Source organism: Anabrus simplex, chromosome 5 (genome assembly GCF_040414725.1).
Source record: "Anabrus simplex isolate iqAnaSimp1 chromosome 5, ASM4041472v1, whole genome shotgun sequence".
NCBI lineage: Eukaryota > Metazoa > Arthropoda > Insecta > Orthoptera > Tettigoniidae > Anabrus > Anabrus simplex.
The window spans coordinates 393094576-393216471 of NC_090269.1; the positions used below are offsets into that span (position 1 = coordinate 393094576).

General features: G+C 39.0%; 2 protein-coding genes and 1 long non-coding RNA gene across 4 annotated transcripts; 2 read left to right on the forward strand and 1 right to left on the reverse strand.

Moving 5' to 3' along the window:
- The first annotated feature begins 15184 nt into the window (after positions 1-15184).
- Positions 15185-121560, forward strand: LOC136874987 (uncharacterized). Of its 2 annotated transcripts, none has more exons than XR_011018322.1 (4): positions 15185-15240; positions 63491-63616; positions 68423-68505; positions 121363-121560. It is a non-coding gene; the product is annotated as an uncharacterized lncRNA (long non-coding RNA). The 2 variants fall into 2 exon arrangements; XR_011018323.1 differs by lacking the exon at positions 121363-121560 and adding an exon at positions 95699-96083.
- On the forward strand, positions 43447-46581 carry LOC137500947 (uncharacterized; the record flags this gene model as incomplete). Its single annotated transcript, XM_068227704.1, has 3 exons — positions 43447-44686; positions 44787-45055; positions 46573-46581. Coding segments are annotated over 3 exons (1518 nt in total), but the record flags the coding sequence as incomplete, so codon positions are not given.
- LOC137500948 (uncharacterized) lies at positions 47399-49348 on the reverse strand (the record flags this gene model as incomplete). Its single annotated transcript, XM_068227705.1, has 2 exons — positions 47399-48006; positions 48109-49348. Coding segments are annotated over 2 exons (1848 nt in total), but the record flags the coding sequence as incomplete, so codon positions are not given.
- Positions 121561-121896: the final 336 nt, after the last annotated feature.

Sequence of the window (121896 nt, forward strand, 5' to 3'; positions counted from 1 at the left end):
CGCAGTGCTCCTGCTCTTGCAGATCACGTGTTCCACATAATGGACGAGTTCAACTGTGGTCCTAAACTAGTCGCTCAATGTTACGATGGAGCCGCAGTGATGTCAGGAGACCTCAGTGGTTTACAGAAAACAGTGAAAAACAAATATCCCGACGCTATATTCATACATTGTTTTGCTCACAGACTGAACCTTGTCTTTACACAGACAACTTCTAATATAAAGGAATGTAAAATATTCTTCATGACTCTGAGTAGCTTGGCCTCTTTCTTTTCTAATTCGACGAAGAGAACTGCTGCATTAGATAAAGAAGTCAAGAGACGATTTCCTAAAGTGTGTCCAACACGATGGAATTACAACGGAAGACTTGTTGAAACAGTTCGTGAACAAAAAGAAGAATTAGTTCAGTTGTTTGAGAATATCCTTGATAATCCAGAGCAATGGGATAGTCAGACGTATCACGAAGCTCGAGGTTTTAACAGCGTTCTCTCAGAATTCCAGTTCAATTTCATTTTATTAGTTTTCAGCGAGATATTTTGCTTAACCGATTCTCTCTTTGAAATTCTTCAAAAGAAAGCACTGGATGTAGATTTCTGTATTGCCAAAGTAGGGGAAACAAAAAGTATCATTCAGGGAAAAAGAAATGAATTAGAAAGGGTATGGAACAAATGTCAAGAGAGCTGCGAGCTGCCAAAGAAGAGGCTACGTCAAAATGAAACCTGCGACATAAATTCACACTACCGTCGCATATATTGCGAGATATATTACAACATACATACCCAACTAGAAGTTCGATTACAAGCACTCGAGAAATTAACATTTTTACAGTTAGTTGATCAAAGGAACACGAATAAAAGTTTTCCTGAAGCAGCATTCTGTTCTTTGAAACAAAGTTACGGTCAGCATTTTGACATCACCCGTCTCAGAAGCGAGCTCAGCGTAGCTTATTCCTCCAATGAGTATCTTACGATGGGAGTTCTAAAACTTTTGTTTTATTTAAAAAGTAGAGGATTGTCATCTTCTGCCTTTTCTGAACTGTTTAATTTATGTGTGTTGATTTCAACTATCCCAGTGTCCAGTGCTAGTGCCGAACGTTCATTTTCGGCACTTCGGAGAATCCACACCTACTGCAGAAACACACAGGGACAACAGAGACTCTCGAACTTATCTCTACTGTCGATTGAGAAGACGTTACTAAAATTGAAGTCATCAAAGAATGAAGAAGAATTCTACAGCCTTGTCATAGAAGAATTCGTCAAGAAGGAGAGGCGGATTGAATTAACATTCAAATAGCACAAGATAATGTGAGTTATTATATTTATTTTATACATCTTCCTAGCTTATGATATGTGCTTCCCTTACTGTAAAAGTCACGCGCCGCCACTGCCCGAGCCAAAGAGTCAGCACAAGGTACCGGATGGTACTGTGAATCACATCTTTTTTCAGTATCAGACATATGAACATCAACGTCGCGAGTTCATAGCTAAGCTTCTTAACGCGGGTTACCAATTGCCGTTAAATGTTTCGTGTTTAGTGTATCAACCGACTTTTCGCGTTGTAGACTTAATACTAAATTTTTTAGTTACCTGTAACAAGCAGTTGTAACCTTTTCCTTTTCTCTAGGTATGTACTTTCACATCCCAACCCTTATTTGTGGTCCGGTCTAGTTTGTTTGCAGTAAGACGTCGTGACAGACCACAAAGACGTGAAGAATTAGAACCTTGTGTCCCAGTGTTTTTGTGTTATGCCCTGATAGTTTAATCGAAATAAAATTGTATTTTCCTAAGTTTCATCATTACCGGCTGTGATTAGCTTCCTTAACTAGCTAACCCTACTCTTTTGTAGTGTATTAATTTCCTCTAAGTTGGCACCTCTCGTAGACAATCATTAACACGCAAACCATTCACTGGACCAAATACAGTAGAGACAATACACGACACTTACGGATTTCGCCTTGCTGAAATGAGAGACAATTCGACGGTGGCGCTCCTAGTGACTTGACCTGAACAAATCGCGCTAAATTCAAATATCAATGGAAATGTATATCCGGAAATGGATAAATAAATTACGTCTAGAAAGAAAGTGGTATTGAGATATTAACTTCGAAGTTGCTAAAGCAATTCTGGATAAATGAATGAAGAATTATTTAAAAGGTTATTATTCAAAGACTGAAATTAGACATATAAACAAGGTGTGAAATGGACTGCTGTGAAATGGCTTGATCTTTCATTTATGCATTACTTTTTTAGCTGTAGCATACCTGCCTGAAATCTTAAGTTTGGATTTGTCTTTTTCCCTCATTTAAAAACAATGTATCATCACATTAAGACATTTGTCAATAAAAATATCGGCACATTCCTTACACATATGATGCAATGAATTAACATTTAATAGCTGGACAAATTTCCTCTTAACATGAAGCCTACTAACAGAAAGAAAATCTATAAAATCCCGGCTTTAATTTGAGAAGAGGGATAAAAGAAAGAAAAGTTTGAAAATGTTGTCAATAGTGATGCTTTGAGGAATATTTACGTAAAATTAGAGTAAAAATGTAACATACCCTTGGCTGTATAGTCGAGGATTTTTAAAGTCGCTGGCCTGGAAATGATCTGAACAGATCTTATAATTCTTATACAAGCGTAACGTCCCTTCTTTCTTGTACACTTTATCCAAATCGCTTCTGCGACATTTCAAAATCCACAGATCACACCTACAACAACACATCGGTATTGAAGGTTAAATGCTGCACTATACAATAAAATATGCGTATTATATTTTAAGCCCGTTAAAACATGGGTCGAGCAGGTCAGAAGATTATGAAGTACTATAAAAATCTCTGTCACTGGAAGAATATATATGCAAACACAATATTACTTACATGTTCTTGTCACGAGGGAACCTGAAGAACGAGCGCGCATTTTTCTCTACTACGTAATTACTGCAGCCAAACTCAGCACATACCTTTCCCCTCATGTTGAGAGGAGATATCAAGGAATGACACACGCTACAATTTAATTATGTCCACTGAAAACGCATAAATAACACCAAAAACTTCACACAAAAATACACGTGCTCTTATGACAGAATCAGTACCGTTCAGGTCTATCCGCTAGAGTGTGCTCCAATAGCTGTCCCTCGATATCTCGCTCAGTGTCGTGTATTGTCTCTACTGTATTTGACTGGACGTAGCGTCTTGCGACGATGTCCAACAATTAACCTAGTAGAAGAAGAAGAATTATTCTAGATCAACTACAACCTATCAGACCTTAATGCAGAATCCAACATGGCGGAAACATTGGGCTCACTGTCTGCTGTGGGACGCAGCTAAGCATCAATCCCTAATAATATAACTAACGCGATAACGTTATAATATTCGTAAAGAAGAATTAGTATATGGAATATAAATCATGTTTTCATAGTTAGAGAACACCAAACGGTTTAAAACGAGAGTGCCTCCCTCTGATTCTGTAACTTAAGAAATTCTGGTTTGTACCTGTCACTAATTAACACCTGGAAAATTCTGAACACGTTACCGGTACAACACAAGGACATGACAATTAATGATGGACACTTCAAACCACCTCTCTTCACTAGATTAAAATACATCATTTCCCTGTCACTATCCACAAGCAATTAATTTTCAGTCTGCATCACTTCAACGCAGACATCACACTCTTTACATAATATTTCAATTACTTGTAAAAGCCACAGTGTTTCAAGGGGAACTGTGATATGAACTACTACTTCTAATGCAGGCTGTAACGCATTTAAATTATCAATTATTCCATCATGGCTATTGTTATAATCATCACGCGCAAAGACTTTCGAAGAAAATTCACCACGTTATTCACGGACCTCATCTTCAATACACCTAACCCTTTGAGCTTACTTTCAGACTCAAGAATTTGTTCCACAGAAGCATTATAAGTGCAACCACTCAATCTCCTGTAAACACCAAATCTTCCCTCTGAACTATCTGTCTGCAATTTGGCAGTAAGCACATAAGACCAATGGTACTTATTGAAAACTAGCAAATGTACCCGTGCTTCGCTACGGTATTCTGCATTTTATACGAATATTGAAGTAAATACTGTACATGCAGTAAATAAGATTGTTTTAAAATAGCATGTCTCTTAGCGTTATCCGAGAAACAATATGCAGAGGTCCCCATACGTTGTTTCCAGTGTAAAGTGCTTGTTACGGATTTGTGATGATAACGACAGGCTCACTTGTCTACTGCCATTCACAATCGAGTTGGGAAGTTTACATTATAATTGCAGGCCCCATTGCCTACTGCGCGGTCACAATCTATTTGGGGAGTTTCCGTTACAATTGCAGGCCCCCTTTCCTACCTCCAGACATATTACAAATTGAAGAGTTTTTATTATAATGGCAGGAAACTTCCCTACAACCAGTCAAAATTGAGTTGTGCAGTTATCATTATAATGATAGGCCCCTTTTCCAACTGCCAGCCAGCTTCCTGCCAGTCACACCAAGTTGATGAGTTTCCATCAAAATAGCAGGCCAGTATGCATAATGCCAGTCACATTTTAGATGGGTACATCTGTTTATAACTGCGGGAACGCTTGCCTACAGCCAAAGACTGTATGCTGCATGCTCCCTTGCCTTTTGAAAGTCAAATCGAGATGTGAATTATTCATTACAATGGTAGGCCTGCCTCATTAATGCCAGTTACACAGGAATTGGAGAAGGACTCCATTCCTACTGCCAGTCATAGTCGGTGTGCGGAGTACTGATTACAATAGCAGACACACCCTTTCTCGATCGCTACAAAATCGACATCAGTGAATATATATAGTTCGACATACGAAAGTATGTGCTTGTTTACAATATTGCAGACCTTCATTTACAGATTAACTGCTTCTAAACGGTACATCATATCGAGAAAAGATTGTACCATAAGACGCCGGATTTAGCGGCCTAAATTGCTGGTCATATGATATCTCATCTATTCATGGGTCAGATTGAGTTAGAAACTTGGGTAAAATTTGTGTAAGATTATCTCACATTGCATTGCTTTTCGGATAATTAAGTGACAGCTACATACATAGCATTTGGCTCACATATGGCTACTGGGTGGACCAATTTTCGTGTAGAGTATGATGATTCTATCTTTCCTCTAAGTGATCGAGAAATAGAGAAAAGTCAAACGTAAAATGGATATAAATACGACAAAAAGTCGTACGACCAAGGTTGTAGATCACTCCAAATTGAACGGGGATTGTGCCATCCGTTATGTGATGATACTTCCCGAAGGTCTGCACCATCATTAAAATTGCCTCCATATTTCGATATTCTTCGGGATAGAAAGGGAAAAATTTAAAGCTCTTGGAAGTTTTCCGCCCGTTACAGGCTAAGTCGTAAAATTTTGCCAAATTTCAGTTTTCTTTCTCGACTGGCAGATTATGCCGCAATCTGGGTTTTCAGTGAGAAGTGTAAAAAGTAGAACTTTCAAGATACTAAACCAAAAAATATGCAGATGATCATTATTACCCCTTAAGCGTGTAGCTGTACGAAAATTTCGACAAAATAGTCTATGTACAGGCACACAGTAGTTACGATTTTATTTACATAGATAAATAAGGAACCTGCTCCACGTACAACACCTTTTGGGCTATATCCGCTGGACTTAACCGGAAAAACGGACCGTTTATGATATCTCCCTTATTAATCCTCCTGTCGAAAAAATGCACATGAAAAAAAGTTTTAGAGATGGAATTCCATCATGTTTGGTCGATTTCCAGTCAGGTTGGTCTTGTACTGTATATATTCTGGAAGAGTAAAATCACCATTTCGGTTCCCTATAAACCGCCAGTCCATTCCGGGAACATGAAATGTTATTGACGATTAACACCTACCGTTGGACAGGTGGATGTTAATATAAAGTTTGACTCAAATATCTTCAGTAGTTTTCAAGTTGTAAAACATACGCTTTACACGCACCCGCTCTTGAGTTAAGTCCGGTGGGACTTGTACCGGAAAACGGTCCGTTAATGATATCTCCCTTATTAATCCTCGTATTGAAATGATGCACATGAGGAAAAAGGCCTAGAAATGAATTTCCATTACGGCAGCTAAATTTACATTAAGTTTGGTTGCAAAATGACGGTTTCGGTTTCGTATAATCCCCCAGTCAATTCAGGGATTCAGAAACAATACTTGCCCTAAAACCTACCAAAGGACAGATGGATTCTAAATATCAAGTTTGGTGGAAATATATCCAGTAGTTTCCAAGTTTTAGACAAACAGACAAACAAACAAACAGACAGACACCAAAACAGAATATATGCAGATGGTCATTATTACACCTGAAACGGATAACTGTACGGAAATTTCGCCAAAATTGTCAATGTACAGACATACTCTAGAAGTGTAGACCTTTATTTCGATAGTTACTGCTTTGCAACTGTACGACGTATCTACAAACGGACTTCACCATCAGACGCCCCTTTCAGTGCTCTATATGGTTGGTCCTATGACATCTTCTCGTATCTCCTTTATTTATGGGTTAGATTGAGTTAGAGTCATTGAATGGGGTGAAATCTTGTACAGTTTTTGAATGCTACTTTATATTTTTGATTCTCATGTGACAGCTAGAATCATAAAATTTGGCTATAACATTGCCAATGGTCATGTCAATGTGCGTGCCGAATGTCATGATTCTACCTTTCCTATAAGTGTGCCAAATGATAACATATACGTGTAAAAGTACAAAATCAACTTGTGTTTAATGTATTAGGGATAGAAATACGACGAAAAGTCACAGGACAAAAGTTGTAGATCTCTCCAAAATGAAACGCAATTTGCTTTGTGACTTTTGATACGACTTACTGATTAGCCACCAATTACCCCGAAACGAAGGTCTGCACCGCCGTTAAAATTGCATCCATATTTCGGAATTTTCCTGGGCCAGAAGTTATACATTTGCATAGCTTAGAATATTTCCTCAAAGGAAAGAGTGTACAGCATTCGGGATTAGCACTCGCATACATACGTGGTAATTAAGGAAGAAAGTAATACAGTTTAGTAAGTTGAAATTAATAGAAAATAGATTATAACAGAGGACATCCGGATGACGACAAATATATAAATACCAAGTGAATGTATTGGAAAATCAAATGCTCCTCAATAAATTATGCCGGAGTGAGTTATGGATATAAGAAAGCGGTAATCGGAGAGAAATTTAGGCGCAGGGATTCTTAGGTAATCAGATAAGAAGATGAATATTTGTGTTATTACTTATGCTATTCGAGGACGGTTATAACCTCCAATGATATTCCGCCAATATCCCGCAGAATGGCCGATTGACGACTCTCTTGCTTTCTACCCAAGGAACAACCACGAATTTAAAGGAATGATGAGGAAAATGACAATACGTTACTTCCCTGCTGGCAAGCAGTCAGAGACGTTGCCATGGTAACCCATATATTCGTTATCGCTCTGTCGGTCCCTCAATGCCGAGCATGGTATCGGCAGAAAATAGTAAATTTCTCCGTCATTTGAAGAGTAAGGTAAATTATGAACACAACGAAAGTTGTTTGTGATGAAGAGACCTTTCACATACGGTCCACAGAGTTTGCAGAAAATCAATAGTATAAGAGAAAATGGAGGAAGACCGTTGTGGTTTTCCTATAGACCCCCGTCTTTTCAAAGATTTTAAAATGATATGCATATCGAAACCTTCCCCGGGGTGAGTATACTCTAAATATGAAGTTTGGTTGAGATCTATCCAGCCCTTTCGACGTGATGGTGGAACAAACAAACATTTTTATTCTTTTTATTTTGCTAGTTGCTTTACGTCGCACCGACACAGATAGGTCTTATGGCGACGATGGGACAGGGAAGGGATAGGAGTTGGAAGGAATCGGCCGTGGCCTTAATTAAGGTACAGCCCCAGCATTTGCCTGGTGTGAAAATGGGAAACCACGGAAAACCATTTTCAGAGCTGCCGACAGTGGGGTTCGAACCTACTATCTCCCGAATACGGGATATTGGCCGCACTTAAGCCAAACAAACAAACAAACAAACAAACAAACAAACAAACAAACAAACAAACAAACAAACAGACAAACAGAAACGAACAACTTTATTTATAAGATTATTTTTATACCACTCCCCTCGCCCCCTGCCAAAAGGGTGCTAGGGGTGTCTTACCCTCACGCGGTTTGTCTCCTGATACTAATTGATAAGTGTACCACGTTTGGTGAAATTGCTCCAGTGGTTTAGGAGGAGATGTGTCATATACACACCCACACCCACACACCCACGCACACACATACATCAATTTTTATATATAGTAAGAAGATAATATTTTTATATGTAGTTTTTCGATTAATTTTATATCTCACCCCCTTCGCTCCCCACTTGGATTTGCAAAAAATCCGGAGTAATACTATTCATCTCAGAGACCCTGAAATCTATGGATTCGAAACTGTTTTTAATTATTTCTATATCTCACCCCACCCCCCTACCCTTTGCTCCCAACCTAAAAGGGGGCTGGATTTTAAAAAAAATTCTAGAGTATCACTTTTCAACTCAGCGACCCCGAAAACTATGAATTCGACACTATTCTCGATTATTATTGTAACTACCACCCCCCTGACCCTCTCCCTTAAGGGCGCTAGGGATGGCTTACCCCCCACAGTGATCGTCTCCCGATAGTAAGTGATTCGTGTACCAAGTTTGGTTGAAATTGCTCCAGTGGTTTAGTTGGAGATGTGTCATTTACACACACACTTCCATTTCTATATATAGTAAGATTTTTACACTCGTTCTTCACCCCCTTTCCATCCCCGCCCAAAGGAGTCCTATGAGTGCCTTACACAACAGTATATTTTTTTCCCAGATATTAAGTCTTATTTGTACCTATTTTGGTTGACAGCTATGCCCAAACGTACATGCATAATCTCACTGCTCTAGAATCCTGGAGCTGACGTTGCCATGGTTACGGCAGTTCATTTCTTTATCCGATTCCTAGAGCAGGGGTAGTGTGGTGCCAATATCTCCGTAACGGTTGGTTTTAGGGCCTTAAAACATGGTTTTCGGGCCCGTAGGGCTTACCGAGTTTTGTTCTTTGCGTCAAGAGGATTAAATTGAGCTTTGTCTCGTCCTTATACGACAAATTCGATATTTTGCCTATAATAGTATAAGAGAAAATGGAGGAAAACCGTTTTTCCTATAAAACCCCCGTCTTTTCAAAGATTTTAAAATGATATGCATATCGAAACCTTCCCCGGGGTCAGTATACTCTAAATATGAAGTTTGGTTGAGATCTATCCAGCCGTTTCGACGTGATGGTGGAACAGACAAACAGACAGACAAACAGACAAACAGAAACAATTTTATTTATATAGATATACTAGCAAATGTACCCGTGCTTCGCTACGGTATTCTGCATTGTATACGAATATTGAAGTAAATACTGTACATGCAGTAAATAAGATTGTTTTAAAATAGCATGTCTCTTAGCGTTATCCGAGAAACAATATGCAGAGGTCCCCATACGTTGTTTCCAGTGTAAAGTGCTTGTTACGGATTTGTGATGATAACGACAGGCTCACTTCCCTACTGCGATTCACAATCGAGTTGGGAAGTTTACATTATAATTGCAGGCCCCATTGCCTACTGCGCGGTCACAATCTATTTGGGGAGTTTCCGTTACAATTGCAGGCCCCCTTTCCTACCTCCAGACATATTACAAATTGAAGAGTTTTTATTATAATGGCAGGAAACTTCCCTACAACCAGTCAAAATTGAGTTGTGCAGTTATCATTATAATGATAGGCCCCTTTTCCAACTGCCAGCCAGCTTCCTGCCAGTCACACCAAGTTGATGAGTTTCCATCGAAATAGCAGGCCAGTATGCCTAATGCCAGTCACATTTTAGATGGGTACATCTGTTTATAACTGCGGGAACGCTTGCCTACAGCCAAAGACTGTATGCTGCATGCTCCCTTGCCTTCTGAAAGTCAAATCGAGAAGTGAATTATTCATTACAATGGTAGGCCTGCCTCATTAATGCCAGTTACACAGGAATTGGAGAAGGACTCCATTCCTACTGCCAGTCATAGTCGGTGTGCGGAGTACTGATTACAATAGCAGACACACCCTTTCTCGATCGCTACAAAATCGACATCAGTGAATATATATAGTTCGACATACGAAAGTATGTGCTTGTTTACAATATTGCAGACCTTCATTTACAGATTAACTGCTTCTAAACGGTACATCATATCGAGAAAAGATTGTACCATAAGACGCCGGATTTAGCGGCCTAAATTGCTGGTCATATGATATCTCATCTATTCATGGGTGAGATTGAGTTAGAAACTTGGGTAAAATTTGTGTAAGATTATCTCACATTGCATTGCTTTTCGGATAATTAAGTGACAGCTACATACATAGCATTTGGCTCACATATGGCTACTGGGTGGACCAATTTTCGTGTAGAGTATGATGATTCTATCTTTCCTCTAAGTGATGGAAGGTATGAATTATGTATGTGAAAAGTACTACTTTACTTAAGATCGAGAAATAGAGAAAAGTCAAACGTAAAATGGATATAAATACGACAAAAAGTCGTACGACCAAGGTTGTAGATCACTCCAAATTGAACGGGGATTGTGCCATCCGTTATGTGATGATACTTCCCGAAGGTCTGCACCATCATTAAAATTGCCTCCATATTTCGATATTCTTCGGGATAGAAAGGGAAAAATTTAAAGCTCTTGGAAGTTTTCCGCCCGTTACAGGCTAAGTCGTAAAATTTTGCCAAATTTCAGTTTTCTTTCTCGACTGGCAGATTATGCCGCAATCTGAGTTTTCAGTGAGAAGTGTAAAAAGTAGAACTTTCAAGATACTAAACCAAAAAATATGCAGATGATCATTATTACCCCTTAAGCGTGTAGCTGTACGAAAATTTCGACAAAATAGTCTATGTACAGGCACACAGTAGTTACGATTTTATTTACATAGATAAATAAGGAACCTGCTCCACGTACAACACCTTTTGGGCTATATCCGCTGGACTTAACCGGAAAAACGGACCGTTTATGATATCTCCCTTATTAATCCTCCTGTCGAAAAAATGCACATGAAAAAAAGTTTTAGAGATGGAATTCCATCATGTTTGGTCGATTTCCAGTCAGGTTGGTCTTGTACTGTATATATTCTGGAAGAGTAAAATCACCATTTCGGTTCCCTATAAACCGCCAGTCCATTCCGGGAACATGAAATGTTATTGACGATTAACACCTACCGTTGGACAGGTGGATGTTAATATAAAGTTTGACTCAAATATCTTCAGTAGTTTTCAAGTTGTAAAACATACGCTTTACACGCACCCGCTCTTGAGTTAAGTCCGGTGGGACTTGTACCGGAAAACGGTCCGTTAATGATATCTCCCTTATTAATCCTCGTATTGAAATGATGCACATGAGGAAAAAGGCCTAGAAATGAATTTCCATTACGGCAGCTAAATTTACATTAAGTTTGGTTGCAAAATGACGGTTTCGGTTTCGTATAATCCCCCAGCCAATTCAGGGATTCAGAAACAATACTTGCCCTAAAACCTACCAAAGGACAGATGGATTCTAAATATCAAGTTTGGTGGAAATATATCCAGTAGTTTCCAAGTTTTAGACAAACAGACAAACAAACAAACAGACAGACACCAAAACAGAATATATGCAGATGGTCATTATTACACCTGAAACGGATAACTGTACGGAAATTTCGCCAAAATTGTCAATGTACAGACATACTCTAGAAGTGTAGACCTTTATTTCGATAGTTACTGCTTTGCAACTGTACGACGTATCTACAAACGGACTTCACCATCAGACGCCCCTTTCAGTGCTCTACATGGTTGGTCCTATGACATCTTCTCGTATCTCCTTTATTTATGGGTTAGATTGAGTTAGAGTCATTGAATGGGGTGAAATCTTGTACAGTTTTTGAATGCTACTTTATATTTTTGATTCTCATGTGACAGCTAGAATCATAAAATTTGGCTATAACATTGCCAATGGTCATGTCAATGTGCGTGCCGAATGTCATGATTCTACCTTTCCTATAAGTGTGCCAAATGATAACATATACGTGTAAAAGTACAAAATCAACTTGTGTTTAATGTATTAGGGATAGAAATACGACGAAAAGTCACAGGACAAAAGTTGTAGATCTCTCCAAAATGAAACGCAATTTGCTTTGTGACTTTTGATACGACTTACTGATTAGCCACCAATTACCCCGAAACGAAGGTCTGCACCGCCGTTAAAATTGCATCCATATTTCGGAATTTTCCTGGGCCAGAAGTTAAACATTTGCATAGCTTAGAATATTTCCTCAAAGGAAAGAGTGTACAGCATTCGGGATTAGCACTCGCATACATACGTGGTAATTAAGGAAGAAAGTAATACAGTTTAGTAAGTTGAAATTAATAGAAAATAGATTATAACAGAGGACATCCGGATGACGACAAATATATAAATACCAAGTGAATGTATTGGAAAATCAAATGCTCCTCAATAAATTATGCCGGAGTGAGTTATGGATATAAGAAAGCGGTAATCGGAGAGAAATTTAGGCGCAGGGATTCTTAGGTAATCAGATAAGAAGATGAATATTTGTGTTATTACTTATGCTATTCGAGGACGGTTATAACCTCCAATGATATTCCGCCAATATCCCGCAGAATGGCCGATTGACGACTCTCTTGCTTTCTACCCAAGGAACAACCACGAATTTAAAGGAATGATGAGGAAAATGACAATACGTTACTTCCCTGCTGGCAAGCAGTCAGAGACGTTGCCATGGTAACCCATATATTCGTTATCGCTCTGTCGGTCCCTCAATGCCGAGCATGGTATCGGCAGAAAATAGTAAATTTCTCCGTCATTTGAAGAGTAAGGTAAATTATGAACACAACGAAAGTTGTTTGTGATGAAGAGACCTTTCACATACGGTCCACAGAGTTTGCAGAAAATCAATAGTATAAGAGAAAATGGAGGAAGACCGTTGTGGTTTTCCTATAGACCCCCGTCTTTTCAAAGATTTTAAAATGATATGCATATCGAAACCTTCCCCGGGGTGAGTATACTCTAAATATGAAGTTTGGTTGAGATCTATCCAGCCCTTTCGACGTGATGGTGGAACAAACAAACATTTTTATTCTTTTTATTTTGCTAGTTGCTTTACGTCGCACCGACACAGATAGGTCTTATGGCGACGATGGGACAGGGAAGGGATAGGAGTTGGAAGGAATCGGCCGTGGCCTTAATTAAGGTACAGCCCCAGCATTTGCCTGGTGTGAAAATGGGAAACCACGGAAAACCATTTTCAGAGCTGCCGACAGTGGGGTTCGAACCTACTATCTCCCGAATACTGGATATTGGCCGCACTTAAGCCAAACAAACAAACAAACAAACAAACAAACAAACAAACAAACAAACAAACAAACAAACAAACAGACAAACAGAAACGAACAACTTTATTTATAAGATTATTTTTATACCACTCCCCTCGCCCCCTGCCAAAAGGGTGCTAGGGGTGTCTTACCCTCACGCGGTTTGTCTCCTGATACTAATTGATAAGTGTACCACGTTTGGTGAAATTGCTCCAGTGGTTTAGGAGGAGATGTGTCATATACACACCCACACCCACACACCCACGCACACACATACATCAATTTTTATATATAGTAAGAAGATAATATTTTTATATGTAGTTTTTCGATTAATTTTATATCTCACCCCCTTCGCTCCCCACTTGGATTTGCAAAAAATCCGGAGTAATACTATTCATCTCAGAGACCCTGAAATCTATGGATTCGAAACTGTTTTTAATTATTTCTATATCTCACCCCACCCCCCCACCCTTTGCTCCCAACCTAAAAGGGGGCTGGATTTTAAAAAAAATTCTAGAGTATCACTTTTCAACTCAGCGACCCCGAAAACTATGAATTCGACACTATTCTCGATTATTATTGTAACTACCACCCCCCTGACCCTCTCCCTTAAGGGCGCTAGGGATGGCTTACCCCCCACAGTGATCGTCTCCCGATAGTAAGTGATTCGTGTACCAAGTTTGGTTGAAATTGCTCCAGTGGTTTAGTTGGAGATGTGTCATTTACACACACACTTCCATTTCTATATATAGTAAGATTTTTACACTCGTTCTTCACCCCCTTTCCATCCCCGCCCAAAGGAGTCCTATGAGTGCCTTACACAACAGTATATTTTTTTCCCAGATATTAAGTCTTATTTGTACCTATTTTGGTTGACAGCTATGCCCAAACGTACATGCATAATCTCACTGCTCTAGAATCCTGGAGCTGACGTTGCCATGGTTACGGCAGTTCATTTCTTTATCCGATTCCTAGAGCAGGGGTAGTGTGGTGCCAATATCTCCGTAACGGTTGGTTTTAGGGCCTTAAAACATGGTTTTCGGGCCCGTAGGGCTTACCGAGTTTTGTTCTTTGCGTCAAGAGGATTAAATTGAGCTTTGTCTCGTCCTTATACGACAAATTCGATATTTTGCCTATAATAGTATAAGAGAAAATGGAGGAAAACCGTTTTTCCTATAAAACCCCCGTCTTTTCAAAGATTTTAAAATGATATGCATATCGAAACCTTCCCCGGGGTCAGTATACTCTAAATATGAAGTTTGGTTGAGATCTATCCAGCCGTTTCGACGTGATGGTGGAACAGACAAACAGACAGACAAACAGACAAACAGAAACAATTTTATTTATATAGAAGATTTACACAGTTCTACCACTGTGGTAAGTGTGTGTGTCAATCTTCCTTCTGTTTATGACATGTGTCATAAGTCTAATATGTATGCTTCTAAACATATAAGGAATGAAAGTTTCATGTCATCAGCACCAGTAATTGGACTAGCATCTTAATTTATGGTATATGCAGCTTTCATGGGACGCTGTACATTACACCACTTTAGAATTAATTTTAGAAACTGAATTGTGCCATCAGAAATATCCACACCTTGACTTTTAAGCAATTCCAAACCAGCAACATGAGCCTTCCTAGATAAATATCACAGTCCATACCAGTAGTTCTAGAGAGTAGGTATCTTATTTGATTAGTTGAATTATTTATAAGTATCGCGCCTGGGTGACGTAACAAGCCCATAACAATTTCAAGAAGGAGAAGAAGTAGAAGAATCTAGAAGACGTTGGTATCGTAGTATCTCTTCGCACGTGTAGGTAAGCAGAAAATAAATATACGAGTGGTAATTATAGTGCAATAAATGTTCGAACTTAATTTAAAATGCGACCGGTGGTTTTTCAGTAAATTTCCAATTTCTTTCAGATCATTTCAGAAAAGGCTAGGAAACAACAGGTAGGGAATCTGCCACCTGGGCGACTGGCCTAAATGCAGATCAGTATTGATTGATTGATTGATTGATTTATTGATTGATTGAAGGTAATCAGATATATCAGCCTTGTGTCGGTAGTTTTACTGGCACGTAAAAGATTTATGGGACTAAATTCCAGTTCACCATTATTCCAATGAAATAGCGTGTATGCGTAACTTGCAGTCTGTGTATCATCAAGCTTTGTTTGTGTAGAATATTTAGTAGCGAAATTCGGCTCAATTTATTACCTGGTCGTCGTTCATTGTTCCTGTTTTTATTTACAGGGTATTATTATTATTATTATTGAGTTCTGTAATACTGTAGGTAGAAATGTCCCACCTTTAAACGGTTCATTTTCGAAGTGGTCGGTTTGTTGCATTTCATTGATGTGGTCTAATATCTAGGTCATCTAGCCTATTTAATATTAAAATGGATTAGTTTTTAGGGACCTCTTACCATACTTCGTTCTTTTCTAATACGTATTTCCAATAGGCTCATTTCTAAAGATAATAGGCATCTTGATATATTTGGAGTGTACAGACCGGGAAAGGGTAGCACTAAGGCCGCGTGCACACCGAGCGCGCTTCACATAGTGTGTCGCGTGTTGCTCAACGCTAAGCGTCACGCTAACCATAACCAGACTCGACGTTAGCCCCTGACGGGACGTACTACGGCTCCACTCTGAAGCCTTACCGAAGCCTTACGGAGAAAGCCGAAGCTTTCCGAATGGCGTACTCCGCCATCATGCATTGAGTAGTTCAGATAACGAACTGATCTGAACTGAACTATTCTGAAGAACATTGCTGTATGTTTATTTTCACCTACGTCACCTACTGCAGCTTCACATCACTATATCTATTACTTTATGCTCAGAGTATTAGCATATGTGTATATAAATGTGACTCGTGCGTTGAGAATGTCTTGTGAGAAGATATTTGATTGTGTTTTCGGTCTCTGGAGCTCAATGATAGTTACTGTTGTTATATCTCCGAGTGGTACATGTGATCTAGGCTACTGCCCGTTTAAAGCAAGCCAAGTCTTTGAAAATGTACAGGCTTTATATAAATAAATATGTAAATAATTTTTTTGTGTATTTTTTAATATTATATTTGACGTTTATATTGTAAATTTCAGTTCAATATTGCATCGAGTATTATAACCTCAAATTATATATTGGAATGAATGCCCTATTTTACCTAAGATACCGATATACAGTTTGATTAATCAATAAGAATTGCACTAATAATCAGTGATCTGCATTAGGTGCTGTTGTCCAGGTGGCGGATTATGCTTTCACTATAAGTCTCAACTAATACAGTATAGACCTATGGGATTGATAAAATTAGCCAAAAGATAATTAATTATAGTACAAGGTAGAGAAACTAAGGCTGATCTTGAAGGATATATCCATTAGTAGTTGGCAAATTTGCTTGAATCTATATCAGAAAGCCAGAAGAAAGTGACAATGAGAAGCTTGAATATAATCTCATCAAACTCAGTACCTCTAGGTTATCATAGAAGAGGTTATGTAATTCCATAGACAGAACTGACAGTGAGCTGATATTGAAGGGTATTCTTTTTATTCTGCCAAGCATGAGATAATGAGATTCAAGGAAATTCGCCAACCACTAATGGATATAGGCTATCCTTCCAGATCAACAATAAATAAGTACAGCCTCAGTTCCACAATCTTGTATTATAATTAATTAATCTTTTGGCTAATGTTATCAATACCATATACTGTATTAATTGAGACTTATAACAGTTTTGTAGTGAAAGTATAATCTGCCACCTGGGCTACACCACTAAAGATAATCTGTCATCCTAAAGGGTCAGTGGTACACTCCTGTTTCTATTGTAAAAAAGGTAAAATCACATGAAATTTTCGAGCATGATGTACTATGGTATGATTTTTTTATCACACTCCATGAACTGTGTGACTGATATATGATAATTACCTTCCTGAAAGCTGTAGGTAACAGCAAAATCTGTTCTCAAGATTGTTGGTTTGCAGCTTCCCTGTTGTTACATGGTAGTACTGCTGAAAGTGTCGGTCATTAGAATGCCATGGCTCAGATGAAGAGTTTTTAATATTATATTTGACGTTTATATTGTATATTTCAGTTCAATATTGCATCGAGTATTATAACCTCAAATTATATATTGGAATGACTGCCCTATTTTACCTTAGATACCGATATACAGTTTGATTAATGAATAAGAATTGCACTAATAATCAGTGATCTGCATTAGGTGCTGTTGTCCAGGTGGCAGATTATACTTTCACTATAAGTCTCAACTAATACAGTATAGACCTATGGGATTGATAAAATTAGCCTAGATAATTAATTATAGTACAAGGTAGTGAAACTAAGGCTGTACTTGTATTCCAGTATTGCTGATCTTGAAGGATATATCCATTAGTGATTGGTGAATTTGCTTGAATCTATATCAGGAAGTCAGAAGAAAGTGACAATGAGAAGGCTGAATATAATCCCATCAAACTCAGTACCTCTAGGTTATCATAGAAGAGGTTATGTAATTCCATAGACAGAACTGACAGTGAGCTGATATGGAAGGGTATTTTTTTCTGCCAAGCATGAGATAATGAGATTCAAGCAAATTCGCCAACCACTACCGTAATGGATATAGGGTATCCTTCAAGATCAGCAATACCAAAATACAAGTACAGCCTCAGTTCCACTACCTTGTATTACACATACATACATTATCATTATAGACTGTTATGCCTTTCAGCATTCAGTCTGCAAGCCTCTGTGAATTTACTAAATGTTGCCACAACCCTCTATTTGCAACTAGTGCTGTGGCCTCATTTAGTTCTATACCTCTTATCTTTAAATCATTAGAAACTGAGTCTAACCATCGTCATCTTCGTCTCCCTCTACTTCTCTTACCCTCCATAACAGAGTCCATTATTCTCCTAAGTAACCTATCCTCCTCCATTCGCCTCACATGACCCGACCACCGAAACTGGTTTATGCGTACAGCTTCATCGAGTTCATTCGTAAATTAGCCTTTATCTCCTCATTCTGGCTACCCTCCTGCCATTGTTCCCACCTGTTTGTACCAGCAATCATTCTCGCTACTTTCATGTCTGTTACTTCTAACTTATGAATAAGATATCCTGAGTCCACCCAGCTTTCGCTCTCATAAAGCAAAGTTGGTCTGAAAACAGACCAATGTGAAGATAGTTTCGTCTGGGAGCTGACTTCCTTTTTACAGAATACTGTTGATCGCAACTGCGAGCTCACTGCATTAGCTTTACTACACCTTCATTCAATCTCACTTACCATCCTGCGAGAACACACACCCTAACCTGTTCTGGCCTTGTATCACCAATCTGACATTCAGTTCTGTTGAATTTCTTACCTACTGACCGAGCTCGATAGCTGCAGTCGCTTAAGTGCGGCCAGTGTCCAGTATTCGGGAGATAGTAGGTTCGAACCCCACTGTCGGCAGCCCTGAAAATGGTTTTCCGTGGTTTCCCATTTTCACACCAGGCAAATGCTGGGGCTGTACCTTAATTAAGGCCACGGTCACTTCCGTCCCACTCCTAGCCCTTCCCTGTTCCATCATCGCCATAAGACCTATCTGTGTCGGTGCGACGTAAAACAACTAGCCTACCTACTGATATCAATTTAGTCTTCGAAAGGCTAATTTCCATACCATACCCATTGCACCTATTTTCAAGTTGCAAGATATTACACTGCAGGCTTTTGGCACAATCTGCCATTAAGACCACGTCGTCAGCATAGGCCAGACTGCTTACTAAATTTCCACCTAACTGAATCCTTCCCTGCCATTTTATACTTTTGAGCAGATGATCCATGTAAACGATGAACAGCAAAGGTGAAATATTACAGTCTTGTCTAATCCCTGTAAGTACCCTGAAACAAGAACTCATTCTACCATCAATCCTCACTGAAGCCCAATTGTCAACATACATGCCTTTTCCTCGGTACCCTGTCATATGCTTTCTCTAGATCTACGAAACATAAACACAACTGTCTATTCCTCTCGTAGCATTTTTCAATTACCTGGTGTATACTGAAAATCTGATCCTAACAGCCTCTCTGTGGTCTGAAACCACACTGGTTTTCATTAAACTTCCTCTCAACGACTGATCGCACCCTCCCTTCCAAGATGCCTGTGAATACTTTGCCTGGTATACTAATCAATGAGATACCTCTATAGTTGTTGCAATCCTTCCTGTTCCCTTGCTTATAGATAGGTGCAATTACTGCTTTTGTCCAATCTGAAGGTACCTTACCAACACTCCACACTAATTTTACTACTCTATGAAGCCATTTCATCCCTGCCTTCCCATTATACTTCACCATTTCAGGTCTAATTTCATCTATTCCTGCTGCTTTATGATAATGGAGTTTATTTACCATCCTTTCCACTTCCTCAAGCGTAATTTCACCAACATAATTTTCCTCCTCCCCATGAGCTTCGCTGTTCGCAACACCACCAGGAAGATTTCCTTTTACGTTGAGAAGATAATGCTGTCAATACCATATACTGAATTAATTGAGACTTATAACAGTATTGCTAGTGAAAGTATAATCTGCCAACTGGGTGACAGCACTAAAGATAATCTCTCATCTTAAAGGGTCAGTGGTACACTCCTGTTTCTATTGTAAAAAAGGTAAAATCACATGAAATTTTCGAGCATGATGTACCATGGTATGATTTTTTTTATCACACTCCATGAACTGTGTGACTGATATATGATAATTACCTTCCTGAAAGCTGCAGGTAACAGCAAAATCTGTTCTCAAGATTGTTGGTTTGCAGCTTCCCTGTTGGTACATGGTAGTACTGCTGAAAGTGTCAGTCATTAGTGTGCCATAGCTCAAATTGAGTGTTCTGCAACTGTTAAGCCATGATCAGAAATTTGAAAGAATAGTGAGGTGTCATTTGCATAACTGAAATTTGTTTCCAGAGGATTCCTGTGCAAAGTAAATTTTACAAATTTCTTACATCCATACATCATCATCTTCAAGCTCCAGTTTCCCGGGTGTGGAGTGCAAGCGCTTGCTACTTCATCCTGTTAACGTTTCGTTTCTGTTCCTCTATATCTTCCCACTTGGCATTCCTCTTGCTGACCTCCGATTTCACTGTCTGTCCATCAATTCCTTGACCTCCCCCTTTCACTTCTCTGTCAAAATAATTCCTTGCTGTTCTCGTTCTGTCCATCTGCATAACATGTCCAAACCATTGTAGCCTGCCTCTTCCTAAAAGCTCGGTCGATAGCTGCAGTCGCTTAAGTGCAGCCAGTATCCAGTATTTGGGAGATAGTAGGTTCGAACCCCACTGTCGGCAGCCCTGAAAATGGTTTTCCGTGGTTTCCCATTTTCACACCAGGCAAATGCTGGGGCTGTACCTTAATTAAGGCCACGGCTGCTTCCTTCCCACTCCTAACCCTTTCCTGTCCCATCGTCGCCAGAAGATGTATCTATGTCGGTGCGACGTAAAGCAACTAGCAAAAAAAAAAAGCTCGTAGCAGGCATTTTGATGCCAGCCTCCTTTCTATTTGCTTCATTTCTAATCTTGTCCTTCCTGGTCTTTTGGTTCATTGTTCTGATGAATTTCATTTCTGTTGACTGGATTTTACTATTTGCCTTGTTATGCAGGGTACATTTTTTAAGTCCATATGTGAGAAATGGAATGAAGTAGGTATGAAACATGGTCAGTTTTGCTTTCTGGGGTATTTTATCATCCCAGAGTAGGTTTCTCACTTGAAAATAAAATTGAGAAGATTTCCGAGCCCTAGTAAGTATTTCTTAATTTAATGTGTTATCTTTTGAAGTGATTCTTCCAAGGTAGCCTATTTGAAGTTAGAACCAGACTGCAATAGAGTTCCCTCCAGGAAATTGTTTGAATCTGTGCCATTACTGTTGATAGTCATTTAAAGACCTTTTGTTTTATTGATTTTTAGTCCATATTCTTTAAATTGCCATTCCAGGGATTTAGGTTCTCCTGTACGTCTGCTTCATTTTCTCCCCAGATCAGAACATCATCTGCAAATATTAGAGTGTTAGGCTCTTTGCAATGTTCTTTGTTGGATTTTATGATCCAATCCATGTCAATGATGAACGGGAGTGGTGACAAGGTACTTCCCTGCTGGACTTCTCGTTTGGTTTCAAACCAATCTGATCTTCCATCCAATATTTGGACACAGGTTAAGCACTTTTGATAGAGCATCTTTACTTTATCAGTCAGGATGTCTGGCAGACCTATACCTTCTAGGTATTCCCAGATTTTCTCTCTAGGCACACTCGTAGGCCTTCTCGATGTCCATAAAAACCATCACTAAGTTCTTAACATAGCCTATTCCCAGTGCTTCTCCGTTATCATTCTGATGTCAAATATCAGGATCGCAGTGCTTCAGTTGTTCCTAAACCCGCGTTGCTCCTCCTCCAATAACGGTTCAACTATATTCCTAATTCATTTTTTAATTATCTTCTCCAAAAGTTTGAGTGAGAAAGTTGAGTGATGCCCCTATAAATTCTGCATTTCTTCCCGTCTTCCTTTTTATACAGGGCAGTAGCGGCGATTGTGGGGGGGGGGGGGGGATGGGGCAGTTGCCCCCTCACTTTGTGGATAAAAGATGACATTTTTATTCCATTTTAGCCAGCTGAAACTAGGAATTATAGAAATTATTTTTAAACAAAGCAATTTGTACAAGCCCTGTTGTCTTATTGGCTAATTTTTCCCTCATCTTATTTAATTATAAACAAAATTATTAGAGGAAATACGCACAGAATGTCGTTCGTCCCGGATAACTGATTTGTATACCGCCACAGCAAGTAGTGGACACTGCATGTGCTATGAGGAAGGGTAGCAAGGGTATATTTTTTGCCAAGGTCATGAACACTGAGGTATGGTTCACCTGCTTGCCACGTGCATTCTTCAGTCTGGCAGTCTCTTTAGTGTCTGTTAGTTTCTTAGTGTGTAGTCAAATAGTAAATGATTTTAATTGTATAATCACACCGAACTTTATTTAATTGTAGTAAATGCGTAATATTGTTCCTTTGGTGAAAGTTTTATTGTATGGAATAGTATTGAATCGACCACCTCTGTGGTGTAGTGGTTAGTGTGATTAGCTGCCACGGTTCATGCAGACAGTTCTCATCCTAATTCCTCCAACGGCTAAATCTACCCAAGTCATCTTGTCATTTACGAGCCTAACTAAAATTATGTTGTGTGCAATAGAACTCCTGATTAACAGTCCCTCCCATTTTAACACCTGTTAAGAACACTTTCTAATCTCTCTCTTCCTCATTATCTCCACTTACCTGAATATCCTTAACTCCTAGCACATCCGGATGCACACTCTTTACTGATTCTGCCAGTTCTACTTTCTTTCTTGCATAAGCCTCATTGATATTGATGGATCCGCATTGAATTCCATTTTATTTGCCAAGTAGATTCCAAGGTAAATGCCCAGAAAACAAAAGCAATGAATATCAATGTGAAGAGCAAACAGAAATTCATTGTCAGTGATGAAGACATTCAAGAAGTCGAAAGAGTTTACATATCTTGGCAGTGTGGTTACACAGGATGGAGGAGCAGCTGCTGATGTCAAAATGAGAATCCACAAAGCAAATGCGGCATTCATACAACTCTATCCGATATGGAGGGCCAGAGAAATCTCAATAAAAACCAAACTTTGCATTTTTTGAACAAATGTAAAAACAGTAGTGTTTATGGTTGTGAAACCGGGAAAGTTACCTCAGAGATCACTCATTAACTACAGGTATTTATAAATAGATGCTAAAGGAGAATTAAATGCATTTTTGGCCAAAAGTAATTTCAAAGGAAGATGTCTGGAAACAAACAGAAGAAGAGCTCATTGGCACACAAATAAAGCGGAGGAAATTGAAATGGATCGGCCACACACTGCAGAAGCAGCAGGATGCAGTGGAGAGAAAGGCTCTGTTTTGGAACCCCCAAGGATAACGGAAGAGAGGTAGACCCAGGAAGTCGTGGAGACACAGTGTGATGGAGGAGGCAAAACAAGAAGGGAAGACCTTTGGAGAACTGAAGACCCTAGCTCAAAATTGGATACTTTGGCGCTCCTTTGTCAAAGCCCTATGATCTGCAAAAGAGTAAAAGGACATAACTAAGTACGTAAGTTTAAAAGGAATCCCTCGCCTGTCAAATAGAAGGGGGACTGAGTTACTCCCATAGGTTCAAAGCTTGTTTAAAATATTCTGAGCTTGGTATATTCTGTGAAGCAGGATGCTGCCTTACTTACACATAGTCACAGTGAGAATCTCTCCTATAGGAGGTAGGGACCACCGGTTGATTGTATAGTTCTAGCTGCCAGAACAACAGGAGGGTCCTGGCTCAGAACATGTCAAAGATGTCCACCCCAATTCCATAGCAATGGGTATCCCAACTCTGAGGACCATTAACTTTGCCACTCAGCCATTGTCCATGGTTCACACACTAGGATATGTCTACAGTAACGCTCACCATAAACCACACATTTGGACTTAACAGTTGAGGGTTATTCAAACATTTGTGTAATGTAATACTGTTATGTAACAAAATGTGTGACATTAAGTTAGCTGGCGACATTACCTTGAGAGCTGCACAAACTATGGATCTTAATGTCATGGTCCATTCTCCATCAATACTTCAGATCACAGCCTGCATGGTTGCTAGGCAACATAGCATCACACATTTTATTGAAAGACATTTATGTCCATTTGATTTTCCCAGAGGGAAACGCAATAACTTTTTTAAATATTCATTATTTTCCATTACCGAGACACAGTTTGCAGAAAATCTGCAGTTCTTTACTCTGTTCTACACTCTTGTTTGATCATAGGAAATGTAGTTTATCAAAGAAGTTATTAATTGCACAAGAATTGTTGTTCAAGAGTACCTATGTGGAAAAACTATTCTGAAGTTTAGTTTGGGAGCCATTCTCAGCTAACAACCACTTTCTTTGGGTACACGCTTCTGATATCTGAGAACTTGGCAGCTGTTAATTTGTCATAGTAATAAAATGATGGAAACATTAAAGCTTTTTGCAGAGCCTGTTTGGTTAAGCTCAGCTGATTATGATAATTTTTAAAATAAACACACTGTCAAAAATGAAAGTTTTGGAATTGTTTGAGAGATGACACTCATAACTTGCAGATATTGACAAGTCCTTAAACATTACATGGTTCACTCTGTTATTGTCTGCTATTATCACACAAATTTCAGCCCTCATGTTACAACAGGCTTCACTTGCGTAGGATGTTAGGTCCTTACCTGTGATATTTACAGGAGTAAGGGATACAGTTTGCTTAAGTGAAATAAATAAAGAGGCACTAAAGATGCCCCAACAGTTTTTGCTGCTGCTGATAATTTAAGCAAACCCATTTAGCACACCTCCAGTGTAGACTGTACTCTCCTGTACATACAGAAACTTCCCATTAATTAAGCCACATATTTTTCACTTGAATGTGGTACCATTAATGGTGGACTTTAAATAAGGTAAGTTTTCGCTGGGATTGTCAACAGCCACATTCAATGGGAAGTATAAGTGCTGTAATTTTCTGAAAATTATTTTGCTTTTGAACTTTGATAACTACTGACTGAAAAATTATTTTTTAAAAATGCATACAGCATCATGAGAACTGAATAATTTCTACCACATTCTAACAGACAGAACTGAGTCTCGCTCTTCAGAAATATTTTGTGAGTTTTACGACAAACATACCTGTACAATTTGTAGATCCTTAACATCAACTGGAAAACTACAAATTGATAGGTATTTTCTTTTTTAAAAATGTAACATACAAGGGTGAATTGAGTTTTATGCCTAGTGCAGCTTTGTTTAGTTAAAAAAAAAATGTTTTTTTTTAAAGTTGCTTTATGCTGCACCGACACAGAGAGGTCTTACAGCGATGATGGGACGGGAAAGGATTAGGAATGGGAAGGAAGCGGCTGTATTAAGGTACAGCCCCAGTATTTGCCTGTTATGAAAATGGGAAACCATGGAAAACTTATCTTCAGGGCTGCCGACAGTGGGGTTCGAACCCAATATCTCCTGAATACTGGCCACACGTAAGTGACTGCAGGTATCAAGCTTGGTGTTCATATTACTCTCTGAGACTTTCCAAAATAGAGAGAATGTTTATTCAAGTTTCTGTATGATGAGCTGAAGAATCTTGGCTACTACCCGGTATATCATTTGTAGGTTTGCAAGACTGATGTATTATGGAGGCCGAATACAGCATGGAGTAAGGAGGAGATATTTCAGTTATGCAACCTTCTTTAATGCTAAGTAGTAGTTGTTACTACTTTGTGAAAGACTTGCCAAAAAATGAAGCCCTTTTTTCTTCTGAAAAGTGTACAGGAACACTATATCACCAGTTGCAAACATCTTGTGGGAGAGGGGGGGGGGGGAAGAATCTATTTCTGCATATTTTCTAATACATACCTGTTTTTTACAACCTAAGGAGAAAAATTCACATCACTGCTGTGTAGATATGGTGAAGGTTGCAAAGTTCTTTCCATTGATATTTCGACTTATATTCTTCACAATAATAATATTTCCATTTAATTAGGAACAACGTCCTGTATTTACAGGCTGCCACTAAGGACAAGGTAAAACATATCAAATTTCTGTACAGATCTATTAATTGAAGAAAACTCTAAATTATAAAGGAACAGTATAATTAATGTGGCATTCCAGAGCTGTAGCTGTAGAGGTGGTGTCTCAGGATTTTGATGGAGCCTCGGAGGACAAGGGTCGCAATTTCGGGGATGAGCTTCACTGGAAGTTGGAAGCGCTTCCATGTGGCGACAAAATGACAAAGTATGGTACCGCGAACTCCAACCATTATCCCTATTATTTCTATTTCCTGAAGGTGGTATTTAGATTTGTAGTAAGGGATAGTGGGTTTGTATTTGTTAATCTTTTGAAGATTAACCTCCTCTGGCTGACTGCTATGGTGCTCGAATCTGACAGTCGGATCTAATATGAATCCTTGAGAGCTGCTGTCTTTAAAGGCTATGATGTCAATTCTCCGCGAACTACCGTTTATGGCCAGTCAGTGTATCTCCTCATGTACATTGAATCCCTTCTTTCTTAGTTCTTCGGCAATGAGGGATCTGATCTGGTGATGCTGCGTGTGCAGAATCCCAGGACATGACCAAGAGTTTCTTTCTCTCCGTGGCAATGCCGACAGAGGTTGTTGTCCAGGGATCTGCCTGGCACCGAGCGCACCACAGAAACATTAGCAGTCATCTTTATAGCCTCTCTCCACTCGTTACAAGACAGTCCGGTATGATCTTGCACCCAAGAGTTTGCTGGTGTGTACATTTTGTACAGTTGTACTCAGAGTCCTTTTTGCGGCAGTGAACACCAGGAGGTGAATTCACGTTCTCGTAGCTCTTGCCGGATCTTCTTAGTATCGTACAAGCCGTTCTTGGCGTTTATTTTATGGACATCAGCGTTTGTTAGTTTTAGGCGTTCTATGCATTCCCGACTCTCCACGTGAGAATCCCTTGAAGCGATGCCGAGTGGGTGTTTAGTCTTAAGCAAGATGTTACAGGCATTAATGCATTAAAGGTAAACTTCCCATGAGGTTTTAAAAAGAGTGAGTCCTTTGTATTTCTTTTCGGTGTACAGAATGCCATCTGGAGTATCCGTTGGCAACTGCAATATCTCCTTTGTTGCACTTTTAATCATTTTATCGCTATCGGATAAGAATTTCTGTGCGATTTTCTTGAAACTGCATGTTTGTGAGTTACTGTACTCACGTCCTAGTTCGTGAACCATGCGCAACGGCTGAGTGGCCTAGTAAGTGGTCCTGAGAGTCGGGATACCAGTTGCTATGGAATGGGAGTGGGCATCTCGGACATATTCCGAGTCCTGGCCCTCCTTGTGCTCAGGCGGCTAGGACTATACAATTCACCGGTGGTCCATAACCCGTTAGAAGAGAGATCCTCACTTGGACTATGTGCAAGTAGGGCAGCATCCTGCTTCATGAATTAACCGAGCTCAGAACACTTTAAGCAAGCCTCGGACCTATGGAAGTAATGGAGTCCCACTCCCATTTGACAGGCGAGGGACTCCTTGGAAACAACTTGGCGAACGAAATGGAATTCGATGGGGAGCTATCAATATTAATGGGGCTTATGGAAGAAAGAAGATAGAACTGGCTGAGTCAGCAAAGAGGATGCATCTGGATGTGCTAGGTGTAAGTGATATTCGGGTAAGGGGAGATAATGAGGAAGAGATAGGAGATTATAAAGTGTACTTGACGGCTGTTAGAAAGGCAAAGGCAGAGTTTGGGGTAGGGCTCTTTATCAGGAATACCATTGCACGCAACATAGCTTCTGTTAGGCACGTAAATGAGCGAATGATGTGGGTAGATTTGTCAGTGGGAGGAATTAGGACAAGAATTGTGTCTGTGTATTCACCATGTGAGGGTGCAGATGAGGATGAAGTTGACAAGTTTTATGAAGCATTGAGTGACGTCGTGGTCAGGGTCAACAGCAAGGATAGAATAGTGCTAATGGGTGATTTCAATGCGAGAGTTGGGAATAGAACTGAAGGATACGAAAGGGTGATTCGTAAATGTGGGGAAGATATGGAAGCTAATGTGAATGGGAAGTGTTTGCTGGACTTCTGTGCTGGTATGGGTTTAGCTGTTACGAATACATTCTTCAAGCATAAGGCTATTCACCGCTACACATGGGAGGCTAGGGGCACCAGATCCATAATAGACTATATCTTAACAGACTTTGAATTCAGGAAATCTGTTAGGAATGTACGAGTTTTTCGCGGATTTTTCGATGATACAGACCACTATCTGATCTGTAGTGAACTAAGTATCTCTAGGCCTAGGGTAGAGAAAGTGAAATCTGTCTGCAAACGAATAAGGGTAGAAAATCTCCAGGACGAGAAAATTAGACAGAAGTACATGGATATGATTAGTGAGAAGTTTCGAACAGTAGACAGTAAGCAGGTTCAGGATATAGAAAGTGAATGGGTGGCATACAGGGATGCTGTAGTAGAAACAGCAAGGGAATGCCTAGGAACAACTGTGTGTAAAGATGGGAAAAGGCGAACATCTTGGTGGAATGATGAAGTGAGAGCAGCCTGTAAACGTAAAAAGAAGGCTTATCAGAAATGGCTCCAAACAAGGGCCGAGGCAGACAGGGATTTGTACGTAGATGAAAGAAACAGAGCAAAACAAATAGTTGTTGAATCCAAAAAGAAGTCATGGGAAGATTTTGATAATAATCTGGAAAGGCTAGGTCAAGCAGCAGGGAAACCTTTCTGGACAGTAATCAAGAATCTTACGAAGGGAGGGAAAAAGGAAATGAATAGTGTTTTGAGTAATTCAGGTGAACTCATAATAGATCCCACGGATCACTGGAGAGGTGGAGGGAATATTTTGAACATCTTCTCAATGTAAAAGGAAATCATCATGGTGGTGTTGCAAACGGCAAAGCTCATGGGGAGGAGGAAAATGATGTTGGTGAAATTATGCTTGAGGAAGTGGAAAGGATAGTAAATAAACTCCATTGTCATAAGGCAGCAGGAATAGATGAAATTAGACCTGAAATGGTGAAGTATAGTGGGAAGGCAGGTATGAAATGGCTTCATAGAGTAGTAAAATTAGCGTGGAGTGTTGGTAAGGTACCTTCAGATTGGACAAAAGCAGTAATTGCACCTATCTATAAGCAAGGGAACAGGAAGGATTGCAACAACTATCGAGGTATCTCATTGATTAGTATACCAGGCAAAGTATTCACTGGCATCTTGGAAGGGAGGGTGCGATCAGTGGTTGAGAGGAAGTTGGATGAAAACCAGTGTGGTTTCGGACCACAGAGAGGCTGTCAGGAACAGATTTTCAGTATGCGCCAGGTAATTGAAAAATGCTACGAGAGGAATAGGCAGTTGTGTTTATGTTTCGTAGATCTAGAGAAAGCATATGACAGGGTACCGAGGGAAAAGATGTTCGCCATACTGGGGGACTATGGAATTAAAGGTAGATTATTAAAATCAATCAAAGGCATTTATGTTGACAATTGGGCTTCAGTGAGAATTGATGGTAGAATGAGTTCTTGGTTCAGGGTACTTACAGGAGTTAGACAAGGCTGTAATCTTTCACCTTTGCTGTTCGTAGTTTATATGGATCATCTGCTGAAAGGTATAAAATGGCAGGGAGGGATTCAGTTAGGTGGAAATGTAGTAAGCAGTTTGGCCTATGCTGATGACTTGGTCTTAATGGCAGACTGTGCTGAAAGCCTGCAGTCTAATATCTTGGAACTTGAAAATAGGTGCAATGAGTATGGTATGAAAATTAGCCTCTCGAAGACTAAATTGATGTCAGTAGGTAAGAAATTCAACAGAATTGAATGTCAGATTGGTGATACAAAGCTAGAACAGGTCGATAATTTCAAGTATTTAGGTTGTGTGTTCTCCCAGGATGGTAATATAGTAAGTGAGATTGAATCAAGGTGTAGTAAAGCTAATGCAGTGAGCTCGCAGTTGCGATCAGCAGTATTCTGTAAGAAGGAAGTCAGCTCCCAGACGAAACTATCTTTACATCGGTCTGTTTTCAGACCAACTTTGCTTTACGGGAGCGAAAGCTGGGTGGACTCAGGATATCTTATTCATAAGTTAGAAGTAACAGACATGAAAGTAGCAAGAATGATTGTTGGTACAAACAGGTGGGAACAATGGCAGGAGGGTATTCAGAATGAGGAGATAAAGGCTAATTTAGGAATGAACTCGATGGATGAAGCTGTACGCATAAACCGGCTTCGGTGGTGGGGTCATGTGAGGCGAATGGAGGAGGATAGGTTACCTAGGAGAATAATGGACTCTGTTATGGAGGGTAAGAGAAGTAGAGGGAGACCAAGACGACGATGGTTAAGACTCGGTTCTAACGATTTAAAGATAAGAGGTATAGAACTAAATGAGGCCACAACACTAGTTGCAAATCGAGGATTGTGGCGACGTTTAGTAATTCTCAGAGGCTTGCAGACTGAACGCTGAAAGGCATAACAGTCTATAATGATAATGTATGTATGTATGCATGTCAGGAAAGGGTATATCAGGGTGGGACAGATTGAGGAATTCAGTACTATGAGTTTTTGGTCTTCCTTAAGCAGTGGCGACGATGTTAGAAGTTGGAGCTTATTGTGAAGGTCTTTCATTACAGCAGTCGTCGAACACTAGAGTATCTCTGAAGGTAGTTCCAAGATAACGAATTTGTTCGCCGTCTCTAATTAAGTCACTTTTACAGTTTCCTCCACGGATAGTATCCTTCAAGATGAATGGAAGATATTTAAGTTCGAGAAAGCTAAGGCAAATTAATAATCTGTAAGTTAAAAGAACCAGAAACCTCATATCAATGCAAAACTTGCATGTGGGAAAAGGAAATATCCTGAAGTAGCAGATACAATTAAGATATGATTCACTCTATCCTGTGGGAGTGCAGATGTAGAGAGTTTTCTTTCAGATGAGCCAAGATTTGACCAATGATAAAGCATCACCCATGTCACCAGGAATATTAAATACAAGAATAAATATTCAGGATGTTTTTAAAAATTACTGCAGTAAAACCACAATTGATCTGGTCACAACCAAGCAACTGACAATGACAAGATCTACTCACTCTTGCTACACTGCTCATCCAGAAAGGAAAAAATGAGCATCAAATGAACTTGATGGAGAGGAAGAAAAGTGAATCAAAATTTAAAAAGTAAATAAGAAATGCAACTTAAATACTGAAGAACGTTTAATATTTCAAGAAACTTAAAAGATAAAAGTGAAGAAATGACAACTAGTGACAAGGTTTTTGAAGAAGTAAAATTGAAGTTAAAGAAAGCTGTGTAATAAAGGGTCTTGTCAATATAAAGGTTGCTCAGGGAATGAATTTCATGGAATGATAACTTTAAAACAAGAGAAAGCTAGTATATAAAGAAGTAGAATGTATGCAGAAGAACTTAGATGGATGTCTTGTCTTATAAGAAACATTTTCCAGAAAAGATAGCAATTTAATGGTTCATAGTAAACCTTTTCAGTTATTTATCTATTATTCATATTATTGTGCTTCTTTGTTATTGTATTATGGCAGTATTCTGATAGAAATTAAGGACAAATGACAGATTGCCATAAGAGGTGCTGTAAAGATTGTTTTGTGAAGAAGATAAGCAATGTGTTTCTTTTTGTTTTATTTTAGAAAAAAATTAGTATATCAATACTGAGTGGCAGCCTTGAGTTTTGTACAAATTATTCACCCACTTCCAGAGACAGGGCCAACAGTGAGTTGCTGATAAGTTTTTCCTTCCTCTGCCAAGTATGAGACTGCTGTTGTTTATTAAGTGACTTACAGCGTTCTGTCTCCTGAATTTCCTACATCATGACTTTGATACTGTTTCTTGTATGATTCTTTCAACAAATGTAAACATCACTTATATTTTTCTTAACTAGCAGTACCTATTCTAAAATACTTAGGTATTCATAATAGGATATATTGCAGTTGATTTTGATGAGAAAGACTTTGGTAGAGGAAGGTGGTACAGTACTGTACTACTGCACCCTGAAGATAATCTCTTGCTCTAAACAGACAGTGGTACAGCCCACGAGTCTACTGTAAAAGGTCCAAGCACATTAAATTTTCAAATGTAATATTTTATGTATGCCCTCTCTTAAATAGATCTCACAAAAAAGCTTTACCTCTTTTTCAACTCGCAACCTTCTGCCCTATGAAAGGTCAACTATAAAGCAAGTAAGTTAAAAATAATTATACCCACCAAGTCATGCACCACCTCCACCATAATGTCTAGTGATCCTTCAGAATAGTACTTCTGAGGATTTCAATTCAGGAAGAAATAAATAGTAGTTTGTATATGCCTAAATGTGTTTATTCATGATTAAATAAAGGACCTCAAATCTGTATCACATGTTCCTTTTTTTTCTTTGTTTGTGTGTGTGTGTGTGTGTGTGTGTGTGGTCCATATAGGATTAATTATCAATGTTACAAACAAGAGTTTTACAGTGATGCTCATAACTTCCTACTTTTTGCATTAAAATCCTGAAAACAGTGATTGCTTAATTCTGTGTAGTTACTTACATATTGACTATATATTTCAAAACATTCTAAACCCTTTTCTTTACAACACGCCAAAAACACATATCTCATCTAACACTGATATCACAACATTTGGGGCTGATGACCTAGATGTTAGGGCCCTTTAAACAAGCATGATCATCATATCACAACATTCCAAACTACTCATTACTAACTGAAATAACAACTGCTTTTCATCTGAAACACTCAAAGCACAATGTTCATAGTCACTTTAAATCAAATGTTGCATGAAACTATACACTTACTGACCTAGCTACTAGGTGCACAAGACCACCCCTATTTAATTCACAAATATCTACATATTCTAAGTTCTTAATCTTTGTGAATGAACTCCAGAATATTGCTGACTAAAATTTTGAAATACATTGCAAAGAACATTATCACCAACATCAAATTCTATAGCTTTTATGTGCAGCATAAAGCATCAACAAACTTTTGCCGCCAGATTCTGTTCTGTGTCGTGGCTTTGATCCATAACCAAGTTTTCTGTGCCTCCTTAGTCACTTTTTTCATACAGCTTTTCACCCATATCATCTTCGGTCTGCCTCTGCATCTGGTGCCCTGGAGATTCAATTCTAGCCCTTGTTTGTCAAAGAGATTTGTGTTGCTCCTTAGTGTGTGCCTAATCCACTTTCATTTTCTGCATCGGACTTCAGCGTTGATATCAATTTCCTTTGTCCTTCTCCACAGATCTGCATTTGAAATAACATGCAGCCACCATATCGTCAGGATGTTAAAAAGACATCTGTTTACAAAAGTCGTGAGGTTGCCCCTGATTAGTCTCCATGTTTCACAACCATACAGTTGGACAGACTTGAGTTCGAATGTTCACAACTCTGTAATAAAAAGGAGATTCCTTGATTTCCATACAGGTTGCATTATTGCAAAGTGCCTTTTGCCTTACTGATTTATTAGCATTATCTGTAGTCCAAATCTTCTAACTGATCTGTTGGTCCTCACTGTGTAACTCTGTTTTCCTTCAGTGTCATTTCATTACAAGATCAAGCTCCATTAGGTGCAGAATGTGCAACAACAAACGTACTTATTTTACACCAGGTGACCGAGATGGGTTCAGACAGCAATCCTTGATTCTGGACCTAACAAGTGCAGTTTCTTAAAATGTTGCTAATTTCCTGCAGAATTCGGAACATTTCCTGCAGGATTCTGAACGTTTCCACACTTTTCCAAATCTTTGTGTTCACAGTGCTGTCAAAGCCCTTCTTAAAGTCAATGAATACTATGTGATGAGTGGAGTTCTGTGGATTGTTCCATGAGGATTTGCAAGGGTATTTATTTGGTCCATACATTGAGTGGCCTTCTCTGAAATCTCCTTGATCCTTTGTCAGCTTTTGGAACACATGCTGCCTGATGTGTTTTTGGACCACTCGTGAAGGACCTTAATTGGGATGGGAAAGCAACTGTTATCTTGCCACTTGTTTCAGTCGGTGGGATTTCCTTTCTTTGGCAGCTTGATCAGCAGAACTTTCTTCCAGTCCATACGTAGCCTTTTGTGGTTCCAATGAATATTGGAAGTAGGATATCTGCAGAAGTTCCACATTTGTCTTCACTGGACCAGTAGTAATGTTAACTAACCGTAGAGCTTTACCATTTTAAATTTGTTCCATGTATCAATATAGATCTATACGATGAAATTCGTAAATTGTACTGGCCTTGCTAATGTCGAGAAATCCTGCTGGACCACCTCATTATTGAGTTGGGCGAGTTGTAGTTTGTCCTTCCTTGCTGGCGCCAGGTTCCACCATTCTTTGGTTGGATAGTAGCTGTCACCAGGTGATGGTCGCTCCCCACATCTGCTCCTCTCTTGTTTCTTCCATCTAATATAGTGTGACGATTTATAGCAACAACGTATTGGTTGATTAAGATTTTTTGACAAGACGTTCAAGGAGAAAAGAGCTGGGACCAATGGGAGGTTAGTGGATGTAATAATAAGAAGAAAAAAGGTTAATCAAAATAGTATATTGTTTCTACAAAGGGAATTAATTTTAAATTTTACAACTCAAAATTTTGTAACCTGACACACAAAAGAAAACACTCATCGTGAATGACGTACATTAGAATAGAATCCCTAGACCATTTACAAGTTATAATATGTGACTAATCAAATGAACATGGTAACCTATAAGCCTCGGAGAATATGGACACAGATTTCCAAAAAAGTAAACAAAGGGAGAAGAAAGGCACGGGAAGGACCAAGGGCGGGGATCACAATAATGGGAGTCGCCTGAGTATAAACATTGCCAAATGCAGGAACAGTTTTATGTGATAAGTTGTACCGTCCAGGCCACAAGTTCAATCACTCACCAACTCTTGAAATTGCATATTACTCGATGTTCATTTGTTAAGGAACAATATCACTCATATCAGGCTTAAAAGAAAATCGGCCACAGAAATGAAGATAACTCCAAAATCCATAGGAGAAGAATAATAGTGGTAATTATAAAATAAATACTCTGTTGCTCACCCAATACAGCAAATAAAAGAAGTGGAGCTTCCCAGCAAATACTGGGAAGTCCTCAGACGACCCTCCAACCACACTCGGAATCAGTGCTGGACTGAAGACCGAGTATGTGGGGGAAGCCTTTATACCGCTGCAGAAAGTTCCGGAAAAAAGTACACAAAACGTCGAGAAATATAGGACACTGACGTAGTGGATGACGTAACCCAGAGGAGACTCGGTGTGTAGTCAGCAGTTCACCAGGACGGATGCATGGCGAGGCAGCAGAGAAAGTCCAAGGCCGGTTAGATGAATGAAGTATCGGCGAGTATATGAACATAGATGGAGTTCCAGATGACGGTAGCCGAAAATAGGTGAGTGATCGTTACAATAGGTACTTGTGGTTTTACTGACAGTGGCATGATTTGATTCCCCATATTGTGATCTGGGGAACCCACGTCACCTGGTAATTCCTGTGAGGAGAAATGGTGCTACAGTCTGTTGCTGTATAATTTGACGGGTCATTCAGCACTGTTGTTTCTTCTACAGATGTCATGCCTTTCCAGCATTCGGATCTCCCTTCATGACAAAGATGTCCCTTTTCTTCTTTTTGCACAGGGTTCAGTGCAGCTTGCTGTACAACTGATGTTTTCCTCTCTTCTCTTCTTTTTGTCAGTGCGTAGCACTTCACCATGATGACCGGTCTTATTCTGGATGAAAAACAAGCCACTATGGCTTTTGCTGAGACTGGATAAAACTCTAGCAGGCTCTTCCTTGTTTGATTGTAACCCAAAATCCAACTCCCTTGCTGCGCTGCTCTCTCCCTGAGATAGCAGCGTTTCCCTATCCTCAGTCCTCACTTCACCGAATCCATTGTATATGTTACCTCCGTAAGTCTTCTTACATGCCACACTGTCCGCACATTCCAACTTGAGGAGTTTCCGTTTTCATGTTGAAAGTTATCTCCTTATTATCCAACTGGTTTCTGTTTGTTCATGTTTTAGTAATAATGTTCTTTCTAGTTGTGCAGGTTATTAAGCCATAGCACCCAAAGCCATATGGAGGGGTTGCTTCCTGTAGCATCAAAACCTCCTTATTTTCTTTTATGTCCCTTCCCAAAGTCTGTGGAAACCCCTCTTCTACTCCACCTTCAATGCAGTTGAGGTCTTTTCTCGTAACCCTGGGTTGGAATGTATACTACACTCATAAACAGCGTACTCTGGGACTTGTGGGAAGCATTGTTGCCCCCTCGACATGGAGTTGCATCTAAGGACGGTTCCTACTATCAATCACCTCAAGAGTCCATCAGTTATATTGTACTAGTAAATAATGAACAATAACCCATCACTTCAACAGTTCATCATAATCTACAATCACCTCAACATGATCATGCTAAGGAAAAAGGCAGGAACTACCTGATTTTGAAAATTGAGAATATTAAGATCAAAATTTAATCACTTTTGCATCCCTTTCTACTTAAGGATGATGTTGAAATTAACACATTTACTACCAAAAAAAAAAAAAAAGCAGGAAGATTTAGTTTTTGACACAGCTGTAGGCCTATACTAGAATGATTACCAACAGTAAAATGAACAAAGTAGCAATGTGCAGACACTGCTTTTTTACATTGGAACCAGTACCATACTTACTGCTTTCTACGAATGTTCAGCACATAATTAAAATACAACCTTTAAATGCAGTAGCCCTACTTCTACAGGTACTGCTTTCTTACAGTGCAGTGTCTACTAACTACTGTACATTCTGTCATTGTAGATGTCAAAAAAAAATGCAAAAGCAAAAACTGATTTTTCCTTATATTTTGAATGAAAAAATCATATCACTGCTTTTTAAGGTGGTATTATGATGCAGAACATTGACACAATTGCAACATTACCAAAAACTCAATGTTTTTATCTACAAATACTGCCTTTTTCCTTCGCACAGCAGAACAGTCCATCACTTTTAACACTTCTGAATGAAAGCAATAACCAAGTATGAAAACAACAGCCCATCAGCTATGTTGTACTGGTAAATAATAGACAATAACCTCCCATCACAACTTCCATCAGACATAGCACTTTCAGGTAACGAATAATAGCCTACTATCACAAAAAGTCCATCAGATAGCCTACATTATACTAGAAAGTAATAAACATTAACCTACTATCACCTCAACAGTCCATCAATTACAATGTACCATTAAATAATGAACCATAACCTAATATCACAATAATACTCAATCAGTTACAGCACTTTCAAATACCTAAGGAACAATAACCTACTATGACAACATACATCAGTTAAAGCACTTTCAAGTAATGAACAGTGACCTACTATTACAAAAGTCCATATGTTACAGCACTTTCAAATAACCTACCATCACAACATCCATCAGCTAAAGCACTTCCAAGGAATGAACAGTAACCTACTATTACAAAAGCCCATAAGTTACAGCACTTTCAAATAACCTACCATCACAACATCCATCAGTTAAAGCACTTCTAAGGAATGAACAGTAACGTACTATTACAAAAGTCCATAACTTACAGTACTTTCAAATAAGGAACAATAACCTACGACCACAACATCCATCAGTTAAAGCACTTTAAAATAATGAACAGTAACTTATTATCACAAAAGTTCATGAGTTACAGCACTTTCAAATAAGGAACAATAACCTACCATCACAACATACATCAGCTAAAGCACTTTCAAGTAATGAACAATAACGTACTATAACCTCAAAAGTCCATCAGATAGCCTACATTGTAGTAGAAAGTAATGAACATTAACCTTCTATCACCTCAACAGTCCATCAATTGCATTGTACCATTAAATAATGAACCATAACCTAATATCACAATAATACCGTACTCAATCATTTACAACACTTTCAAATAAGGAATAATAACCTGCTATCATGACATCCATCAGTTAAAGCACTTTCAAATAATGAACAGTAACCTACTATCACAAAAGTCCACCAGTTATAGGGCATTCAAATAAGGAACAATAACCTTCTATCACAACAGTATCAATTACAGCACATAAAAATAAGAAACATTAACTTACTATCACAACAGTATCAATTACAGCATATAAAAATAAGAAACAATAACCTACTATCACAGCAGTATCAGTTAGAGCACATCCAAATAAGAACCTACTATAACAACAGTCCATAAAATAAGAAACAATGAACTACTATTGCAAACAGTCCACAATTTCAAATGTTTGGGTCATCAGTCCATAACTGGTTTGATGCAGCTCTATATGACACCCTATCTTCTGCTAACTTTTTCATTTCTACATAATTACTATTACTCGCGAAACTTTTACTGATACTTCTTTGTACGGGGGTGAAGAGTAAGGAGGGTGCTAGCCCGGTTCTGGTAATACTGCCAACTGAAAGGAAATAAAATCTGAATTGAATCGATACTGGTAGTATGATCAATTGATAGCAATTTTTCTAAACCTTTATTATCGCAAGCCAACAACTGTGTCACACACATGAATTCTATATTTTAGCTTTGCTGAGTAAACAACAACAGTAGGCCTACTAGTACGTAAAGTGTATGTCAGATGTCTCACGGCGATTCATAGTTTGTGTTGAAAGGTTCCCGATACGAATCTCGAAGCTTGCTGAGGTCTACCGATTCAGCACCAGGGAGTCCAGGTATCACTAAAAGTTTTGCGAGTAATACATCTACCCTAATCTACTTGTCATATTCTTCTGTAACACCACATTACAAAAGCTTGCATTTTCTCTCTTTTGGAGCTAGTTATGGACTATGTTTCACTTGTGTATGATGCCAACCTTCAGAAGAAAGTTTTCAAAAACATCCTTGTAATTCTGATCTAAATGTGCAAAGAGAGAAAATTATTTTATTGAAAGAGGGCTTTCTTGTTTGTGCTAGTCTGCATTTTATGTCCTCCTTACTTCTGCCATCATTAGTCATTCTACCATCCAAATAACAATAATCATCTACCTCTAAGACTTCGGTGCCTAATGTAATATTTCCTACATCAGTCAACTTTTGTTTCACTGCACTCCATTAATTTTGGTTTGGTTTTATTTAATTTCATCTTGTATCGCTTCTCCAAGATTATGTCCATAGCATTTAGCGATTTCTCCACATCTGCTGCAGACTTCACAAACGACAATATCATTGACAAATATCAGACTTTTGATTTCCTCTCCTTGGAATACGATTCCCATTCCAAATTCCTCTTTGATTTTCTTCACTGCCTGTTCTACATAAACATTAAAAAGAAGAGGGGACAAAATGCAGCCTAGCCTCACTCCTATATGAACTACTGCTTCTTTTCATAGCCCTCAGTTCTTATCACCAATTTCAGAGAAGGGTAGATGCACCTATGCCTCACCCTGTACCTATAGCTGACAGCCTAACTTAATTAAGATATTAAAAAATAACAATATCTCCACTCATTCTTTCTTTTTGCATCAGTTTGTAGTTGAAATGTTTCTCTTTAGAAGAAAACATGAGTTGTAGTAATTAAAGTTATGATCTAGATCCGCAAGTTTGGAGGGACCTTAGCATTTTTCATAATGAGGTTAGCACAAGTAAGTAACGTATTATATGGGTTCTGAAAGTTAAATCAATGTTTGATAGTACATATGTTCAGTGAATGAATTCCATATGGTGGCTAAAGTGAAAGTTACAAATTGTCACGGGTCAGACATTGATACACCATACTGGGGCCTAATACCCATACCTGACACTGGTGTCAGCTTAGGGTCAAATCATTACTTTGGTCTGTTTCCAATTAGAAACAATCATTGTGTAATAGCTAGATATAGATACGATGGCCATTATCGTTAAGGCATGAAGTCTATATGGTCTGACACCATGGTTGGCCGGTTCGAGTCCCGTTGGTTGAAAAAAATGTCACCATCAGAATGTTGACAGCAGGGTAGGAGAGGTGGTGGTATACAATTTCTAATCACCAGATTGAATGCCAAACGCCTGGATTAAATGCCAAAAGTCTCCACAGTGCTCATATGGAGTGAGGGCACATGACGCTGTTGAATGGAGATTCATTCGGCGGATGGCAACATGACACCCTGAGCAGAACCCTTGGTGCTATTCCACAGGAGTAGGGTATGTGCCGACACCAGGTTTCACCTTCTCCCTTCTTACTACCATATATCACGTCATTAATTTCATCCCAATAACTCCTCCAATGAGGTTGACATCAGGAAGGGCATCCAATCGTAAAAACTCACTACAAAGATTCATCTATTTTCATACCGCCCCTGCAGAGAAACAGGACTAAAGGTTGGACATACATTCATACTAACTAGATATATTTCTTTTTATGCGATTCTCCAATAAGGGAATCTGAAGCTGGACCCATGTGTCAGATGTAAGCAGCTGATATAAACCATAACCCAAAGCTGTTTATATCTCAAAAATGTTGTCACACCTATCTCTCAGGTAGTGATATAAAATGCACCCTCAACAAAGTAAATTTTTAAAGTACCCACAGTCATCTATGGCTGCTGCATTGTATGAGGTGAAATGAGGAATGCCAGTAAATATGGCAGCTTCAAAATAGGGGGTACCAAAAACTGTTGTTCTGTATAAGGCTAGGGAGAAATATCCTGCTTACAACGTACAGGCTATGTGTAATGTTATTAGTTGATAAAAGGGTAATTTATTTTGCTATATCATACAATATGCCGGCCCTGTGGTGTAGGGGTAGCGTGCCTGTCTCTTACCTGGAGGCCGTGGATTCAGTTTTCGGCCACGTCAGGGATTTTTACCTGGATCTTAGGGCTGGTTTGAAGTCTACTCAGCCTACGTGATTAGAATGGAGGAGCTATCTGACGGTGAGATAGCGGCCCCTGTCTAGAAAGCCAAGAATAACGGCCAGGAGGATTCGTCATGCTGACCACATGACACCTAGTAATCTGCAGGCCTTCCGGCTGAGCAGCGGTTGATTGGTAGGCCAAGGCCCTTCAGGGCTGTAGTGCCATGGGGTTAGTTTTATATCATACAATATATGCTGTGTCAGCAATAGATGCAAAAAAGTATCAGCCTTAGGAGATGATGAAAAATGAAGTTTCAGCCATAGGTACGAAAACACACATTTTAAAAATTAATTTTAAGGAATAATTATTGATAACAAGAATATTTTCTTTTTATGCATCTAGTTGGGCACAAAGAGATCTATCTGATGGTACATAAAAATAATGTGTGACTTGCTTAGAAAAATCTTCTCCCTGGATTATTGAAAAAAAAAAATATATATATTGAAGTGTCAATTACTGGTGCATCTACCAAGGAACAATAACTTAGTATCACAACAGCTAAGCATTTTCAAGTAATGAACAATAACTAACTATCACAACAGTCCTTCTGTTAAAGCACTTTCAAATAATGAACTGCTGGTATAACCTAGTATCACCTCAATGGACAATAATCTCATCAGTTACATTGTACTACAGGGCCTTACACTCAAAGTGGGGCCGGTCGGCGCAGTGCAGTGGGTGGATGGGCGAGCTGAAGTTCAGACGAGCACATGGCAACTCGCTAAGCTTGGGGATGGAAGAGCGCCTGATGAATCGCATGTAAATAACAGCACACATTATAATGCAGAATCAAAGTAAAATCATTTTTCACCTTATCACAGAAGATGTTAAAAATGCCCTCCACCTGCATCTACACATTTCTGGCTTCAGCTCGCCCATCTACCCAGTGTGCTGCGCCGACCAACTGGCCGGCCCTACTTTGAGTGAAAGAACCCGTACTAAATAATGGACAATAACCTCAAAAGTACTATTGTACATTTTTTCTAGTAAGTAATAAACAATAACATACTATTACCTCAACAGTCCATGAATTACATTACACCAGTAAATAAACCTACTATCGCAACAGCTTATCAGTTACAGCAATTACAAGTACTGGTAATGCAAAATAACATAATATGACAGCAGTTCTTCAGTTACACCACTTTCAAATAATGAATTACCAGTTCAACCTAGTTACCACCTCACAGTCCTCAACTTACATTGCACTAGTAAATAATGAACTGGCTACTATCACAACACACATTATTTCTGTCCCCAATTTTGACAGCTCCTTTTCCTTCTTTACTTCCACTACTCAAAACTATTGTCTTGCTAATCTCTACATTGATATGTACTTCTTAAAACAAAAAACACCATCACTGTGTACGTTGATCCTCAAATCTGACTTGTTCAATTTTTCTATTTAGTACATTAAGCTGTTTCTGTACCTCCTCCTCACCTTCTCCTCAGTCCGACTCCATGGCTAAATGGTTAGCGTGCTGGCCTTTGGTCACAGGGGTCCCGGGTTCGATTCCCGGCAGGGTCGGTAATTTTAACCTTGATTGGTTAATTTCTCTGCCACGGGGGCTGGGTGTGTGTGTAGTCTTCATCATCATTTCATCCTCATCACGACGCGCAGGTCGCCTACGAGAGTCAAATCAAAAGACCTGCACTAGGCGAGCCGAACATGTCCTCGGACACTCCCGGCACTAAAAGCCATACGCCATTTCATTTCACCTTCTCCTCAGATCACAACTTCATCCGCAAACATTATTTCCCTTCCATAATCTTCACTTGCTGCCTTTATGATGTCATCTCTCACCATAATTAATGGGAAATGTGACAACACAGTCTCTTCTTTTCGTCCATTGTCAATTCCAAGCCATTCTGTTCTACCCACTGCTGTCTATCATATATTGCTTTTATCATTGTTTCCTGCCAAAACCACAGCACTTATGCTTCTTATCATCAAATATATAGTTTCTTCATGTGGTTGGTATTTATATTTAGTTAATCTGAATTTGTGGACAGTGGTTATTTTCTCTCATTTCATGCCTACTGTACTAGTGAATTTTGGGCTGTGCCGTAGCTGTTAGGGCCCTTTAAACAACAAACATCATCATCATCAAACTAATGAATTTTGTGTATTTCATTTCGTGAGCCCAGCTATAGTGTGTATTTAGTTACGTGCCGCATGTTTATTTAGTTTTTCTTCACTGTAAGTAGGCCTACTTACATAGCGTTATAATGAGCAACGTTAAGCAATACTCGTGTTCTGAATGTGGTAAAAGCGATGAGTATAATAAAAATCTTAGGAAACATGTTTCTAAAGCCCATCCAGAGAAACTAGATGAAATTGCACCTTGTTTAAAGGACAAGACATCTCTTCCGCACCAGTGTAAATTTTGTGATAAACAATTCACACACAGTTATAATTTAAAACGCCACGAGCGTCAGTGCCACACAAACTCAAATGGAGGACCTGAGACAGAGGATAAACAATTTCCTTCTTTCTCAAGCTTCCTAGATTGGAAACAGCACATTGAAAGACAAACATGTTCACAGTATGTAAAGAAAAGGGGTTCTTACACTGCAACAGATAACACAAAGAGACATTACTATGTGTGTCATCGATCAGGCTTTTTTGTGTCTGAAAGTAAAGGCATCAGGCACCTGAAGCTTCAGGGAAGCAACAAAGTTGATGAGATCTGTCCAGCAAGTATTCGACTAATTGAACATGAAAATGGAATGTGTGAAGTAAAATATGTTCCCACTCACAGAGGTCATCAAAATGATCTAAGCCATCTTGCCCTCAAAGATGTAGAGAGGAAAACATTAGCAACAGATATTGCCAACCAGATTCCCTTTCAAGCTATTCTGGACAAAATTCGTGAATCTGTAACAGACTCAAAGCTTGAAAGAATTCATTTAATCACAAAACAGTATTTGTATAATATTGAGGGTAGTTTTAACTTGAGTTCTAAATATGTCAGACATCAGGAGGATGGTACAAGTGTTGAGGCCTGGGTCAATGAAGTAAATTCAGGTGACAGTCCCTGTGTATTATTCTATAAACCTCAGGGGACCACCAGTGAAAAGCATCCAAACCTCAGAAGTGATGACTTTGTTTTAATTATTATGAACAGTGCTCAGAGTGAAATATTAAAGAAATATGGTAGTGACTGTATATGCACTGATGGAACACATGGGCTTAATAGCTACGGGTTTGAGTTAATAACGCTTTTAGTTCTGGATGACTTGAGACAGGGCTTTCCTTGTGCATTTCTGATTTCCAATAGAAGTGACCAGGAAATATTGTCTCTATTTTTCACCTACATTAAGAATGAGGTTGGTTGTGTATCCCCAAAGGTCTTCATGTCCGATTTGGCAGAAGCCTTCTACAATGCTTGGAATGCAGTCATGGGACCTGCAACCATGAGATTATTCTGCTCATGGCATGTTGACAGAGCATGGAGGAAGAATATTCAGACCAAAGTAAATGGGAGGGAAAAACAAGGAAATGTTTATAAAATTCTGCGAACAATAATGCAAGAGACAGATTCAGTTGCTTTTGAAAGAATGCTTCCTGCCGTAATGAGTAATTTAACAGATGATCCTGACACCCACGAGTTTGCTGTATACTTCCAAAATAACTACACAAGAAATGTAAGATCCTGGGCGTATTGTTACCGCCTTAATAGTGGACTTAATACAAATATGCACATTGAGAGGATGCATGGTGCAATTAAGTACATATACTTGCATGGGAAAAGCGTGAAGAGATTAGATAAGGCGATATATGCATTAATGTGCTTTGTGAGAGACAAGCTCTTTGATAGGTTAATTGTGCTGAATAAGGGAAAACTGACAAGTAAGATGAAGGACATAAGACGGAGACAAATGTAGCCTTGAGGTCAACAAAGACTTGATAATGAAAGAAGATATTCATTGGACAGTACCATCATCTTCAGATATTATGCAGGTGTATGTTGTTCAAGAAAATGATATTTCCTGCAACTGCAGTTTAGTATGCGATGACTGCAACACATGCATTCACCAGTATGCATGTACGTGTATAGACTCCAGTGTGAAATGGAATATGTGTAAACACATTCATTCCATCTGCCAACTGAAACAGACCCAGGCAAATCAACAAGCAAGAGAAGATGACAGCACTGAACACCCAGTTGTAAATGTTGAAAAAGAACTTGGTGATGAAAAAGCAGAAAAACTGGCCCAAGTAAGGAAGAAAAGACCACCTGAGGAATATCTGCAAAAAAAAAAAAAAAATATATATATATATATTAGTGGATGGAATTTAAACACCACAAAAAATGGAGGTCTTGGAACTGCACATAGCATCTTTGGAAACAATACAACCCAAAGAGAATGCTTCTAAGAAGAGGAATATTGTACCACAGAAGACATTGTTTTCAACAAAAAAAGAACAATCACCCCCCACAACAAACACTGACTAAGCCCATTTAGCCATTACAATTTTATTCCTTCAGCAACATTAGTGTTGGGAATAAATAGCCTGTATACTATGCATCACAGCTGCAATGTGAGAATGAGTGTGTTTATTTGTGACAAGAGAAGCCACATGTTTTCCACTTGTATTTAGTTTAGTAATGGCAGACTTTAGCAAACCGAAGTTTTGATTGGGATTCTAAACAAATAACATTCAAGAAAATCATTGCTCACATGTTCTGGGGTGTGGTAGTGTCAGAAATGAATTTGCTCTTAATGTACGATAGTAACAAGCTGGCTGCATAAATTAAAAAAATGTACACATCATTATGTGAACTGAATACTCTTATCATTTTCTGACAGAAGCAAACGATGAAATTTGTCAATGACGACATCACATTTTCTGATCATAGCCCCTTGGTCATGTATATCTTCCATTATATATCACTATTGTTAATGAAATCCTTGAATATTTGCAAGGGGCCTGACATTGCCTGTTTTCATATTTCAATACCAGATTTTCAAATTGTGACCACTTGCCTTATCCAATGCTACCCATAATATCAGAGAGATCTTCAACAAGCATAATACAGCCATCACTGTACAATTCCACAGTTAAATCGATATTCACAGTAATACATACTTCAACAGTAGGAAACTTACCACTGTCCAACTGATAACACACAACCACATTTGCCAAAGTACCATATTTCTGGCTCACTAAATAGTCTCAATTCAAACTTTAGTGAAAGCAATTCAAAGTTCCCAATTATGTCTTCTTGCTGTCAGTGGCGTTCTTCCATTTCTTATTCCAGAAATAAATTTTCTCAATGAGCTCAGAATCTTGGCTGGTAAGCAGAATAGATATTTACAAATACTGCAAACTGTTTGGAAACAAAGTTGGGACTGCACCAGGAAGCAATACAGCTCCATTTTGAGGATAAGTCTACTGCAAGCCATCACTGTCTTTATAAGTTCCACATTCAACACAAGTGAGGATTCAAAATTCCTTCCACAAACTCCAGCTCTTTTCCCTTGGGATACATTCTTAGCCATACAAATTTTGAACTGATGCCACTGCTAGGAAACTTGAAAATTGACCATCGGGTTCATAATTACCTTTCCAGTGTGGGACACATTTGCCAAACATTTTTGGTGGGATTACTAATAATTGAAATGTTCAAAATTGGGTTATTTCACCTTTCTTCAAAACCAGAAGAGTTTGACTTTCTGTACTCAACAGCAGAATGGAATGGTAACTTTTCTGAAGCATTACATCTCCTGCAGGATGCCTAAGACCTCTAAAATCTTAGGGAAAGTTTCAACCTAAAATGAAAAAAAATTATGCATTGGTACAAAATTAGAGTTTTTGTAACAGTAACAGGTATTCGGGATTCATACTTCCATTTACACAAATACAGTACAAATATACCTTACCTAATAGATCTGAACAGCTATGGCAACAGGACAACACATAATTTTATTTGTCTTTCTCTCAAATTTTTAAAAGTATCCGCCAGTACAACATCTTCCAAACACTTTACTGCCTTGACCTGTAAATTAAGAAAGCCGTGTTATTAGTTATACTATTCACATTTCATTTCATATCATAATTACTCAGTTGCAAACTGGGTAAACAAGCATATAACTACTCGCCTTACCAATATAATAAAAACTGATGTTCATTAAAATAACATACATTACACCATCATAGACAGTTATGCCTTTCAGCATTCAGTCTGTTAGCCTCTCTGAATTAAGTACACCCCCTTATATTATACACAAATATAGGTCTATAGCATGCAATTAACACAGCCTTCCACCTCCTATTATTATTTTAGATTTCTGAAAAAAAAATTGTATTCGATGCTTACCTTTTTTTACAGCAGGATAGTCCTATGAGATATAATCCTGATAGCTTGCTTCACTTTACTTTATTGTTAACATGTAAATCAAACAAAGGAAATACACATAAAAGTGAAAGCACCAAATAAGAGTATATGTAAAAATTATTATGAAACTCTATTTAGAAGCTTCTCTTGTCACAAAATAAACACACTCTTTATCACTATTAATGGTTGTATGTACATGACCAGCCCATTCACTCCCAAACCTAATTTTGTTGAAGGAGTGAAATGGTAATGCTTTCAACTTCTGTATCTTCGGGTTTAGTCAGCGTTTGTTGTGGTGGTGATCTCTTCTTTTTTGTTGAAAACAATCTCCTCTGTGGCACAATATTTCTCTTCTGAGAATCAGTCTCTTGGGGGAAGGGTGCATGCCTCTCCTGAGTGCGTACTGCATTAATTGTTGCTTCCAAAGATACTGTGTGCCGTTTCAAGACCTCCATTTCATGAGGGGTTGAAATTCCATCCACTACAGCCATGAGCCTCTGCTTTGATTTATCTTTCTCATTTTGCAGATATTCTTCAGGTGGTCTTTTCCTGCTTACTTGAGCCAGTATTTCTGCTTCCTCGTCAACAACAATTTCTCTTTCAACATTCAGAACTGGATGTTCAGTGCTGTCATCTTCTCTTGCTTGTTGATTTGCCTGGGTCTTTTTCAGTTGGCAAATGGAATGAATGTGTTTACACATATTCCATTTCACACTGGAGTCTATACACGTACATGCATACTGGTGAATGCATGTGTTGCAGTCATCGCATACTAAACTGCAGTTGCAGGAAATATCATTTTCTTGAACAACATACACCTGCATAATATCTGAAGATGATGGTACTGTCCAATGAGTATCTTCTTTCATTATCAAGTCTTTGTTGACCTCAAGGCTACATTTATGTCTCCGTCTTATGTCCTTCATCTTACTTGTCAGTTTTCCCTTATTCAGCACAATTAACCTATCAAAGAGCTTGTCTCTCACAAAGCACATTAATGCATATATCGCCTTATCTAATCTCTTCACGCTTTTCCCATGCAAGTATATGTACTTAATTGCACCATGCATCCTCTCAATGTGCATATTTGTATTAAGTCCACTATTAAGGCGGTAACAATACGCCCAGGATCTTACATTTCTTGTGTAGTTATTTTGGAAGTATACAGCAAACTCGTGGGTGTCAGGATCATCTGTTAAATTACTCATTACGGCAGGAAGCATTCTTTCAAAAGCAACTGAATCTGTCTCTTGCATTATTGTTCGCAGAATTTTATAAACATTTCCTTGTTTTTCCCTCCCATTTACTTTGGTCTGAATATTCTTCCTCCATGCTCTGTCAACATGCCATGAGCAGAATAATCTCATGGTTGCAGGTCCCATGACTGCATTCCAAGCATTGTAGAAGGCTTCTGCCAAATCGGACATGAAGACCTTTGGGGATACACAACCAACCTCATTCTTAATGTAGGTGAAAAATAGAGACAATATTTCCTGGTCACTTCTATTGGAAATCAGAAATGCACAAGGAAAGCCCTGTCTCAAGTCATCCAGAACTAAAAGCGTTATTAACTCAAACCCGTAGCTATTAAGCCCATGTGTTCCATCAGTGCATATACAGTCACTACCATATTTCTTTAATATTTCACTCTGAGCACTGTTCATAATAATTAAAACAAAGTCATCACTTCTGAGGTTTGGATGCTTTTCACTGGTGGTCCCCTGAGGTTTATAGAATAATACACAGGGACTGTCACCTGAATTTACTTCATTGACCCAGGCCTCAACACTTGTACCATCCTCCTGATGTCTGACAGATTTAGAGCTCAAGTTAAAACTACGCTCAATATTATACAAATCCTGTTTTGTGATTAAATGAATTCTTTCAAGCTTTGGGTCTGTTACAGATTCACGAATTTTGTCCAGAATAGCTTGAAAGGGAATCTGGTTGGCAATATCTGTTGCTAATGTTTTCCTCTCTACATCTGTGAGGGCAAGATGGCTTAGATCATTTTGATGACCTCTGTGAGTGGGAACATATTTTACTTCACACATTCCATTTTCATGTTCAATTAGTCGAATACTTGCTGGACAGATCTCATCAACTTTGTTGCTTCCCTGAAGCTTCAGGTGCCTGATGCCTTTACTTTCAGACACAAAAAAGCCTGATCGATGACACACATAGTAATGTCTCTTTGTGTTATCTGTTGCAGTGTAAGAACCCCTTTTCTTTACATACTGTGAACATGTTTGGCTTTCAATGTGCTGTTTCCAATCTAGGAAGCTTGAGAAAGAAGGAAATTGTTTATCCTCTGTCTCAGGTCCTCCAATTAAGTTTGTGTGGCACTGACGCTCGTGGCGTTTTAAATTATAACTGTGTGTGAATTGTTTATCACAAAATTTACACTGGTGCGGAAGAGATGTCTCGCCCTTTAAACAAGGCGCAATTTCATCTAGTTTCTCTGGATGGGCTTTAGAAACATGTTTCCTAAGATTTTTATTATACTCATAGCTTTTACCACATTCAGAACACGAGTATTGCTTAACGTTGCTCATTATAACGCTATGTAAGTAGGCCTACCTAACTGAATAAAAACTACACACGCGGCACGTAACTAAATACACACTATAGCTGGGCACACCAAACGAAATACACTAATCACACAGGTACAGTAGCGAACACTATGCACAAGTAGATATTCGAAAATATACACTCAAACCACTCGTACAAAAAACACACTTTCCCGCTGTCAACAAACACACTTTCCCGCTGTCAACACGAAATCGTCACTGCCCGGTTCTCTTCGTATGAATTCGTAGTGTACCTAATAAACACTACACTACTATAGTTCAGTTCAGTTCGTTCGTTCGTTCGTTCGTTCTGCAGATCTCCTACAGTTCGTTCTTTTGCATTGTCAATTCAAAGCCTGTGCGCTGTTCGGAAATCTTCGGCCTGCTCCGTAAGGGTTCGGCCGTGGTATTCAGGTGGAGCCCGAGTACGTCCCGTCAGGGGCTAACGTCGAGTCATAACCAGTGCTTTGTTCGTAATCCAAGTGTTCACACCGCCCGCGCTCTGCTGCGCTGAACGCCTGTCTTACAGCTAAGCGAAGCGCCGGACAACGCGCAGTGTTGGTTAATTGCTTAGCGTTACCTAGCTTGTTCTGAAGTTATGGAAGAAGAAATCATTCATGCAGTGTTTCAAAGAGAAGAAATATGGAATCCAAGACACAAAAACTACAAAAATGGAACTGTTTTGCAAAATAAGTGGACTTTCGTATCTACAACAGTTTTATCGCATTCCTACAGTAAACATATACAGTAATATTACTTCTACTGTCACACTTTACTGGGCTTAACGTTGTGACAGGATGAAATTGCGTATGGATTTTAGTGTCGGAAGTGTCCGAGGAGAAGTTTGACTTGCCAGGTGCAGGTCTTTTGAATTGACACCTGTAGGTGACCTGCGTCGTGGTGAGGATGAAATGATTATGAATACACACATACACCCAGCCCCTGTGCCAATGGAATTTACTAATTATGATTACAATTCCCGACTCCGCCGGGAATCGAACCCGGGACTCCTGTGACCAAAGGCCAGTACGGTAACCATTTACCCATGTAGCCGGACACTTTGTGACAAAGTGCATAGAATCTATAATTTTGCAAATGGAGGGTGGTAACATGAAGAATATCACTCTGCAGGCTAGGAGTGGGTTTGGAAGTAAATATAATATTTGTCACACATTTACTTCACTTTTGTTACGATGATAAATTGTGTAGGCCTATGCTAATTGTAACAGTATTGTAAAATACTATTTATAATTATTATATAAAGAGCGTGATTTAGCCGGAAATTTAATTTCCACGTGTTTGCTGCACGGTGCTCCTCGACAATTGGGAATATTGAATCTCTCCCAATACTTCTCTGCTACTTGTCGCCACATTTCAGTTGTAGGGTTTGGAAGGTCAAAGGTATTTTTTGTCATTCTTAAGTAATCATAAATCTCTGTACAAACGATGGAATTTTCCGAAAGTAATTCGTTCTTCATTAAATTCATGAATCCACTTTCGATTCTTCTTTCTAATTTTTAATTTTAAGTAACTGTTATCCATCAGTAAACTGCTTCTAGTGTACTTGGATAACAGCATTAGTTTGTGACGACCCTAAAACGCCTTGCGCCAAACTAAGCTGAGAGCACGGCGTAGAGTTTTCGGTGTGAACAGCAAGCACGCCTTGCGCTATACATAGCATTTCACGCTACACGCGACACACTATGCGAAGCGCGCTCGGTGTGCACGCGGCCTAACGCGGATTCGGAATTATTTGATAGGATAGTCGGCTATGTGGGAAACGACATGGAAAGAAATGTGGTTGTAGCGGGAGATCTGATTTTGCCAGACGTCAATTGGGAAGGAAATGCGAACAACAGGAAGCATGACCAACAAATGGCAAATAAGTTACCGGTAATATGGGAAGGACAGCTGATTCAGAAAGTCATGGATCTAACCAGAGGGAAAAATATCCTGGATGTGGTGCTGATAAAACCAGATGAGCTCTATAGGGAAACTGAAATAATAGATGGTATTAGTGATCATGAAGCTGTTTTTGTCGTAGTCAAAAATAAATGTGATAGAAAGGAAGGTCTTAAAAGTAGGACTATTAGGCAGTACCATATGCCTGATAAAGCTGGCATGAGGCAGTTTCTAAAAAGTAACTATGATCGGTAGAAGACGGTAAATAAAAATGTAAACAGACTCTGGGATGGGTTTAAAGAAATTGTTGAGGAATGCAAAATCAGGTTTGTACCTTTAAGGGAGGTAAGGAATGGTGAAGATCCACCTTATTATAATAGAGAAATAAAGAGAAAAGTAGGAGGTGCAGACTGGAAAGAAATAGTTAGAAATGGCTGTGGAAGTAAGGAGAAATCGAAGGAACTTACTAGAAAATTGAATCTTGCAAAGAAGGCAACTAAGGATAACATGATGGCAAGCATAATTGGCAGTCATACAAATTTTAGTGAAAAATGGAAGTGTATGTATAGGTATTTTAAGGCAGAAACAGGTTCCAAAAAGGACATTCCAGGAATAATTAATGAACAAGTGGAGTGTGCATGTGGGGATCTTCAAAAGGCAGAAGTATTCAGTCAGCAGTATGTCAAGATTGTTGGTTACAAGGAAAATGTCGAGATAGAGGAGGAGACTGAGGCCAATGAAGTACTGAAATTTACGTATGATAACAATGACATTTACAATAACTTACAAAAGTTGAAAACTAGAAAAGCGGCTGGAATTGATCAGATTTCTGGGGATATACTAAAGACATTGGGTTGGGATAAAGTACCATATCTGAGGTACTAATTTGATTATTGTTTGGTCGGAGGAGCTATACCAGATGAATGGAGAGTTGCTATTGTAGCCCCTGTGTATAAAGGAAAGGGTGATAGACATAAAGCTGAAAATTACAGGCCAGTAAGTTTGACATGCGTTATATGTAAGCTTTGGGAAGGCATTCTTTCGTATTATATTAGAAATGTTTGTGAAATTAATAACTGGTACGATAGAAGGCAGTTCGGTTTTAGGAAAGGTTATTCCACTGAAGCTCAACTTGTAGGATTCCAGCAAGGTATAGCAGATATCATGGATTCTAGAGGTCAAATGGACTGTATTGCAATTGACCTGTCTAAAGCATTTGATAGGGTGGATCATGGGAGACTACTGGCAAAAATGAGTGCAGTTGGACTAGACAAAATAGTGACTGAATGGGTTGCTATATTTCTAGAAAATAGATCTCAGAGAATTAGAGTAGGTGACGCTTTATCTGACCCTGTAATAATTAAGAGGGGAATTCCTCAAGGCAGTATTATCGGACCTTTATGTTTTCTTATATATATAAATGATATAGGTAAAAGTGTGGAATTGGAGGTAAGGCTTTTTGCAGATGATGTTATTCTGTATAGAGTAATAAATAATTTACAAGATTCTGAGCAACTGCAACGTGACCTTGATAATGTTGTGAGATGGACAGCAGGCAATGGTATGTTGATAAACGTGGTTAAAAGTCAGGTTGTGAGTTTCACAAATAGAAAAAGTCCTCTCAGTTTTAATTACTGCGTTGATGGGGTGAAAGTTCCTGTTGGGGATCATTGTAAGTATCTCAGTGTTAATATAAGGAAAGACCTTCATTGAGGTAATCACATAAATGGGATTGTAAATAAAGGGTACAGATCTCCGCACATGGTTAAGAGGGTGTTTGGCGGTTGTAGTAAGGATGTAAAGGAGAGGGCATATAAGTCTCTGGTGAGACCCCAACTAGAGTATGGTTCCAATGTATGGCACCCTCACCAGGATTACCTGATTCAAGAATAGGAAAAAATCCAAAGAAAAGCAGCTCGATTTATTCTGGGCGATTTCCGACAAAAGAGTAGCGTAACAAAAATGTTGCAAAGTTTGGGCTTGGAAGAATTGAAAGAAAGAAGAAGAGCTGCTCAACTAAGTGGTACGTGAGACAATTCCTTTAGTTTTGTCAATTGCCACCTTTTCAATATTGTATGTATTGTATGTATTGAAAAGGTGGCAATTGGCAAAACTAAAGGAATTGTATCACAAGTAGATCTTCAATACGGACAAAGAAAATGAAGTTTATAACCTGTAAGTGGTATGTTCCGAGCCGTCAGCGGAGAGATGGCGTGGAATGACATTAGTAAACAAATAAGTTTGAATGGCGTTTATAAAAGTAGGAAAGATCACAATATGAAGATAAAGTCGGAGTTCAAGAGGACAAACTGGGGCAAATATTCATTTATAGGAAGGGGGTTAGGGATTGGAATAACTTACCAAGGGAGACGTTTAATAAATTTCCAATTTCTTTGAAATCATTTAGGAAAATGCTAGGAAAACAACAGATAGGGAATCTGCCACCTGGGCGACTGCCGTAAATGTAGATCAGTATTGATTGATTGATTGATTGATTGATTGATTGATACGTATTTCTGTATGGTTTGCTTCACTAAGGAATTGTGGTGTCTTTAACTTCTCCCTCATTTACCATGTGCAGGAATTTTAAGTGAGCACAATTTAGGCTGCCTGAATGCTGACATCGTATGCCAGGAGGTGTATAGTACTGTACTATAATAGAGAGCATCAGCATCCTTATCAGCATCATCATGTACTAAAATGTATATAGGACTAAATGTACTAGATACAACATAATAAGCATGTCATCATGGCAAGGCGTAGTGCGTTATCTCTGCTTATCCTGCAGATCCAATCTCGTATTTAGCCCATGCATATGAGGATATGAGTTGTACATTGCCTAGATTTGTAAGTCTCTTAACTCATATATATATAATGAAGCCAAAAAAAAAAAAAAAAGCAGAATAGCTGCTTTCAGAGTTATCCTCAGAACTTTTGTGGTATGGCTGCAGCAGGCACCCAGTGTTACCAGTACAGCCAACCTACCACTAAAGTCTCTCATCTCACTCACCTGTGATTTCACTGAATTTAAGATTGTCATCTCGTCTGATCAGGAAGAACTAAAAGAAGAACTGGAATTCCAAATTGATTATTAAGGTGATTTGCTGGATGAAGTCGAGTAAAACAGCCAGAGAAATTGTCTTCTAAAGTAGTGGCTGAGACACAGGATGGCAAACAGGATGTGTATTTCAAAGTGACAGATGTATTCAATACACTGAACTCTGGCATATTTTAGCCATATTTCAAGTCTTTAAAACATCAACCCTTACTGAAGTAAGTAAATAATTTTTTAAAAATCCAAAACTATAGTTATATATCTCAGCCCTAACTTCAGTTGGTTCTATTGTTATTCAAACTGCCATATGAAAGGAGACCAATATATTTTTCTCATTTTGAACTTTTTACATTTGTTTCAAATCATATAGGCCTATGTATTCTTTTCTGCATATTCTTATTTAATATTAGCATTAATATGGTATCTAACATAAAGAAAGGTGATTGGTAAAGATAATCCTTTTCTACAGTTCCATTTAACCTTTTCACTCTGGTGGACTGCTGTAACAGTTGTGCTGTATGGTAGACTGTTGGAGAAATTTGACATTTATGAGATCTAGTGGTTGTTCCGATACTGTCTAGCGACTAACAGAGGTACCTACTAGATGGCAGGAACAATCCCAAGGTAAGGGTTAAAATGACCTTCATGCTTTTCATTTCCCATGTAATTTTTCTTCACGGCCAACGTATTAGCGCTCCTATAGGTAGCTTCAACGCTTGGTACTAAAATATTTTGTAATGCATGAGAAGCTATGTACTGTAGATGAAGCTTTATCCTCATGTCAGGTACTGACTTTCAAGAAAATTAAGACTCAGCCAAGTCTGTGTCCAAACCTATGGATCTAAAAGTACTATGGGAAGCTTTGTATGAATGAAAACAACTAATTCATGCATAAATATATTTGACAGAAATATACATATTTTGAAAGACATTCGTCAACCTGTCATGACTCAATAATGTAAACATGAGATAGTGGAGAGTGGAAAGTATCCCATACAGCATGCATGAGCAGCCATCGTAGGTAACCGTTCAAGGCATATGTTTTCACTTTGCTGGAATGAAATATCAATGAAATGTCAAGATACTGTTGAGTGCCTCTGATAAAGAAGAAATATTTAGGTAAACAGAGGGGGGGGTGTTGCAGCTTTTGCAATAGCATTTCAACTATTTCCTTGATAGTTTTAAGGCACTTTTAATTACTTTTCTGAACATAGTTTGCCCACATTTGTAGGTCTTGCATTATGTTCTATTTATCAGTGTGTCTATCACGTACCTGCTCAGAGAATCAAAACACTATGATGTCATTGTAGAAATGAGAGGTAAGACAAAGTGTATGGAACACATGCTCAGAACAAGCATTCTATTTGGCAAGGTTCAGTTGTCCCATCTAGCAGCAGTATAATAACCGTAACACTGTCCTTCATGTTTACCAGAAGACATGGATATATTTCCAGCTTGTGATGATTTATTAGTTAAGAAAACCAAACCCAAATTATGCTTGAGTACTGTGTTCAATGTGTTAAATCTCATTTCAATATTGATCATACACTGAACAATATTGATCACTGCTGTATATGTAGAATGCCTCATCAGTCAACATATGAATTGATAGCTAGGAGTGAACAGCTGGAGTGGTGAGGTTTATGAAGTACGTGATTGGTAAACAAAGAGTTTACTCAAGGGTATCAAATAGCTGATGACAGAATCACTTACAGAAACTTGTAAGGGAGTATTAAATGCAGTTAGGGATCATTGGGCATTACTGAAGCTCGGATATGGTATGGTCACATTGTGGTTCTTCTTTAAAGTGAGACGAAATGTTATGTTATATTTACTCAGTGACCAAACTGAATAATCTAATGGAATCTGCAGGATGATGAATTTCATGATTTATGTTTGCCATGTGTTTTATCATAGTTTTATACAGATTTAATTGTTTTTATATTTTCCTTACTTTATTGTTTGTATACTTTCGTTAAATGCATGAGTGTTTATATGTGTGTTATGTCAGTGTTCTTTTTCTCCAGGAAGATGATGCAAGTTTTCATTGTTGCTCTCAATTTATTTGTAAGAATATTCTACCATACAGTTAGAACCATGTCCACTACCTGGTTCTGGCTGTGGTGAGGGACTCAACACTATTCTTTCCACCCTTCCTGTCTCATCACCACAGGTATTCTATTGAATCAGGCCCTTCTCTCCAGATCACAGTGCTTACGATATTGTCATATAAATGCCCTCTGTCTTCCTGCATACACTGTTGAATTGGGCAGCTACATATCGTATGTATCAGTGAAAGTTGGCTCACATCTACTATCCCATCCTCTGTGGTAGCAATTGATTGCTATGAACTTGTCCACTGGGACAGATCCAATGTTAGGAAAGGAGGTCGAGTATACCTTATTATAGAAATGACTTGTAAGTCATTGCATGTTCCTTTAGCTGGGACCTGAGTTCAAGTTTGTTGAGGTACCTGTTAGCACTGCAAAAGTTCCCCGTGCATTTGTCCATTAAGCTTGTGGCAAAATGGACATGACTGAGATCTAAGCTTATTGATTCGACCTTGTGCCTATCCATGCACATTAATAATCATAGGTAGCTTTAATATGAACCTAAAGTAAGAATTAGCCCATATTCGGAAATTCGTAGGCATGATGTATTTCCATAACCTGGCCATCCTTCCTTCAAATCCTAGTAATAACTTATATACAAATAATCACACCTCACATATTAATGTATCCTACAGCTAACAATCTGCAGAAGGTTGTAAATCATGGCCAAATTCCTATTCCATCAATCTCAACTCATGACCTAATTATCTCAGTCTACTCCTTTTGTGTACCCAAGTACAGGCTAAACTTCACCATCTGTAGCAATATAAAAACATTGATTTGGGTCACCTAAGGTATGATGGCTATAACCTAACCTGGAATGATACTCTACTTCTAGACAATTTTGACACAAGTGTTGACAGGTTTAATGCTTGTGATACCAGACTGCAGGACAAGCATACTCCCAAACGTCGTGTGAAAGTTAGTCACCATCCCTAACCAAGGTTAAATGAGAAAATTGAAATTATGATGGCTCATTATGATGCATGTTTGTAGATTACAAGAAAAATCTCAGTGGTTGTGATTTCCAAAGCTACCCTATGGTTTGAAACTCAGTCAAGTGAGTCCTAGGAAATCAGAAATATAAATATTTGACTCTCATTCAAGTAAACTAAATACAAGTAACACTTGCTCACTGGGTATTTGAAAGGTCAGCAGCATTAGAGGGAACCAACAAGCTTAATACGTATTTTTTAGAATATAGAATACCTCCTAATCCAATTACCTAAACAGGCATGAATGTGTACCAATCATTCACCCCACAGCGTAATCGCCTACATTTTGTTCTGGCAGCCATGATATGAAGGTACTTTATTCAAGTAAATCTGCAGCTGTAATGTAGATAACAGCGTTATACATTTTCATCCATACTATTATGAGTGCCATTTTTCCTGTTGTGAGACATTTTCAACTACTGTCTTAAAACTGTTACCTTTTCATCATTCTGGAAATGTACACCTGTTGTTACAATACTGTAGCGGCTCAAACCCTGAGTCCCAACCAGCATTTATCTCAGGGGATGTTATGGCCCGAATCTATCGCAACTAATAAACAACAAAAAAGTATGAAGATATAGAATCAACAATTAAATATATGGGCGCCATCTAATCAGTACTACAGGGTTGAATGGGACACTAATCATTAACTTTAAGGCTCATCATGAAAACACACAAAAATATATTAAATCAGATCAAAGCGAAAAAAAAGGAATGGGAACGGATATTTTAAACTGTCACCAAGGGTTTACTATTCTACAAGAACAAGAACCTGGAACTGTTTCCGTGCAAATGCTAAAGGAGCATTTTATTTAAATTAAATTTGAATACACACACAATTCGTTGACCCTTATTTGCCGATAATTTGGCAAATTATTCCTGAAAATTTCACATATAAGTATTTTACTCTGTAGACCACCCGTCCACATGGGTGGTTGTATCGTGGATTTCCGAAGGTTGCAATTCGACCCTCGTGACAACACAATGACAGTTTATGGTCATTGACCAGTTACCTGTTGGCCAGGTGGGCATGATCACAGGTATCATGTCATCACCTCCATCTTTATTTAGATGAGACCAATCCGAGATAATACAAAACCATCCCCAGGTTCCTAACCAAGATATGCTATCGTTAACTGAAGGAAACGACAAAGAGACTCCAACCTAATGGACCAGATGTAGGGATTTGCCATCACCTTAATCATCACAAACTTAACTTATTATCTACAACACCTTGACATTATTACGTTGTTTCGCCGGCTTACTTCCTTAGTATCTGTCATCATCATCCGAAATAATAAAAAATATATATTTTATTTTATTATTATCAGTGGATATTATCATTATCATAACATTTAATCATCATTGATTTAATATTTTCATTTCATTTTTCACCATTATTATTATTCTAGGAAATATTGTAATACATTCTTCTTTTATTCTTCTTCAAATAATTATGATAAATTCGTTTCACTTATTACACTGCAGTTAACAATTATTATGTTCAATGTGACCCTTTACAATTTGGATGTAGTTTGGCACTAAGCAATCAATTTAAGACAAGATTTACTTGGATTATTATTATTATTGTTGTTGTTATTATTATAATATTTTCTTTAGAATTTAGTCACATATTTTAAATCCCACATGAACCACCAAGATCCGATTTCCCATCGGTCGTGACACAATAACAGTATTCGAAACTGCAACCATCATTTCGTACTGTCATTGATTTATGGGAACAGCATGTCCTCCCAAGACAAATCTCTGATCCCATAGCACCTCATGGCTGAGAATCTACATTCAGTTCCTGTGATTGCTAAATTATTCCTTCCTCTTCATTTGAAGTCAATTTATTCCACTGGAACTCTTCAAAACATTTAATTCACTAATTAATCCTCGGTGCGTGGACTCTTCTGTCACTCATAACACCGAAATCGGCATATAATATCGACGTAGGCCTCGGGATTCATCTATTTCTTCATCAACATCAGTACAACTCGATTTCATCTCATGCCGGATTTTTGTCTCGCACGAATTCAAAAATGAGCCTAAACCTTTCTGGGCCTTCAACATAGCGTGACCATCATCTACAAGTCCCTCTATCGCTATTATTATGGAGTCCAAAAACATTAAATCAGCCATTAATGTTAAAATCAAATTTACTGTCCGAATGAAAGTCTTCTACGCCACATGTTTTCTCCATATCTCTATTACCGGTACTTTAACTTGCAATCATTCTATCAAACTAGGCCCGTGCCATTACTCATAGTGCATTATTATTAAACACTCATTTGGACATTACCCATGTTCATTTATAACTTCGATCATTCTACTTATTATTATATTTCTGTCCACTGGCGAAACTTCGCGGCTCACATAATCATTGATATTTACAGAAAAAAAATGGACCACATTCCGGTTCCACAACATTTAGATTTACTGGGTACCCTCAACCTCTGGATAGTCTTACAATATGCCTTAATATTTACAAAGTTTACGACAACTGACCTTAAGTCAGACAAACCCTTCGGATCACTTTAAAATGAATATCAATTTATCTCTACGTGAAACGTGCTCCCATACAATCATGAACACTTCAAGCACTTGAACAAACTAAATCAACCCTAATCTACTCTACAAAATAATTAAAAATCATATGAGTGTTTGATATAATTATCTACATATTAATTTGGCCCTTTGTCTACCTATATCTGAATTTAACGAGCCGGGAAGCGGCTCGTTTAACAATCAAGTTACCATAATGAAGAAATACGATTCCCTCCCGTTAACCGGACGAGGTGCACCGGCCCCGTCCATTTTATCACTGCATCCTACTGGTTTTCATGCCAGCTTGAAGAGGTAATCCAGTGCACTTTTCAGATTTTTTACACATATTAAATTTTAAGCTAAAAATTAGCATTTTAACAATTTTACACACACTAATATTGAAATGAAAATTTACACTTCAGGCCTTTTATCTGACCCGCCTAATTCACACACATATATTCTTCATTCCTTCCTGGCAGGAAGGAATTTGTGACACCTCGATATCACCTTCAACGGCCCTGCGCGCACTCGTACTTCAAACCCGGCACTCCCGTAACTGTTTTTGTCCTTGTATGCGTCCACGAGACTGACCAGGTATCATTCCGAATCTGAATGTCTACAGGCATCTGATTATGTCGAACAACAGGGAACGTTCCCGAGATAGAATATCTCACTCCTACCCGTAGGTTTAGATTTAGTTATTTCTGTCCATCGTGATTTCCTCGCCCTGAAGCGGAAGGCAGAATGTCATCAACTCAAGCTTCAGAGGGCTATAACGTGCCCTTTATGGAGTGGGAACTCCGTAGCGCCTTAGTGGTTTGTAAGGACCCGTCTCCTGGACCAGACAATATCCATAACCACATGTTGAAACACCTTCGTGAGGATAGTTTACTATATATGCTTTGTGTGTTCAGCCGAATCTGGATAGAGAGTGAGTTTCCATTTCAGTGGTGAGAAGGCATCGTCATTCCTGTCCGGAAGCCTGACAATGATCCTAAGTATGCAGGAAGTTACAGACCGATTTGTCTTACAAACTGCCTGTGTAAGAGGATGGTAAATCGCCGACTTGTGTGGTGTCTGGAGAAACGAGGACTCTTGTGAAATATGTGTTTATTTTTTGTATGTGTTTGAGGAGTTATTTCATATTGGTTAAAGTACGGTGTACTGCTTTAATTTTATTATACATGTGAGAGTGTTAGTACAGTGAAACTCTGATAGATTATACATTCATGTATCTGTAGATAACTGTAGAAGATGGGGTTGAGTGTAAGAGAAGGCAAGGAGCCGTAACTTTGTCACTTCAAAGAAGCAAAATAAAGAAGAAAGAAAATAATAATAATAATAATAATAATAATATGGATACATTAAGTATTATTATCTGGGGGTATGTAACACTAATTTTTTTGTGTTTAAATCATTGTTTTCTTGAAGGAATTAATTCATATGTTTATACATGTAATTAATATACATGGTGTAAACTGTCTATGTTTTTATTCTTGGGTGATACGCATGACAAAATTGTGTAAATTTTTGCTCCTGCAATATGTAATCTCTGTATGTGGTATGTGATCTTCTGTCTGTTCCTGTGCCCTTTCTGAAGTGCATATAATTTTGATGTGCAGCAACTTCACTATTCATTTTTCCATTCTAACCTCTTGGAAATTCACATCATTTCTGCACTAGGTGGGCAGATATAGCTTTTCCATGATATCTATATAAGTATAGACCTAGTCCATGCATTTTCTTAGATAAGGTATCTATATATAGACCTCTTTGCACCACCACTTGTACAGTAACACTCATTCTTCAGACATTCTAAGGTTATGATCCACCATTTGGTACACTGATGGGATTACAAGCTAGTGTGTATGTAAGTCCAGTGACTGTTCCTTTGTTTATGTGGTATACATACTTCATGCATTTCTTTGTTGCTTCCTTTTTTTTTAAAGTTGAGGGTGAGAGCACTAGGGTGTGACATCAATATCCTCCTCCTGATCAAATGAATACACCAACTGTCTTAGGACAGTGTTCATAAGGAAGAACTAGAGCTGTTAGTCACTGACTAAAATTTGAAAAATAAGTCCTTAATATGACATATAAGTAAGTAATATAAGTGACATATAAGTAAGTAATATAAGTAAGAGTAGAAAACCATTGTTCACCTCGAATGCAGATACTCATAAAAATGTTTTGAACACCATACTGTGCGGCATTCCCTGTATGGGAATAAACATGGATAAGAGCTGAGACAGAAAGAGTGATAAAAGAAACCTCCAAAATGTTCTGTTACGAAAATGTGTCAAACGTCAGATTGGAAGTTCAGGTTGCAAATAAATAGCTGGTAAGTAATGTTGGAAAGGGCAGAAAGTTTAGCCAAAGTCCTTAAGAAGAGATTGGTATCAAGCAAGTTGGCCATGTGGTTACGAGCACGCTGCTCTTAGCTTCCATTTGAGAAATAGTTAGTTTGAACTCCACTGTTGGCAGCCCTGGGGACGTTTACTGTGGGTGGTTCCCATTTTCACACCAGGCTGTACCTTAATTAAGGCCTTGGCAGCTTCCTTCACACTCCTAGTCCTTCCCCATCCTATTGTTGACATAAGACCTATCTGTGTCTGTGCAAAATAAAGGAGCTTGTAAAAAGAAAAAAGCATCGGTAGAATGCATGCTGAGAAACCCTGGAGTCTTACAGCTTACTACAGTGAAGTGTATGGAGTCAGGATTAAGTAGGGAATTGGTACACATTATAGTGGTTGTAGACTCTAATGCTTATTAAGACATTTAGGAGGTTAGCACAGGATATGGTGATAAGGGCACCTGTATCCAATCAGTCTTCAGACTTGGAGGGGCATTGGAAATATAGTAGCATTGTCAATAGTTTCTCACAAATGTGCCTATGGTTCAGTCCCAGCCAGTGCATGTATTATGTTTAAAATAAAAGACGTGTACCTGTGTGATTTAGATTCCATGTATGACAGGAGGTTTTGAGGCTGTGATAAGGAAATTGACAGTCATGCAAAGCTACAGGATTGCTTCCCTGCTTGATTAGTCTATGAACTTAATGCCCCAACAATGATGATGATGATGATGATGATGATGATGGTGATATATTTTCTGTGCCTTGTTTCATTAGAAAGTCAGTGGAAGTGTTTTACTACTTCAGCTGATGCAAATACTTCAGTTGCTGTGTGAAATGGACCAGAAAGTAAAGATCAAGGAAGAATTGGTCAGGCCAGAAGAAATAGCAAGTACATCATCTGTAAGTATCCTTCCGGATTGATTCATAATCACTGGAATTTAATTCATGTTCAACAATTCTGTGTTAACAATATATGTTGGAAATGAAATCTTTTAATATCCTACTCTTTTAATTAGTGAATATTCAGGGTTATTCTAGGTGATTCAGAACAAGAAACAAATTCTTCTACTTTTAATAGGTATTTTCGCAGGTGCTTTATTGTTTCTCCTTCCATTGCATGGCACATCTAGGTGGTAATGTGACTGATTTCTTGCATGTTGTAACATGCCCATGATATTCTTGGTGATGGCATCCTTTGATGTCGTTCAGTGTTATTGAAAATTGAGGGCAGTTGTTGAATATTGGAACATTTTATTCATGCCATTTTCACCAGGGATAGCTTAAACTGTCAAAATAACTGAGCTAAAGCACCTACATCTTACCTATAGGGCCTGGTTTGATTCCCAGCAAGTTGAAGTATTTTTAGCTGAAACTGAGGGCTGGTTCAAGGACAATTCATTGCTAAGGGCAGAAATGCTGGCCTCGTCTCAATCCCAAACTCTCATTTGTATTGATTTATATCATTAGAGGACAATGTTTAAACATTATTCCCAACGCCCTTGTTTACGTTCGTCTTATGGTTCGGCTGAACGGTAAATGTTTTACTTCATTGCCAAGGGCAGAAATGCTGGCCTCGTCTCAATCCCAAACTCTCATTCGTATTGATTTATATCACTAGAAGACAATGTTTAAACATTGTTCCCAACGCCCTTGTTTAAGTTCGTCTTATGGTTCGGATGAACGGTAAATGTTTTACATGTGACTCAGTATGAAATGCACCAGGAACTGGAAATTCTGTGACAGGTACACCGGCACCTTTTATCAGAATGGAGTGTAATATTTGTAGTGAGGATATGTTTAAAAGAAATTCCTTTCATTTTGTCAGCAGATTTCTTTTCTTTTGTTATTTGCTTAACATTGCACCGACACAGATTGGTCTTATGGATACAATGGAATAGGAAAGGCCTAGGAATGGTAAGGAAGCGGCCGTGACCTTAATTAAGGTACAGCCCCAGCATTTGCCTGGTGTGAAAATGGGGAAACCATGGAAAACCATCTTCAGGGCTGCTGACATTGGGGTTGGAGTCCACTATCTCCAGGATGTGAGCTCACAGCTGCGTGCTCCCAACTGCACAGCCAACTCGGCCAGTGTCAGCAGATTTCAACACCATGGAAGAGTACTGCATGTTCCATTATAGCTGAATATAATGTAATTTAAATTGAAATTGTCCTTCAAAATCTATGACAGTTTCATTTACTCTTCCCATACTGGTAGTCTGTTTTCCCTCTGTGCAGTTTTATAGTGTTCCACTTATCACAAACAAATGTTGGCACAGAAAGGGAGACATTTATTGCAGCCAATGGCAATTTCCAAAATAAATCACTCATTATTGCAGAAATGAGTTAGTGAGTTCTTTAGCTGTTTACATCACATTACATTACAAAGCAGACGGTTGGTGGTAATTCTTGTTCTGGCAAACTTCGTGGTGAAATATCTTCTCACATATGACTTAATTCATACAATTGTTGAGTCCCATCTCATGATATCATTGTCAAGATTGGAAATTAGCTTTTGTGATGCAGGTGTAGAGAGCAGAAGTAGGTGCAGCCTCTATTCTAGCAAAAAGTAGGGCTGTGGCCTGCTTGCTGCTGGCTGAATAGCTCAGACAGTAGAACAGTGGCCTTCTGAGCCCAACTTCACAGTTTTGATCCTCGTCAATCCAATAGTATTGGAAGGTGCCCACATAAGTCAGATTCATGCTGGTAGAACTACTGGCACGTGTAAGAATTCCTGCAGGACAAAATTCTGAACCCTCAGTATCTTCAAAATCCAATAAAACGTAGTTAGTGGGATGTAAACCAATAACATTATTATGAAATCCCACTCTGGTGAGATACAGTTTGCACAATGCACTGTGTCTTTTGGTGTTGTTCAGAAAAAAGTTTTTCCCATGTATTTTGTGACTCGATCTCATCCATGATTTGGTCAGTATGATACTGACTGAGGTATTCACATTCCCAATACAGCCAGATCCTGTAAGAGTACAGTGTTGTTACATGCCAGACTGCCAGGTCCACTTAAATATATACACGAACCTACCTGTGATCTTGATATTTTTATATAGGCCTACATTTTAAACATATTTCTTATCAAATGAATCAACTTTTATACAAATTCACTTATCCAGCTCCCTTTGACTCTCTTACCATCTTTCTGATCTTTTTATAGATAAATCAGAAGAATCACCAGCTTCAAGCTTGGTGAAGTTATGCTGTTTTGATATTAGTGTAAATTTATTATAGACCATTGTTTGAAGCTATTCTTAAAATGGTTTCTATTTGGACTGAATTTCCTAACACAAAAAGACAGCAAATGCACGGAAGAGATATAGCCCCGAAAGCCTGCAGTTCATGAGCTGATGTGTGGTCTGCGTTATAGTTACTCTTGGCCTTTATTCTCAATTTTCTAGACTGGGACCTCTATCTCATTGTAAGATGGCTCCTCATTGTTCTCTTGCAGCCTTATTAGGCCTTGAACTGGCCCTCAGATCAATATAGAATTCCTCGACCTTGCAGTGAATTAAATCCCAGTGCCTGTGGGTAGAATTCAGACTTGCTATCCCTGGACTGTGAGGCAAGCACATAGTCCTTTAGAATCTGAATAAAAAATGTTATAACTTTAGTAAATTTTGATAAAACCTTCTGTTGAGTGAAGGAAAATGCACAGGAACTGATCATTTATAGAACAAACTTTGACACCATAAGGAAGTCATTGGCATGGATATGAGATCCAGTGTATGTTTGTTTGGTGATAAAATTCATCCATGGGAACACAAGTAATTTCAAGGAACAAACATGTGACACACAATAGGATGTTGATGACATGATATTCTGGGATGAAATGACATTGTGTGAGGGATTGTCCTTCTCTTTTACTGTTGCTCTCTCCTTCCGTGCTGTCCTCTCATAATGTTTATCCTATTGTGTTCTTTTTCAAGTTCCTGTATTATAGGTAAACTCGTGTCCTCATCCCGAGAATGTGCAGCTCTTTTCAGGTTCACCTCCAGTTGCATATACCATTTTCACCACATACAAGCCCTCCTGCCTTCTTAAATGTCTGGAAGTACCAGCAATTAGACCCATTCTGCCAAGGAGGGCATCTAATGACGCTAACCATTATGCTACAATTTTGACATGATACAGTACTTGTTGGTTCATTTCCATTTAAAAAATTTTAACATTGATGGTCAAATACTGCATTTATTGAGGAGGAATGAAATTTATTTTGTAAACTGTTGAGATATGGGCCAATCTGTCATCTGTTTATTACGTAGATGTAGACACTAAGGAGGTGCTCCATGTGGATACCATGCATTCTTACACATGTTTCAGACCCTCTTGTCAGTGAATCATGAACTTTTGAGATCATCCTGGCTGTACTTAGATTTGGTCGCATGAATTGTTTATGCCCCTGTACCATGCATGTTGTGGATAGGTTGTTCTCACACCCATGTATGTAGTGTTCCCATAGCCAGAAATCAAAAGGATTCAGGGCAAATGAATGGGGAGAATGTGTTACTGATATCTCCTCAACTATTCATTCACCCTTGAAATGTTTCCTGGGTTAGATGCTGTTTTACAAGGTATAGAAGTTGGGGTATTACCGTTTTGTGCATGAAATACATCTGTTTTCTTTCTGCATTGGTAAAGTTCCCCAATTAAGCTGTTAATTCACTGTAGATGTGGAAATTGATGATACTCAATGCCAGTTAATGTTTGTGGTGAAACATATGGTCTTAAGAGTCTGTCACACATGATTCCTGCTGACACATTGATACTGAAGCAAACCTAATGCCATATCTCCACGATTGCGCAGAAAATTTACGTCTGCCTGAATGGATATGTTTTGGTAAATAAATATGCCATCTTCTTGTAAATCCTGCAACTTCTGTAAGTAAAATGCTGTCTGTGAACTGTGGATCTTCAGTGTCCAAGCTAGGAGCAGTGGCAGAACTCTAATCTCGACATAGTTGTCTGGTGGCCGAAGAGCTTGCACATGTTGTAAAATAAAAGGTAAAGTAACTGATTGTGCAGAACTGACCATACAAGTGTGTGGTTATTTCCAGTAGCATTGGTTCTTCACAAAACTTGTTGTTGAAGAATCATGTGTTTTAAGTCCCAACACATGCTTCTCCAACTCCAGCATGTGGACTGTGTGACTCCTACTGGATCTGTTCTTCTTGCTGCAAATGATCCCATGTCTGCGAGTCACCAGAATAGCCCACTGAATATTACTGCAAAAGGAATGTGGAATTGTGGATGTTGTTCAGCGTACATGACACGGGCCTGTAGCTAACCCATAGTGGAATACCATGTCCACCATTTCCTTCAAGAAATGGTAAGACTTAGTTTCACTATTTAAATAATTCACTCTGTACAGAATCTCCAGTTTTGCACTGATACATTACTGCACTAGCAGCACAACCTCAACTCTACCAGTACAACAGTCAGTGCACTGCAAACACAACCATCAGGAATGTACACTGAACTTCAACAGGAAGATGGTCTATATCGAATGCTACACATATTCGGCACAAATAGGGTTGCCCAAATCTCAACAGATGTCATTTTTGGATATGTAATTTTAGGGTTATTCTGGCATTGATAAATATTACCTCCTGTAGGAATATGGGACACATTTAACATTTTTATTCTTGTTACTTCTTTACTATTGTTTTCTTAATTTACTTTCCGTATTTCTTACAGCCTTCAGCGGACGTGAAGGATGAACTAATCATACAAGAACCTACACTTGATCATCTTCTACCATATTTCAAAGAAGAGGAGATGTAAGTACAATTTATATTTTACACCCCTAACACTTGTTCCCTCTGTGTGCAAGTCAAGATCCCAGGTTCAAAGCTTTTCCATGTTGTTCTGTTGAAAGTTGGATCCTTTGTGTTGTGCAATGTCAGCAAGTTTACATGATCAAACTCATGATAACTCAGCTCTTGATCCTCGAGAGATTTGGTGTACTTTGCTATCTAGTATCCGTTAGAGTGTGATAGACAAGCAGCCAGCTTATTCCTATATGCTCAGGTTTCGATTTCTGGTGTGGTTGTATATATTTACGTTGATCCAAGAACTGGTTCAAAGGCCACTCAGCTTACATGATTAGAGTTGGGGTGCTTTGTGACAGTGAGATGGCTTTCCACGTCGAAAAAGCCAAGAATAGGGCTCAGAAGATTGATTGTGCTGACCAGAAATCACCTCATAATGTGGAGGCCTTGAGTCTGAGTAGTGATCGCCTCGTAGGCCAAGGTAGGCCCATTATGGCTGTCACTGTGGGATCATGTTTTTGATGTTTTGAAATTCTGTCCAATTTTAACAACCCACTCCACTCATTTGATGTGACATTCATGCGAATATTGGCTAGGCCTTCGTCTCACTTGACGTGACATTCGCCCGCCGTGGCTTACGTACTAGTTTATATTTTGATCACCCCTGCAATGTTTTCCCTTTTGCGATCTTCGATAAATAGAACAGGAATATGGCTTATTTACAGCTCTCCTTCTCAGAACATGTACCATAATACAATGCCCAGTTGTAGCCTCTGAAAGCACAAATTTTCATTATGTGTCAGTCAGTCTTGTAGCCACAGTTCCGGGTGTGGTAAAGGCCAGTGACAGCAGTGCTACTGCTGAGTTATTGAAAATGATTTGGAGGACAGTGATGACAATTATTATGATAATGAAGAAGAGATTTTAAGTGAAAGTGACAGTTCCTCTGGTAAAAGTTACTTTGAAATCGTATTGAATGTTCTGTGCCAAAGCAAAACATAGTGACTGTGTTGTGGGTTAGTAATAGTGATAGATAGATAGATGAGAAATGGGTGAGCCCTGTCTTCACAGAGCTCCACACGTAGGTCTATGAAGACCCTTTGTGCCCCTTAAACAGGTTTGCCTAGTCCAGCCCTAGTGCTCCTATAAAGGATACCAGTGTCCGGATATTGGCATTCCTGATGTCTTCCAGGCTCACAAAATGTGAGCCAAGGTATCGATGTCTAGTGCTTGCAAGAGCCTCGCACTGACATAACGCATGCGCGGAGGTCTCCTCCTCCTTACTGCATCTTCTACACATCGCATCCTGGGTGATTTTCATGTTGTGTAGGTGTCTCTGTAAGGTATTGTGGCCTGTTAACAGTCCAACTACCATTCTCAATCTGGTCCTATTCAAATTCATTAGGACCTTTTTATAACTTTGGCTAGGCCCTTTGATAAGTTCACGTGCCCGCCTTGCTATAGTTAACCTCTTCCAAATATCTAAGTGAGACTGGCTTGTCCTCTGGGATATTACCAGTCTCACGCTTCTGAGTGACACTCCCAGGAAGGGCTCTGGTCCTGTGAAAGAACCTTTTGAGCCTTGTTTCGCTAGTTTGTCAGCTTCTTCATTTCCACTGATACCTGTGTGCTCAGGGACCCATAATAGGGTAACTGAGCTAAATTCACACAGCTGATCTAACATCCTTTGGCATTCCCATACCAGTTTTGATGTTGTTTTAACTGCACATAGTGCTTTTAGCGCTGCCTGGCTATCACTGCAAATAGTGATGCGTCTTCTGTGTCCAGGCATATTCCATATATATACAGCACAGGCTAATATTGCGTATACTTTGGCTTGGGAAACAGTAGCATATTTACCCATAGGAAGGGAGAGCCTTGTCTTAGGCCCCCAGACCCCGGCGCCTGTGCCCGTCTCCGTCCGCGCCCCATCTGTGTACCTTGTACAGCCCCCAGACTTAAGATGGGCCCCAGCATCCGCGGCCCACTCCTCCCTTGTGGGTATCACCACTGTAAATTTATAATTCAAATTAAAGCTAGGCTTCATCAGATCCCCGATCATCATTGTCATATGGCAAGTCTGGTGAAGCCTTGTAAGAATAGAGGCATGACCTCTATTCGGGTTTTTGAAGGACCATCCTCCGAGTGACCAGGGGCGATAGGCACTCATTCCCGCTATTACCTTAACATATAAATGTAAGGGGGGAAAACCTAGGATGGCCTCCATTGCACATAATGGTGTAGTATCCAGTGCCCCTCTTATTCCTAGACACGCAAGTCTTTGGACACTGTTTAACTTGGCGGTCACAGTTTTACTCTCCGAACCTGGCCACGAGACTAAAGATGCTTAGGGGATCGTGGGCCGTACAATAGAGATATAGAGCCACTGGACCACCTTAGGTCTTAGGCCCCAAGTCTTCCTGACGGCCCTGCGACAGGCCCACATAATCTTGCGAGCCTTATCCACCTTATAATCTATATGTTTCTTCCAACTCAGTCTCGCCTCAAGGATTACCCCTAGGTACTTAACTGAGGTTATCTTAACTAATTTTTTCCCAAATAGGAAAGGCTCTGACAGTCCGTCTAGCCTCCTCCTCCTGGTAAATACCACGAACTCCGTCTTATCGGGATTAACCGACAAGTCTGTCTCGTGGCACCCTCTTTCCACCCTATGTAAAGAGCTCTGTACGAGCTCGGAAACCGTGCTGGGGAAATTTCCTACCGCCATCAAGCTTATGTCATCTGCATAGCCTTGGGCGTATATTCCTCCAACATTTAACCTGGTAAGTAGTTCATCCACTACCAGACACCATAATGTTGGTGATAATACTCCTCCCTGTGGACACCCCCTGTCTATATTAGCTCTCAACATTACTGCGTTGAGGGTAAACAGAACTTGACGGCCCTGCAGTGAGGCCATAATCCATTTTATGATCATGCTGCTCACTCCTCTTCTCTCTAGACTACATAGAGCCGAAAGATGTATAGTTAAAGGCCCCTTCTATATCTAGGAATACAACCATAGCAAGTTGTTGCTGATCCAAGGCACTCTCCAGCCTAGAAACTAGCTGGTGTAGTGCCGTCTCAACCGACTTCCGTGGTTGATATACATGTTGATGAGAATGCAGGGGAAAGTCCCTTAATACTTTCTCCCTGATATGTCTATCCACCAGCCTTTCCAAGGTCTTAAGTAGAAAAGACGTTAGACTAATGGGTCTATAATCCTTAGGTCTAGTATATGAAGACCTTCCGGGTTTAGGCACATACACCACCTTCGCCTGACGCCACAAGTAACAGAGGCTCTAAAGGTTCTGACCAGGTATGGTATAAGGACGTCCCCCACCCCGCTTCCTGAAGAAGTGCCGGGAAGATCCCATCCACCCCTGGGCTTTTGTAAGGGGCAAAATATTCTAATGCCCACTTAACCCTTCTTGGGGTAACAATCTCTGCGGCTTCCTTCCAGCCACTTTTATCGGGTCTGAAATATCCGCTAGATTCTACCTCACTTTTCGTGACTGCCGAACCTGGAAAGTGGGCATCAAGCAATAAGTTCAGGGTCCCCCTGTCTGTGGATGTATACCCACCCGAAGGCGACTCCAATGAACCCAGCCTTGTCCTTCTATCCAAGGTTAAAATTTTATGAAGCCTTGCCGCTTCATGTTGCCTTTCAATGGATTCACAAAACTGTCTCCAAGATTTCCTAGAAGCCTTTTTGACTTCTGACTTGTACCTTCTTTGTGATTCTTTGTAAGAATCTAGGCTTTCTTGATCCTGAAGTTCCCTGTATTTATTCTGGAGCCTTCGTGAATTTCTCCTCAGGTGTTCAAGATAACTATTCCACTTGAAGCTTCCTGTTACTCTTTTTGCCTTAACAATAGGGCAGTTTAATTCATAAGAGATAACCAGTGTCCGTGTGAGAAAACTCACACTGAGCTCCAGCTCCTCTTTGTTTTTAATTATATTTGAGGGTCCTCCCTCCAGTCCCCTCCTCACGTCCTCCCTAAGAGACGTCCAATCGGTTCGCTTAGGGTTTCTGTAAGACAGGATCTCGAGGGAGCCCTCTATATAAAACACAATGTGTCTACGATCTGACAAGGAAGGCTCCAAAGAAACCTTCCAGTCTTTAAATTCCTGTATGATTCCCATGGAACCCAGGGTAAGATCTATGATCCCCGCACTCCTATTATTAATGAAGGTAGGGGTATCACCAATGTTCATGATCTCAAGATCAGTTGTACATAGAAATTCTATGAGGTGCTCTCCCCTTCGGTTTGTATATTTACTTCCCCAAATGCTGTGATGAGCATTGGCGTCACATCCTACTATGAGGTGTAATCCTTGTTTCCTACAGTATATCACCAGTCTCTTGAACTCCTCCGGTGGGGGTGGAGATTCAGAGTCTCCGGGGAAACATGCAGAGCAGACAACCAAGTCTTTTGGCTGTCCGCCCTCTTCATATCTAACTAGGACTGCTACCAGGTCTCTAGTAATGAAGCCTGGTAAAGCCCAGGCGTTGTGATCTTTAACTAGTATACATGCTCTAGGCTTCTCCTCTGCTATTCCACTGAATAAAGTGAAACCTGCTCATTTTAGTCCCATGATATGCCCCTGTCTAAGCCAGGGTTCTTGTATCAGGGCGACCGAAAACCTGCCCTTCTGGATACTTCTAATAAGTACCCTAGAGGCCGCTATGCAGTGTTGTATATTTGCTTGTATGAAAGTAATCATTCTTACCTTCATGCAATACTTTACCTTATGCGGTCTCCGGAACGTGCTGCTCCGTCTCCCGCGATGAGTCTTGAGGCTTGGCTGGCCCAGGTTCCTGTCCAGGCTTCTGCTCTTCGCCCCTGTTAGTCTCGGTATTTTCTGTGGTGAGGTTGGTCCTCTGCTTGTCACGCTTGCCCTCCACCAAGGTGATGGTAGCCACATGCACTCCGCAGAAGATCATCTTCCCCACCACTTTCTCCACGTCTCTGGAGTCCATGCTGACCACAAGTTGGACACCTCTCTTCTCCTCCTTGTGGTCGTAGACCCTCCAGCTGGTGGAATTTAAGCCATGGTTCTGGCGTGCCATTCTTCCCAAAAGGATGTTATTGTCCTTTGGTTGTCCTGGTATCCAGACCATGACTCTCTTGTAGGAAAGAAGTTTATCCATGCCCACAATTGTGAGCCTGGCTCTTTCCCACAGTTGTATACCTGTAACAAGACTGGAAAGCCATGCTACGGTCTCATCGTTCTCGGCTATAATGAGGGCCGCACCTCTCGACAGATAGCAATCCAGGAACTGAGGCTTAATGGGCCCCTGCTCCGGAAGCTCGTCTATCAGATTGGTGATAGCCTCTTCCACAGATTCCACCTGTTTCTCGGTTAGCTGCTGGTCAGGATATCCTACAGGCACTATGCCCATCCTGATCCCAGCTTTAGCTGTCCTGGCATATTCCACCTTGGGTTTTTTGCAGGTCTGCAGGTCTTCTTCCGGGGTTGCCCCCAACAGAAGTCGTTTCCCCGCTGGCATCTTGGTGGGTAGGGTCCTCTGTGCCCTAGAAGCAGAGCCCTTTTCAGGGTCCCGCCTCTTGTGCCCATTGGATCCCTCCACAGTTGTTACTGTCGTGGTATGAGAAGACCCCTCAGCTCCCGGAGTTAAGCCCTCTTTGGCCTGCTCCCGGGCCTTTAAGGCCTTCTTATATCTCCTCTTCTCAGGGCCAGAGAGCTGTTTCTTCTTTTTCTTCTGGACCTGTAGATTGCCCACCTCTTGAGTGAGCCCTCTAACTGTTGAAGATGAACTATCCGAGGGTATCTCCGAGGAGTCCCCTTTGGTTGTTGTTGTAGTGTTTCTCTTGGAGGCCCCAGAAGAGCTCTCCGGTTTATGGATGGCTACCGTATTCATTCAAGTCCCACGAGTAGCTAGGGAAATATATGTCCGCCCAGGCAGAGCCCCGCATACCTGGGTAAGGCTGCTTACTTCGAGAGGGCGCCAAGTATCTCGAAGGCTCCGTTCAAGACACATATCCCATGTGCCATGCACCCCATCGGCACGGGTCTTATTACACCTTTGTGTTGGGCGGTGCTTTAGCTTCCTCCTCATTGTATACCGAACGGTTACCCAATTGGGCTCCATTCGGCATCGCAAGAAAGGAGCTACTAGTCCCCCTCACCACGAAGAGGATCTTCAATTGAAGAGGGTAACCAGGGTTAGCCCCCTACAATTGTAGAAGCACACACGAGGGGGTTAGTAATAGTGATAAACAGCCAATTATTCATCACTTCACAGGCTCTCACAGGGTGTCAGTAGAACTGAGAGACAAATATTTAGATAATTCTCCATCAGAAATGCCTGTTTTTTGTTTGGAATTTATGGACCTTTTTTTCCCCCCCACTTTGCATGGGAAACAAACATTTACACTACGGAACAATTATTGGACCCAGATAGGAAAAGAAAAGAGTACATGATATCAAGTGGTTTGGCACTAATGAGGATGACATTAAGGCCTGCTTTGCTCTCTGCATTCTGATATATCTGGTTCATAAATTTTGAAACCTAACACCATGGCACTGCAGCTCTGAAAGTCCTTGGTGGATTATTATTGTATCTTTGGTGGTATTGATTACAGTGCAATACTCCAAAAGTTATATAATCACTTCACATAACCCTTCTATTTGAAGAACTATCCTTAAGTAAAAAATATACTTTTAACTGTTTGTCATAGTGCAGTGCTGGAAGCCATAGGTCTGCCACAGCGGAGGGATTTGTGTTGTGTTGTCAGACTGCCCATAGCGGATCAGCCATTATTGTGGTTGGTACTTGACCTAAGTGGGGACATTGAATGATCCCAGGTCCTTAATAGTGCACAATTTGCGGAAATAGCGGTAAGAGGAACCGTTTATTTGTTTACTGGAATAGCTGCTTGCTAAATGGCCAAAGAACCTGCCCAAAGCTTTCAGGGTCTGTTGTCAGAAAAATAAAGAATTGTTTCCGGACATGGTTTTGCTGGCAGTGTGAAATATTGCCATTATCAGGCTCATTCTTTACAGCTAACAGTGGTACGCCTAGTATGTTTGTAAATAAACATCTATCACTTTTCACCTTCGTGTGTGCAGTATTATGCGACCTGGATGGTTACAAAATATCCATGCATTGCTTGAAAGCTTAGACCCTACTATAATATGTGTCAGTAAGATGTGGTTGTCCAACAAAATTTATGACTCGAAATGTTTCCTGACATGCTGATATTGATTTGTAAGGTCCATTGCCATAGCTGTGTAGGGGGATTTATAATTGCGGCCAAGGCAGAATGTCTCCCAACTTGAGTTCATTATGTGGAGACAACATCCGAAGCACTGTGGGTAGAAATGACAGGCAATAAACATAAATTCCTTATTGGAACAATTTGTCACGCCCCTAAGTCATCTCCGGAGGTGAACTAATTCTTCTCTCTCTCTCTCTCTCTCTCGTGTGTAAGATGTACAACAAAATTACGATACCATTTTTATTATTGGTGATTTCAACCTAGAAATTATGTTACCCAGAAATTCTGCCCTTGTTTCAAATAACGTCTTTGGAAATATTCCTTTCTGCTTTCTATGATTTATTCCTTCTTCAATAAATATTCGAAGCCATGCATATTATGCGGACAACACACTCAACACTTGACCTTTTCCTAAGTAACATATCACAATGTGTCCAATCCCTTAATATTATTCCTGGATTCTGTGACAGGCAATTCCTACAGCACTGTCCCATATGAAACCACCTCCCAAACTCTGTGCTAGAACAGCATTTAATTTTTCCTGAAAAACCTGGAACAATCAATGCACTTTACTATCAAACTGCTTCCCTGTTCTCACCTCAAACATTACCAGCAGTGTAGACATAAAGAAGATGTGGCAAGACTAGGGAAAATTTTCTTCTAATGTGTAGAATAAACCACACAAATAGTAAACATAACCAGCAAATGTAAAACCTCATGGATCACCAAGGAGACAGTGCAAGGCTTTTGAAGGAGGAACTGCCTGTACTAAAAATGGAAAAGAAATCCAATCAACTGTTATTGGGATAAGTACTGACTGGCTAAAAGCAAGGCTAAACAATCTATTGGAAATTCCTGCGATTCTTATATTCATGGTCTCAACACCAACTCCATGGAACTATGGGCATTTCTCAGAAGTAAAAGTTGGAACAGAGATCCATCTGTATTTCAAAATAACAGTATGGAGTCTCTACACCACAAGAAATAGCAGAGACCTTCAACAGGAAATTTAATATCTTCTCAGCCCCTACTGGGAAAGAGAACGTGCCATATTGAAGGACAAGTACCCCTCTCTTCCCTTTAACCAATCTTTATTTCTCAACAAGTGAAGTCGCAGATAGCCTTCTGTAAACAAGACCACATGCAGCGACCGGGCCATTTTGAGTGCCAGCAAGAATTCTCAAGAGCTGTGCAATCACCTTGATGCCTTCTCTGTGCATTCTCTTCAATCATTCCATGAATACCAGGACAGTGCCTATGGTATGGATAGAAGCCAGCGTAGCCCCAGTTTTCAAAGATGAAGACAAGGAAAACTTGGATGATTACTGACAGTTTTGATAACATCAGGGGTATGTAATTGTATGGGATGTCTAGTTGTTTTATATATGTTAGATTTTTTCAAGGAGAGAAGCCTGTTTATCTGAAACCAGTACAACTTCATTCCTGGAAAATTGAGCACAACATTTTTAACAAAATTTGTTGATGACTGGAATTTCTCTCTGGAGCAGGCAGGTGTCTCACAAATAGACTGTGTGACACTGGACTGGAGCAAGGCTCTTGACCAGGTGTCACATCAGAGACATCTGTTAAAACTTGACAACTACGATATTAGGGGTAAACTGCTGGCATGTCCGGGGTCATTCTTGGTGGGTCGAACGCAATGTGTTGTGCACGGAAGAGCCAAATCAGACCAAACCACAATTACTTCTGGAGTAATTCAGGGTAGTGGTATAGGGCCCCTGTTAGGTAAATTTATTCCCTATAATAGTCTTTGTCTTCTAGGTTGGCAGCTGTATAAAATGTGTACATTATTAAAAAGACAAGATATCGGGAAGCTTAGTTCACCGAGTTGGCCGTGCATGTAGAGGTGCGCGGCTGTGAGCTTGCATCCGGGAGATAGTAGGTTCGAATCCCACTATCGGCAGCCCTGAAAATGGTTTTCCGTGGTTTCCCATTTTGACACCAGGCAAATGCTGGGGCTGTACCTTAATTAAGGCCACGGCCGCTTCCTTCCAACTCCTAGGCTTTTCCTATCCCATCGTCGCCATAAGACCTATCTGTGTCGGTGCGACGTTAAAGCCCCTAGCAAAAAAAAATAAAAAAATAAAATAAAGCTTAGTTCGCATTTATTTCATGGTCCTCTCAGCCCGGATGAACTTGCCTCAAGCTCCTACAGTCCACCATCCTATGTAAGGTAATTAACCCAACCAATGGATTACAGTCACTTAAGTATAAAATTTCATGATTCTGATCGAATTCAAACGAATATTAGATGCTTGACCAAGTTAACCTAGCACAAACTTTGCCCAAAGTCACAACTTATCAAGGAACTTGCAGCTAGGTTATGGTACAACTAGGGCTACCTTTCGCCCAAAGTCATAAATTCTTACTAGGTCCACAACCGTCCACTGCTACAACTACCCTGGCTAGTACCATCTATTAACAAATTCACGAACCTTTATAAAATATTGTAATTAGTTCTTACTTTTCCGTTCATCCAGAAAGTTACGTGTTACCTCGGAATAATTATTATCCACTACACTGCAGAACACTCAGTTAGGATGGATTCTAAGCGGGGAGTATCCACAGCAAATGAATGAATGAGAAGACAATGTACAAAGATCTAATTCATTCTTTATTAGATCTGACCTCAGTCTTGAGAATCAAATACAACGATTCTGGTCCATAGAGGAAATAAGTCATGAAATTCGTTCACCAGAACATGCGGAATGTGAGAAAAATTTCATTGACACCACATTAAGGGATGAGAGTGGGAGATATGTAGTAGAATTACCCCTGAAAAATTAAATAAACCTAGGAAGCTCAAAGGAGATTGCAAGACGTTTTCATTTCCTGGAGAGAAAATTGCAAGTGAAGAGCAATCTTCGTCGAGATTATGTAAAGTTTATGAGGGAATATGAAGCACTTGGACACATGGTTGAACCTCAACCAAATTCCACACTAAGACAAACAGAATATTACCTTCCTCATCACGCAGTTCACAACCATTCGAGCAGTACTACCAAGACAAGGGTGGTTTTTGATGCCTCTACAAGAACCGACAATGGCGTGGCACTAAATGACATTTTAATGGTCGGACCAACAGTACAGGATGACTTATGCTCATTTGTCATGAGGTTCCGTATGCATAAAATAGCCTTTACAGCTGACACAGAAAAAATATACCGACAAGTAAGGATGCACCCAAAACATCAACTCCTGCAATGCATATTATGGCGGGAAAGCCCTCAGGACGAACTGAAATCCTACGCCCTCACTACCCTCACGTATGGCACATCAGCAGCAGCTTACCTAGCTACAAGATGTCTAGTACAGCTGGCTACGGATGAAGCAACCAGATTCCCTCGAGCGGCTTCAGTCCTTCGCCATGATTTTTATGTGGATGATTGCATTTCAGGAACAGAGACTTTGGATGAAGCTCTAAGGCTGCGAATCGAACTTCAAGTCCTTCTTCACCTTGAAAGATTTCCATTGAGAATATGGTGCACACATAGCCCAGAACTCCTTGAATCAATCCCAGAGAACATACAAGTATATAAACATTCATTGATTGACAGTGAGAGCAGCGTAGTAAAAATGTTGGGTTTAACTTGGCACCCTTTAACGGACCAATTTCAAATCAACTGTAGCCTGAAGCCACATCAATCGATCTCAAGGGAATCCAAGTGCTCAAAACGTATGGTGCTGTCCATATTATCATCAATATTCGACCCACTAGGGCTGATAACTCCCGTAGTTGTTCTCTTCAAAGTCTTCATGCAACACCTGTGGCAAGAAGGTTCAGGATGGGATGATCAACTACTCGGGAATTTGCTTGATACCTGGATTGACCTATATCAACAAACACCACTACTTAATAATTTCATAATTCCAAGACTGGTCCTCAGTGAAGGGATAGTGAAGAATATCGAGATACATGGCTTCTGTGATGCCTCACAGACTGCTTACGGGGCTGCCGTGTACATAAGATCTTAAACCTTGTCCCATCAACAGTCTCTCTAAATGGAGACATATACAAAAAATGACTCAAGACTTCTGGAATATGTGGTATAAGGATTACCTCAACACACTTCAGCAACGTTACAAATGGACACAAGAGCATCCTAACCTATGTCCTGGTGATCTTGTGTTCATCAAGGATGACAACTTGCCTCCTCTTCAATGGAGAAGAGGATTGTTGGAAAAGGTCCATCTCGGAGATGACGGTCTCGCCAGAGTAGTTACTGTCAACACCACTTCTGGTGCCATGATGCGTCCTATCAACAAGTTATGTGTATTGCCAGAAACGAACTGGGAATGATCATCAAACTACAGTTTGCTTGAACATTATCAACGTACTGTTATAAAAATCGTGTTTGCCCTATTTTTGACCAGTGCATTTTTGTGTGCATATGTTCCATTTTATTATTGTTCTGCTGTATGTCAGGTAAATTTATTCCCTATAGTAGTCTTTGTCTTGTAGGTTGGCAGCTGTATGAAATATGTACATTATTAAAAAGACAAGATGTCGGAAAGCTTAGTTCGCATTTATTTCAGCCCCTGTTGTACCTGATTTATGCTCTTGAAATACTGGCTTGTGTAAATTCGACCATGGCATAGCATGCTGATGATGCAGTCATTTACAGAGCCATGAAAATAATGATGATCTGGTACAGTTCCAATTAGATCTGGATAGTATAGCTCTATGGTGTGATATAAATGTTAAGAAATTTAAATATGTAAGACTAAGCAGAGCTAGTGAACCACTCTAGAAGCAGCCTACTGTGCATGGAATCCAGCTACCAACTTCTAACTCCATCAAACAGCTCAATATTCATGTTACGGATAATCTACACTGGAATAAGCACGTGGAGGAAATGAGGTGCAAGGCATATTGAGCACTACTGTAGGTTTTGTCTGTACATGTGTCTCTGGAGGAAGAACTAAAGCCCTATGAATAGCCTATATTTCCCAGGTATGGCACATACTATCATATGGTCTTCCTTCTTGGTACACAGCGACAACAGAAAATGTGAGGAAATTATAAGGTGTTCATTGACGAGCAAACACAGCCAGGTTATTGCCATCAGTGAACTCGTTATGTAAACAAATAGACGTAGCCTCCCTTAAGAAATCCCTGACAGGCAACACATATCTCTCCCTCCAGTTTAATTTTCACTTTGTTAATAGAGGCTAAGGAGTTACTGTTATGTCCTCAACCCCCTCCCCATCCTTCATCAGAACAACCTCATATTTAAATGAATTTTAGGCAGGATCTGCTCATCTCTTGAACCTTCTACCACTGAATTAAAACTGCTCCTCTTCCCCACCTTCTTCACGCAGTAAAGAAAATATATATAAATAGAATCCCACATGTGATGTATATAATGTGTATAAATTAGAATTAAGAATGATGTGTGCAAATACAGTCGAATGCTCGTGGATATTGCACCCGTCCATTGCCCGGGGATATTGAAGGTTCATAGGTTTTGTGATAAGCCTCGGCCAGAGTCAGTCGTGACGCATAATTCTCCACCCAGGGCATGGACATTCAACTAATGTTTATGCAGTTTGACTAGCATTTGATGCAAGATGTTCACGATCATAGTAATAATATTCCACTAGGCTACACAAGGCTAAATGTATCTCATTTAAATAAGAAGATGGATGTTAGTTTCTTGGAAGGATTCTTTTTTCAATTTAATGAAATTAAATTTAAATTAATACAATGATAAATATATTATAGAATGATTGGATAATAGTTAAAATACGAAACGAAAGTCTCCGTTGGCTAATATTTATGACCCATCGTTGTCAAAATCTTAATTGAAATGGAAAAAATAAACTTGATGGAAACGAATACGGAACTTGCTGAAGGCAATTCATTGTTAATTGTCATTAATCATCCATCCACCATGAATAAAAGAATGAAATAAAATTTTAACATAAAATTCAATTCACTTGCTTTTATCAGAAATTATCCAAGATTTCATCTTCGATGCCCTACACTTTACCCGTTATCTTATAAATAATCTAATTGCTAACCAACTTGAGTTCCCTAATGGTGACCAATTATCAGTATGACTTCATTAAGTGCGATCACCAGGCAAATGCCTGGGCTGTTCCTTAATTAAGGCAACGGCCGCTTCCTTCCACTTCCTAGGCCTTTCCTATCCCATTGTCGCCATAAGACATATCTGTGTCGGTGCGACATAAAGCAAATAGCAATAGCATAAAGTGCGATCATACAGTATAAATACGTAGTAATTGGATCTCATAATGGCATAATTCAATCAACAACAACATGTCCCAGGAATCTGCATCAGCCACCTAAAAATAATATAATATCTAGCTGATACAAATAATCAATGATCTAAAAAAAATAATTAACAGCATCTGTTTCCACCGGCACTGTCCTCCTGAAAGAAAATCTTGAAAACACACTATCTACAAGAAACGTACTATAAGCAACTACGCAAGAATACAATCTACTACCAGATGACAATAATTCAATAAATACGACCTTCTACTTCACACGTATTACGCTTGTGAAATGTTGAAGACTTCTTGTTAGTGACCATTCTTTCAAAATTAATGGTATCCGAACCGTACCATGTCGTGAAAATAGTGTTTTGATGGCCATACATCAATCTCTACTCCTGACCTTCGGACATATTACACAGTAGAAAATATGACAACACAACTCCTTGCCTATTCTGGGTTCCTAATTGTATGACGAACGCTTAAGTCCATTTCTTAACCGTAAGTTCATTGAAATCTCGAAGAATTATTTACCACACTAGTTATGTCTATATCTCAATGAACCACTTTACCATAACAGCATTAATTCGTCATAAAACATTTTATCGACGACCCTATTCTTATTATTCACCATATTCAAGCACACCATACAAATTCACACTTTACATACCCAAGAGAATTCGCAAGCCTTTCCGAAGAATCTTTTTTATCATCACCAATGTATCACAGTCAACGCAACACTAATATCACGAAACATTCGCCACTACGCAATAAACGTACATGGTACTATTACGCAAGAAGATCCTCTACAAATAAATATTAAATTACATCACCTCACAAAGTATTTGTGCGATACTAGTATGATTCATAAGTGGAAACAACGCCTTCTTACATTCACCGTAAAACGTGAAGAGAATTCCTGATAATACATGGTAAGACACGCATTTGTAATCTAAATCATGCGTATGACAGATGATCTTGGCGTTATAACATCGGACTTAACCGTAATCACAAATAATTAGATACTAGGGACAATCGCATTAGGTCACTCAAGTTGTTTAAAATTTATGTCACCTCATCATGAAGAAAAATACACTCTACTCTACCGCTATGCAGCTACGAGAAATAGGGTAAAGAAAACGAAATCTTGGTACTTATCGGTGAAGATTATGTGATACTGCTCTCAGTCCTTCGCTCCATTGATTAATAGTTTTGGCCCTCACTTCGGCATCATCTCCCGGGCCTGTTAGGATATTGGACTATTTAAGCCATCATATTCATTTCCATCATTACATTATTGGAAAAATCTTCATACATTTTTGAGTCCATGGACCTGAAAGTTGGGAAAACAAAATTAACACAGTGACACAGGCGTTTTACAATATCTCACAATTATTCTCGAAAACTCTCCTTGTTCAGTATTAAAACCTCAGATCGCTATTCGATACAGTAATATTATCTTTTATAATGTTCTCTAATATTTCCTTTTAAGTTCTGCTAACGTAGACGTTTCCTTTAAAGACGTGCCAATTACTATCAGTTCAACCTTCAATCTCCGTTTTTATGCGTTACAATTGTTCATAAAACAAAAGTTTATTAAAATTGTTATCCTAATAATATTGGTCTGCATTTCATACGCTAGGCTCAACTCGCTGACTTGTAACCTCTCTTCCATCTGTTTTTTGACAGTTATAAAGTGAACTCCAAGTTAATGTCATCCCATCTGATTCGAAAGGTGCATAAAGGAACACTTCACCATTTGTTCTCATGACGTGTGTAACTGATCTATCCTCTTCAGCGCCTCCTTGATCATCTGACGTGTAGCATCAAGTCATGACCTCCTTTGCGTCATCTCGGGACCTGAATACCATATGATTGACTTGCCTCTTAATGCTGTTAAGAGTGTAAACTTATTTTGCCAACTTCTGCGCACATCTAAGATAATATTTAGTGACTGTGAGCGTCCGGTGACCATGGGTTTCTGAGCTTAGGAATTTCGTTCCTCGTCTTATATCCATCTAATTTCCTGTTAGAATGGGCGAGTTATTCCGGGTATTTGACATAGCTGGACGTATTTCCGAGTAATTCCTGTTAATCATTTCTCTAGTATAATCTTCAATATCGCAACAGCTGACTCACTTGCCATTGAACGGTTATATTCCTCCCCTACTTGGAAAGAAATTTCGGACATCAGTAAGAAATTTATCTTCATGTATACCTTAATTAAAACTCGTTCTCACTGTCATATTCCATTTGAGGATTCAGTATAATATTTCCGGAAAACTCGCCTTTTCATGTTAATTGAATAGTTGTTTTCGTTACAAAATATTTCTAATGCACGTTCTAACATCCTTCTTAATCTTAGGTGTTCCTCGTGACATATCCCACGTGCTTGATCTTACTCTTCTGTGGACGTGTACTCACTAAATTCACCCTCTGTGTCCCTGTCTTCAAAAATAACGTTTACCTCCTCGTAATCAGTGATCGGAAAATAATATTCCTTTAAATTCGAGGCGTTAAATACGGATACATTGCCAGAATCCAGGCTCTGAATTTTATACGCATTATTGTCCAAAACTTCAATGACTTTGAATGGCCCAATAAACAAATAAGCGAATTTTGAATAAAATTTTTTAGCAGCCGGGTTTGACGTAGCAGGTTTCTTTACCAACTCGAAAGTTCCAATTTCTAATGGCTTCCGAAATCTTCTGTGGCTTAATTTCTTAAGCCTTTTCCCTGCCTGCTTTTCCATACGCATTCGAGCTCGCTTAATAATCTCCCCCACGTTAGGTAGGTCTTCTGTAGGCTTATTTATAACTGCGTTCCAAGGGCGCTCAGGATACTTATTTAGGTAAACGATGCTAGGAATATTATCGATTGATTCATGCCACGTGTTGTTTAAGCATTCAGTGATCGTTCGTAAAAATGTGGCCCATGTCCAGTGATGTTCGGAACAGAATACTCTGCAATACTTCGACAGTTCACACATTATTCTCTCAGCAGCATTTGATTCTGGATGACGTATGGAACTGAACTTGTGCTTTATTCCCATTCTCTTTAAGGCTTCTGAAAATTCTACTGATGTAAATTGAGTTCCGTGGTCGCTTAAGACACAGTTCGGCCTGCCATCTGAGGTATGACATATCTCTCTAGACTTCTAATGATGGCTTTAGAATTTGCCTTCCTGATGGGTTGCAATGACACAAACTTCGACATGATATCAAGGACAACTAGAATGAAACGATTCCCACGTTTACTAACTGGCAATCCTCTGTATAGATCCATCGCAAATATATCACGGGGTTTTTCTGGTACTACAGAAATCGGTTGCTGGTACAATGAGGTGGAATTATACTTTACCCGCTGGCATGTATCACAAGTTCTGATAATTTTCTTTATAGTTCTTCGAAATCCAGCCCAAGTAAATGTCTCTCCTATAGTTGCTATTAATTTATCTACTCCTCCATGGCCGATCATCCGATGTATGTACCAGACTAGTTTGCATCTTAGGTTACGTGGAACCACAACTCTTAACCTTTTCTTTTCCTTATCTACAAATTTATATAAAAAGTTTTTGTCATAAACATAGTTAGTTGTTGGCATATTTGCTTCCTGACTTCCATAACCATCGTGGATAGTTCTTCTTCGACAACCTTCTATTATCGGTTTTACGGACAGATCATTAAATTGCAACTCCGACAAGCATTTCAAATCCTCAAGACATTCTTCATCTTCTTCGGTCATTTCTACCATGTTAATCTCTGGCGTGTCCTCCACTGGATTTCGACTCAGACTGTCTGCCAAGGTATTTGATTTACCAGCACAGAACTCGATTTGAAGGTCAAATTTCTGTGCGTAGAGATGATAGAGATGATTTCAATACAAATGTCAGAGCTTTGTGATCAGTTCGTATCACTATTGGATACCCATAAATCATTTTCCTCCACTGTTGGAGCGCATACACGATCGCTAACATCTCTAGCTCCATCGTCGTATATTTCATCTCGTGAGAGCATAACTTCTGATTTATAAATGCCAAGTAAGTCTTTTTCTTCTTTACGTCGTCATCTTCCTGATACAACACAGCTCCAACTCCTATTAACGAAGCATCTGACTGTATAATAAATTTTAAATTGAAGTTTGGATAGCCCAACTTAATGTTACTCGCCATTAATTCCTTCGTTTTCATGAAAGCTCGATCGTGATGCTCAGTCCAGTGCCATCGGTTGTTAGTCTTCAAGAGCTCTTGTAAAGGTGCTACTGTCTCGGTATAATCTGGACAATGATTGGAGAAAAAACCCGTCATCCCTAAGAATTGCCGAATATGCTTTATTCTTCTCGGTCTAGGAAAATCGCATATGGCTTGGATTTCAAGAGGATTCGGTTTGATTCCAGTTCCATCAATTATATGCCCAACGAAGAGAATTTCCGGCTGGCAGAATTTTGATTTAGATCTGTTAATTTTGAACCCTGCTTCATCTAAATTAGCCAATAATCGCTCCTACTTGACCATGTGATCTTCAAATGTGACCGTCGCTAGCACAATGTCATCAACATAAATAGTAACAGACTCCTTAACGTCTGGCCATAAATTTTGATCCATTGCTTGAATTAATGCAGCTCCGGAGTTGCGAGTGCCAAAGGGAAGCCTTTCAAAAATATAGGTCTGGTTATTGAAGAAGAATCCAGTCAACAGCTTGGATTTACCTTCCAATACTATATGAAAGTATGACGATGTTAAATCTAGTATTGTTAAGTATTTCATCCCTTTAAATTTCCTGATAATCTCCTTAATCATAGGGGCCTTATCATACTCAGGTATTTTGCTCAAGTTTAATAGCCTCGCATCTAGACACACACGGATGGATCCATTACTTTTCCTTACGATTACCAGAGGGCTAGTATAAGGAGAATGTGATTTCGAAATTATACCATTGTCAACCATCTCTTGGATTACCTTCATGGCCTCAGGCATAAATTTATCTGGTACTGGATATGGTTTGGCCTTCAACGGTCTCCAATCCTTTACCAGTAATTTGTATTCAAAGTTTTTAATCGCTCCTAGCTGAGTTTTGAATGCATTGTCATATTTCATTACCAAGCTTACAACCATTTTCTTCTGCTCAGTGTTGCCTCCAGTTCCTTTGTCGATTGCATTGTCTGGTGAAATGTCTTTGAACTTGTGCTTCTCCATGACCTTCTCCGTTAATTGTATTATTTCCTCTGCCGAAGCACTCATGGTTTTATGAAGTTCACTCATTCTGTTATTTTCTACTTTAGCCGCGACGTGTGACTGTTCTTCATCGCTCCCTCTGAGTCTGATTTCCTCCTTATTCAAATCAATGATTATGCAATTTTCGCGTATGAAATCTGAGCCGATGATTAGATTGTACCGAATTCTGTCCATGACTATAAATGGATGTTCAAATACTATTTTTCCAATCTCAATAGGCAAATAGGTTTGTATCTTGCATTTAGTGATTCTATCTGGAATAATTCCTCTGATTTTCATGCCTGAAACTGGGATTACAGGAATTTTGACTAAGAACAGTATTTTGATATTATACTGATACTTGCTCCTGTGTCTAATAATGATGACATGCGAATGCCACATACTGTCACCGTAATTATTGGGAGTCCTCTTTTTAAATCCATCGTTCTGGGCCGATTATCCTCCAACAGTTCCTCTGGTTCAAATACCCATGATTCTATTGTAGTTATTATCCAATCATCTTGCTTATCACTCTGCCTTATTTTATCTAAATCATTTTCTGTTGATCCCAGAAGGAAGTTTTTTTTTCGCCCCGTTCCTCTCTTTATTACCGTCATCAAATGGTATGACTCCAGGGTTGAGCATTGCATTTGTGCTATCTTTTTTCAGCTGCTGCTGATATTCTAAACTCATCGCACCTATGCAGTCAGCATTGCTATCCTGATTTTGGATTGCATTCTCCCATTGTTTCCTTTCTTGTTGCTTCTTTAGCTCTTCGATGTATTTCCTTTTCTCTTGATTTATTCCTTCTTCTTGTCTTCCATCTTGCCGTCCCGTATCTTCTTTATCTCTACCTCTTTGATATGGCCATCTTCTTCTATGGTTGACCCATCTTGAGTTTCTTCGATATCGTGGGTATCTCCGATTTCCATTCTGGGGTGGTACCCATCTCTGATATTGCTGATCTTCCTGGAGATTTTTGTACCTTGCTTGCCTTCTTTCTCGGGCATAGCGGTATGAATTATTATCTCTCCCTGTTTCTTCTAACTCTACCGGTGTCGTAACATTAACAACCGGATCAACCTTCCTTATCATTCGGTTACCGGTCTGAGACGACTTACTATCAAGCTGTCTTAGAATGGATTCATCATGTACTGCAGACTGTACATTCGCCGCTGTCAATAATCGTTGAATGTCTGGAGGGAATTGCTTTACTATCGCCCTGACCATCTCTAATTCTGTTGGTGGTGAGTCGAATTCTTTAAGGCGGTGGAATTGCATGGTAAAGTAATCTGAGAAACGACTCGGTCCACCCAGTGAATAGTTCTTTGAATACAATTCTAGCCGGATATTTTGTTGCGTATCAATATTCCAAAATTTATCCAAGAATGCCTGTATAAATCCGTCATAATCTTCGAATATATAGCGGAACGCTTTGAACCACACCAGTGGTGTTCCTTCTAAATGTCGCTCTACGGTTTTAAGTCGTCCCTCTGGCGGTATTTTGGCTTCTCGGAAGTATTCTTCTATCTCGCGCACGAATCCACGAGGTGTCATTCCTGATCCGATATTACCTGAGAATTTCTTAGGCCTATCTTCATGTGTGCAGATAACATTGATTATTTGCATGCCGTTTCCCACATGATTGATGCCACTTTTGCTGGTTTCAATATTGAATGCTGGCATTTCGGACTGACATTCTGATTCTGTATTCCTTCCAGTCTCCATCGATAGCTGTCGATCTGTGAAAGCTGATACAAACTTCTTCGTTGCCTCATTTTTGATCTTCATACTTTGCATGTCCTTCTGGATCGTTTTAAGTTTTTATTTTCATCTGATTCTTCCGTGATCAGGTCAAATTTATTATTGATCTGTTCCCTTGCCAATGTTATATCATTATGCACCGTTTGGTTGGCATTTTCCATTTCTTCTGTAATCTTCTTAAATTTCTCTTCCCAGCAGGCATTTGTCTCTGTCATCCTTCCTTGTACGATGACTACTTCCTCTTTAAGTTGTTTTATTTCCCGATCAACCTGGGTTTGAAGGTCACTGACATTGTCTTAATTCAGCTTTCAATTCAGTGAATTTTTCCTGAATATCCTTCTTATTTTCATTAATTGCCATAGCGACTTCCTCTCTCAAGTTCTTCATGTCCTCTCCCAGTGATATCACCTCTTCTTGCATGGTCTTGAAATTCTGTTGGACCACCTCGGTGATCTCACGCAAATTACCTTGAATCTCATTCTTAATTCCTTCCTGCATTTCCACTCTGAGCACCCTTTGTGTTTCCAATAATCTGTTTTGAATAAGCTCATGGCTCTCCTGAATTTCTCTTCTTGAAGCTTCCCGTGCATCATGAATTTCCTTTATGGTGACTTCTTTTATCCTTTCTTGGGCTTCATAAATCTCTCTAGTCGAGGTTTCTTGTATCCTTTCTTGAGCTTCTCGAATCTCTCTAGTCGAAGTTTCTTGGGCATCATGAATTTCTTTTGTTGTGGCTTCCTGGTCATCATGAATCTTTTTAATACTTTCTTGCATTGATTGATTTTCTTTTGTCGTGGCTTCCTGTGTCTCTTGCATCTTTATCATTTTTCCTGCCAACTCTTCCAACAACACTTTTACTTGTGCCAACGAAGCCATTTTCAAAATATTGTCGCAAGTTAAATATAGTAATAACAGTCTCTAAGTTTCCTATCACTCAAATGTTACCTAACACTAACACCTAATCCTATGTGAATATCCTTCAACTATTTGAATGCTTAAGTCCTTCCAGACCCGGAATTAATGCCAAAGTGAACGACCATTAATATGATAAACGCAAGTGAGTTAATTGCGGACACTTCAGTTTAAGTAAATTACTAATTCTTAGCCAACAAAGTTTGCCTACAGATTATCCTTCCAATCTACTAACATATAATTATGCCTTGCTCGAAACGTCTCCTGCCTTTTAATATTTTGTGTAGCTCTGTAATAAATGTGAGCATTAATCACGACCATTACGCCAGTCCAAACTCTGCATAACATAAATATCCCACGGTGGACACAATCTGTGTGCTCTTGCCTGCACGTATGAGCATCGAATTACTCAGTCATCCTCTATTTCAGAGTTCTGCTGTTGGTTACCAAGAAAACCTTCCTTCTTTCGGGTCCCGCTGTTGGTCACCAAGATAATGCACCCGTCCATTGCCCGGGGTATTGAAGGTTCATAGGTTTTGTGATAAGCCTCGGCCAGAGTCAGTCGCGACGCATAATTCTCCACCCAGGGCATGGACATTCAACTAATGTTTATGCAGTTTGACTAGCATTTGACGCAAGATGTTCACGATCATAGTAATAATATTCCACTAGGCTACGCAAGGCTAAATGTATCTCATTTAAATAAGAAGATGAATGTTAGTTTCTTGGAAGGATATTTTTTCAATTTAATGAAATTAAATTAAAATTAATACAACGATAAATACATCATAGAATGATTGGATAATAGTTAAAATACGAAACGAAAGTCTCCGTTGGCTAATATTTATGACCCATCGTTGTCAAAATCTTAATTGAAATGGAATAAATAAACTTGATGGAAACGAATACGGAACTTGCTGAAGGCAATTCATTGCTAATTGTCATCAATCGTCCATCCACCATGAATAAAAGAATGAAATAAAATTTTAACATAAAATTCAATTCACTTGCTTTTATCAGAAATTATCCAAGTTTTCATCTTCGATGCCCTACACTTCACCCATTATCTTATAAATAATCTAATTGCTAACCAACTTGAGTTCCCTAATGGTGACCAATTATCAGTATGACTCTTCATAAAGTGCGGATCATACAGTATAAATTTGTAGTAATTGGATCTCATAATGGCATAATTCAATCAACAACAACATGTCCCAGGAATCCGCATCAGCCACCTAAAATTAATACAATATCTAGCTGATACAAATAATCAATGATCTAAAAAAAATAATTAACAGCATCTGTTTCCACCGACACTGTCCTCCTGAAAGAAAATCTTGAAAACACACTATCTACAAGAAACGTACTATAAGCAACTACGCAAGAATACAATCTACTACCAGATGACAATAATTCAATAAATACGACCTTCTACTTCACACGTATTACGTATTACACGTACAACATCTCAATAATGAACTTTATTCAACACATCTCAAGGTATCCCATGAACTCCCACATAGCTATTGGAATTACTTTCAACAAATTTCTAAAGATAAAATAGAAGATTTAGCCATAAAGAAACAAAATACATTAAACAAAAAACTGGAAACACTGAAACTGCAAAGCAAACCGAAACCACTAACCATAATCGAAAATAAAGAAAAGAAGAAATAAAATTCCTATATCGCAAAAAACAACATCTCAGTAATGAACTTTATTCAACACATCTCAAAGTATCCCATGAACTCCCACATAGCTATTGGAATTACTTTCAACAAATTTCTAAAGATAAAATAGAAGATTTAGCCATAAAGAAACAAAATACATTAAACAAAAAACTGAAAACACTGAAACAACAAAGCAAACCGAAACCACTAACCATAATCGAAAATAAAGATCCTTCTAATCTTAACAAGAATTCCCAACATAAATTTCACCCACCCATAAAAAATCTCACACTAACCGCATTTGACGATGTAGAGACGGCTACGTTGAGCAAGGGACCCAAAGACAACTGGAGTAATGCATCATCCTATCAGAATATTATAACTGCCGTCACCAAAACAGAACTTGCTTTACAGAAAATCCCGTACGATATACAAGCGAAGTTGGACACAAAATCAGTAGAAAGATCCCGCAATACATCAATAACATTCACAATAATAACCTAAACACGAATACCACCAATAAATCGAACCTAATCAAACTCAAAAACTAAATAAAACAGAACAATCTACTAATAACAAAAGCTGACAAAGGCAACACTACGGTCATTATGGATAAGAATGAATACATAACAAAGACCATAGAATGTTTCCTAGACAACACTTTTTCAATAAAACGCCGAGATCCAACCAATAACATACAAAGGAATTTAAAAAATTTACTTAAGAACACACACTTTCTTCTCACCAAAACAGAATCTGCTAAACTTATAACTATGAACCCCCAATTACCATCCGCAAAAGCGTACCCTGAAATACACAAAGAAAATGTACCCATGAGACCGATTATAAACTATAGAGCCAGTCCAACCTATAAATTATCACAATTCATTCAAAAAATTTTGAAAAAGCATTAGTCCTTTTTAGCAAACAAAACAATACAAAACTCAATAGATTTTTGCAACAGAACCAAAGAACTGAAGATCGAACAACATCATACTCTTGCTTCATTTGATATAACAAACATGTACCCTAACATTCCTATCAAACAAACAATCAAAATAATAGAATCTAACCTAAAAAACCATAGCAACTTGAGCACCTTAGAAATAGAAGAATTCATGAATCTACTCAAATTCGCCATAAACAATAACTACTTCAGATTTCATGATACCATATATCAGCAACAAGGCCTACCTATGGGATCTCCTGCTTCCGGAATATTAGCAGAAATATATATAGACCACCTAGAACACACATCAATCAATAAAGTAGATAATATATATTTTTGTTGCAGACATGTCGACGATATCTTCGTAATTATAGATAATAGATCCACTGATGCAGATAATATACTAGACAAACTTAACACTTTAGACCCCAAAATTAACCGCATCATCAACAAATTCAAACACCGTCCAAAAACCACTTAAAGACACAATAAAACCAACTGCTTTTTCCACCTTCACTTTCACTCAGGATGCTTATAAAATAACTAATATTTTTTAAAAAACATAACACCGAGCTCGATAGCTGCAGTCGCTTAAGTGCGGCCAGTATCCAGTAATCGGGAGATCGTGGGTTCGAGCCCCACTGTCGGCAGCCCTGAAGATGGTTTTCCGTGGTTTCCCATTTTCACACCAGGCAAAGGCCGGGGCTGTACCTTAATTAAGGCCACAGCCGCTTCCTTCCATTTCCTAGGCCTTTCCCATCCCATCGTCGCCATAAGACATATCTGTGTCGGTGCGACGTAAAACAAATAGCAAAAAAAAAAAAAAACATAACATGAAAATTTCTTTTAGAACTAACAATAGAAATCTTGATATCTTACACAACTTTAAATCTCTAAATAAGTCTAATGCTTTTTCTAAATCTGGTGTATACAGATTCAAATGCAACAACTGCAATTCCTCCTACATTGGACAAACTGGCCGCAACTTCAATATCAGATACTCTGAACATATCAACGCCATTAAATACAACAGATTCTCTGCCATAGGACAACACATACAAGACTCCAAGCATAGTTTCACCAATATTGACAATGACATGAAAATGCTTAAAATCATTAACAAAGGCCCCCTCTTAAACATTACTGAAAATTGCTTTATCCACCTTGACTAGTACTTCAACCCTAATTTCAATTTAAATGACATTTCTGAAAAACCCAACATCCTTTTCGACTTCCTAATTCTTCTTCTCAAAAATTCCAAATTCCAAAACCCCAATTCTATTTTCCATGCCTTACAAAGTTCCCACCCACATTTTCTACCTCCAATAACCCACCCTCCTAACCCACCCTAAACTACCCCTCCTTCATTTCCCTATCTTATCCTTCCTCAACACCATTCAACTTCAATTTCTTTTATTCTTCTCTTATTTCACTATCACTCTTACTCTATTAATTTATTCTACCTTTTCTATTAAAAAAACCTACCTTCATTTCAGTTCTCCTCATTCAAATTTTAACACTTGTCTTGCGCCAACTTCGGCTACTTCAATCATGACCTAAATTTTTTTATTTTAAAAATAGCGCACTGTGCATATATGTTTTCATTTGTTTTCCGATATTGCGCTTTTTACTATATTTTTATCTCTTTACAATTGTTTTTTCATGTCAACTGTTTTCCAAGCAGGAGCACAATTACTCATTCAATTATACTGAATTGCGTTGTATATTTCTATATATATGTACTTAACTTCCTGCAACCGCGGCAAATACTGGATCTTCAGGATATTCTCCATTCTACTTTGGCGTTTGAGACCACAGCGCATGGCCTTGAGTGTGCCGCGCTGATTACCGGGAGCTGGCAGTTTGCTTCTACAAATCTATTCGTCTTCGACTTCAACATATTAATGGATCTTCATATGTTGTTCGATAGTGTTGTGACTTTGTACCTGACGGTGTGTAAAAACTGACCCATTTGACCGTTCTCCACTATTCATAAACATTGTGAGACTTTACCTATCATTGTGTGTGCCGTACTACCATTCATAATATTACGTACTGTTTTCTTTTAAGTGACTCACAATTTCTACCCCCATCATCAATTATATTTCATCTTATATCGATCCAGAGTTCAGTTAATCTTTTTCATATGCATTGTTTTTCATGTTTTTTATGTTTTGAACGGCTGACGATGACCTGGACTAGGGTCGAAACCGGTCCCATTTCTAATTACTATTAAATAAGAATGTAATCACTACATTTCTTTCTCTTATGTATTGAATAGGTTGAACCTCTTTTTCAATTATTCAGTTTTAACGTGTAGCCAAACATAACGGATACAGCAAAGAAATGGTCAACAAAATCATTCACAAAATAAAATCCCAACCTAAAACTAAATTAATTAAAGCAGCCAAACCCAAAAAAGATTATGTCCTATTTACCTTCAACAACACCAATATATATACTATAACTAATATTTTTAAGAAGCACAACCTTAAAATAGCATTCAAGACCACACACAACAGCACCAATACTATACAGAACACCAAAACATTCAATAATAATAATAATAAATACAACCTATCATGTGTCTACCATATCAAATGTAACAGCTGTGACACAAGTTATATTGGACATACCGGCAGAAACTTCACCATCCGCTACAATGAACACATAAATGCAGTAAAACACAACAATTTTTCATCAATAGGTCAACATGTAGAAGAATCTAAGCATAATTTCACAGACATCAATAATGACATGATGATATTAAACATAAACTCTAAGGGCTCCCTGCTCAACATAACCAAAGATTTCTATATTTCTCTGGACCAATACGCTAACCCCAATCATAACATTACAGAGAAAACCAACATCATTTTTGATAAAGCCATTCCTGCAATAAAGAATGACTATCTCAAAATAGTAAACACACATCCTAACAAACAGACGAATCACAAGCCTAACCCCGCCCCTACCTCCACAATAGCCACTACTCCTTCCCCTCCACCTACATCCCTCTCCACAGCTAATATGAGCCCCAGACGTACTCGTAGCAGAACACAGCAAGTCTGCAAACATACCGGTACACAACCTCCACAACAACAATAGTAAGTACTCTTTCATTTTCATATATACACCAGGCATTCCTTCATATGAACACCATACTTACATTAACTTATCTTTACAGATAACAACCACATAACGTGCATAGGCAAGAGAGGTGCTGCCACCAACTTCTCTAAAACCAAACCCTGTCTTGCAGTATATATAAAACCTACTGGAGTACTTCAATAGTTGAATTGTGCAGTACTCAATTTTCAAAAAAAATTTAATGACAAGAGTTCTTACAACACATCAATATAAAGTATATCAGCCACAGAACATTCTCGACTATCACCGAATACAACTAAATTAGCACAACAACCACAAGAAGATTGAAGAATGTGTGCTACACAACATGAACTCAAATTTTAATACATGTTTTAAAAATATATACTATGTTTTAATGTGTTATAATTTTTGAAGTGTTTCTATACTGTGGCCTATATGTTTTAATGTGTTTAATGTACTCGTATCCATGTACACTAAATATGTTTTAGTTTATTTTAACCATCACCACCACCTTTAATCACAAATATTTTAACATAACAATACTGCAATATATTTTACTTCCATTCTTCGTTAGACATTCGGATGATCTAATGCAACATCTTTGTAACTTTGTCTAATGACTATAAATGTTATGTACTAGCTGATGATGGCCATGATAGGCCGAAACCGGTACTAGTGTAATCATTCATTCACAATAAATAATTATTGATCGGTAGAACACTTTTCTTGTCTATAAATTGGATATGTATGTGTGCGTGTGTGGGAGTGGTTGTGAATGAATGTGTACACAGGGATATGAGTGAGGGTATGAAGGACAGGGTATTCTTACTCTAATATGTATAGCATAAATGAAGAATATTATTCTATGTATACAGTGTTTGGAGTGTAAATAATATTTAAAATTGCTTACACATATGTAAATATTCAGAAGAGTTTTAATAAACATACTTATGGGGTTGGAGGCATTCCTGTGTACGTTCTCTATCTATCACCCCTAGCTTCTACATGTATAATTTAAGGAGAATAAATAGTAATAATTTATGATATTTATTTCACAATGGTGCACAGCATTTCTGATGGGGTGGTTTACTCTTGTTGAGGGCAATTTAAATCTAATTTCTAACCGAATGCATGAGAGCATTAAACCCGAAGCAATTGGCTTAAAAATAACTCCACTTTCCTTGATAAATCAGCAGTCTACAACCTCCAGTTACAGTGCTCAGTTGCCAATTGCTTCATTCCCAAAATTCAGAGGTTTATTTGCTGATTTCATGCACTTCTATGATAAATTTCTCTTTTGATGATTGAAAACAATCAATTGACTGACATTCAGTGTTAATATTACCTCTTGTCTTGCATGTCAGATGATCTGGATCAGCTGATTGCCTGTAACACAAGGCAACTTAATGATTGAATGGAACCTTATCTGCAGTCATTACAATAATCCCAGATTAATTCAGGATTTGCAAATAAGTTATTTTCAATACCTGTAATGTGATCAGAATCATCAAAGGATGTGAAGTTAACGAATAAAAAACTATTCAGTAGTCTCATATGGAAATGTTCTCTTACCACGGACATAATCAGTACATGTTTCCAGAAGCAGTGGGAATATAATAGTTAAGGTGAAGCATGTCCTTTTTTACAAATTTTGGTTAAATTTTAAGAGAGCAGTTGTCAGAATCCTGAGCTTGTGTCATTCCACAAAGGAACATTTACTAAATCCAATCAAAGGAAACTGATATTGCAGTGAGGGGGCCTCAGTCATTTACTTCTACTTCTTGATCATAAGGGTGATGTAATGGCCCTCATTCTCTTTAATATTGCCCCCTTCATGCCGGGCTCAGCTCGCCGGAGAGCGAGGGTCTCAGTCGTGGACCGTTCGCTATCGGCTGCGCAGAAAATTTTAAAGGCAGGGATAGATAAAGGACTAGCGACAAATGAAAGGAGACTAAATTAGGTTTTCACATTTATTAAACTAACACTCTTTTAAAGAAAACAAGTAAATTAACAAAATCTGGGTTGAATTCTTGAATAACATCTTCTCCTCGTGCTTTCATTCGTGAGGGATCTCGCTCAAATAAATTTTCAATGATTGTTCTTTTCTGCAATAATAAATATAAAAATCATTAACTTACTGAAAAATTGATGAAAACAAAATAATATCTGATATCCTTCTCCTATGATAATTAAAATTAAATCTTCCCTCTGGGTTTTAATTATTTTCCAAGAAAATGATTATTTTCTTCTCCTTATTTAAATTATTAAAAATTATTTAATTCATTAATTTATGATTAGCAAGTCTTCCCTAGACTTTCCTTTCCACAATTATATCATTTATATAATTATTGACTGAATAAAATTCTTTTAATAAATTTTACTTGAACATCTATCATTCTAACTTTGGCTCAATTTTATGCAGAAAGTGACTGTACAATATCTAACAATTAAATCTCGTGACATCAGTCCACGGACGTTGCCTTCTCTTATCCACTTTGAGTTAGTAAATTAGGCCCTAATCTATCTTAAATTACGATAAAATCTTCTAAAGATTCAAAATTGATCCAATTATGGACACGCGAAATAATACAAGTCGGTCAAAACTTTGACGCACATAATGAAAATTACCTTCACGAAATCGTACATGAAATATTCAAAAAAACACAGATTAGGATCAAATCTCACATCACACATTCACACAGGGTTACACGGCATTATTATAACATTATTTACACGAACACTAACCCATTATTATTAATTTTAGGATTTTACTGTGAATTAGGGAAATCATTCTCTAGATGACACTATCACACACATCCCAGGTATCAATTCAGAATGTGATAGAATTAAGGTTATCACTTATACAAAGAAATTAACTATACAACGATGTTCAAGGAGTATTTTAAACAGAAATCATCCTAATTTAGCGAGTAGAATAATATAACACAGGTCAAAATAATAGGATACGCGCTTACGGTACATGAGTTGCGGCATTTATATTTATTCATCATAATGTCGTGGCTCTCAATTATTCTGCACTGAAGCTCGAAGAAATCATGTCCAGTGACACATCTCTTCCCAAAATTGACTCTAATGGGTGCATAAATTATTACTCAAAATATAATGCCCATCTGCGAGTCATATTCAAATTCATGGCGCAGAAATATACCTATAACTCGTCGATACTCCGTCAGGAGAATTTGCCATGTCCCAGGCTTACTTTACATAAAGTGAGCACACGATAATACTCTCCAAAAATAACTAGCATTAAACTCATGACCTTATTAAATCATTTTAGCCCGTAATTAGCTTTAATTATTTTTACTCATTATTATTATTATTATTATTATCCCTGACCGTGCGTAATCTCATTCGTAAAGTTGTCGTGTGAAGTTATTCGGATGACTCTAAATAAATTCGAACCCATAAACATGTTGTACAATCGTAGAATGAAATTCTACACGAAGAAAAAACACTAGAACACTGTCCTAATTTGTTTCAAATAATTTTCAAATTATTTCAAAACTAATCAAAATTAACGCGGGGTTCATTTAATTTTTATCTCTCCTGTCTTCTAAATTCTTAGGACAGTTAAGGTCTCTCTCGATGATTCACACACATTTCTAACTAATAGAGCAAACACACACTCATTCCAAGGTTCTAACTACCTCTCACCAATGAAAGAAGAATGAAAAATCAAACTACTGCAAAACTAATAGAAATCCAAAGGAATAAGTAAGGCTGCGTTTACAATTATTTACAAAGATAGAAAGCAATTGAATTCTTAAAGAATACTCATGTGACTGGTGTGAACTGGATTGTGGCTGATGACCTAGCACGTGGTCACATCACCTTCCGTCGAACGAAGTTTCGCCCATGTCCGATGCCTTACATGTTTAGTGACTCATGGAGGCGTTGACGATGTACAGGAACTTGCAGTATTCTTCGTAGAACTGGATATCCATCTTGCAGTAAGCTCGAACTCAGGACCTTTCTTCTTTCAAGTTCTTGTAGAAAGCTGAAACTAACAAAAAGTCTTAGAAATAGCCCAGGACTCACTCTCGATGCTTTATAGTTTGGCTGAAGACACTTATCTTAGAATAACCCTAAATTAATCGTAGTGAATTTGTCGAGTGTCTGAAATGCTGTTTATACAGTCCTCGATGCCTTCTCCAATGTAAAGTCTTCCGATGAAGCAAACGACGTCCAATCTCTTCGGTTGCCGCAGTCAGAGTAATGCTAAAATTTAGCGTTCAGAAGTATAAAACCCTCTACCAAATTTTCCTCTGGAATTACCACTAATTTCCTGTCGTAAGACATAGGTGTGTCTCTTAATTACTTCTAATTGGTGGATTTGTTGAATTGCAGTGAAGGTTGTCACTTTTATTGGCTGCTCCAGTTTTACGTCACTTGACTTTCCATTTATTGATCGATTGAGATCTGCTTGCTCGCCGGGTCACGTGGTACGCACACATGTGTCTGAAGGCCACATAACAGGAATTCCAGGCTGCTCCCTCGTGTTCTCTGTAGGTCGGGAAAACCTGTTCGCGAAGTGACTGGCTCGCCCTGGCACGAAATACAGAATCTCACCCTCTTGTAGATTAAAATAATGTCCCAACACGCTGATGAAATAAATCATTTCCTTTCTAATAAAATATTACCACTTTTGAAGGGGACATATTGTAGTATTTTCTAAAACATGACTGTAAGTGACCTCATTTATTTCATCAGCAACGTAGTAAATGTGGAACGATATGCTCACTGGAAAGCAGCAGGATTTGCAACCAATCCCTCCACACAGAATAAGACAGTTTGAAATTAGTCATATTGGGCTGTCAAGAGAACCTTTCAGCAATATGAAGTTTTATTGTCTACTGCTGCTGTCAGAGTAAGGGGCAGTAAAGGTGTTTTTTTATGACTGTTGGGTGTCACTTGTTAGCATATCTCAGATTAACTTCATATTGGGTAAGCTTGCTGATGCACTAGGCTTAAAATTAAGCCCATATTCAATGCGTATCAGTGGATGGTGCAGAATGATCAACAGCGATACAGGCAGCCAGACCATCCATAGGATCTCCTGGCAGTTGCACACAATGACATATCAAAGTAGTAAACACAGTTCTTTTCAGAGCTCATTAATGGGAAACATTGGGCCAATCATTCCACGCCTCCGCCTTAACGTTTAAAATGTTAAAAAGGCAAAGTGTGCCTATCTATCAAAATTCTTGTTGGACATTGTTATTGTCATCATTCGGGGAAGGCATGCTTCCAGTGAAGAACATTTCTGAAGTACAGGATAAGTTATAGTGTATACCACATTTGGACCACTTGCCACGGGATGTATTGAGTTGCTACATATGTATGGAGCAACATTGATGAGATCTCGCTGATTTCTGAAAATTTGGATGCGGATATACATTCAGTTATCATTCAATACCGCATGGCTTCACTGTCAGAAATGTTTACAATCCACCCAAAACACTCTGGCCTAATTATGTCATACACACTGCAGAACACTGCAGTTTGCATAGCCAACTTCAACAGTCATCATAAATTTTGACTGTACTCTGACAAAGTTGCAAGTGATAGCATGCTTGGAGAATGGACTGAGGAGAACTATCTTCATGTAGATTTTGATGCCAACAATTAATGTACTTGCAGGTCTGCTGCAGGGGTCAAGGATCCAAATCCTGACCTACGTTTTGTTAGCTGCAATGAAAGTGCTATCCCATGAACGTCATGGGAAAAGTCTTAGGTGTGTATCCTCACAGCGAATACAGACCTGGAAGTATTACGATCCCTGTCATACAGTGAACACCACATGTCTGAAGGAACATCCAGAAAGATGAATGGACTGAGTTTTCTGTGTAAGTGTGTGAACAGCAGCTAAAGGGTGTATGCCATGAGGATACCGTAAAGAATATATTCCAAGATGGAACCATGAAAGTGAAAGTGAAATACTGTACCAACACTTCCAACGAAGTGGAGACCCTGATATAACAGTCCAACTTTTGTTAAATTTTGACTTGTCTCGCAGGCAAAAAAGGACAAAGACAGTCGAAAAAATGGGCATTACCTACTTTAGCATAGACAGATTTAGTCACCTTAGAAGACTGGGAAGAAGATCTAGATTGTTGCTTGTTTAAAGGGGCCTAAAATCTAGGTCATCAGCAGGGAAGAAGTCCACGAGTATGCATGAAACATTCTGAAGTGTCACCGAACCAAATTGCTTCTCACATCTATATATATAAAATAAGAGTTTTGTCTGTACATTGCTCAGAATTCGAAAAGAATGGTATTTCTGTATCGGTCATGTCCACAGTAACAAGAAAATGCATTTTTTACTTTTCCATAATTTCTGTATGTATGTATGTATGTATGTATGTATGTATGTATGTATGTACACGCATCATGAGAAAACGGCTGAAGAGAATTTAATGAAAATCGGAATGTAAAGTCGGGTGATGAACCGCTACAATCTAGGCTATAAATTATTTTAATCACGCTGAATGAAATGGTAGTTTAGGGGAGGGCCTGAAATTCCATTCTCAAATATTTATGTTATTAGTGGTCGTGTCTTAATGAAAATCGGTAGACAAAGATGGGAAATAAGTCGCTATAATATAGGCTATACACGCTGAGAAAATGGTAGTTTAGGGGAAGGCCTAAAATTTAACTGTCAAATATTTATTGTATTAGTTGTCGTATCTTCACGAAAATTGGTATGCAAAGTTGAAGAATAGGTCACTATAATCTAGGCTATCAATAATGTTATTCACACTGAATGAAATTGTAGTTTAGGGGAAGGTCTAAAATGTAATCAATATTAAAAATAAGTTTTTTGCCTGTACATTGCTCAGAATTTGAAATGAATGGTATTTCAGTACCTGTCATGTCCACACCAACAAGGAAATGCATTTTTTACTTTTCCGTAATTTCTGTCTGTCTGTCTTATGTATGTGTGTGTGTACACGCATCACGATAAAACGGCTGAAGAGAATTTAATGAAAATCGGTATGTAATGTCGGGTGATGAACCACTGCAATCTAGGCTACAAATTATTTTATTCACGCTGAGTGAAATGGTAGTGTAGGGGAAGGCCTGAAATGTAATTCTCAAATAAGTTATTTATGTTATTAGTGGTCGTATCAATAAATACTACATAACTAACATAACTTTAGTTATGTCGTATGTTAGTAGTATTTATGTAAGAAGTTGTTAAATTTCTGATCACTTGTCTTATACATTGTTACCGTACCGCATATAATCAGAGATATTCATGAATTTGGATTCTTGTTACTAAGTCCATATCAGCGCCGAGTCATGAGATAATGGGTAAACAGAATTTAGTGAAAATCGGTATGTAAAGTCTGAGAATAAGGAACTGCAGTCTACGATATAAATAACTAGCAAATGTATTCGTGCTTCGCTACGGTATTCTACATTGTATTTGAATATCGAAGTAAATACTGTACATACAGTAAATAAGATTGTTTTAAAATGGCATGTCTCTTAGCGTTATCCGAGAAACAGCATGGTTCCCAATACGGTGTTTCCAATGTAAAGTGCTTGTTATGGATTTGTGATGATAACGGCAGGCTCACTTCCCTGCTGCCATTCACAATTGAGTTGGGAAGTTTTCGTTACAATGGCAGGCCCCCTTTCCTACTTACAGACAGATTACAGTTTTCATTAGAATGTTTGGCAACTTCCCTACTACCATTCAAAATTGAGTTGTGCAGTTATAATTATAATGACAGGCCCCTTTTCCTTCAGCCAGCCAGCTTACTACCAGTCACACCAAGTTGGTGAGTTTCCATCAAAATAGCAGGCTACTGTGCCTAATACCAGTCACATTTTAGATGGATACATTTGTTTATAAGGGCGGGTACCCTTGCCTACAGCTAAACACAATCGGATAGGAGACTTCTAAACAACAATGCATGCTCCCTTGCCTTCTGCAAGTCAAATCGAGAAGTGAAATATTCACTACAATGGTAGGCCTTCCTTACTAATGCCAGTTACACAGGTGTTGGAGAAGGACCCCATTCCTACTGCCAGTCAAAGTCGGTGTGGGGAGTACTGATTACAATAGCAGACACACCCTTTCTCGATCGCTACAAGACGGCATCAGTGAATATATATAGATCGACATACGAAAGTATATGCATGCTTAAAATATTGCAGACCTTCATTTACAGATTGACTGCTGCAAAACGGTACGTCATATCGACAAAGGATTGTACCATAAGACGTCAGATTTAGCGGCCTAAATGGCTGGTCGTATGATATCTGATCTATTCATGGGTCAGATTGAGTTAGAAACATTGAATAGGGTAAAAGTTTTGTAAGATTATCTCACATTGCATTACTTTTCAGATAATTATGTGACAGCTACATACATAGCATTTGGCTCACATATGGCTACTGGGTGGGCCAAATTTCGTGTAGGGTTTGATGATTCTGTCTTTCTTATAAGTGATTGAAAGTATGAATTATGCATGTGAAAAGTCCAAATTTACTTAACATCGGGAAATAGACAAAAATCAAACGTAAAAGGGATACAGATACAACAAAAAGTAACAAGACCATGGTTGTAGATCACTTCGCGACTTCGCGAAGATCTGCACTATCATTAAAATTGCCTCCATATTTCGATATTCTTCGGGGAAAAAAGTGAAAAATTTAAAGTTCTTGGAAATGTTCTGTCCGTTACAGGCTAAAACGTATAATTTTGCCAAATTTCTGTTTTCTTGTTCGTCTGGCAGATTATGCCGCAATGTGGATTTTGGGCGAGGAGGGTTAAAATTAGGACTTTCAGGAAACTAAACCAAAAAATTATGCAGTTGGTTGTTATTATTACCCCTTAATCGCGTAGCTGTGCGAACATTTCGCCAAAATAGTCAGTGTACAGGCACACAGTCGTTAGGATTTTACTTATATAGATAGATAAGGAATCTGCTCCACGTACAACACCTTTTGGTCTATGTCCGCTGGACTTACCCTGCAAAACCGACCATGCATGATATCTCCGTTATTAATCTTCCTGTCGAAAAAATACACATGAAGAAAACTTTTAGAAATGGATTTCCAACAAATTTGGTTTATTTCCAGTCAGGTTGGTCATGTACTGTATATATTGTGGAAGAGTAAATTCACCATTTCGGTTCCCTATAAACCGCCAGTCCATTCCAGGAACAGGAAATGTTATTGACCTTTAAAATCCACCTTTGGAAAGGTGGATGCTAAATATAAAGTTTGGTTCAAATATCTTCAATAGTTTTCAAGTTGTAGGAAATACGCTCAACACGCGCCCGTTCTCAAGTTATGTCCGGTTAATGATATCTCCCTTATAAATCCTCTTTCCGAAATGATGCACATGAGAAAAAAGGTTTAAGAATTAATTTCCATTAAGGCAGGTATTTTTCTATTAAGTTTGGTTGTGTATATTTTGTGGGAGTGTAAAATCACGGTTTCGGATTCGTAAAAATCCCCCAGTCATTTTATGGATTTAGAAACAATATTTGCCCTGAAACCTACCCAAGTACAGGTGGAGTCTAAATATGAATTTTGGTGGAAATATATCCAGTAGTTTCCAAGTTATAGACAAACAGACAAACAGAAAAACAGACACTAAAACTAAAAATATGTAGATGGTCATTATTACACCTGAAACGGATAACTGTACAGAAATGTCACCAAAATAGTCAATGTACAGACACACTCTAGAAGTGCAGACCTTTATTTCGAGAGTTACTGCTTTGAAACTCTGCGACGTATCTGCAAACGGACCTCACCATCAGACGCCTCTTTCAGTGTTCTACATGGTTGGTCCCATGACATCTTCTCGTATCTCCTATATTTATGAGTTAGATTGAGTTAGAATCATTGGGTGTGAAATTTTGTACAGTTTTCGCATACTACTTTATATTTGTGATACTCATGTGACAGATAGAATCATAAAATTTGGCTATCACATTGCCACTGGTCATGCCAATGTGCGTGCCGAATGTCATGATTCTATCTTTCCTATAAGTGCGCCAAATTAATGTTAACATATACGTGTGAAAGTACAAAATTGAAATCGAGAAATACAGCTCTATTTAACGTATAAGGAATAGAAATACGATAAAAAGTCATAGGACCGAAGTTAAAGATCTCTCCAAAATGAAAGGTGATCCTGATTTCTGATTTGTGATAAGACTTACAGATTAGCCACCAATTATCCCGAAACGAAGGTGTGCACCGTCGTTAAAATTGCATCCATATTTCGATATTTTCCGGGGCCGAAAGTTATACATTTGCATAGCTTAGAATATTTCCTCAAGGGAAAGAGCTTTCGGGGTTAGCACTCGCATACATACGGTCTAATTAAGGAAGAAAATAATTCAGTAAAGAAAGTTGAAATTAATAGAAAATGGATTAAAACTGAGGACAGCCGGATGACGACAAATGTGTAAATACCAAGTGAATGTATTGCAAAATCAAATGCCCCTCAATAAACTATGCTGGTGTGAGTTATGGATATAAGAAAGAGGTAACAGAGGACAAATTTAGGCGCAGGCATTCTTAGGTCAACAGGTAAGATGACTAATGGTGTTATTACTTAAGCTATTCGAGGACAGTTATAAACTCCAACGATATTCCGCCAATATCCCGCAGAATGGCCGATTGACGCCCTCTCTTGCCTTCTAACCAAGGAACAACCATGAATTTAAAGGTATGATGAGGAAAATGGCAATACGTTACTTGCCTGCTGGCAAGCAGTCAGAGACGTTGCCATGGTAACCTGTAGGTTCGTTGTCGGTCTGTCGCTCACACACGCGGACCATGATACCCGCAGAAAATAGTAAATTTCTCCGTCATTTGAATAGTAAGGTAAATTATGAACATAACGAAAGTTGTTTATAATGAAGAGACGTTTCCGTCTAATCAAAGGTTTTAAAATGAAATGCATATAGAAACCTTCCTCGGGGTGAGTATACTCGAAATATGAACTTTGGTTGAAATCTATCCAGCCGTTTTGCCGTGATGGTGGAACAAACAGACAGACACGAAAAGTAAAAACCACCGATTCGGTCTTGAGTTGACCTAAAACGGATAATATCTGAAAAATTGGTAAAACAAACGAAATTACAGACAGCGGACCCCTACAACTTTATTTATAAGATGAGGGATAAGCATGGGCACGTTGAAAAGTGCGGACTTCCACTTCGAGATTCATAACTCCTAAACGGTGCATGATATTAACAAATGGTTTGCGCCATGAGGCGCCTAATTTATCGCTCTACATGTTGGTTCCTATACCATTTCCTTGTATCTCACCTATTGAGTGGGTACATTGAGTTCAAAATTTGAATAGGGTGAAATTTGGGTACATTTGTAACGTTTTACATTACTCTTGGAATTTTTCCGTCGGGTAGGGACCAAAAGCTATAATTTTACCAAATTTCAATTTTCTACCTCTTCTGGCAGGTTGTGCCGCCATCTTGATTTGGGGAACGAGGGATAAAGAAAAGAAATTCCCGAAAATTTTTAAGCCCACGAAACATATAGGTTGTCGTTTTGGATAAATTATACGACTGCGTTCATATGCTGAGGCCATAATTTGAGGCCCCCAGCGTGCCCCCTTGAGGGAATTTTGAGAATTTTCGATTCTTCTAGGGATCCTGGGGTCACCAGCTTCTCCCGTACCGAGTTCCAAATTTCTGAGATTTCTAACAAACGGTTTGCGCCATCAGGCGCCACATTTATCGCTCTACATGTTGGATTCTATACCATTTCCTCGTATCTCCCCTATTTAGTGGGTAAATTGAGTTCACAATTTGAATAGGGTGAAATTTGGGTACATTTGTAACCTTTTACATTACTTTTTGCCTACTAATGTATAAGCTAGAATCATGAAATTTGGTCCACATATGGCCCTTGATTGTGCCAATGTGCGAACCCAACTTGATGATCCTATCGTTCATATAAGTTTGTCAAACCTTGAAATATACTTGTAAAAATCACCAAATTTAAGAAGACTCCAGAAATACGGCCAAGTCTAATGTATAAGGCAGAGAGATACGACAAAATGTCATAGGACCAAAGTTGTTGATCACTCCGAACTGAAGCGAGACTGTGCCATCCGTTTTGTGAGACGACTTACCGTTAAGCCAACAAATAGCTCGAAGGGAATGTGTGCACAGTCATTAAAATTGCCTCCATATTTCGATATCTTTGGGGGGTAAAGAGTGAAAAATTTGCACATCTTGGAATTTTTCCGTCGTGTAAAGACCAAAAGCTATAATTTTAACAAATTTCAAATTTCTACCTCGTCTGGCAGGTTGTGCCGCCATCTTGATTTGGGGGGTCGGGGGATAAAAATTAGGAAATTCCCGAAAATTTTTAAGCCCACGAAACATATAGGTTGTCGTTTTGGATAAATTATACGACTGCTTTCTTATGCTGAGCCCAAAATATGAGGCCCCCAGCGTGCCCCCTTGAGCGAATTTTTAGAATTTTCGATTTTTGTAGGGATCCTGGGGTCAACAGCTTCTACCGTACCAATTTTCAAATTCCTGAGCCTTCTGGAAGTGCCTCATTAATTCACGTCTTTTTTCATTTTTAAATATTTATATATACATCGCTCCAGACCGACTTGCTTTTATATATATAGATGAGGGATAAGCATGACCACGTTGAAAAGTGCAGACTTCCACTTCGAGATTCATAACTCCTAAACGGTGCATGATATTAACAAACGGTTTGCGCCATCAGGCGCCTCATTTATCGCTCTACATGCTGGTTTCTATACCATTTCCTCGTATCTCCCATATTTAGTGGGTAAATTGAGTTCAATATTTGAATAGGGTGAATTCGGGGTACATTTGTAACGTTTTACATTACTTTTTGCCTACTAATGTATAAGCTAGAATCATGAAATTTGGCCACATATGGCCCCTGATTGTGCCAATGTGCGAACCCAACTTGATGATCCTATCGTTCATATAAGTGTGTCAAACAATGAAATATACTTGTAAAAATCACCAAATTTATGAAGAATCCAGAAATACGGCCAAATCTAACGTATAAGGCAGAGAGATACGACTAAATGTCATAGGAGCAAAGTTGAAGATCACTCCGAACTGAAGCGAGATTGTGCCATCCGTTTTGTGATACGATTTACCGTTTAGCCAACAAATAGCTCAAAAGGAATGTCAGCACAGTCATTAAAATTGCCTCCATATTTCGATATCTTTGGAGGGGAAAAAGTGAAAAATTTGCACATCTCGAAATTTTTCCGTCCGGTAGCGCCCAAAAGCTATAATTGTACCAAATTTCAATTTTCTACCTCGTCTGGCAGGTTGTGCCGCCATCTTGATTTGGTGGGAAGGGGGATAAAAATTAGGAAATTCCCGAAAATTTTTAAGCCCACGAAACTTATAGGTTGTCGTTATGGATAAATTATACGACTGCGTTCTTATGCTGAGCCCAAAATTTGAGGCCCCCCAGTGTGCCCCCTTGAGGGAATTTTCGTTTTTCCTAGGGATCCTGGGGTCATCAGCTTCTCCCGTACAAAGTTTCAAATTTCTGAGATTTCTGGAAGTGCCTCATTAATTCACGTCTTTCTTCATTTTTAAATATTTATATATACATCGCTCCAGACGGACTTGTTTTTATATATAGAGATTTTGTAAGACGCCCTAATATCACAGAGTCGAAAGAAAACTAATGTGAAGGTCTGCAATATAGAAAGCTCATAAACTTTATCAACCATAACATTACATTGACCATTGTTTGTTCTGATGTGCTTTTTGTCTTCTGTTTCCTCTCATCCCCGATAGATAGGATTACTGCAGCGTACCGAGGTTTTTCTAATTTGCTTGACGTTGCACCGTCACAGGTAGGTCTTATGGCGACGATGGGATAGGAAATGAATAGTGGTGTGAAGGAAGCGGCCTGGGCTTTAATTAAAGTACAGCCTGGTGTGACTGGTGTGAAAATGGGAAACCACGGAATACCATCTTCAGGATTGCCGGCAGTGGGGTTCGAATCCACTATCTCCCGGATGCAAGCTCACGGCTGCACGCCCCTAACCACATGGCCAACTCGCCTGGTCGTAGCGACTGTAACAGCCTGCCTGTATATTGGCGGGAAGTAGCTGGGGAGTTAGATAACTTTCTTTTTTAACCTGTCATTCCTCTGGTTCATACATATTCTGGTATATCTGGTACGTAACACACTGGTTCATCATAGTATTCGAGCTATTCAATCCCTACTCTGAGGCACTGATTGGAATTAGTAGTGTGCATATTGAACGGAATAATGACAGAGGAGTGTTCACTGCTGTCTGCGACCTGGTTATTCCAGCTCTGGAACTTTGGACTGTTAGATCGGCACTGTAGTACTGTTCGTTGAAAGTGAGAAAGTGTGCGGTTTTTCATTTGATCGAGTATTTTATATGATAAAGTTGCTTTCAGTTGCTACATTCCTACTGACGTTTTTGTAATGACCTATGTTGAATTCAGTTAGGAAAACCACCAGGTCCGTCTTTCTGAGAATCCCGTAGCGAAGCGGGGGTACACTAGCTAGTTATTAATATAACTAGAGTATCTCCTGATAAGAAACTTACCAGGTACATTAACAACAGCTGCACAACCTGAAAATGACTTATCTCCCATATCCGATTCTGCACTTTCCTTCATGTTTTCAGGCATTGATTCTAAATGCTCCTGGGTTCACTTTCTGAATCATGTACTGGTAAGTGCTAAACAATGGCAGAATTCTCTCCCAACATCTTGTTGACTGGTCATTAAGGAGGTAAAGGATAATTCTATTTTGAAACCTAGCAAACCAAGCAACTAGGCAGAAAGCTGTCACCCCATTGCCCTTCTTACCTACTCCTGTAAGCTCTTTGAAAGGCTCGTCTATAACAGAATGAGTGGCACTGTCCTAGAGCATATTCCAGCTGATGAGGCAGACTTCAACATTATTTGGACTTAATAACATGCCGAGTGGTTGGAATTTTCAGTTAAGTTTTGGTAGCAAGATAAGTCAGAAGAGGTAGTTTAATGATGGATTGACCCTAGGATCAGTTCATTCACCATTAGGCCTACTGTTCAATTGAACATATCTCACCTTCCTGACACTCTGGCCAGTAAATTCAACTGAGCCAACAATTTGGCTCTAGCCATACAACAAAAGCAACTGGAAGAGGCAGAAAGGTTGCTGACCAACAACTTATCTAGGTTGGATACTTACTTCATAAACTGGCAACAGTGTTGCTTTCATTTGAATAATAATATGGCAAACATAAAACTCAGCATCAGTTTCAGCAGCAGAGTCCTTCATCATAATTGGAACCCAATGTATAGTTTAAGAAATTAAGGACTCATAACAACATTTTCCATAACTTACATTGAACTACCTGGGGATCTTCAACAACCACCCTGGAATCTTCAATCTTCGGTTTGGTGTACTCAAGTGCAGAGTATTATACACCTGTTTTGTTGAACAGTCATTACATAAGGCTTGTTGACACCCATTGCAATCCAATCACTCTAGTTCACTGTGGATGGATATAATGCCATCTGATTTGTGCAGATCCTTATCAATGAATTCTGAAAGTCCTCATTTACTCCCACATAGCGACCTGCCACTTTTACATTTTCAGAGACTACAGTGATGTCATCCAACACTGCGTGTGCTGCTGATGTTGTTCCCAGGTGTTTTAAATCTCCTGAAGAATGAGAAGTATGACAGGGAGTAGCAAGAGAAGTGCACCTGCATTATCATCTTGTCAATTGCTAAATTGCAAGTGTATTTCAGCTACCTTGCAAGACCTGGACTTCTCTGAACAGAATCAGAATTGGTCATGGCAGGTGCAGATATGCAGTACACAAATGGAACAAACTGCCTACACCAGACTGTGCATGTGCAGCTCTATGCCAAACTATTCACCACATTGTCTTCGACTGCAAGGTTTGGGCCTATCATGCCAGCGAAGACGACTTGGTGGTGGCAACTCCAGACTCTGAATGTGGAGCTCTATGCCAAACCATTCACCACATTGTCTTCGACTGCAAGGTTTGGGCCTATCATGCCAGTAAAGAAGACTTGGTGTTGGCAACTCCAGAGGCTGTGCTTTGGATTGTGGGACAATCACATGTAACCTTGTTCAGTTCTTATATTAGTATGCGTTTGTTGTTGGTATGCTTATACCACTAATATGATCAGTGCTGATTCAGATCTGTGGTCAGCTGCCATCTTCAAGAATTGATTGTAGCAATTGGAACTTTCCCCAGTATTTTTCTAGCTTATTGTCAGTTCAGTCATTTTGATGTGGCATGAAAAATATGTTGGTACAAGATAGACACCTGCTTCCAGATGGTACCGACATTATCATTCCTAAATTATTACCCCAAATGCATACTTGAAAAGATGAAATTTTAAATGAGATAGGAATAAAAGCAATGTTTATTGTAATTGTTGCTATCGACTTCTTAAGAGTATGTGAATGTGTGTACAAGTGCCAACAATTGATAGTGAACTGTCTCATTCTCAAGGAAGTTTAGATGTGTAGCTTTCTTCAAACACCATGTATTCTCTAATGACCTACCTGTTGGAATTCTCATATTTGAGCTAGACAGTTATTTTGCTCCTGGATAGGACCTTAGCAATGGCAGTATCAATAATCTCTCCTGCCTGGGCTCTCCCTGCTCTGGAGGTACTCCCTTGAAACAAGCATTATCATCACCTTCATACAGCCTGAAGTGTGTCAATGTAAACTCCCTTTGTCTTCCTTGCATCATATTGATACTATGCATTTTTGAAAGCTTGCTGACTCTTTGCAGGTAGTGGTTGTGGAGATTGCTTTCAGAGGAAGTACTACTACAATTCTCCATGTTTGAAACTGATTGATATGTTCTAAAACATTATGATTGGTCTGATAGAATGCATGGGTGCCGGGCAGCAGTTTGTTGTAGACATGACCTAAGGAGCCAAATTTCATGTAGGTCATCCCAGGATTTTTGAACATATCTAGAATTCACATTTGTTCAAGTAAATATTAATAGGCAAAAAGGGGTGATTTCTGTAATGAATAAACAGCTTGGTGTGAGAATTCTAAATACATTTACTAATTTTCCAGGCAAATAATTAGTGTGGATGACTTTAACCTGCTTAATATGACCCATGGCAGCAATCAATTTGTAGCTTTTTTTAATACCCATAATGTAACTATTCTCACAGTGCAACCTATCAGTTACATGAATCCAACTAACCATTAATCACACACACTTATCATTCTCAGTAAAACAAAAACCCAGGTTAACTAAAATCCCATGGGCTGTTCTCTGAGAGTACAAAAGTAGAAACTTAACTAAACAACTGTCAGAAAAACAAAGCATGTAAACTTGGACTTCTTGAATTATGACAGTTATCAACTACCATGGGGAAATATACAATGTCTAAATGAAACATACTTTAATACAATGGTAAATGTCTTAATATGAAAAATATGTCCCTAAACAATGGATAAAGTTTTCCCACTCTTCTTGACCTTGATTAGATGATGAAACCAAGACACTGTGACTTGTCATTTCATTGTAATAATCAAACCCTACAAGACACACTTTCGACCTTATTGCATTATAGGAATTGCACAAAACAGTTGATCAGAAACAAAGGATATAGATATTTCCATAATTTAGCCAACAATTTACATTCTAATTTCACGTGGGATGAACTTCATGCCCTGGGAATAGGGAACATCTTTAGCGAGAGACAAATTCCTCTCGTACCACTTCCTGAACTGAACAATTCAACCTATCCCACTTAACTGCACTTACTCACTCTCCTCTAATTCCCATATATCATTCACATTTCACTGTCTCACAGAGAGTTATGCTATAAAGGTCTTGTATTCTTATTAAATTAAATGCTCTATTTGCCAATGATATTCCTAGTATTTTCATAAATACATTATTGGTGCTGTCCTGCCTGTATTGGCCGACCCTGTGGTGTAGGAGTAGCGTGCCTGCCTCTCGCCCAGAGACCCTGGGTTCAAATCCTGGCCAGGTCAGGATTTTGATCTTGACCTGAGGGCTGATTCGAGGTCTACTCAGCCTATGTGATTAGACTTGAGGAGCTATCTGATGGAGGGATGGCGGCCCCAGTCTCAAAAGCCCAGAATAATGGCTGAGGGGTTGCGTCTTGCCGACCACATGATCCCCCTAATCTGCAGGCCTTTGGACTGAGCAGCGGTTGCTGGGCAGGCCAAGGCCCTTTCAAGGGTGTTAAGTGCCGTTGGTTTGGTTTTATTTGGTCTTGCTGTGTTGATGTACATTCTGAATTATTTCCTAAATACAATGTTTCCTCTTGCTTGGAAAACAGCTAAAATTATACTGGTTCCTAAAAGTTCAGATCCACAGTCACTCGCTAAATATCATCCTGTCTCCATAATCCTTGCGCTTTCTAAATCCTTTGAACATTTAATATATGATCAGTTTCTGGAATACCTAAATAAATATGATCTTTTTGACCCAATGCATTCTGGGTTTAAGAAGGGTCACAGTTCTGCGCCTCCACTTTTGAATGTTAGTGTGGACATCAGAAATGTTATGGACAAACAAATGCTCACTGTACTTATCCTTCATTTCAGTAGAGCCATTGATGCTATAGAAATTCACAATATGATCGAGAAGATACAATTACTATATTTCAATCCAGCTCGGTTTTAGTTTTTATATGAGTTACCATTGACAGCACGTAACAGTAAACAAGAAGGCCTCTAAATGGAAAATGAAATTCAGTTGCCCCTTACATTTGGTATTTATATTTATGATGTACCGTCTGTGATGGGAAACAACATGCTCCATCTCCTTGCTGATGATCTTTTATCTATCAACACTGTGATACTTTTGATTTAGGTGAAACAATAGACAATATTAAGAATGACCACTCAGTTGACAGAGCGTGTATGCACAACAAAATGCTCTTGTACTGAATGCCAAAGGATTCATGCAATTTGGATCACAAAGATTACTGAGCTGCCTATCCTGCAGAATGGTAACAATATATCTGACATGAAAACATAGAAATCTTTTCGTAATAATAAATTAAACACTTGATTGGTCTGATCACACATAATAAATCCATCAAAATATTTATAAAGTGATCTACCCTATTAAATGACATGGAGATATAATTCCGTATGAAATAAGGGCCATACTGCTATAGACACTGGTTCTCCCTAGTCTTCATTATTGTGACATTTTAGTTAACATGACAGGGGGGCAAACACGTAAACTTTCAGTGAATGCTGAACTCTCACCTGGAATTTGTTTGCAGTATCGGGTATGATGTTCATGTCACCCTGTACTATCTAGCTTTCTCATGGCTGTAGCCTGACAAATGTCAGCAGCTACACATTTTATCAGTGGTGTTTTCGTTGTTGGCTGGAAAGCAGCTACTGTACCTTTCTTCTAAATCCACCATCTTTCCATTTGAGTTCCTTCCCTGTGTACCACGTAAATAAAGATAATAGATTATTTGTGGTGACCAGCACCAGATGATGGGGTTCCCTGCAGCTCATGTTACAGAAACTAGCTCATTATCAAGATGTGAAGTTGTATGCTGAGACTACCTGCTGAGTACACCTCACTGAGTGGTTGAAGAATGAATGAGCGTGTGTCTGCTGGTTAGTGATGTAGTTTTAAAATCATTTGGTAATATGATGCATGGAATAAGGTTTCATTATAGTTGTAAGAAAAACATATTAGGGTGTCATTATCATTATTTCCTATTAGTGATTTAAGCCCACTATGGAGTGGTTATGACTAGTTGTTTTCGGATGCTCGTTTTCATTCTCAATACCTCTTGAGTCCTACTATTAGCTTTTCTTCTCTTTCCTGTTAAGAGGCTTGCAAGATTTAACAACTTTTGGTAGAGGAGACCACTAATTTACCATTTTACATCGTAGGGCAGTCTGAGACATCAGTATCATGTCCCAATGTAAGGTAACTAGAAAGGAACCCAATCATTGTCGCTGACAAGATCAATTTAATTATGTTTCAGAACATCAGAAACAATATTTGGTGTAATTTGATGTACTATGGAAATGGAAGGAGAGGGGTGTATGGAGTGTAAAGAAAGGAGTTGATACGGGACAGCTTTTTGATGAAGACGTTCTTTTTGACGAGTATGAAACTCTTGTGGTACAAGAAGAATTCACCGACGAAGATGATATTGAATGGGATCTTGGGGATGATCCAGGTAGAAGATAAGACAAATTTAGGAAGCTTTCCAGCAGTATGTGGCAGTCGCTCCTCGTATTATCCATCATCACAAAAGAAGACAGGAACAAAAATTCCTGAAGGTTACTTGGCTGATTCTTACAAAATCTGGACAAAGCCATCAAGAGGAAGTGATCCTCCACAATGCTGCCCTCTTGTAGTATCCCTCGGGTCTTATTCACCACCGTAATGGCACAATAGGACAAATCAAAAACAAGACAGTTTTGCAAAACTTTGAAAAGTTGTTGAAATGACTTGGCATAACAGGATGGTGCTACAAGAAAGAATAAATAACGACGTACATGATCAGTTCACTGCAGTTTGAAAACAACATGGTATTATACACGATTGAATGCTACGAATCTGGGCGATGTATTTTAAATTCTAAATTGATGCAAGCAACAAATTAACATTCAAAGATTCCAAAGAATGTCTGCAGCAGATCGAGAGAAAAACAAGATTGTTTCTTGCAAGATCACGCAACAAGTTGGCAGCCAATCTATTGGTGATACCACTGATATAGAAGAGAAAAATGTTGAGTTTGTTATGGAAGTAAGGCGTTTCATTGATGAGTATAATATTACACCAGAACTGGTGATTAATGCAGATCAGTAAAGATTTTTGTGAAGAGTTACGTTCTGGGAGAACTCTTGCTGTTAAGGGAGCAAAGGAGATTTATGGTACCGAGGGTTTAGTTGCAGCAACCACCAGTTCATACATGATAATGCCTGTTATTTTAATGGATGGCATCCTTATTCCACACATGTATGTTATTGTCTCGAAGCACAATGGGAAATTTCCAACAAGCATGACACTTGTATTTCCCATTGTGAAAGTATATGCTATCATATTATCGAAAATGACAAAACGGGATTTGAAAGTGTTCCTGGAACAAGTGTTATTTCCGGATTTGCACGACAGAAATAGACTTATTATTTTGGTTGATTCTTTGACAGGAAATAAAGATGATGTTGAATTTCACAAGAAACTGATCCCTACAAAATGTACTGGATTGGTGTAACCAGTGGATGCTTTCTTATCCGTCAATTTAAAATTATGGTACGGTTCATCACAGATAAAATAGTGTTATTGTCTACAGTGAATTTCGTGGCAGCCTTCATTTGATGTGCTCACTGTGAAAGATGTTTAAGTCTACAGCACGGATTACTTATCAACCTTCATGTTTAATCAACTTGAACTGCCATGGGAGCGTAGATTGCTTTATTTCCAGTATTTAAACTTTACTGAATGCATTAGCTAGCCATTGTACATTATTCAGCCGTGTTTGGACTAATCTTCACAGGGATTCCTGTCCTAACGTGTACTCATATTCTATATTAGGCAGCTCGTATCTCCAATGTTTCTTGTCCATAGGAGCTGTAATTTGCTTGGTATGCATATTTCAATATTTTCTATGCAACACTGTGGTGGATATCAATGTCCTGTTGTATCGAATTGTGGTTTAAGCTTTGATTTTCATGCTCCTTTTAGCTGTAGTTTCAAAGGATTACTTGTAAGAATACTCATGGATATGATAGCTTGCATTTGGATTCAAATATTTCAGGATATCAGAACATTTTAATGAAACACTACAACCTTGGCCATATTCTTTGTCCCCATCATAACGTCTTGGACAGTATTACCTGAAGTTGATATGGAAGCGTCAAAAGTTAAGGAAAAAGCTGGCATCTGCTTGTTATCTTTAAGATTCTCCAAGATTTCATCAGGACTAGTGGTCTCCATGTTGCATATGGCCACTGTTAAAGAAAGCAATTAAGACACAGACTGATGTAATACATGGTAGTGAGTATGAACTTCTTTGTATAATCCTTCTGTACTCTATTTAAACAGCTCTGTTTGATTGCACAATAAAGCTATGTAATTAGGTGTGACCAAGTTATGACATAATAGAATGCTACACTGGTATGATAAAAATAAACAAGTATAATACGTCATGTTACACTAATGAGTACCGGAAACGTATGTCAATTTCTTTTCCGTAGGAATCTCTATGTCACCATATCTTATATATCTCATTACCAACTTTCAACTTGATCTGTACACACACATTAACGCTAATCCTAATAATTTTAATCAAAATATCATAGACCAGTTTCCAAACCATTTTTCATTCACGAGTAGATAAATTTCCTTGCCCTGGTATACAGCATTCAACAAGAACAGACGAAAGATAATTCTCACTTCTGCAGCACATTCTCTCTCCCCTTGCTTTTTCGCTGAGTGATCGTCGCTTGTCTCCTTGTCCAGCTGAGGAAGTTTTTACTATTCCTTGACTCATAATACTGCCCCCTCCTTTAGACTGTTCCGTCTTGGATCAGTTCGCAACCAGTCTTTGATTACTCATTAGTCAAGGAATTTGCTCCTTCGTATGGTGCTAGGCGATTGAAATGCTCCTCCGTTTTCATTCCCCTGGAAAGTCTAAGAATAATATATATATATATAAAGTCTTTAACATCTAGTACGGTCCATCCCATGAACGTTGGAGTTTAGGTGGCAGACCTTGCCGCCGCCGTGGATTAAAGAGACACACCAAATCCTTGGCTTCGAGTCCACCTTCTTCAGCCCGCGCATCGTAGGCATGTTTTATTCGGCCAGTAGCAGCTTCTCTGTTTCTTCAATCAAGGCCCTGAGTCTGGCCCATTCTTTCTCTCCAACACCTCATGTAGTCATCCCCAGCCATCTGGTGCTCGCCGGGTCTACTGCCGAATTTCAGATCGCAGGGAAAATGCAGCTCCCTCGTGAAGAGAACACAGGCGGAAGTCTGTCCTGTCGTTTCATGGACCGGAGACCGATATGCCATTAAAAATAATGGCAAGTGTTCATCCCAGTCAAGTTGGTTGTCGGCTACAATTTTAGAAAACTCTTTTCCAAGTGTCCTGTTCATCCGTTTAGCTTTGTTGACAAATCCGGGCATGAAACATCGGTAGTGGGGCATAGTCCTAAGAAACTCCGGAGTTCATGTACATTTCTGGGGGCAGGCCACTCTTTTACTGCACGTATCTTCTCTGGATGTACGACCACACCATCTTTGGAAACAACATATCCCAAATAACTGACATTTTTTCCGAAAGAGGTGGCATTTCTTTGGATTCATCTTCATGTTGGCTCCCTGGATTCGCTTAAAGACTTCCTGCACATTTGATAGGTGTTCATCAACGTCTTACCTATTTCAATGAGGTCATCAAAATAAACGAGGCAGGTTTCCTACGACAGACCCCGGAGTGCTGTTTCCATTAGTCTTTCAAATGTAGCTGCAGCATTGCAGTGTCCAAAATTCGTAACCGTGCAGTGCCAAAGCCCCATACCAATTGAGAATGCTGTCTTATATCTTCGGCCTCAATTTCTACTCGCCAATATCCACTTTCCAAATCGAGTGTGGAGAACACTTGAGATCCAGACAATGTGTCTAGAGAGTCAACTATCCTGGATAATGGATGTCTTTCATTGTCTTGGTGTTGAACCGTCGCCAGTCCACATAAAATTAGGTCGACCTGTCCTTGTTCTTCACTCAGAACTACCGGTGACGTCCAGGGACTACTAGGCGGTTCAGTAACACTCTGCTTTTACATGTCTCTGCGATCTGTTGTATGTTTCCAGTGTTTATTTTATATTTCATGACACTCGTCCTGCCGTACGGACAGTTCTCGATTGCGAAGACATGTCGATATTTGAAGAACATTTCTTCGACTGTATGGTTTTATGGCTCATGTTTGTGGGTTACTGCAGTCACGTCCTAGTTCGTGAACCATGGGCAACGGCTGAGTGGCCTAGTAAGTGGTCCTGAGAATCGGGATACCAGTTGCTATGGAATGGGAGTGGGCATCTCGTACATATTCTGAGTCATGGCCCGTCTTGTGCTCAGGCGGCTAGGACTATACAATTCACTGGTGGTCCATAACCTGTTAGAGGAGAGATACTCACTTGGACTATGTGCAAGTAAGGTAGCATCCTGCTTCATGAATTTACCGAGCTCAGAACATTTTAAGCAAGCCTCGGACCTATGGAAGTAATGGAGTCCCACTCCCGTTTGACAGGTGAGGGACTCCTTGGAAACAACTTGACGAACGAAATCGAATTCGATGGGGAGTTATCAATATTAATGGGGCCAGTAGAACTGGCTGAGTCAGCAAGGAGGGTGCATCTGGGTGTGCTAGGAGTAAGTGATATTCGGGTAAGGGGAGATAATGAGGAAGAGATAGGAGATTATAAAGTGTACTTGACGGGTGTTAGAAAGGGAAGGGCAGCGTCTGGGGTAGGGCTCTTTATCAGGAACACCATTGCACGCAACATAGTTTCCGTTAGGCACGAAATGAGTGAATGATGTGGGTAGATTTGTCAGTTGGAGGAATTAGGACTAGAATTGTGTCCGTGTATTCACCATCTGAGGGTGCAGACGAGGATGAAGTTGACAAGTATTATGAAGCATTGCATGATATCGTGGTCAGGGTCAGCAGCAAGGAGAGACTAGGGCTAATGGGTGATTTCAATGTGAGGGTTGGGAATAGAAGTGAAGGATACAAAAGGGTGATTGGTAAATGTGGGGAAGATATGGAAGCTAATGAAAATGGGAAGCATTTGCTGGACCTTTGTGCTAGTATGGGTTTAGCAGTTGCGAATACATTCTTTAAGCAGAAGGCTATTCACCGCTACACATGGGAGGCTAGGGGTACCAGATCCATAATATACTATATCTTAACAGACTTCGAATTCAGGAAATCTGTTAGGAATGTACGAGTTTGCCGGGGATTTTTCGATGATAAAGACCACTGTCTGATCTGTGGTGAACTATGTATCTCTAGGCCTAGGGTAGAGAAAGTGAAATCAGTCTGCAAACAAATAAGGGTAGAAAATCTCCAGGGCGAGGAAATTAGACAGAAGTACATGGATATGATTAGTGAGAAGTTTCCAACAGTAGACAGTAAGGAGGTTCAGAATATAGAAAGTGAATGTGTGGCATACAGGGATGCTGTAGTAGAAACAGCAAGGGAATGCCGAGGAACAACTGTGTGTAAAGATGGGAAATGGCAAACATCTTGGTGGAATGATGAAGTGAGAGCAGCTTGTAAATTCAATAGATAAATGTTGCAGGATGTAAGAGCTTCTCCTTTTGGGTAGAGCACTCCTCCTCATTCATTTTTTAAATGATGTAGTCCATTAGCTCATACATTATTAAATTGTCAGAAGATTATTGCACTTTATATTTTGACGTTAGGCATTCGAGAGGAAAGATTCAACACCTCCTCGTAACAAGCAAGTGCTTTCGAAATTGACGACTACACTCTGAATTTGAGTGAAGATAATGTTCACCCTCAGGAATGGGAGATTGTCATTGGTAACAAGTTCACTGCATGGAGTATCAGTGAGTGTTTAGGATCCTTTCCTCTGTGTAGTAGAGTGACTGTGTAACTATTGGTCATATGGTTTCAATTTCTCACTATAGATCGAACCCGGAAGTGGGCTGTGCAGATCATCCACTTCCGGATGGCGGACGACATCTCAGGAGACAAACAGAGGTTCGTCCCTTCATCTGCGAGCACTGCGGAAAGCTGTTCAGTAGCGAAGGCAGCCTGTCTGAGCACGCCATGATCCATATGGAACCCTTCCTCTACGTGTGCGAAATTTGCCATAAATGCTTTACAAGTAGGAGTAAGTTGATTATTCACATGGGGTTGCATTCAGATGACAAGAAATTACAGTGCTCAATATGCCTAAAAATGTTCAAGAGATCGTCACATTTGACAAGGCACCTGCATTCTCATACAAACGAGAGGCCGTTCCAGTGCAATATTTGCGGGAAGGCTTTCAGCCAGAAGTTTCGTTTTGCCAATCACTTGCAAATGCATACACAAGCGGTACCACACTCTTGCAATATTTGTGGTAAAAGTTTTAGTGTTAAAGGCAATTTAACACAACACCTGCGGACACATACTGGGGAGATGCCGTTTCTGTGCAAAGTTTGTGGGAAGGCTTTTAG